The sequence below is a fragment of the Morchella importuna genome (assembly GCF_003444635.1).
Source record: "Morchella importuna strain M04M26 chromosome Unknown Morimp01GS046, whole genome shotgun sequence".
Taxonomy (NCBI): Eukaryota; Fungi; Ascomycota; class Pezizomycetes; order Pezizales; family Morchellaceae; genus Morchella; species Morchella importuna.
The window spans coordinates 96,514-232,493 of NW_025763443.1; the positions used below are offsets into that span (position 1 = coordinate 96,514).

At 47.4% G+C, this 135,980-nt stretch overlaps 43 protein-coding genes across 43 annotated transcripts in view; 18 read left to right on the forward strand and 25 right to left on the reverse strand.

The window, feature by feature from the left end:
- Positions 1–10,405: 10,405 nt before the first annotated feature.
- On the reverse strand, positions 10,406–11,967 carry LAJ45_10444 (uncharacterized protein; the record flags this gene model as incomplete). Its single annotated transcript, XM_046119969.1, has 4 exons — positions 10,406–11,399; positions 11,454–11,533; positions 11,596–11,787; positions 11,875–11,967. The coding sequence occupies 4 exons, from the start codon at positions 11,965–11,967 to the stop codon at positions 10,406–10,408; spliced, it is 1,359 nt and encodes a 452-aa protein (XP_045966778.1).
- Positions 11,968–17,460: 5,493 nt separating this feature from the next.
- On the reverse strand, positions 17,461–18,001 carry LAJ45_10445 (uncharacterized protein; the record flags this gene model as incomplete). The annotated part of the gene is made up of 3 exons (XM_046119970.1): positions 17,461–17,494; positions 17,589–17,928; positions 17,992–18,001. 3 exons carry the CDS (start codon positions 17,999–18,001, stop codon positions 17,461–17,463), a joined length of 384 nt encoding a protein of 127 aa, XP_045966779.1.
- Positions 18,002–23,249: 5,248 nt separating this feature from the next.
- On the reverse strand, positions 23,250–24,145 carry LAJ45_10446 (uncharacterized protein; the record flags this gene model as incomplete). Its single annotated transcript, XM_046119971.1, has 3 exons — positions 23,250–23,254; positions 23,344–23,589; positions 24,121–24,145. The coding sequence occupies 3 exons, from the start codon at positions 24,143–24,145 to the stop codon at positions 23,250–23,252; spliced, it is 276 nt and encodes a 91-aa protein (XP_045966780.1).
- A 4,545-nt stretch (positions 24,146–28,690) lies between these two features.
- Positions 28,691–29,053, reverse strand: LAJ45_10447 (uncharacterized protein; the record flags this gene model as incomplete). The annotated part of the gene is made up of 2 exons (XM_046119972.1): positions 28,691–28,957; positions 29,015–29,053. 2 exons carry the CDS (start codon positions 29,051–29,053, stop codon positions 28,691–28,693), a joined length of 306 nt encoding a protein of 101 aa, XP_045966781.1.
- Positions 29,054–32,516: 3,463 nt separating this feature from the next.
- LAJ45_10448 (uncharacterized protein) lies at positions 32,517–35,212 on the reverse strand (the record flags this gene model as incomplete). Its single annotated transcript, XM_046119973.1, has 5 exons — positions 32,517–32,924; positions 32,978–34,719; positions 34,771–34,891; positions 34,946–35,098; positions 35,177–35,212. The coding sequence occupies 5 exons, from the start codon at positions 35,210–35,212 to the stop codon at positions 32,517–32,519; spliced, it is 2,460 nt and encodes an 819-aa protein (XP_045966782.1).
- A 376-nt stretch (positions 35,213–35,588) lies between these two features.
- Positions 35,589–36,430, forward strand: LAJ45_10449 (uncharacterized protein; the record flags this gene model as incomplete). The annotated part of the gene is made up of 4 exons (XM_046119974.1): positions 35,589–35,651; positions 35,705–35,865; positions 35,922–36,240; positions 36,308–36,430. The coding sequence occupies 4 exons, from the start codon at positions 35,589–35,591 to the stop codon at positions 36,428–36,430; spliced, it is 666 nt and encodes a 221-aa protein (XP_045966783.1).
- Positions 36,431–37,385: 955 nt separating this feature from the next.
- On the reverse strand, positions 37,386–40,549 carry LAJ45_10450 (uncharacterized protein; the record flags this gene model as incomplete). The annotated part of the gene is made up of 9 exons (XM_046119975.1): positions 37,386–37,937; positions 38,002–38,183; positions 38,240–39,354; positions 39,418–39,589; positions 39,662–39,680; positions 39,739–39,987; positions 40,049–40,241; positions 40,294–40,316; positions 40,382–40,549. 9 exons carry the CDS (start codon positions 40,547–40,549, stop codon positions 37,386–37,388), a joined length of 2,673 nt encoding a protein of 890 aa, XP_045966784.1.
- Positions 40,550–41,826: 1,277 nt separating this feature from the next.
- On the forward strand, positions 41,827–43,952 carry LAJ45_10451 (uncharacterized protein; the record flags this gene model as incomplete). Its single annotated transcript, XM_046119976.1, has 5 exons — positions 41,827–43,227; positions 43,293–43,456; positions 43,518–43,604; positions 43,656–43,724; positions 43,787–43,952. The coding sequence occupies 5 exons, from the start codon at positions 41,827–41,829 to the stop codon at positions 43,950–43,952; spliced, it is 1,887 nt and encodes a 628-aa protein (XP_045966785.1).
- Positions 43,953–44,611: 659 nt separating this feature from the next.
- LAJ45_10452 (uncharacterized protein) lies at positions 44,612–45,321 on the forward strand (the record flags this gene model as incomplete). Its single annotated transcript, XM_046119977.1, has 3 exons — positions 44,612–44,696; positions 44,769–45,097; positions 45,184–45,321. The coding sequence occupies 3 exons, from the start codon at positions 44,612–44,614 to the stop codon at positions 45,319–45,321; spliced, it is 552 nt and encodes a 183-aa protein (XP_045966786.1).
- Positions 45,322–45,594: 273 nt separating this feature from the next.
- Positions 45,595–46,441, reverse strand: LAJ45_10453 (uncharacterized protein; the record flags this gene model as incomplete). Its single annotated transcript, XM_046119978.1, has 3 exons — positions 45,595–46,077; positions 46,163–46,331; positions 46,431–46,441. 3 exons carry the CDS (start codon positions 46,439–46,441, stop codon positions 45,595–45,597), a joined length of 663 nt encoding a protein of 220 aa, XP_045966787.1.
- A 2,203-nt stretch (positions 46,442–48,644) lies between these two features.
- On the forward strand, positions 48,645–49,905 carry LAJ45_10454 (uncharacterized protein; the record flags this gene model as incomplete). Its single annotated transcript, XM_046119979.1, has 4 exons — positions 48,645–48,658; positions 48,725–49,135; positions 49,221–49,404; positions 49,498–49,905. The coding sequence occupies 4 exons, from the start codon at positions 48,645–48,647 to the stop codon at positions 49,903–49,905; spliced, it is 1,017 nt and encodes a 338-aa protein (XP_045966788.1).
- A 2,866-nt stretch (positions 49,906–52,771) lies between these two features.
- LAJ45_10455 (uncharacterized protein) lies at positions 52,772–55,543 on the reverse strand (the record flags this gene model as incomplete). The annotated part of the gene is made up of 5 exons (XM_046119980.1): positions 52,772–53,287; positions 53,382–54,215; positions 54,269–55,148; positions 55,209–55,376; positions 55,443–55,543. 5 exons carry the CDS (start codon positions 55,541–55,543, stop codon positions 52,772–52,774), a joined length of 2,499 nt encoding a protein of 832 aa, XP_045966789.1.
- A 1,050-nt stretch (positions 55,544–56,593) lies between these two features.
- LAJ45_10456 (uncharacterized protein) lies at positions 56,594–63,682 on the forward strand (the record flags this gene model as incomplete). Its single annotated transcript, XM_046119981.1, has 7 exons — positions 56,594–56,912; positions 56,965–58,896; positions 58,959–59,821; positions 59,872–60,811; positions 60,871–60,986; positions 61,040–61,420; positions 61,478–63,682. The coding sequence occupies 7 exons, from the start codon at positions 56,594–56,596 to the stop codon at positions 63,680–63,682; spliced, it is 6,756 nt and encodes a 2,251-aa protein (XP_045966790.1).
- A 1,701-nt stretch (positions 63,683–65,383) lies between these two features.
- On the forward strand, positions 65,384–66,214 carry LAJ45_10457 (uncharacterized protein; the record flags this gene model as incomplete). Its single annotated transcript, XM_046119982.1, has 1 exon — positions 65,384–66,214. One exon carries the CDS (start codon positions 65,384–65,386, stop codon positions 66,212–66,214), a length of 831 nt encoding a protein of 276 aa, XP_045966791.1.
- A 901-nt stretch (positions 66,215–67,115) lies between these two features.
- Positions 67,116–68,526, reverse strand: LAJ45_10458 (uncharacterized protein; the record flags this gene model as incomplete). The annotated part of the gene is made up of 8 exons (XM_046119983.1): positions 67,116–67,205; positions 67,270–67,521; positions 67,590–67,662; positions 67,732–67,796; positions 67,869–68,032; positions 68,092–68,143; positions 68,204–68,380; positions 68,440–68,526. The coding sequence occupies 8 exons, from the start codon at positions 68,524–68,526 to the stop codon at positions 67,116–67,118; spliced, it is 960 nt and encodes a 319-aa protein (XP_045966792.1).
- A 2,325-nt stretch (positions 68,527–70,851) lies between these two features.
- LAJ45_10459 (uncharacterized protein) lies at positions 70,852–71,856 on the reverse strand (the record flags this gene model as incomplete). The annotated part of the gene is made up of 1 exon (XM_046119984.1): positions 70,852–71,856. The coding sequence occupies one exon, from the start codon at positions 71,854–71,856 to the stop codon at positions 70,852–70,854; it is 1,005 nt and encodes a 334-aa protein (XP_045966793.1).
- Positions 71,857–73,860: 2,004 nt separating this feature from the next.
- On the reverse strand, positions 73,861–74,790 carry LAJ45_10460 (uncharacterized protein; the record flags this gene model as incomplete). Its single annotated transcript, XM_046119985.1, has 4 exons — positions 73,861–73,867; positions 74,097–74,415; positions 74,469–74,682; positions 74,743–74,790. The coding sequence occupies 4 exons, from the start codon at positions 74,788–74,790 to the stop codon at positions 73,861–73,863; spliced, it is 588 nt and encodes a 195-aa protein (XP_045966794.1).
- A 163-nt stretch (positions 74,791–74,953) lies between these two features.
- LAJ45_10461 (uncharacterized protein) lies at positions 74,954–75,880 on the forward strand (the record flags this gene model as incomplete). Its single annotated transcript, XM_046119986.1, has 3 exons — positions 74,954–75,290; positions 75,377–75,462; positions 75,539–75,880. The coding sequence occupies 3 exons, from the start codon at positions 74,954–74,956 to the stop codon at positions 75,878–75,880; spliced, it is 765 nt and encodes a 254-aa protein (XP_045966795.1).
- Positions 75,881–76,280: 400 nt separating this feature from the next.
- LAJ45_10462 (uncharacterized protein) lies at positions 76,281–76,924 on the reverse strand (the record flags this gene model as incomplete). The annotated part of the gene is made up of 3 exons (XM_046119987.1): positions 76,281–76,334; positions 76,434–76,454; positions 76,556–76,924. The coding sequence occupies 3 exons, from the start codon at positions 76,922–76,924 to the stop codon at positions 76,281–76,283; spliced, it is 444 nt and encodes a 147-aa protein (XP_045966796.1).
- Positions 76,925–78,436: 1,512 nt separating this feature from the next.
- Positions 78,437–79,870, forward strand: LAJ45_10463 (uncharacterized protein; the record flags this gene model as incomplete). The annotated part of the gene is made up of 6 exons (XM_046119988.1): positions 78,437–78,577; positions 78,636–78,648; positions 78,712–78,804; positions 78,862–79,118; positions 79,174–79,685; positions 79,747–79,870. 6 exons carry the CDS (start codon positions 78,437–78,439, stop codon positions 79,868–79,870), a joined length of 1,140 nt encoding a protein of 379 aa, XP_045966797.1.
- Positions 79,871–80,405: 535 nt separating this feature from the next.
- On the forward strand, positions 80,406–81,089 carry LAJ45_10464 (uncharacterized protein; the record flags this gene model as incomplete). The annotated part of the gene is made up of 4 exons (XM_046119989.1): positions 80,406–80,465; positions 80,578–80,638; positions 80,705–80,970; positions 81,078–81,089. The coding sequence occupies 4 exons, from the start codon at positions 80,406–80,408 to the stop codon at positions 81,087–81,089; spliced, it is 399 nt and encodes a 132-aa protein (XP_045966798.1).
- Positions 81,090–81,450: 361 nt separating this feature from the next.
- Positions 81,451–81,909, reverse strand: LAJ45_10465 (uncharacterized protein; the record flags this gene model as incomplete). The annotated part of the gene is made up of 1 exon (XM_046119990.1): positions 81,451–81,909. The coding sequence occupies one exon, from the start codon at positions 81,907–81,909 to the stop codon at positions 81,451–81,453; it is 459 nt and encodes a 152-aa protein (XP_045966799.1).
- Positions 81,910–81,932: 23 nt separating this feature from the next.
- On the reverse strand, positions 81,933–84,943 carry LAJ45_10466 (uncharacterized protein; the record flags this gene model as incomplete). The annotated part of the gene is made up of 6 exons (XM_046119991.1): positions 81,933–82,319; positions 82,373–83,506; positions 83,565–83,965; positions 84,035–84,475; positions 84,537–84,782; positions 84,835–84,943. The coding sequence occupies 6 exons, from the start codon at positions 84,941–84,943 to the stop codon at positions 81,933–81,935; spliced, it is 2,718 nt and encodes a 905-aa protein (XP_045966800.1).
- A 2,364-nt stretch (positions 84,944–87,307) lies between these two features.
- On the reverse strand, positions 87,308–89,719 carry LAJ45_10467 (uncharacterized protein; the record flags this gene model as incomplete). The annotated part of the gene is made up of 2 exons (XM_046119992.1): positions 87,308–89,315; positions 89,430–89,719. 2 exons carry the CDS (start codon positions 89,717–89,719, stop codon positions 87,308–87,310), a joined length of 2,298 nt encoding a protein of 765 aa, XP_045966801.1.
- Positions 89,720–89,752: 33 nt separating this feature from the next.
- LAJ45_10468 (uncharacterized protein) lies at positions 89,753–90,063 on the reverse strand (the record flags this gene model as incomplete). Its single annotated transcript, XM_046119993.1, has 2 exons — positions 89,753–89,774; positions 89,873–90,063. 2 exons carry the CDS (start codon positions 90,061–90,063, stop codon positions 89,753–89,755), a joined length of 213 nt encoding a protein of 70 aa, XP_045966802.1.
- A 793-nt stretch (positions 90,064–90,856) lies between these two features.
- Positions 90,857–92,129, forward strand: LAJ45_10469 (uncharacterized protein; the record flags this gene model as incomplete). Its single annotated transcript, XM_046119994.1, has 6 exons — positions 90,857–90,859; positions 90,938–90,996; positions 91,062–91,303; positions 91,366–91,646; positions 91,707–91,842; positions 91,891–92,129. The coding sequence occupies 6 exons, from the start codon at positions 90,857–90,859 to the stop codon at positions 92,127–92,129; spliced, it is 960 nt and encodes a 319-aa protein (XP_045966803.1).
- A 653-nt stretch (positions 92,130–92,782) lies between these two features.
- Positions 92,783–94,664, reverse strand: LAJ45_10470 (uncharacterized protein; the record flags this gene model as incomplete). Its single annotated transcript, XM_046119995.1, has 6 exons — positions 92,783–93,418; positions 93,482–93,978; positions 94,040–94,141; positions 94,210–94,492; positions 94,565–94,588; positions 94,662–94,664. The coding sequence occupies 6 exons, from the start codon at positions 94,662–94,664 to the stop codon at positions 92,783–92,785; spliced, it is 1,545 nt and encodes a 514-aa protein (XP_045966804.1).
- A 132-nt stretch (positions 94,665–94,796) lies between these two features.
- LAJ45_10471 (uncharacterized protein) lies at positions 94,797–95,388 on the forward strand (the record flags this gene model as incomplete). The annotated part of the gene is made up of 4 exons (XM_046119996.1): positions 94,797–94,818; positions 94,884–95,045; positions 95,103–95,138; positions 95,213–95,388. 4 exons carry the CDS (start codon positions 94,797–94,799, stop codon positions 95,386–95,388), a joined length of 396 nt encoding a protein of 131 aa, XP_045966805.1.
- A 4,550-nt stretch (positions 95,389–99,938) lies between these two features.
- LAJ45_10472 (uncharacterized protein) lies at positions 99,939–100,987 on the reverse strand (the record flags this gene model as incomplete). The annotated part of the gene is made up of 5 exons (XM_046119997.1): positions 99,939–99,964; positions 100,043–100,090; positions 100,168–100,614; positions 100,672–100,788; positions 100,858–100,987. The coding sequence occupies 5 exons, from the start codon at positions 100,985–100,987 to the stop codon at positions 99,939–99,941; spliced, it is 768 nt and encodes a 255-aa protein (XP_045966806.1).
- A 2,178-nt stretch (positions 100,988–103,165) lies between these two features.
- LAJ45_10473 (uncharacterized protein) lies at positions 103,166–105,390 on the reverse strand (the record flags this gene model as incomplete). The annotated part of the gene is made up of 2 exons (XM_046119998.1): positions 103,166–103,317; positions 103,374–105,390. The coding sequence occupies 2 exons, from the start codon at positions 105,388–105,390 to the stop codon at positions 103,166–103,168; spliced, it is 2,169 nt and encodes a 722-aa protein (XP_045966807.1).
- Positions 105,391–107,852: 2,462 nt separating this feature from the next.
- On the reverse strand, positions 107,853–108,320 carry LAJ45_10474 (uncharacterized protein; the record flags this gene model as incomplete). Its single annotated transcript, XM_046119999.1, has 3 exons — positions 107,853–107,886; positions 107,941–107,981; positions 108,084–108,320. The coding sequence occupies 3 exons, from the start codon at positions 108,318–108,320 to the stop codon at positions 107,853–107,855; spliced, it is 312 nt and encodes a 103-aa protein (XP_045966808.1).
- Positions 108,321–108,514: 194 nt separating this feature from the next.
- On the forward strand, positions 108,515–110,351 carry LAJ45_10475 (uncharacterized protein; the record flags this gene model as incomplete). Its single annotated transcript, XM_046120000.1, has 6 exons — positions 108,515–108,653; positions 108,842–108,877; positions 108,936–108,982; positions 109,838–109,896; positions 109,993–110,071; positions 110,150–110,158. The coding sequence occupies 6 exons, from the start codon at positions 108,515–108,517 to the stop codon at positions 110,156–110,158; spliced, it is 369 nt and encodes a 122-aa protein (XP_045966809.1).
- A 1,130-nt stretch (positions 110,352–111,481) lies between these two features.
- On the forward strand, positions 111,482–112,933 carry LAJ45_10476 (uncharacterized protein; the record flags this gene model as incomplete). The annotated part of the gene is made up of 4 exons (XM_046120001.1): positions 111,482–112,228; positions 112,325–112,658; positions 112,723–112,767; positions 112,848–112,933. 4 exons carry the CDS (start codon positions 111,482–111,484, stop codon positions 112,931–112,933), a joined length of 1,212 nt encoding a protein of 403 aa, XP_045966810.1.
- A 669-nt stretch (positions 112,934–113,602) lies between these two features.
- Positions 113,603–114,006, forward strand: LAJ45_10477 (uncharacterized protein; the record flags this gene model as incomplete). The annotated part of the gene is made up of 3 exons (XM_046120002.1): positions 113,603–113,640; positions 113,704–113,846; positions 113,933–114,006. 3 exons carry the CDS (start codon positions 113,603–113,605, stop codon positions 114,004–114,006), a joined length of 255 nt encoding a protein of 84 aa, XP_045966811.1.
- A 280-nt stretch (positions 114,007–114,286) lies between these two features.
- Positions 114,287–115,939, reverse strand: LAJ45_10478 (uncharacterized protein; the record flags this gene model as incomplete). Its single annotated transcript, XM_046120003.1, has 5 exons — positions 114,287–114,946; positions 115,027–115,278; positions 115,358–115,561; positions 115,620–115,747; positions 115,804–115,939. The coding sequence occupies 5 exons, from the start codon at positions 115,937–115,939 to the stop codon at positions 114,287–114,289; spliced, it is 1,380 nt and encodes a 459-aa protein (XP_045966812.1).
- An 865-nt stretch (positions 115,940–116,804) lies between these two features.
- On the reverse strand, positions 116,805–117,189 carry LAJ45_10479 (uncharacterized protein; the record flags this gene model as incomplete). The annotated part of the gene is made up of 2 exons (XM_046120004.1): positions 116,805–116,877; positions 116,960–117,189. The coding sequence occupies 2 exons, from the start codon at positions 117,187–117,189 to the stop codon at positions 116,805–116,807; spliced, it is 303 nt and encodes a 100-aa protein (XP_045966813.1).
- A 3,377-nt stretch (positions 117,190–120,566) lies between these two features.
- LAJ45_10480 (uncharacterized protein) lies at positions 120,567–121,507 on the reverse strand (the record flags this gene model as incomplete). The annotated part of the gene is made up of 2 exons (XM_046120005.1): positions 120,567–121,049; positions 121,247–121,507. The coding sequence occupies 2 exons, from the start codon at positions 121,505–121,507 to the stop codon at positions 120,567–120,569; spliced, it is 744 nt and encodes a 247-aa protein (XP_045966814.1).
- A 3,464-nt stretch (positions 121,508–124,971) lies between these two features.
- On the forward strand, positions 124,972–126,519 carry LAJ45_10481 (uncharacterized protein; the record flags this gene model as incomplete). Its single annotated transcript, XM_046120006.1, has 4 exons — positions 124,972–125,357; positions 125,423–125,731; positions 125,851–126,424; positions 126,481–126,519. 4 exons carry the CDS (start codon positions 124,972–124,974, stop codon positions 126,517–126,519), a joined length of 1,308 nt encoding a protein of 435 aa, XP_045966815.1.
- A 988-nt stretch (positions 126,520–127,507) lies between these two features.
- On the reverse strand, positions 127,508–129,344 carry LAJ45_10482 (uncharacterized protein; the record flags this gene model as incomplete). Its single annotated transcript, XM_046120007.1, has 8 exons — positions 127,508–127,726; positions 127,781–127,995; positions 128,062–128,317; positions 128,379–128,596; positions 128,654–128,796; positions 129,004–129,095; positions 129,159–129,242; positions 129,297–129,344. The coding sequence occupies 8 exons, from the start codon at positions 129,342–129,344 to the stop codon at positions 127,508–127,510; spliced, it is 1,275 nt and encodes a 424-aa protein (XP_045966816.1).
- A 2,919-nt stretch (positions 129,345–132,263) lies between these two features.
- Positions 132,264–132,970, forward strand: LAJ45_10483 (uncharacterized protein; the record flags this gene model as incomplete). Its single annotated transcript, XM_046120008.1, has 2 exons — positions 132,264–132,414; positions 132,477–132,970. 2 exons carry the CDS (start codon positions 132,264–132,266, stop codon positions 132,968–132,970), a joined length of 645 nt encoding a protein of 214 aa, XP_045966817.1.
- Positions 132,971–133,381: 411 nt separating this feature from the next.
- On the forward strand, positions 133,382–133,789 carry LAJ45_10484 (uncharacterized protein; the record flags this gene model as incomplete). Its single annotated transcript, XM_046120009.1, has 1 exon — positions 133,382–133,789. One exon carries the CDS (start codon positions 133,382–133,384, stop codon positions 133,787–133,789), a length of 408 nt encoding a protein of 135 aa, XP_045966818.1.
- A 71-nt stretch (positions 133,790–133,860) lies between these two features.
- LAJ45_10485 (uncharacterized protein) lies at positions 133,861–134,609 on the forward strand (the record flags this gene model as incomplete). The annotated part of the gene is made up of 2 exons (XM_046120010.1): positions 133,861–133,965; positions 134,241–134,609. The coding sequence occupies 2 exons, from the start codon at positions 133,861–133,863 to the stop codon at positions 134,607–134,609; spliced, it is 474 nt and encodes a 157-aa protein (XP_045966819.1).
- Positions 134,610–134,937: 328 nt separating this feature from the next.
- The window catches only part of LAJ45_10486 (uncharacterized protein), a gene marked incomplete at both ends in the record, with an annotated part of 1,862 nt that continues 819 nt past the window's right edge, over positions 134,938–135,980 (reverse strand). Inside the window, one exon of the mRNA XM_046120011.1 lies at positions 134,938–135,980. This exon is cut by the window's right edge and continues 29 nt beyond it. Within this exon, the coding sequence (XP_045966820.1) occupies positions 134,938–135,980 (1,043 nt within the window).

The following is a 135,980-nucleotide window of genomic DNA, read 5'->3' on the forward strand; positions in this document are numbered from 1 at the left end:
GCAACATTTCACCTTCAAAGCTCTGTGCACGTGGCGAGTGTTGTTTAAAGGGGAAATAGGCCGCGTGCCGGAGAGTTACCAATATATTTGTGTTAAAGAGTAGGTAAAATGGATGACCGGCATGAGATGAGGTTTTGCATTTGCGGGGCTCGATAAAAGCCTTGTTAACGCTACGGCCCGCACCAAAAAATCCTAGCTAGCATGAACAATGATGCATTAATGGGATGTCAGCGTTGTGGTTTGCGTGTGTAAAAAGAGTCTTCTGTCAATGTTGTGGCGGGGTAAGTAACGGACTGACAAAAGACAACCAAATAATAAATCCTCAGGCAATTTGAATGGTTCCAGGTTTCATGTCAGATCCACGTTGGGGGTTGGAGCTATCATTGATTAGCTACGCGGTTTTTGTTTGATAGTCTGTGTTAAGCTAATTACCGGGCTATCAATCAGAATAGAACGGAGGAACGTACTCCAAAAGGAGGTGGGGCCGATCGCGAGGTCCTGACACCTGTCTATGATTCGCGGAATGGGTGTAAGTACGCAGGGTCGGCCTCATATGTGTTCATCGAGCTAGATAATCAATTGAAAGGTCTCAGAAAAAGTGCAGAGATTTCCTCTGCTACTGTTTCAAGTGAACTTCCTAACCTGGTTATTTCAGAGAAATGCTGCACACATGGTGCAGTTGGTTATGACCTCTCCTTTACAGTCGAATTAGAGACTTTGCGCTAGATGCATCCAGCTTCCCTATAGCTTGGCATTATATGGATTTTCGTTGATCTGGGGTGGTCAAAAATGGAGCCAGATGTTGCTTGCCACTGATCGGCGTTACCCAGTTTTTGGTGAGAGAGAAAATTCAACCTCAAAGTAAATAATTCTTTTCTACAACTAATACCTTAGCTAAATTGTTGAGGATTTAATAGAAGGTGTAGTTGCATCTGAATTTTATCATAAAAGAATCCTCATAAAAAAAGGCCACCATTTAGTCATTCTACAAAGGATAGAAGGAGTGGAGGTCTAATTTCGCGATTAGCCCTCTCTCTGTGAGTCAAATGCAAGGCTGGATCTATAACTCCTTGGCTAATTAATGCCAAGTCTGTCAAAAAAGACTCCGGATCCCTCAGCGCAAAGTCTCAATTATCATTTCCAATCGAGTCATCCCCCACGCGCAGAATATGTTTGTGTCATAAAATTACAACAAGACATGACCTGGTAAGTACGTGTACCGAACATCCTGCAGTATAATATTATTATATAGTTACCTATTCCGTACTAACTTCGCATAGGACCTTCACAGTGGCGCAATACCGACTAGTATTGACTTTACGGTACCATGGTCTCAAGCCTAGTCGCAGGATTTATAGATCTAGAGTCAAGACTTGTGACTTGAATGGCCGTCAACTAGATCACCATATGCGAACCTCGTACCTTATTCCTGAAGCCAATCATGAGCTACACAAGTAATATTGGTCCCATTAGATAGGAAGGCGTCTTATATTCTGCAGCCAAGAGGTCACCTTGACATTCTTACTGAATTCAGTTCCTATGTGATCAAACAGCTGCATTGTGGCGTTAAGCACCCTTCCAAAGATCATCCTCAAGTGCAGAAACGTCCCGGCTACCGAACATCACAAAACCCGCCACAACATACCACCCGCCGCCGACGACAACAAGCGAACAAAAACCAGCAGTCAATGACCTCAGTGATATCTTGATACCATAAACATCCTGTAGGAACTTCACGCGCTCCCAAAAGCCCAAAAATCGCCACAAGAATGATGAAAGCCCTTTTTATTTCCAATCATGAAATCTCCCTCGACCATATGAGTCAGCCGAGTGATACTCCATGACAGTAGCGGTTTCTTCCTGTTTGGGCTACCAATGATAGATTTTAGTGTCGCACCAGTGTCTGTGTCGTCATGATGGCACCGGAGAAAGATTACGTAAACATGTTGTTTGGATTTCATATATTTCGACACAACGATTTAGAAGCGAAATGGGTGCTTTAACTACGGTTTATAATCTAGCTCATTGCTCGAGATTTTTTATTGTTGAGAACTGGTAGACGAAACTCTCCAATGGTTCGTGCACCGGAGCAGTTGATGGCTCGAGTGATGACTTGTGATTCTAGTGATCATTGTGTTGAGGCTTCATGGTATACCCGCAGGATACATCAGTACTAATGTCGGCGCTAATATTAGTGGTTTGTCAGCATCTTGGGGTAAGTGATTGAAATAATTTTGTATTCCGAGATTACCATATTAGACATATACATGTAGTTTGGACGCTGTCCCAAACAGTTTATGCGTTGTGCTTTGTTTATCATAGAAGTAGACTTGTTCTTTGTTTTTCAATTATAAGATAATCCTGTTTCTCCTCTTTCTTCAGTTCATCCACTCTATATCTCTACATTAATCGATTCTCTTCTATGAAAGATCACTCGGAATTGATTACAGACACTACCCAGGTTTCATGGCATCAGAACTTATCACACCGAAGTGAATATTGCATATCGTCCCTCTTAAACTGCCATTATTTATTCTATCTAGTTATAGTATAGCTCATGCCAAACCTAATCTCTCAAAACCATCGATATATTCCGCCACAGATCTAGATTCCCCCCACGTTATCATGGTTTGGTACTAGGGTTTGAAAGATCTTCGATTATGCAGGACATAGATATATGCCGTTGCATTATCTAGTCTCAATGATATAGATACACATAGTGAACGCCGCATCACAGCTGAGCGACCCAAGTTCACATCGCCTCACTCGTGGTGGTAAATACTTCATCCCCCCACTCGTACTCCCCACCTCCCCCCACGCTTTAAGCTGATGAGTTGTATAGCCCTACCCCTCACAGTACTGCCACAAACTACTCTCCGTCACCTGCACACGCGTCTATCTATTTGTCCCACCCTAGAATATCTCAAAGACCGGTGTTATTTCCACTCGCGGCGAATAGAAAAGAAACATCGAAATTTCTTTTGATGTTGTTAGGCTCATAAATGGACTTTTCTTTTTCTCGCTTTTCTTTTTGAACGAACCACCGATACGATGGCCAACAGATATCCCCACGGGCAATGTGAAATAACGGCCGGTAGATGATGTATCTCCAACCGCCCGGCAGTCATCGTCATGAGGCAGAATATGGATAATTTCTTATTCACGTACTCGGCATAAGGCAGGCAAGACTTTTTCCTTTTCCTTTTCAACCAACCCCCCATCTTACCTGTCAAAACTCACAGAACCGATACCATGGAGTGCCCCCAGCTCAGCTCGTCCACTTCGAAATCTTCCAGAAGATAGCTATATCAGCATATCTTATCAAAGAGTGACCCCCAACCACCGTGACAAAATCCCTTATCCGTTATCATATCAGAGTGGGATGTAACTCTCGCCCTTGGGGCACCGTGACAGACAGCATCCCGATTATCTGATAACGTCCCACCCCCCGAAGGAGAAGGGGGAAAAAAAAGCAAAAACCCCGTAGACACAACTTCTTGACAAACTGTTGTTGCTGTGGTGTGTTTTTGGGGTTGGCATGTCTTCCTCCCCCACACACGCCGCGGCGCCGCACGCGCGGCAACCAACACTCGTGATATCTCATGATATGACACGCAAAACAAATGGTCCTTTCAATTCTTCACCGCGGGAATAAATCTCATGATAATCACGAGAAGGAAGCGCAATTTCTCCGCTTCTCTCTCCAGCGCGACACATCCCCCCACCACAGAGCCAAGCCGCCGTGACTACTGGGCTAGGTCATGTGCCCCCCATCTCGGGGCCATCCAACAAACGTTAAGCACTCCCGCGCTAGGTCATGGACCATCACTCGCGTAGAATGGTTCGCCTGTCCTCTGATCGCCAGGACGGCCGGCGGCCGGCAACCACGGGTGTTTCCCTTGCATGATGGTGATTACTCGGACATGTTCTCCGGGGGGGGCCGAAGGAGCAGAACTCGCTCCATGTGCTTTAGTAAATTGGACCCTTAAAATTGTAAATTGTGGGTGGCCATAGTCTGGTTGGTGCCCTGACATGACAGGATAGATTTGCAAGGACAGGCCACTCAAGCTTAAATTCTGAGATATTTTTATTAGTCGCCGTTATACTGTGGTGGGTTCATCCCGCACTCCCTTCCCTTTTCTTTATTTCTTTTTTTTATTTTTATTTTTTCTCTTTTCGTTTCATTATTTCTTTCTTTTACCCACCACGCGGCCGAGTACGGCCGAGTACTAAGTAAAAATCAAATAACGGAGCGGATGGGTGGTTCGGTGGGGTGGCGGTGAGGCGGTGAGGGAAAGATGGATGAGGGATATGGATGGATGAGGGATATGGATGGATGGATGGATGAGTGGATGAACGTCTCTCTCGCTCTGTCGTTAATTAGGTTCTGACTGACTGCGCGGCCCACCACACCACGGCTTGGTTCTTCGGTTGTGTGTCCTGGGAGATGGATGGAAGCGAAGATGGGGGTGGCTGGGGGGCCGGACGTTTAATTTGCATTGCATGTACTCTATGAATGTAGGGTCCGTCTTCTAGAAGTGCAGTGCAGCACATCCCATACTACCTTCCTGCAAGAGCTAGAGCAAACAGCTATCTATATCCCCAATTGAAAACAGAAACAGAAACAGAAACAAATACAGAGGAACCCTGAACCACGCAGTACTCCCTGACCAGCCAGCCAGCTAGGTGTAATATTCTCCCTTCCCTTCCCTTCCCCCACGGATTGCCTCCGTTGTGGCCCCAATTCGTTCGAAGATAGAGTGCCTATGACAGCACTCTACGTATGGAGGTACTTTACGGAGCAAAGGGTACTTTCCTTAGCCGAAGAATGTTATAGAGAAGAGCACAGGAGAGCTGTACTTGTGTCCATCACGCGAGCTAGTCCGTCCAGGAATCGAAATGAGTGGTGGGTTGGCTACGTATTGTAATGAATCGAATGTACCGTCTGTCTTGTCTTGTCTTGTCTCTCCCTGTTCCTGTCCTGTGGTTTCTTTTTTACCCCAATACCAAATATCTCACACAAGACAGACGATCCTCGAGTGGAGTGGAACCAGTGGAACAACCCCCCCCCCCCCCTCACCCCCCTCCTTCCCCTTCTCGTATTGCTGCTAGTGGTAGCTAGCAGGTTTTGTAGATAGTGCTCAGGCACCACGATCGAGGGTGAGTGAGCTCCCCTGGATTCAACTCACCACCGCAACCATCGCAACCACCAGAACCATCGCCAGCTAGCTAACTCTAGCTAAAAACTAATTATCCCAAGAAAGCCAAAACCAAACTGCGCCTTTGTGTTTCCCTCGTCTCGTTTGCGGGCAGCGGCACTTTCCTTTTCGTTTCCACCGCCCCCATTTCCACTATATCCCGCGTGTCTGATCACCGAGCTGTCGGGATTCCCGCTCTAGCCCCGATACAGACTGGCGCGCGCAGAATATTTGGAGCTAGCTAGCCTTTGTGTCTCTCTGGCTGTCTGTCTTCATCTCTCTTAGCTGGAGCCTTGAGGTAACCCAGACACAAATATCGAGATACAATTCCGAGAACTTGGTCTTGTAGGACTTGGAGAGTATGGCCCAGCTCCGCCAGTGCGGTAATTAACAAGAGAAAAAATACCGTACCGTACACCCCCCCTACCCTACCAAGTACCTACTACCCACACGCTGCCCATTGCATTGCCCCGAAAGTGCGCAATTCGCAATAGTGGGTCAAATGGAAAAGACCATAGAAGGAGGGCGGAGCGGGGGGGGGTGGAAGGTGTTCTAGGAAAATTAAATATAAATTATTAAAACACAATATAATTTCCATGGTATAGCTACGTTACGCCGTGACCTTGGCTAGGCTACATGTAGCTTATAATTTTATATCCCATGCAAATTGAGCCTGTAGTTTCCGGCGGGCCAAGTTGGTATTGGTTCGCTGTCATGAATCGATATTGTCGATGTCGTCGTTGACAGTTTCTTAATATTCCTGCTTCCTGCATACTGCATATATAAGTTAGGCCAGGCTAGCTTTGTAGGGTAGCTATGGGAGCTGCTCACGTTGGAGATGAGCTCATGTTGGAAGGTTGGAAGTTCGATAGATTGGATTACTTGTGGGTCATGCACATATGGGGTGGAAGGTTCGGCCTGCTCGACTAGAAGCTTGCGAATAGATTATCGAAGCTCGGAAATTCTCCTAACATGGCAGGGCAGGGCAGGGCAGGATGTATGGGATGGAGCCCGCATCGTAATAATAATGATAGGTAGGTACAGATTTCTACACTATATTCTCTGCTCTGATATATTGAAGATTATGTATGTTATATCACGTAGTTACTCTAGCTAGGCAGGTACATCTTCACCGCGTCTAGCTACTGGCTACTGGCTAGCTAGCGAATAGATGATAGATGATACTCTACCTACATGTATGTACTCCACCTACAGCTACGTACTCGTATTGCGCTGACGTTTGTGGACGCGACTGATATTGCATGCCATACAAAAATACGCCAAGCTCATGATTTTGGGTGTATGCAATAATGGCCCAGTTCAAAAACGTCAGCACAATACGAGTATACTCAATTTCCCAGCTCATCTGTACATCTGTCCGATCCGTTCCAGAAATGACCACCATATCAATCCACAAACCCGAAGTTCCAAGGAAGGAAACCCATCGGATCCGGAACTCCCTCCCCTTCGCGGCAAACGCCATTGGATCACAGAAATGCCCTTCACTCCGGAAAGAAGAAAAAAAAGAACAGCCTGGGCTTGCGCGCGGCAGACGTACGTCGGCTACCCACACACAGCAGGCACAAGAGGCAAGCAGAATTGAAGAGGGCGAGAGATCTAAGGGTCTGGCAAGCGATTCGTCGTGCGAACCGCGAGGAGGGACCAGGGGAGTACAGATCGTAGACCAGCGGCGTAGCAAAGCTAGCTGCACCAGAATCTCAATGACATATCTAGAACCACGCCGTGTCCGAGGTCAGGTCTCGATATTTGTGGGGGCGATGAAGAAACATATACGTAGCTAGTGTATGATCCGCCGCTGGGTCAGGACTTGACTTGCAATTGGGGGGGAGGATGGAGAGGGGAGGGGGTGGGCATCAGGATCATGATGCTGGGGCAATCTGGGATATCTGGGATATCTGAATCGTTTTGATATTCGATTGGGATCCCCAATAATGGGTCAAAACTTTAAACCTGCAGAGAAGCAGAAGAATCCTGCTTTTTGCTTGGCCCTTAATTGAGTCCTTGGAAGAGGGTGTTCCAGCAGGCCGGCCATAAATCTGTAGTAGTTAGTAGCTACATGTAGTTTAGTAGTGCAATGTACGTCTTTCTCTAATTCTAGCTTAACTACATGTACATACACGTAACACAGATAGAGTCTCTTCTTCGCGGGGCCCTTGTTTCACTTCCTCCCCGAGAATCTGGTGTCTGGAGTAAATGATAGGTGCAAGCTGGTGATCGAGGCGTTTTTCCCATCTGTAGAGTACGTTAGCCCATCTTTCTCACGTTACATATGTACATGGTTTCTGATTCCATGTGTTCGCCGTTTTTCCACCTCCGGTTCCACCAGAAAAAACGTGAGCTCTTTTTACTTTTGTGTCAGTGTGTGTGCGTGTGTGTGTGCGGTAATATCTGGAACGGTAGGGCGTAAAAGTACAGTAGAGCAGGAGCAAGAGCAAGCCATGATCGAGCTTACCCCATTCAATACTCTATTACCAGCGGGCTCCACAGCAGCAGCCAGTAGGAGAGTAGCATGAATTACAGGTAAGTAGTGCCCAAAACCCTCACCCCCGGGTACGTAGGTACCAGAGAGTCGGGAGAGGGGAAGGGAGGGGATGCGTAAGAGAGAGGGAAAGAGGGATGACATTGTGTATCCCGTTCATCTGGTAAATCATCATGATGAACCATGGCTACTGGTGGGTAATGGTAACTTCCTTCTACCTACCTCATGGATCGAACGCTGCCCATATGTCTCAGAAGCTATGAAAAGGAAAGAAGAAACGAAACGAACCATTGCATGATGGCATATTTACCCTTCTTTCAGAAAGTGAAAAGAGAAAGTGAAAAGAGAAGAGAGAATCTCGCTGTCATGTCCGATATGCATCCCTCTCCCCATATGCATGATCATCTATATCATCTACATCGACAACATCCCTTCCGGATCCCTCTCTCTCTCTCTCTCTCTCTCACCTCCCCATGCCCATCTATGGCCGGGGGATGCAATATGACAGCCAATCCCAAGATACACATACACCTCAAAAATCATCTCAAACGAACGGGTATATGTCATGGCCCTGGTAACAGGGTCGGGCCGGTGGCTTACTGGGGTGGAGGGTGGAGGGGGAGGGGGAGTGAAGGATGGGGTTGTCGATGGGGGAGGGAAAGCCACCACCCACTCTTACTCTATCAACATCGGTAGTCCGGCACCAAAACAGCTTTGGTATGATCGTGGCGTGCAGGAAGAAAAAAAGAGAGTGACATTGGGCGGTTCCTTTTTTTCCCGCCACGTTCCTCGGCGTGGAATCCTGGGGTATCACAAAGTGATCTAATTTCACAGGTTCTAGCTGTTTGATCCACTATTATCAAATTGTGTCTTCCGGAACTCCCCTCCTCCCCTCACCACCCCTAATTGAGGGAATATTATGTATTTGTGTAGTAGAAGGGAGGGAGGGTAGAATGTTTTTCTGTAGTGGAGGGATATAATCGTTTATCGTGTATGTAGGTAATTCTCCTTGAGGACTATCAATGTGGCAAAGAAACACCAGCTATGTCAGAGCACATAATTTCTTCTCTCGCATGGCAATTGAGGCTCTCCCTCCCACGCCACACTCGCCCACTTACTTACTCCTACGCCGCTCTCGCCCTGCAGTCCCCACCCCCAGCTCGATCTATCCAAGATTCATTTCAACCCGGATCAGCCGGAGAAATTCTTAAATTCAAAACCTTGGAAACCAGCGTTCTGCGAAGCTTCGAAAAAGCTAGCTAGCTAGCTAGTACGTCAAATATGTCAACACCCTCACCCTCCCCATGCCCAGCTGATAGATGGCATGGCACTAATGCTATTATGAAGCGAGGGAAATTATAGCAGCTGGCTAGACGGGATTGGATTGCCACTGGAAAAAAAAATATTTTGGATTCAAATATGCATTATTCATTCTTCTAAAGACTGTAGTAGAGAGTAAACTAGACTAGAACACCTCCCCCTCCCAAAAGTAGCTGATCCTCAATACATAGTAGGTGACGAGAAAAAGAAACAAAAAAACAACGAAAAAGTAATGGACAAATAAAGCTAATAAAGGATAATAGTAGACAATCATTGCGACAAAAGAAAGAGAGAAACGAATAATGAAAAGAAAAGAAAAAACACCGGAACAATTTCTGTGTAAAAAACTTTGTCACCCTCCTATTATTGGCTCAACAGATATACCCACACACATTGGCTCATAGAAAATTGATCGATACCACATGTTCCAACTCTGCCCGTGACAATTTACCCCATTTCCTCCCCCCATCCTTGCCAATAAAACAAACATCAAAAGAAAGAAAAAGTAAGCTCAAGTGCAGTGAACAAGGAAGAGGAAAAGAAAAGACGTCACCCCCCATGCTTCTGTCAAAAAACAAATTGATACCGCCGTGATTTTTGGAGACGAAGGGAAAGCAAGCAAAAGTCCAACCCAAACCCAGAGTTTTGAAGGCAACGCAATCCAAGTACAAACCGAAACCAGATGTAGAAAAGGGAATTAACAAATTGACAGCCGATGTTGGTAAAAACCAAACGACAAGTAATAAAAATATATCAGTAGAAGGAAATCAGGTCAAAAAGAAGGACGCCGGGGACTCAGGTGAGGGGGTTCCTGGGAAAATAGTATTCAGACCCAAATATCTCCCTGATTCGGATTGGCGGTCTGAGCAGCCCTGCGAGCCATTAGAGCAAAGTGAAATCAAGATAGGGACAGTGAATGGTAGACAAAGTATTGGAGAGTCAATAAGAACAGTGAAATCATGTGATAAAGAGTAATAATCCACTGACTTGGGGTATATCCCCCCAAAGAGCGCTGTAATATAGGTGCTAAAAGGAAAGTAATGCGCTGAAAAAAGACAACCACCCCAGAACAGTAAGAAATAATAGCACAAGCATAAAACAAGTGAAGACACCCGCCGTACACCAGTCCGTCGCCGCAAAGCTGATACCGATCTTTAAAAAACAATTTTCTGAACAAACCACCCACACAAGAGCCATGAAAGGCATCTTGCTAATAAATGCTAATATATAGAAAACTAAAAGAGATAAAAAAAAAATATGAACGCATAAAAATATTGTAACAGAAGGTAAAAAGAAAAGAAAAATCAAAGGCCGCCAAGTCTCATATTTCGCCCATAAGTACGTTTTAAGATTTGTACAACTTTTTTCTCTTATGTGCGATCATTCTCTAACAGAATGATCCCCTTGGTGTAGGGAGCATGTTCTGCTCGGGTTCCGACTTGATGTATCCCATATCCTGAGGAGGAACTCCTGGGTAGTACATCCGGTGCTGCTGAGGCTGTGGCTGGGCCTGAAGAAGGTGCTGCTGAGGTGGGTAGTAGTCCCATACCTGCTGCTGCGCGTGGTGCTGGACAGGTACCTGGTGGTGGTGCGGTGAAAGCATTCCCCCGTTAGTTGCATATGTCATGATTGCCGGATGCTGAGGAGCGGCAGAGTGATATGGCATCTGGTTCGGGTAAGGAGGAACAGCGCCAGGGGAAATTGGGTAATGTCCGCTCCCAGCACTTGTTGGCTGCCTGTAGAAGTAATCTGACTGGCAGCTATTTGTTGTGGCTGAAGAGCAAGATGATAGACTTCCGGGGCTGCTCTGAATCTGCGCCGCTGCTAAAAGTTGGTGAGCTGACGGGGTTGTGCAAACAATTCGCAGGCCATTGTAAGTCGGGCTTGAGTGCATTGATCCTGTTGGTGTTGTGTTGTACTCATCCTCACGGTGAATAATTGTTGTTGGTGAAATAGCCCTGCTATCTGTGACATCCTCATCAGGGTAGTAGGGGCTCTGCGGTGTCGGGGGCTGGTGCTGGTGGTGTAGTGAGGGGGGCATGATCAGTGGCATGTGGCTTCCATATGAGTCGGCAGCGGAAAAGCTGGCATTCCTGCTAGAGTGTCCAGAGTGAGATATCGACTGAGGGCTATGCGGTGTTGGTGGTTCCTGGAATTGAATGGTTGTTCGCAGCATCGATGGCCGGTTTGGAGCAGTTGTGATGTTCTTCTTGCTTCCCATCTTGTTTGTCCTCTTTGCCGGTGCTCTTGGCTTGCTCATCGCCTTTGGTGAAGGGGCATCATCTTCAGTCTCCTCACCATCATCATCAGTAACATCGTTTTCTGTGCGAATCTGATGCGTTCTCCGGGCGTGCTTAGTCAATGTTGTTTTCCTGCAGAAGCTGGTATATGAATTAGTATACGCAGGAAGCTATTAGGCATTGGAGCCACAGTACCTCTTTCCACACTTGTCGATGGGGCAGCTATAAGGTCTCTTGCCAGTGTGAATACGCCTATGCCTTGCCAAACTTGAGGACTGAATGTAAAGGTTAGCTTTGAAGCTTCGGATGAATGGCCTAGGGAGTTTGCGTTACGAACATCTGAGAAGCACTTTCCGCATCCAATATATTCACATTGATGGGGTTTCTCGCCGGTGTGGGTTCGGATGTGTACTGTCAAGGCACTGCGCTGAATGAATGACTTTCCACAATTGGGATGAGTACATGAGTATGGTCGCTCGTTTGTGTGAATCCTGTGATGACGCTGCAGATCTGACTTGCGATTGAAACTCTACGAAGGTTTAGCCAATGCACTTATGGGTCACTTGATACAAACGCTATGCCATCACGGACAATCACGTTGGGACTGCTATTCTACCTTGTGGCAACTGGGTTCTGGGCATTTGAATGGTCTGTTGCTGGTCTCGGCAACAAGTTGCTCGCGATCATCGATGAGTTCCAAAATATCCATTACGTTTGTTGAGAGAATGGTGACTGATTTGAGGGAGGTAGTTGGTAAAGGTGTTGTGGTAGTTGAGGTTGAGGTCGAGTGAGGGTCGAGTGGTAGTTGAGTAGTGATTGTGGTTGTAATGATTGTGACAGTGGGGGGGGAGGCAGGTATATGTATGTGTGGTATGTATGTACTTATGTACTTATGTATGTATGATCAGATGGCTGTGGTATATGCTCTCAAACGAGTGTCCTTAGCAGGTGCCGGGAGGTGGTCTATGTATGTAGGAAAGAGGGCCTGGAGGGGATGATATGCAAGTTGGAGATGCTGTCCGGCGGAATTGGCTGGCAGGTAGTCGATACAGCCAGGTTCAAGTACTAACTAAAAAGCGACGGGGTGCCGGAGACTAGTTCAAGGGATGGATTGGGGGTGGAGGGGGGGGGGGGGGGTTGCAGTGGTGGAGGATGTTGGATAGAGAGCTCGATCTAGTCAAAGCAGTTTCAGGGAGCGGACGGGATAGATAAAGTGGATTATGGATAGTTTAAAGCTTGGGACGACTAGGATATTGCATTTCCAAAGGTTGATGAAGCTGGGCAGAAGCCTCGAATAATAACGTAACCGAGACTTGGGGGCTTTCCTTTTTATTTCCTGGCTAAGGAAATTTTTAGGATCGCGTTTTCCGTGTTCTTCGTTCGTTTCCACAGATTTGATTTTCCCTCCCTGGACAAGGGCCAAGATTTGACTTTCTGGACTTCATTTGGGTCTTAATCAAAAAAAGTCCCTCAAGCCTTCTTTTGGGTCACAGGATTTTGGGGGGCACCCTTTTGATCCCTCCCTGCTACTTACACTCTTTCATATCGTCCACTCCACCACTTTTGTGATGGGTGGTGGATCTCTTAGTGGGATAGTATGAATGATTCGATGGTGTGACGGGAAGTAGCTCGCTCGACAGGATGTTTTATGGATGCCAATAGACCGGGCTGCCCCAAGGATTTGGGACAGGCTTCGGAGCAATGTCTAAAAAGGTGCCAGGGGGTCGTTTTGAGCAATGAATGGGTCTCTGGAAAGTCTGGGACTGGGGCGGTACTGAATTGCTTTTATCGGCAGGGATAATGGAACTAGCGGGCCCGCAATCGAGGTGCCACTAGTGTTAGTGCCTGGAGTACTGCCTATTCCCTGACTCTTGTTCAGAAGAAGGAACTGAAGAGAGACACGGCCAGAGAGACAGACAAGATGGTCAATCTGGGAAAATAACCTACTTGTACCTAATATGCGTATGAGTATGGCTAGCCATGCTAAGGCTACTGTGAAGTGCTCAGGATTTTGTATGTACAGATCGCTGGGTATGCAGTTAACATTGTAGAGTAGGCCTCGGAATATCAAACAAAACAAAACATCATAATAATACATGTAATAAGGATATTATTCTCTCATACCATCGATTGTACCCCATTTATTTCACCCCAACCGGGCATTATCTCGTTGTCTATATGTAGCAAGTTCTGCATATCAAGCCAATACTTTCTCCTGCAATACCCTACACTACACCCCCCTAAATAAATAAATAATGATGCTTCCCACACGCAAACTCCACACATGCACGCTATCTCCTGAGTAAGCGGTGGGTGTGCCAAACAAATCACTTGTCTGTCGAGTAGGAAGCACGGGAAAGAAGCAGGCAGCCAGCAGGCAGAAAGCGAGGGAAAGGTTGCATCACAACGCATGCAAGGTTTAGTGGGGAGACAACCTGGGCGGCTGGCGAAAAAGGGTATAGTGGGAAAAGGATTCGGAAGTGGATTTCCCAAACACAGAAGCCCTTGTCCATAGGTGGAATATGATTGGGTACGGCCAAAACGTTTTCTGACCCCACTCAAACAAGCGGGCCCGGTTGTTCGAGTGTCTCTCGGTGAGCTAGCAATAATCAAGTCAGATCACCCGTCGAGTTGGTGCAAGTTTGGAGGTTACCGACTCTTGAATGCCAAGGGAATATCATGCAGCTGGGCAGAAAAGAAGAGTGGTGGATGGGGTTCAGGCGAATGAACGAAACATTTGGAGACCCTGAAAGTGACAGGTCAGTATCTCAGACTTGTGGTGTGGGTGGGGCAAGGGCACGGGAGGTTGCAGACAGGGCTGCAGGTGACCTGCGAGAGATAGATGTGATCAATTCTACAACCGCGGGTACGATACAGACCTCCACACACACTCAGACAAATCCTTCTCGCCTCACATAAATGCAAAATGTTTACACCACCAATTATTGACCATATCACATCATGGCTGCCTTTTTTATTATTATTTACTTTTCCCTCAAGGGCCGAGGATGTGATGTGATACAGATAAAGAACACTGTTACCTACATGCTACATTGCCGACTAGAGAAGAGAGGAACTACTACTGCCTACAGGGAACAGCAAGAATGGGGAACAGGCCAAGAGAAATTCTGCCGGCGAAACTAGAGAATATACGGAATCGAACCTATTCATAGCATGCAGATGCTGTGGATGTATGCAAATCAATTTCCCTCTACAGTGAGGATCCAACTCGAGAATCAGGAGTACTTTGTGTCGATAAGTTCTCTATCGATGTTTGAGATGTCTTTGGAAAAAACATCACAGGACGGAGGAGGTGCGGTGAACGACTCTTAAATGGGTCTAGCCAGGGACTTTTAACTACTACTACTATACTACTACTACTCTACTTCAACCCCCATACACCTCCACGAAAAAACCATATACCACCCCACTCCCTCGCCCAACGCCCACCTCGTGGCTCTCCGTCCTGCTTTAGCTAAACTATCATGAACACGGCACTCGCTTCCTGAACACACAGACAACCTGTCTGCTCTGGTGGATCTCCCGTCAACCGTGAACTCTCATAAGGTTCCAACCCGGCATCGCCAGCGATCAATTGCTCAGGGCTCATATAGGTAATCAAACACGAGGCAGTCGTACAACCACCATAATCCTTGGAGAGACAGGCGAGGCTTGGGGAAACCAACCAGTTGGATCCTGTACACCCTCAAGCGGTCTCGCCTAAAAAACGTTGGTAGTGATCTATGTATGTACCAAGAAAACAAAACAAAATTGGTGCAAAGGGAAAAAGAAAAGACAGGTCTTAAAAAAAGAAAAGAAAAACCGAAACGAAAAGCAAATGCAGAGACGGTCACAAATTGGGACAAGATCATGGTGATCGAAAGACATACTGGATGAAGGAAGGCGATGTGATGCCCGCCAAGAAGGAGGAGATGAGAGCCCATAAGCGAGCCCGAAACAACCGTAATGTTTCATACTGTGACCGCGCGGAGGATTCATTGATTCATTTCTATAAAATGTGAGTGCGATCGAGAGTGAGTTCATCGATCCCAGGGTAGGAGAAAAAAGCATCTAGTATCCTGCAATACCTGGGGGTGATGGTGGACGCCTCTCTTTCTGGTACTTTACACAGCTTTTCAGGTGTGCAGTCACGGCAAGGATATGGGATGTAGTGAAGAGGATAAATGCCAAAACTGCAATTTGAATATCAACTGAACTAGGACTATTTTATTTGATGTTTCAACTTAGTCAGCAATGCTAGTCACATTCTGGGTAGTTTCATATATCGATCATCATATGTACCCAAACTTTAGTGGTCTCTTTCCAGTGATTCATGACTCTTATCAGTCCAACAGCATATTCCAAATGAGGTTTCTTAAAATCTTATTTCGTACGGTGCGCCGATGTACATATGGGCTCCTGTAAACAGCCGGTTAACCAGCAGGTATGACGGGTTAGAACACAACAGCCGATAACCTCCCATGGATAGAGGATGTCAAGATGTTTCACACCCGAGATCTCGGTAATGTCAGAAGGGAAGAAAAAAATAAAAACCGTTTTTGCATCGCAGGATCTGTAAGGCATCTTTCGATGGCCTGGACACACCCTCCTTAGCACTCTTTCTTCACGGATTCACACCAATATTATTTTCCCTCCCCATTTCGAGTAGACAAGAATCTTCCGCTTCTGAATTCTCTTTTTACTCGTGAATGGAAATGTTCAAAAGCAGAAGTTACGTATTTGAACAGGATACACCTACTCTACTCTCCACTCTACATACGCTTCTTCATGTTAGAGTAGTTGGCATGTCACATATGCAGGGCAGTGGGAATTTCCCGTTGATGTCTCTTGCCCCCCCAGTTACTGTAGTTAATGGGGAGGCTTTCACTACTGTATGTACGTAGAGGAACCATCTATATAACATACTCGTTTCTTGCCCAAAAAGACCTCAAGGTTGTGTACCTGCACCCAACATGGCTGTTCCTTGCGGTTATTGAGAGAACGCACATATTACCCGTATCTAGGTACTCGCGATCAGCAACAAGAACCCGAAAATGCACGTCCTAATCTGCAATTTCCATTGGAGTAGAAGTCAAAAATACACCAAAGACTTGCAGCTGCATATTCGGGTTCTTGTTGCTGGTCGCGAGTACATAATCCACACACTCAGAACAGTAACCGATGTTTTAACAACTACATGTACATGTAGGTATGGCACTCTACCTCAGAGCACTCTAGTTCCTATCTGCACAAGTAGGTAAAGTGTGTTTCTCAGACACCACGCCATGCATATGTACCTACCCATCCCCATCCCACGATCCTGGAGAGTTCTTGTGCTTGCTTCCTCCGTCCCAGGGAACGGAAACTCTTCCCGAAGGCCTGGGGCGTCAGTCACCGGCAACTTTCCGCCTCCGCATTTTCTACACCTGCCATTTCCCACCCCCTCCCACACTCTCTCTACACCCCCCCACCCCTTGTCCAAACTCCCACACCAACTTGCAAATGAACACTGGTATTTGGACCGTGAAAAGCTCAAAAGAAGCCTTTAAGAAGCTATCAAAAGTTCCAAGCCATAGTTCTTTTTTTGATTGGGAATCCCAAGTAGCTTAATGGGGGCGCTGGGCTGAGTCTCACGAGCCCGGGTTACCGGGGCTCACAAGAGTTTCTCTTGACAAGCACCCATATGATGGCTGATGCACTACTCATGCGTGGTAACTACATAACCTCACCACCACAACCACAGCCATCACTGACTGAAACGGGTACACAAACTAGCGTCGAGATGCCTACATACAGTACGCACCTTCAATCAACCTACTACCGAACCTATCCCCGTTGAAACATCCATCCCTTCCCCCTGGTACCTACTTGAGTCCAAAAGATAGTGTACTCTACTCTAGAGTACGACTTCACTCCAAAATACATTCGGTTGACCCGAGTCGATCGCTTAAGCCCAATATACCCTAACCGAATGAGAAAAGAAAAGAAAAAATCAAAGCTGTGGTCTCCATTCTCGTTTTCCAGCGAGACTCGATTTCTTGCTTTTTGGAAAACCAGTCATGCGATCTATGTATTCAAAAGGTTAGATATTTACCAGTAAACCCGTCCCTGCGCGGTGGTAAGTGGGTTCTAGTGGAGTTTAGTTTATATTATGTAGTTAGTGGGGGTCTCACTCGGTTTATCAGGCCCTCGAAAATTTCCCTTAATTTTGGAATTCCTGGAAACCTCCTTCTTGACTACGACCACCACCTTCTTTAGCCCCCGGGAATGATCAATTGTGATAGATTGAGGTCCAACTGCCGCTAGGAAACGGGACTTTCCAACCCTTACCTTACCCATATAATCTTGCCAAGACGGAATTTCTGTCCCACGTTTATCCCTGTGCGAGCGAGAAAAAAAAGGGCCCCACGATACCTGATGAGAAGGTGGGAACTTATATCTGAGAGGTAAGGGTATCTCGGGAGATTATACCGACATGGAGCTTCCAAGAAGCCCCGAAGGAACGGAATGCGGGCCACACTCTGGGTTAGGTTGGGGGCCCTCCCACTCTTGTTTGGGGAAAACCATCTAGTCTGTTTATTTTCCCTGGTTAGGACAAGTCTATGACCTAGTACCAAGGTGATATAGACGTAGGTTCCAAGGAATAGAGATTCATGGTTTCTCGGTATCTCTTTAGCTCGACAACAACGAAATTAGCACACGTGCATATTTAGACATTTGCCCTGAGACTGACTGATTGACATGACTACCAACGTCGTGTACCTATGTATGCTGTGTATCCACCAAAGCATAATTATTGTCTATGTAATGAAAACAAGCCCCTCCACGAATACAGTCGCAACTCGATATGCCGGACCTCAATACGCCGGATCCCTTGCTATCCCGTACGAAATCCTCTGGGGTTTTGGTTTTTTTTACTGCAAAATCAATTTGCTATCCCGGATTTTTTGCTACCCCGTATGAAATCTTTCGAATCTTGGCAATCCGGCGTATCGAGTTGCGACTGTAATTTCAAGTGGCATACATAGTACAGAGCTAATGAGACTTGTAACTCATCGTGTACCGCCTACCGTCTGAGAAAAACGAGAAAGCTAACAAGAGATTGGTTGTGGAGGAATAACATTCATATCAAGACAACCCTTTAGCTTGCCACTACTCTACCCACCTTTAGATTCTGTGACCTACTTAGCTCTCAAATGATCAGGATGAATCTCTACTACTACCTACATTTTCCCCGAGGGACCACCAACCGATTGAGGTAGACTAAACTCCTGGGTGATTTACCTCCACAAGCTTGGGCGTGAATATGTCTCGCCGTCGTGGCGAGAATAGGCAATCCCTTGTCACGCAGCGGTACGGCAAGCTACAAGGGACATCGAGGTTCGTACAAGGCCCCGCCAACTGTGTTGGCTTGCGCAATAATACCATTTTATGAGGGGGCGCTGAGTAGCGCTCCCACAGGCTGAGCCAGGGACACTCCTAGCTGGAGGCAGTATGTATGTATGATTGATATGCTTAGTGTCTGTCTTTCTTTAAGATAAGGCTCCGCATGATCGGCCAGCTGTCAAAGCGTCTCTCCCCTCATGTATTTGATTTTCGATGTGAAGAATCAGAGACAGTGAGTCAAAAAGGAAAGAAACCACCCATTATAGGTTCTTCTTAGCTGACCTGGTTAAGCAGGATGCCCATCGTGATCATGTCCAGCAGCAGCAACGGCCAGGTCAGTAGCAGTCGATTTGCGGAAAGCCCAAGACCCAATTGACATGCGAACCCCGGATAGACACGGCCCGCAGGGGATTTTGAGTAACGGGCCTGCATGCTCATTGGGGGGTGGTGGATGGGGATTTTTTTTTTTTTTTGGGGGGGGGGCTATCGTTGATTGACCCATTGAATGAAGTGGTAATTTCTGGAGGGCTTGGCAAATATCAGAAGATCTAATTTCCAATATTAGCAACGAACGGGAGGGTTCCTAATATTTTGGTTTATTTTTACTTTGATGAGCTACATTTTCATTTTATTGTTTACCTCATTTTGTTTGTTGATGGTGCCGTTAAACCAATTGAGGCGGTGGAGGGGGATGGATAGCCACGGAGGGGGGGTGGGGGGTGGGATTGAAGTCGCTGTCAATGTTCGTGGGCCACGAAGTAGCACCTTTATCGATTGAGCTCTAGCCTTCTTTTTCCCCTGGGTATGCAGATATTAATGCAGACGGTTGCAAATCGCACGGTACGATTGCCACGAATTCAGGCATGCATTACAGTAGTTGAAGACAATACTAAGATAACATAGGTTATCGGTATGTATCGGTATGCACTTCGTTCTGTCAAATATCTCCGCACGGGTGATCGGCCATCTGGTATTTTTCAATAACCGATACGCGTGCCGGGGGAGAAGGGGGGTATGTAGGGGGGGCAAAAGGAAGGGTGTTATTGCGATTGTGGTGGTTAGAATATTGTCGTTGTGGTTGTGGTAGGCAGGTTGTGGCTGCCCTGGGTAGGCAGCAAAAACATACGGTATTCGGGAAACGAGTGACGGGGCAGCATGCAGCACTGCAGTGTAGGTGTTGAAAACGCAACCAACCAGTAACGGTAACTGGTATGGGACATTTAGTGTGACACTTCTGGTGACGGGTGTGAGCGAAAGGGAAAGACTTCCTTTTACGGATAGATTACTCACCAGCTTTGCTTGATTGGGTGTTGCAGCGTGTGACTACTGCGTGACAACGTGAAGTGCTCGTCTCTTTCCAGACTTCCAATTGACTAGTCTAGGCATGTCTTTGCCTCCCATTTCAGCTATCCCCACTCCCCAATTGTATTTCTCGGGGCATTTTATTCATAACAGGCATCATACCCATAACCCATAACAGGCATGATAACACAGATAGGTAGAGTATCGGCCACCGCCAACCACTGTACTGTACTGCCACCACCTCCACTGCCCAGTTTGGGATCTCTCTAGAAGTGTGGGGTTAGAACAGCAGCAGCAGCTGTAGCATCATCAATCCGTCCCGTCTGCTAGCTGGGAGCGAAGGAGAAAGCGAGGGGATTGTGCATCTGCTCGACAGTTAGACGGATGTCTAGACAGCATGGCGTTGCATGTTCCCCCTCGCGGGACCCTCCCTCCCCCTCCCTTCGACTCCCTAGGTATGTTGTACCCGTACGTACATAGCGTACACAGGAGTAGGCAATAGCACTCTAGGGACATGTGCTCATAGTGGTAGTAGCATCATGTACCAGCTACGTAGAGTATGTAGTTTCCTCGCAAGAACTGTTCCTGCCAAATTCATTGGTGAGCTGCGGTGCAGAGTAAAGTAACACCCCCTGGCCCTTGCAATTCTATGCTCTACTAAAGCACTAGTAGAGTAATACTCTGTTTCCCTGGGGAATCTAGTGCTGCATAATGTTCAGAGCATAATCACATACTGCCGATTGTTGGACCGTGACTGGAAAAGGGACCACAAGTAGGTCGAGGCCAACTCGGGGTTTATTTTTATTTTTTTATTTTACTCATGCCGTTCTTTACTCTAACGTGCGGTCGAGATTGTTAACGGGCCACTGATTTAAGCAGAACGGCTCCTGTGATGCCTGGCCACGACTCAGATGACCTAGCGGATACTGCCCGGAACCACTCAGCTAAAGGAGTCGTGCCGAGCCGAAGGTTGCCACCAAAATAACCATCGTGCAAGTAGAATGGCAGAGGTACATACGGTACGAGTTAAATGTATATGTCATGTAGGTATGTAGGCATTACCTACATCGTAGAGAGTCCAAAGGTGAAGGAGAAAAACCATGATGTTGTATGAGGAGACGTGAAGTTACGTCTCTAGCTAGGTACGGTGTCGGACAGCCAAAACCAGCCGGCCAGAGCAACCACCGACTCCCCTTCACCCCATCGACTTTCAACAACGCAACACTTGTCCAGAAATAATGTTCTTTTGTAAAATGGGTCTAATCATGGTTGTAAACATCCCCATAAAAGGGGATTTAAAATAATTAAGAACTAGCTGCACTATGACCTCTCAAACATTTGGTGCAATCTGCCCGAAAAAAACATAGGTGTGAAATAATAACTTTAATAGCTTTATGCCAAGGCGGCCACATTAATTTAGGATAATTCTTACCATATTGGGATAATTAGATGATCATTATTACCCGATTAGGACTAGTTTCTGGCTTGAAAAGAACATGAGGGTTGATTTTGACTGTCCGGCGCTGTACATGTATGTAGGTAGTTTTTTGGGCAGAGGACCTGTCTAGCTAGCTGCCACATGTACCTAGATCACGACGATCAAGCCGTGGCCAGAAAATCTAATCAGAAAAACGCCTACAAAACGACTCAATTGCGCCCCACCAACACCGAGACTGCCCAGTTAAATTCCCCGGTCTACCCTGTAAACACTTTCATCGTCTACGCCTGCAGCACTTTCAATTGCGGCGGTGGTAAAGTCAAGAGATAGAAGAGAAGAAAAGCAATGAGACCGTACAGATCGCCGGTTGCCGAACTAGAATGGTCTTGCAAGAGCCCGGCAAGCTGTCCAACAGCAACCCAGCTTTTCATAGAACATACTACATGTACTATTACTACTCCAAACAACCATATCGTATATCACATTTCTTCGTGAGAACAATATATCCCGGTAGTCGAGAGGAAGAAAAAGCGCCAGCCCACGAGGTTGACAACCCACCCTCTCCTGTTTGAATTAATTCATCCCTCGCCTTCGATGGTTGCTTTTGCATTTCTTGTCTTGTTGTTATTGTCTTCATGACGGAGGCCTCCGTAGGTTGGGTCGTTGGTTGTACTGGTGACCTGCTAGGACTGGGACTCATAATAATCTTCAAAGGAAAGTAGAAGGAAGCGGTTTCAATGGGTGGACCCATCCATCCCTCCTCCATCCTCTCGCTTACGAGATAAAAATTAAATGTAACGAAATATACATGTATCCAATCACTGCATATATCACACAACAAGGAGATTCGATATTGACATGTTCTGGAAAATATACATATTGACAAGGGGAAGGCAGAACAGCTGGGTGAATCAACTGACGCCTAACTCTTCTCTCTCTCTCTCTCTCTCTCTCTCTCTCTCTCTCTCTTCCTCCCTCTTTGCCCCCATCCCGTTATCCCGTTCACTTAGGTTTATCCTCCCGTCCCTCTCTCTCTCTTTTGTTCCTTTGCAGTTCGTTTGAGATTTGTTTCTGATTGAATCCCGCCTAATGTTTCTATAATTGGAGAAGCTAAACGTACGCAGTATGTACCACTAGCTTGAACAAGGAGGTCACGCCGTACGTTGATGTACGCATGTACCGTCATGATCCGTTCATATATATGAAGCTACATGTAGGTACTCTATGTACCAAGTTGTTATGTGCCTAACTAGCACTTAAGATAGGCTGCGGGCCGCCGCTGTGGGCTGTATGTACAGAAGATCCCAGTTGTTTTTTACACAACCTACTATCATGTACGGTACAATCTCGTGGGGGTTGTCTTTCTTGCCTCTCTGAGCTCTTGTTCGACTGACCCACGTTCCCACGCTGTTGGGTGATTATTCGCCGCTCCTTTCCATGGTCCTTCGAAATTTGTTTCCCACCCCCTTACAATCGCGGTGAGTTTGACACTCTCCTTCATCATAGTGGGGGTTATGTTTGTTGCAACCGAAAAATAAAAAATAAAAAAAAATAAAAAAAAAAAAGAAGGCGGAATATGCACTGAGTGTCTCTTTATTTTTTATTTTTTCCAATTCAGATCTCCCCAAATTGTACATACTCGATACGCCCTCCAAACATAACGCCCTTCCATCGAACCTCGTGATCCCCTTCAAATGCAAAGCAAAGCAAAAAGAATGGGGGTTGAAAAGAAAACTAAACTAACTCTAAATCACCTCTGATGCAACTAGTTGCAGCGATCCCGCCGCCGAAAGGGTACCGCAAGACTACTTGAGAGCCAGATCCAAGGGAGGGAGCAAGGTTTGATATCAATCACATGATCTTATTTAGACTAGTCTCAGGTAGAAGTGCGGACCCGAAAAACATCAATAACGGCCCTTTACTGGAGGAGCAGGAAGGAAGGACCCTTAAAGAATGTACCTCTATGCTCGCCGTGTGTTTGTGATTGGGGATAGTGTATACGTACAAAGTATCCGTACGGAAAATCGACGGGGGTTGGGATTCGAAGAAAAAGAAGTTCGTGCTGGGAAATCTCCGAGACGTCGACGCCGAACCGTTCCTTCTCCCCAGCGACAGGGCGGGCGGTATTGTAATAGGTTAACACTTCCTGCCTAGAGGTAACAACGCCGAAGGTTGGGTGGGGTGCTGCTGCTACTGCTTCTGCTGCTGCGACAACGGTCACCGGCCAGTAGAAAACATGTTTCCCGTTTCTCGTCTTCAATTGGATGATCGCGAGGTGTTTTTTTATTTTTATTTTTTGGGGCAACAAACAGCAACAATTGGTATGGAAGTCCTAGTAGGTTGCGAGGGAAAATATATTGAATTACCCACCACCATTCCTCCCCCCCTTGGCATTTACGTAGTCCTGCCATCATAAGGTCTCCCTTCTTCTAGCTCTGCTAAATAAATGGTGATCGACACATGTCCTACTCACAGGACCGGAGGGGGTCCCATCAGCTTGTAAGCTTTCAGCCCAGCCAGTACTGACTGCACCCAGGGATTCTGGAATCGGATTGCGCACAGCACGCGGATGACTCAGGCGCCGGCATGCCTTTTTTCCCTCGTGATTGATTCATATAGATCACGCCAAACAGCACCTGGATGGCTAATATAGATTGATCCTCATCCAGTGATCTATGGCACCGAGTGATCGAGTATGATCGCAATGTGAACTTGTTCTCAGGCTCCGACACGTACGCTTTTCCATGCCGATGCGCACCATATTTGCATCCACCACCGCCCGACTTGCTAGCTTCTCCTGTTGATGATCTGAGATAAACGGTTTTGGGTACCCCGGTACTCAACTGGTCTGCCGGTATGCTTCTTTCTGGTTCAACGACATGAGAAACAGATCAAATCTACGGTCCATGGAGGGTCCATTCCCTTTTATTTTTTATTTTTTATTTGCTTTCTGGACCGGCGAAACCGCCTCCATAAGGCGAGGGCTTTTTTTCCTACTCGATGTCATATCGGAGCCTGGGCACAGGGCAAACAGCACAGCGTACAGCATTGATTCAGTCCGGGCCTTTTTTGCCTCCTTTTGTTCTTTCGAATTCTTCCTTTCCATGATAGTGATCATGATGGGAATCGGAAAATAAAAATGGCCTCGCTTAACTGCTGGGAAAATTGTACAGCACACCCGATGGTCCACAGTCAGTAAGTAGCGCCGTGGTGTACTGGATAGGTAAGTAGGAGAGAAGAAACCCCATGCAGTCCCCAAGTCACGTTGAGTTTGAGGGTTTTCATATCATTGCTCTTTGCAATGATAATGACTCGTCGTGGCTAGGCTCTAATTGGACCCCAGCAGCCAGAAGCCCAGTGCACCAATGACCAGAGAGGAAGCCGTAACAATTACTATTGTGAACAAATAAACATACATAATAGGTTGTAGCGGAGTTCGGAGCTTAACTGCGGAATCGTTTAATGTCGGTACAGCAAGCTTAAAACCGTCTGAACATTCACTATCCGGCATCAGTATCCGTATTGGGACAGCTCATGATCGATAAGAAAGAAGGTGTGCTGTAAGATGGAGGGTTCCGTTGGAAGCAAGCGGGCCAATGGATACACCTTGCCTTCCAAGAGCAATGAAGAGAGAGCGAGAGAATTAGGATAAAAATAGCAATTGAAATGGGCTTGTTTATGCGGCTCCGATTGCCATGCATTCCGTATCTCATCATATGTGGAGTGGGTTAACTCAAACGTGAGTAGATATATGATTTCCGGAGCCCGAATGCGAGATGTGCAATCATTTCAAGCTGTAGTAGATCTATGTCTAAAACGGTAACGATAAAAAGAACAGATCATACCAGGATATTGTTTGGAAGGGGGGGTGTTGCTGCTGCTGGGTGGGGTGGGGAAACATTCAATTGAATTGTGACATGCTGCCATGCCGCCATGTTGCTTCTGCTCCTAGATCCTAGGATTTCTCTTTCTCGAGGACTCTGGACCAATTGGCCAAGCCTGAGTTTTTTTTTTTTTTGGTTGTCTCGCTTCTGGGTTGCGTTTGCGCTTGTGCAGTGACAACGCTCTGATCCGTGCAGATTAATCGGCGGATAATGAATGATTCACGATTGGCGAGAGATCTTTTCGCCTACTCGAAACCCGCTTATCAGTTTGTTTCATACGATTCGTGCCCACAAGGCAAAAAAAAAATTATAGATGCGCCGGCGGCGGCCGCGGTCTGTATATCGGTATGTAGTGGTGGTGGTGGAATATATTTATTTTGGCTGCTGCTGCTTCTCGAGATTATTTGCATAGAGTCCACACACACTCATCCACTAACACACAGACACTCACCCACACGCACGCACATCCATCAGATCAAGGCTTCGACAGCATCCCTGGGATTTACCCTCGTTTCCTTCTCGTCGGAATTTTTCGAGGTGATGAGTCGCACAACCTGGGGGAGGGAGAAGAGAGGAAGGGGGGAGGTAAGCTTGCTAGGCGGGCGCACATCTTTTTGATGGCTGCGCTGCTGCAATTGCAGTCTTGCGCTTTCATCCCTCCGATTCAGGTTGACGATGGTCCTCGCATCTGGTTTAATTTAGAGCTTGCTTTGGGCGAGGTAAGGAAGCAAGGCTGGCTTGCGCACATTAGATACGATACGATACGATACGATACGATAGATAGATTATGTAGATAGATACAGTGTGTATGTAGATACTTGGTACCTATTGATTGCTGTGATTGACAATGTTGGCCCGAGCGCTTAAGTAGGCAGTAAGCAGGCGAGGCGGGGGGGTTTGAAGTTGTTGAAGGCGGGGCCGGGGTTTAGGGTGGGGGGTTAGAGAGGGGGGTTAGAGAGGGGGGGGTGTTTGAGCATGAGGGGAGAACAGAGGATACAGGATAGTTACAGGCATGGGCATCCCTAAATTGCATTGTAAATTGTACAACTGGATAGCAATACGTGGAGTAGCAGCTCGCAGAAGCGGTATGCAGTTCTGTAACAGCATCCAGCATCCAGCATCGCAACAACAGCTACAGCGACTCTGGGTTCATGTGCAGTACCTTACAAGTAACAATCGACGAGTCTACATATGTAGAATATTCCATGTGTCGTACTGTGCGCCTCTATTTCATTCTCACTCTCGCCTAGACCATCCACTACACACATACATTTATTTTAACTCTAGTTCGCATCGAAATATTCGTTTCTGTACTCCCTACGTTCTCTATCTGCAGGCTGAGGCGGCGAAAATCCCTCGGATGGCCATCCTTTTCGAATTCAAACTCACTCCACGATCTCGATCGTTCGTGCACACAACTTGTCACATCTCTTGTGTGCTTCATTGGTATGTAATGTACCGACTAACTTACTGTCGTCCTGGGTTGGGTTGACCTTTTTTTTTTGTGAGATATTATTTATTCCTGCTAGTCTGGCTCCCACCCCCCGGTACCCCGTTTAGAGTAGCAATTAATCGACCAGCGATGCAGATGGGGCATGCTTTACAGGAGTAGGCAGACTCCGTACATAACTCTGGAGTAGGTAGGCAGTCAAAGTCTCAGTCTCAGACAACCTGTGGGAGACGACGTACTTGCTTGGTACTCTACTCTAGAACATGCTCTAGTGTGGTGTGGAGAGTACGTACAGTAGTGTATTTTGTGAACTTTTATAATTAGGCTTTAACGGGTACACTCGCGAACCTATTGGGTGCGAAAATCTCGGATATAGGCCACCACGAGAGATATATACCATGGCATACATACATACATACATACAACATCCATCTACTATCCTAGTCTAGGTCTATTCAAAATAACGAACATGAACAGCAGCAACCAGCCTATGGTGAGGTATGCGCTTTCATGTCTAGCCAGAGACATAATAGTTGGCTAGCTTCATGGCAGGTTTCTAGACCATGGGAAATATTACCATCTCGTTCTATTATACTCTCTCATCACGCCTCATCATTAGGTAAACCGCTGATGCTGTGTAAATAAATATCTGGTCCATTATTACTCTAGTGATATATGCAGGAGCTGCAGATGTTATGCGTATGTCTGTATGTACTCTACTAGTATTTCTCTGACGTTTTTGAACTGGGCTATTATTGCATACACCCAAAACCATGAGCTTGGCGTATTTTTGTATGGCATGCAATATCAGTCGCGTCCACAAACGTCAGAGAAATACGAGTAGCTGTCTGTTTCTCCTTCAGTTGGACATGAAGATCGTCGCATTAGTGAAACCGCACGTGCTGCATCATCTGCCCGCAAAAAACGTTTCGACCAGCAGCGTTCAGGCTAAAACACACAGATGTGGACACTCTATCTTTTTAATAATTATAATAATAGATGGGTCAAAATAAAATAGATAAATTCCTTTTATCAATCAGATTTACAAAGCATGTCCGAGAACCAATGAAACGCCCCGGCCAGTACGGGGAGTGTTCGTCAAATTACAAACAAGAGGTTCAATAAATATAAGCCGGTCTTATTAGATAGACGGCTGCCGTGTCCATGGATAATACATGTACATGTATGTGTATACTGATGCGTACATATCTACATGTTCACTTCGAGGGAGATAAGTATAGTATACATGCGGATCCTATATATCCAAGTTCCACAAAGCATATCCTAGATACATGTACGTACTCATTCACTTCAACCGTTTCAACGGCTTAATCCAGAAACATAGGGACTCAATGATAAGATGTCAGTATAAACTACAGGTCAGCATTAAAACAATTATAACCTGCATCGTTTTTCTGCCTTCGTTTCAAGGTATATCGGGTAGCGCGATAACAACTACCTTCCCGCCTGGAGACGGGAGGGAGGGAGCCCTACGCTCCCGGGAGGGTCAAAGCCAAACAGACGGATGTAGGGCAGACGTAGTGTCTTAATCATAGAATGAACCCTCATTGGGTTGATAGGAAAGCGGAACGGAGATCATCTTTTCTTACAGGATAGAACCTGGATAGTTGACATTACGATCCGACATCCGGGGGGTAGTGGTGATAGTTATGGTGGTAGTGATAGTGGTGGGGGGGGGGGGGGTCCAGGCCAATGTGATGGACCATCATAGAATAGCACTCGTCACCCACTGGGCGGGGGCGGATATGCAGATCTGATACCATGGTTCTGTACCAAATGTGTCTACATATCAGGCCTAAATCGAAGTCCTTCTCAGGTATATGTCGGATAATTCAATTTAAAGTAGGATGTCGATCACGGCCTGGGTTCTGAAGAGTTTCACGCGGCCTTGCAGAATGTTTTTGATTTTGTCCTTGTGCCGTAGTCGACACAAAACTCCTTTTCCTTGCGTCTAGGGCTGAGAGGGCAGGAAAAAAAGCCACTTCGTGTTACAGCTCCGCGTAGTAGTGACTTGACTTTGAAATGCGGGACCTGCCTTGTAGTGCCCTGTCGATGGCGAAATATTTGCAATTCCAAACGTTTCCAGACCGACGGATTGTCTTGACTTAGGGTTAATTTGAACAAGTGATTGGTGAGGCATTGTTTCCATTTCATATTTGTAGTGGGTCCGAGACAAACAGTCAAAGCGGGTTTGATATATGTGTAAATACATGTAGTTCTGTTTTGAAAAAGTATCAGTGATCAATTCGAAGACAAATGAACGAGGAACTCTCACCGACACCGACCCGACCGACGCCTCCAAAACGAAAATCATTTCCAACTGAGAGCCATGGAAAGAGGACAGAGCCAAAACGAAACGTTCTTTCAGAAAATCAAGTAGGGGAAAGTTCCGAGCGAAGTAGAAAGAGAGAAACCCTGCCCGGCAGGAGATACTTTTGCTACCTTACTCGAATGAAAAGACGGCGAATTGGAGCAGAAGACCCCGATCACCATCCCGGTAAGAATTTCTGTTTTAAAAATCCCCCCAAAGGAGGGCCAAGATTGAAAAAGACTTAGCTAACCCTCATGGGTCACAGTTATTTCAGAATCGTTGACATCGGGGATATATCTCCGCCAGAAAACAACGCCATAATGGGGTTTCCTGGGTTACATAAGATCATTGTACCTACATGTAGGCAAACCCATGGCAAAACGCACAGACCTCATATTTTCTCGAGCTTGCCCCAGACCTGCACCACACTTCCCACATGGGCATAAGTGCAAGCGTGAACAGGGTAGCTCCTGTGAGCTCTTGCCAGCAAGCTCGATTATGCTCTTTATGTGAGCTGCCCCCGCAGGGGGTTATCGTGCCGTTCCTCACATAGGTACTCCACACTCACGTAGAGAGACAGAACACATGTAGCTTTTCAGCTTTCACAAGGAATCGTCCTAGTTTCAAGCCTCGTTAGATGAAAACCAAGCCACAGTGTTCACAAATCACGCGGGCGAAGCACTGGCTGAAATCGTTGGAAATCGCAGCAGGGACTCGCAATAGTGGCGCTGAACGAAGATGTGCTTCCGAGGTAAAGACATACCCCTGAGAGAGATCGTCTAGCTAGGAGAGTTGTGTTTCTGAAGGGCCGGTTACTACGGATTACTTGGCAGCTAAGTTATCATTAGAAAAGAAGCACGATTATTCTTGCTGGGGTCACTCCATGAAGTCCTTACGTACGTCAGATGTCTGTAATATTTTTCGCATTCAGTACGTTCTCGGTGGCGGTCTCAGGAAGGTCGGCTCGATGGTCTTCAATGTTTCATTGATGTTGAGAAGTGCAAAAAGAGTGTCGTCACATGTAGTGAGGAAGTCATTCACTTTCAGGACTTATCAAAGGGGTTCCTAGGGCGTCAGCCTCTTTATTACTAGCTTAGAATTACTTATGTTGCCACGTGGGGGCCGTGTCAGCTAGCTTCGAAAATGTGTCTTAACAGGGAACACGGTATATCACTCGCAAAACAGAGATTGTGGAAGCCACAAACACCCACACCACAAAACAATGTAGAGGTCAACTAGTAAAACAAAAAGAGAACGATGAGTGGTTCCAGAGGGGGTCGAACCCTCGACCTTGGCGTTAACATATTTCTATATTAGCACCACGCGCTAACCAACTGAGCCATGGAACCATATTTGTAAGCTAAATTTTAAATTATAGTATCAAATTTTGTAGTTGATGCAGTAATAATGCTCATATCAAGACTCAAAAGTGGACTTTCTCCTTTATAGGAGTCTTTTTGGCTTCATTGTGTTATTAATGGGTATGTGGTAGAGCTAGAGTATAGACATACGGGAACTTTTGCATGGACGCCTTAACGTTTATCGCCATAATTCTATAATTTTGGAGTTGTCAATGAAATTCGCATCGAAAAGAGTATTTTAGTAAATGTCGAGCACGTATATGCAATACATAAATAGGATATTGGTCGTTTTAGATTGTATTGGAATTTCGTTTGAGCTCTTGCATGTAAGGACGATATGCATGTACTTGTACTTGAGATCATGAATAATCACTCGATATATTAATTAAGAGAGGATAATACAGCAAAGGTTTTAGATGAAGCTAGTCGAGAGCGCGATATATGTATTCAATTGCGAGCGATCAATATATTGCAAAATCTTTGCTTGAGATAGATGGAATTAACTACAGCTTAACACTTCATACTAGTACTAAGTACGTGATATCGAGGATTAGTACTGAGCATTGACGGAAACATATACGTAAGATTGGCATATGCCGTGAATTCTTTTTTAGCGTCACCAATTCTGTCTCCTTACATGCTTAGCTAGAATAGAATATCTAGTAATATGTATATATATCGAATAAGGTTTAATTTTCTTCATTTTCACAAAACCCGCGCGAAATGCAGATAGACCAGCTCAATTCAACCAGATATTCGAGTGGTTATTTATTCTGTTGCACAAGTTGTTTATCGTAAGGTAGTAACGTGTGTTAGTGCTTTCGATTTCATTATAGCTATGAATTACGACTGGGGCGAAGGGTGGGTTTGCAGTTGCGCAGTTTTAACTGATGGTACAAGTAGTGCACAGCCCGGCGTATATTGGCTACCGGAGGTTTCCAGAACCCGGACGGACCCTTGGTTACCATAGCCGCCCAATGCAGTCCGACGTTTCAGCCTCCAAACCTTGTTTCAACGTCCTACGAAGTACTTCCTTCAGGGTACTGGGACCTACAACTACATGTATTGGAACTTCGATATTTATAAAGATCTATAGAGTAATGAAAGGTGGATTTCACAGGTTAGAAAAAAGAAAGTATCATGATCATGGAAGAGGGTGTTTTGGCTTGTGCCTGTTTATTGAAATCATATAATCTCACTCGGTGTTCGCGGTCCCTTTCCGGCAAAGGCTTGAAAGATAACATACATGTATGTGGGTGTCGGTCTGGCAAAAGATACATGTGTGGCAACGCAACAAGGCCTCACCAGTTCGCTACGGCACTCTATGAACCAATGACCGAAAAATTAATGCTGGGCTCTTACCAAGGTTCTCTGAGCTTTAGAAAAATTTGGAGCTTATTGGTTGTGTGGTTCTTCGGAATAAGGATTTGGCTGTGCGGACGGTTTTCCTAGAACGACACCCATATGCACTCAAGCACAAAGAGCAGTAATCTAGATCTGTTGGAGGCAACATAGTTCATCTCCTTTCCTGGAATTAGGAGTCATTATTTTACATCCTGCAAATTAGGCAGGTTCAATCAAGGATCCATGCAGCATCCCATTTTTTGCACATCCATAATTCACATCACTTACATGTACCCATCCATCCGTATTAGTCCAACCCGCGAGTAACGCCATCGGTTGTTCAGGCAAGCATAAAAAAAATAAAAAAATAATAAAACGTACACTTTTGGAAGTACGAGAGAAGGAAACATGGATAAGAACTTGAGAGGAGTTTTTTCTTTCCTTTCAAGTTTGCCTGCCTATATCCAAGGCGCTCTATCAGGGTAAAATAAAAGCAGAGGGTAAGAAACCACACCAGGACCATACCGAACCAGTACACACAAAATGAAAAAGGAGAAGAAAAAAGAGGGTAAACCGGAGGAAAAGTAGGTTTTAAAAGAAAAACCAAATACATGATACACCAATCCATTCCATGCTATGTGAATGTAATAACGGATAAGGAAGGAATAAAAAAGAAAAGCCCCAAACATATATTCCACCTCCACAGAAACCTTCAGTCTGAACTAAACTCGACTTCGTAACTGCATTCTCAGAGGTTCATTCTAAAATTCCTTCTCCCCGTTCTTTGCCGCCGCCGCTCCACTCCCTTCAAGTGGCGGAGCAAAGGACCCCCCGGTCTCTGGCAATTTTATAGGTACATTTGGAAGGATTTTAAGCTTGTGGGGTAGAGTTTCGCCTGCGATGACTTTCTTCATTTCATCATAACTCAGACTTTCATACTCCACGAGAGCCTTTGCAAGAAGGTCAAGCTCTTTACGGTGTTTCTGCAGGATAGTGGTTACACGGCCGCGTGATTCTTCGATTATACGACGAACCTCCGTCTCAATTAGTTCTTTAGTTTTTGTCGAGAGGTGTTGGTAGTCTTCTGTCATATTAACGTCGCCGACAACAGGCGACATTCCAAGTTCCATTACCATACGACGAGCGTAGCGGGTGGCTGCCATAAGATCCTGATGAATATGTCAGTAACCAGCACCTGAATAGGGCCCAGAGAGAAACCCACCGAGCTACAACCCCCCGTGACATTATCAGTACCGTAAATAAGCTCTTCTGCAATTTTTCCACCCAAAGAGCTATCAATATGTGCCAATATCTGTTTCTTACTCCAGCTATATTTGTCCCCCTCTGGCAAGAAATGTGTAACACCGAGTGCCTGCCCACGCGGCATAATGGTTACTTTGTAGACCGGCATGTGGCCCTCAGTGAACATCCCAACCAGGGCGTGTCCTCCCTCATGATAAGCCGTCATTTTGCGCTCTTCGAGCGGAATAACCGCAGAACGTCGCTCCGCACCCATCATGATTCTATCCTTTGCCCAGTCGAAATCCTCCATTCGGACGCTCGTAGCCTTCTGGCGACTTGCGCGAACAGCGGCTTGGTTACACATATTTTCCAGCTCCGCTCCAGAGAAACCGGGGGTTCCGCGGGCAAGAATAGAGAGGTCGATTGAAGGGTTTACTTGGATAGATTTGGTATGATGCTTTAGGATTGCAATTCTACCAAGAACATCGGGAAGTGGTACAGTGACATTCCGGTCAAAGCGACCAGGTCGGGTAAGTGCCTTGTCGAGCAATTGAGGAAAATTTGTAGCAGCCAGGAAAATGACACCACTGTTTTGAGAGAATCCATCGAGGTCTACCAGGAGCTGGTTGAGAGTCTGTTTAACGTATGCCGCGTCGCGTTCATTACGTTTTCCACCTATTGCGTCGAGCTCGTCGATGAATACAATTGCAGGAGCTTTTGCGCGGGCTTGAGCAAATAGTTCACGCACACGCTTGGCGCCAACACCGACATAGACTTCGTCGAATTCTGATCCAGACATAAAGAAGAACGGAACCCCAGCTTCACCGGCGACCGCACGGGCAAGAAGAGTTTTTCCAGTACCAGGGGGACCCACAAGTAGGACACCTTTCGGTAGCTTACCGCCTAGGGTAGAGAATTGCGAAGGATCCCTCAAAAATTCCACAAGTTCTTGTAGTTCCTCTTTTGCTTCATCGCAGCCATGGACATCACTGAAACGGGCGGTTTGTTGAGCAGCTTGTGCTTCGTTTGAGTTAGTCCCAGCAACCTTCTTCATCATCCCTGTAGCTTCAATAGCCAAAGTAAGGAAGACGAGGAGGAAGTAAGCTGTTAACCCAAAGTAAAACAAGAACTTGATCCACTTGAAGATTGTTCCGCCGATAGATTCATCGACAACCACATGAATTGGAGTTTCCCTTGCTCCAGTACCAGAGTAGCCCGAAGTTGCGTTTCCACGTGACATGGCAAAGTTTCCGCCACGGCTCTGAGCAGCAACCGCCTGACCAATAGCTTGAATTTCCTCACCACTCAGCGCAGGATTTTCGACAAAATCACCACGGCGATCAGCGACAAGGCGTGCCTTTTCGAATTGACCGGTGCGTTCAAGTGCCTTGATGTATTTATCTTCACATGCCCTATTGGTTGCATATTGGCCAGTTTGGTAGCGATCGATAATGTACTGCGGAAGATTTGCGCGGAGAAGCGTTTCATAGAATTTTTCCTGTGCGGCGGGATTCTGGGAATTGTTGTTTGCAGCTTGTTCGGCGCGGTAAAGTGCATTCTGAGAAAGACCGGAAAACGATAAGAACCCGCGAGCAAAAGATTGACCTGGGAGCCTGGGAACCGGGGGTGAGATCTTGTTGAACGATGATGCCGGAAGAGAGGTCAGGTGTCGAGTTGCGCCAGTTAAAGTGGAGAACGCCGAAGCCCGAGAATTTCCGAATGCTATTTAGATCAGCAATGCAATAGGTAATATCGCAAAGGAAGGGAACAAACCAGAACGTAGGATTTGACCAGCGAGCATAGGTGTACCATTGAAGCTTGGGAATACATGTTGGTTGCGTAGTCCCGGGTAAGCCTTGAGGAAAGCGGGTAGTTCCGCCACAGAATCATTGATCTACCACTATCAGCATAACCAATTCCCGAATAGATAGATAAGAGCTACCCATACCTTTTGATATTGAGCCTCTTCTTTAACCAAGGGCGCAGTTTGCGTATAAATGGTCCTCTTCGAAGCCTCACTACTTCTCGTAAGTTGCGCCCAAGTGGCCGAAAAGGCCTTTGTTATGCTTGGTAATAAACCGGAGTTTATTGATGGCAGACCCTAAGAGATACACACCGTCAGCGCGAAGGAAAAAGAGATTTTACAAGGTGGCGTTGGGGGAGGCTTAATTGACCATACCTGCATGACAAGCCCTACCTGAAATGGAGAAGCCATGATGGCCTCCGGCAATGAGCCAACGATTCAAAAGAGAAAAGGTTTCTTTAGAACCTGAGAAAGAATTGAAAGATGCCAAAAGATGGCGAGAGGATATCAGATATGAGATGGAGATGCTGTGGAGGGGTTGGTGTCGACTGTGGGGAGTCAGATAGGCGAGGGGAGGACCTTCCGTAACCTCATCCCAGTAGAAGAAGTGAAGAGATTCTATGCTTGACTAATCACGAGATGTCTTGAAATCACGTGGATCACCGCCAAGCTTTCGTTCAGCCCTCTGAGCCATAGCAAGAAACGCCGACGTAGGCATCCTCGTCTCCTTCAACAACTTCCCCCCACAAACACCTTAGAGACCCTCCACTCCAAATTTTCTTTGATCATGAGTGGACTTATAGAATGGGCATTCGGGCGTCGCCAAACACCTGCCGAAAGGCTCCGGAAGGTCATTTCGCAATTCTCCACCTTATCGGAAGCTATCCCGCTAACTCAAAACAGCACCAAAGAGCACTTGAGAAAGCCCAACGCGAGCTTGATAGAGAACGCATGAAGCTCGAACAGCAAGAAAAAAAGCTAATCGCGGATATTAAGCGCTCTGCAAAAAATAACCAGATGGGAGCTTGCAAAATCCAAGCGAAGGACCTCGTCCGGACAAGGAAGTATGTGTCAATAACCATGGCCACGTCTTCTAGAAATTAATGTCTTTGTCCTACAGCTATATTCAAAAATTCTACCAGATGAAAACGCAGCTCCAGGCCGTTTCGCTTCGCATACAAACGGTCCGTTCAAACGAGCAAATGATGCAATCAATGAAAGGCGCAACATCTCTTCTCGGCTCCATGAATCGCTCCATGAACCTCCCTGCTCTCCAGCGCATTGCGATGGACTTCGAGAGAGAGAATGATATCATGGAGCAGAGACAAGAAATGATGGATGATGCGATCGATGATGTTACGGGTCTGGACGATGAGATGGAGAGCGATGAGATAGTCAACCAAGTGCTTGACGAAATTGGCGTTGAGATGAACCATTCTGTATGCTCATATTTCCGCACGGTTCTTTTTTTTCTTTTTCCAATACTGACCCACTTGTTCTCATCAGCTCGGCGAAACACCCTCCGGTATCGCATCAACCGGCATTACAGAGGGCAAGGTGGCACAGGCTGTCGGAGCGGATGCTATGGATGATGATTTGCAAGCGAGACTTGATAGTCTCCGGCGTTAGTGGGGGCAGCTGTATTTTGCTGGTGTCTTGTTACGATATGAGCCGGGTTCTTCATTGGCGTTTTTGCGAGACAGTTCTTTCTTTCTTTCTCTTCTTTTTTTTGTTTATTATTGTTATTGCTTTTTTCACTGACAGGAGGAGGATGAGATTGTGCCACTCCTATACGATGTCAGGATGTCTACTTCACAGACTCAAATTGGGTACACAAATTGCTTCCCCGTGGAGCGCCGATCTATGTGAAAAAGGAAAGAAGAACACTTGAATGGGCGAGGCTACTGGCAAGATGCCTTCGCTCCGATAGTTTCAATATGGGCCTTGTCCTGTATGAAGATAATTTGAAACTACTCACCAGGTCGAGGCGGTTCGGCGGTTCGGCAAACGTGCGGCACCAGGGTAAATTACATAAGCATCATGAAGCATCACTCGTGTCACACTTGGCCCAAGTTGTTGTTTGTAGGTACGGGGATGCGGGGGTAAAGTGAAATGTGCTAGCAAAATGTACGAATGTACAACAAAGGGCCTTTTATATACCCATATCACTCTTGGTATATCGGATATCTACATGATTGACTACTGACTCTAATAGAGACTAATGGTGATTACCATAAAGTATCTTCATAGACTTAGAGCCCAGAAGCTAACAAAAGTTATGATACTAGCGCTGAGCCTAGGGAATAGAAGCTTCTTCTCCCGATCGTATTCGATTCTTTGATAATACCTGATACACTCCGAAAACCCTGTAGCCACCTCTGCTCATACATTTTATTAAAGCTCAAGTGATTACCGCATACTATTATAATAAGTACATTGTAAAGGAAACTAAAATTAAAGCCGGTAGCTTATCAGAGCTAAAACCACATAGTTTTGAGGATATTCGCAATTATTTGGCCGCTAGCCCACCAAATATTACACTAAGTATACGGTCAACCATCTTTCTCAAGATGCGGACCTCCTCTTAAAAATCCCTCTGCCCTAATTCCTCACCAACAAAGATGTCATGCAGTGCACCACCCACGTTCATTAGCGGTAGTCGTTTGTGGTTTATAGCTTTCGGTAAAACTCTATCTGCATTAAGGGGCGCTTGCGGTTTCCCAACACTGTCAATTTCCATTGGTTCAGGAGATTCTACAATTTCAAAAGGAGCTCTTGTTTTGGGCTTCGAGTTATGAGAAGCGATATCAGCTCGGTTACTAGAGAGGCCCGAGTTTCCAGATCTGTCTATAGTCTTATCATAATGGGTTATATCCTTCCGAGTATGTTTCAGGATTGGCATATTTTCTTCCTCATCGGCGGTAGAATCCGCATCATGATCAGTGACTCGAGTCTTACTCTTATAGGCAGGGGCGGCATTTGACTCTCCAAAACCCCTCTCAAGTTCTTGGGAGTCTTGAATTCCGGCATCCATCAATTGCAATGAATTTAGGAATGTCTCTGGGAGGGGCTCTACCAATGGAATTTCCCCAAGAGGAGATTTGCGTGTGATATTGGCAGATGATGAATTTTCGAACTTTAATTTTAAATTTTATCATTAGTCTAAAACAATGTAGCACGAGGATCAAGAATTTACTAACATGATGTGAGATTTTTTTCAGCGGGTCAAAATATTCAGCATCCATGAGGCTCTTCGTTTCGTTTGTTTTCAAAATCTCGTATGCCCTTTTTCTCCAAAGCTTTGATTTTGCAACATCATGGGCGATGAATCCCTCGCTCTCCAAGCGCTTTGTAATCTGAAGTGCGGTCGGTAAATCACATCCTATCACTCGACTATCAACTCATAAATCCCAGGCTTGAGGAATAAAGACAACATACCAAGCTTGTTGGCAAAAACCTTATTGGACGATGGGAAAACGTCCACACTCCAGATAGTCTTCAAGGCCCGTCTGAACAGGGCCATGTTCCGCATTTCCTCGAGGATTTTCCCTTCGTTTGCCCCAAGGAGACAGCTATAACAAACGTGGTGATCGGGTATACGGCTGTCCTTGGCTGAAATAAAACCATAACAATCGGTATGCTGCCACTCATCACAATTGTCACAGCAAATCATATTTCCTTCAGGTTTATCTTCACCACATTCACAGTTGATTCTACCTTCATGCGTTTCACCCTTCCATTCATCCCCATCTATAGTCCTGCTCTTTCGTGAAGAATTTTGAATGTCTTTGCTTTTCTCCTTAAGTTTTAACTCGATTATCTTCACTTTTGAAAGCTTTGTCCTGCCCACCGTTTTATCAGCTGACTTGACGTTGTCAACCTTTTGTAAAATACGGGTACTTTGGCGTCGATGAGTAGGTATAGTGGGGCCCGATACTCCTAGTGGAGGTCCTTTTTCACCAGAAATGAGGGGATGCGATAGAACCAGGTCTACTCCCGTGCGAACAATTCCCGAGGAGATATTAGTAGGATTAGCGGAGGTATGAATAGGATTCTGGATTCTGTCTACGGCCTGCGTCTCAAAATGCAATGTCGGAAGTAGCTCGGTATCAAAAAGGCTATTTTGATTATCACTTGCTCTAGGGTCGTCGGCAAGTGGCTGGGTTTCCGTGACATCATCTTCCCGGACTACTGGACGGAGCATTCCACGAAGGGATATTTTCTCTTGCGTATTGCGTCCAGCCCTTCCCGAAGTTTGAGGGAGGTGAATAGGGGGTCTCTTGATATTTTTGTCGTTGCTAGATGCTTGTTGTTTTTCCGTTACCGGTGACTCGTTGGAAATTTTTTCTTGTCCACTGCCGCTCGATAGACCCTCGGATGTTTCACTTATACCTGTTGCGTTGCTGCAGCCTCTAGGAGTTGTTTGTGAAGAATCAGTTGTGAATAATGGTGCTTCTATGTCGGTATCTGCATGGATGATTTTTAAGCCACGACGTCGCTTTGGACGTTCCTGGCTTTCGGTATTATTCACACTTGATATTTTGAGAGAAATTCTGCCGGCGATAATGTTAAATATAAAAAGAGTAAAATCTATGGGTATAGACCAATGTACTAACGCATGAAAGCCGGCATTGAGGCTTCCAACTTCAAGCCTTTCAATATCATTGGCGTCGTTTTCATGGAATTGGAGCGGGGACGCATTGGCAGAGACACGAACAAAGCTCGGCGGATTATAGTCGCTTGGTGTGTGGTCCAGATAGTGAAGGCGGATAGTAAGCCAACGTTGATCTAAGAAACAGATAAGTACAAAAGGTCCGCCGGAAATATTTCTATTAAATTATAGAGGAATAGGTCACATACCAGGGAGAGGAGGAAGATTCTAAGAGGTCCTTTCATGTAAATAATGGGTAAATAAGTACTTGGAGGAGAGACCTTACCTGAGTAATAACGATCAATCTTCTCATCATGAGTTGGAGATTTTTGTTTGCATCTTCCACCGTGACTCCACGTCCATTAATATCTGTAACACGAAGACCGATTGCGGAGGTACCATCTTCTTTCTCGCGATAGGAAAAAGAGAAAGTGTAAGATTCTACTATAATCTCTGGGTGTTCTTTATCCACATAAATGGCTAGCTGAACGGCCTTTAGGTACCCCTTCTGAAGAGCGTCAAAGATACCAATCTCCTTTCGAAAGAATTTTAGTAAATAATCAGATAACCATTCAGACATTGAGGAGCGTGCATACGAGCCAATCTAAAAGTTGATCTGCTTCCCCAGAATAACCTCTCCTCAGTCTCTTCACCCGAGTTCCAGACCCCGCACTACCTTTCTTGAACGATTCATCATCGATATCACTAGTGAAAGAGCGGTAGCTCATAGCAGCCGAGGACTTTCCACCATAACGTTTTTCAACGAAACATTCCTCAGGAAGAAGGCCACTACTCAGATGTAAGTTTAAGATTGAAAATATTCTTATTAAACATATCCTACCGAAGGAAGGAAAGACAACCAATCTTAAAAGATTTATTAGTTCTTTGTCGCCTTTTACTTAAATCAGGAATATAGAGATCGGGCTCACCGAAGCACCGAGTAGTGTTCTAACAAGCTCCAGGCTTTGCTCAAACTTGAGCGATTGATCTTGAATAACAGTATTATTGTTTAATCTTTTGGTTACCTGCTCTTGTCGTTGCTGTTGCGGGATCTTGGGCTTTGGAGGTTTGGTGAGAAGAGCTTGTCCAATTGCCATTTTGGAGTGTCACTGGATTGTTCTCGGAGTTAATATTAAAGTGGAATCATAGGAAACGCTGCGAATGAGTAGATACATGTATAGAAAAGCGAAAAACGCCAGAGTATAAATATAAAGAAGAAGAACGATCTGAAGAATCATGAAAGAAATTATTTAACGTAATGGTTCACCGGCCTACCTATGATTAGATGGAATCTCTCAGGATGGCTATGATTTTATAACGAAATACGATGATACGATATGGCCGAAGAAACTGAAGAAGTGGAGGGAGAGAAAGAGAGAGCACTTGAGGCCCGCATGTGGCCCCGGGTAGTGCTCACGCGGCGTGATAAGCTGCATATATCGGATAGGAAACGTACGGGACAAGTAAGTGGAAACGAGATATGCATACGTACATGTACATATAATACATGCAACGTTATCATTCATTTGTATAAATAAGGGTCGTTTATTCACGGTGATCCCAAGCATGGTAAATATCCATACATGTGCATTTATTGTCCATCACTCGGTCAACATCACTTTGAGCATAAATGTATAAAACTTCCTGGTTACATGTACGTGCATGCCTCCGGCATAATCATCATTCTTGCATGCATCTCTACAAAAAGACAGAAGCTCAAATTGACTCAGACTACCGTAGATAAATATACGTTTGTTGTGCAGCCCCCGACACTACATGTGAATAATTTGAGGAAAGTCACTTCGAGATATACATGCCCGTATTGCTAACTTTTGTAGGCGATAGGAAACGTGCAGAGCGCAACCGCATATACATATTTTGGAGAAAATGCTGTGCCCTAAAACAGTGTTTATCTGGAGAGGCCCAAGATCCACTGTCTCTGTAGTGTGTGGTAGGCTACACGTAGGGAATGAGAAAGAAACTACATCCAGATGTACACGACTGGGAACGGGCTTCGAGAAGATGCTATGCATGAGAGCTACTAAGTCTTTTCCTAGTCTCTACTGTGAGCTGTGAACAGCTCGTATGGAGATGAACGTGAGACCAAAAACTGTCAAAACGGTTTGTACAATTGTGCGGTAAACTAGTTTCTTTCTTTCTTTCTTTCTTTTCTTTCTTTTCTTTTTTTTTTATATCAACCAAAGGGGGCTGCCCACACCTGATATTACACCACATTTCTTACACCCAACTAACACCTTCTCACACCATCCATCTCATTTACATTTTCCTTTAAATCCCTAATCTTCTACACGTGGTTTGAACGAGCTTGGGAACAACTTTCTCTTGGACATCTTGCTCATAACAGATAACCATAATGGCCGCCATGACCAATGATGGCACTCGTCGCAGGAACGTACTTCTGAATCGAAAGCCTGAGCAGCTCTTTGGAACACAGCTAGTCGAGGTTTCTCCTAACCAGACTTTGGGCCGAAAGCCTAACACCCTCGACTTTACTGAAGGGCTCCACAGTTCTAAAAGGACTGTTTCCCAACCACGCACCGAGGAGCACTACAAGGATAACTTCTTCGATGAAAGCCGTTCCCCGCTGCATAGCTTTAATCTTGGTCCCAGTTCCAATAATGGGCTCGCTTCCCCCAAGACTTATTACCAGACCCCCAATACTTTCTTTGGTGGTGATGTTGTCACTCTACGAGAGAAGAATCCAATGTCTTTGCAGAAGCCTATCTCAAGACCTAGTTCTAAATTCTTCGCCAATAATGACAGCTCTATTACGATGAATCGAATGGCCGAGCAACAATCTTCATCATCCGAAAAAAAACAGTTCACCAGCAAGATCTGGAACGACTATGAAGGGGAGACAGTAGAACACTCTAGCTCGCTTCCTAAACTTACTATACAGCCGGAATGGCCTCTTCTTCGGCACCAAACTGGCCTAGCGAGAACCAATCGCAGTTTGGATAACCATAAAGAAGTCGAGAAAGTCAAGGACAAAGCTTTCGTGGATTCGCTATTTCCTGGGGGAATCGATGCTTTTGTACAGGACAATCTGCAGGAACACCCAATTAATTGCGATTACCTCAAACCTCATTTAATTATCCCCTCCCCATCTCCCTCTCCCCCTCCTGCATTCGTAGGAGATGTGTCTCTACCAGAGGCACAATATCCAACTATTATGAAGGTGATGTCTGGGAAACAATTAATTGAGGACCTGGATGAGTATGAACGTAACGAGCAGCAAAGAGCTAGGAAGCTGGGTCACTTCCTCAGTACTCTCAACTTGCGTGACCAAATCGACAGAAACATTAGCACTCACAGTCTACATGACCAAGTTGCAAGAAATATTAGTACTCAGAGTCTTCGTAATCAATTCGACAGGAACACCAGCACTCACAGTCTACATGATCAAATTGGAAGAAACCCCAACACTCAGGGTCTGCGGGACCTGGCCGACAGGAACATTAGCACTCACAATCTGCCCGACCAATTCGGCAAAAACACCAGCACTCATAGCCTGCGCGATCAAGTAGGCGGGAGTGTCGGCGCTCTCGTCCACCGTGAGAAAGTTGACGGAAATCCTGCCCATAAGATCCCTAGCAACTCGAACGTCAGCTCTATATCTCAAACGCTTGATGCTTATGGAACCAAGAATAAAGGGTTCAGGCGTGGTGATGAGGCATTACAAGTGGCCATCACCGAAAAATGGGCTTGCATGGACCGTGTCCTTAATGCACCCCTCGACCCCGTTTCACGAGATGTAAGAGAGCGCTTATCAGATGAAAAAAAATAACTTATTATAACTAACAATGCATTCTCAAATAGAGTCGTTTTTTCGTGATTAAATCGAACTGTGAGCTTGATATTTTTGCCTCACTCAAGCATGGCATCTGGACCTCTACCGATCTTGGAAACAAACGACTCGACAGAGCGTTTTGTGACCTCACACGCAAGGGACCAATATTTTTGTTTTTTTCAGTTAGTGGAAGGTTAGTTTTGTGCCAACTTGACACAACCCAGTCCAATCTCAGATGTCTAATACTATTATAGTGGCAAGTTCTGTGGAATTGCTGAAATGACAAGTGAAATTGAGCATTCAGTACATACTGGAATTTGGTCTGATAAGCGTTGGAGAGGGTGAGTTCAAAATTTTGTAATTTTACAGTCAAAGTCACTAACCAAATTTAGTCGTTTTACTGTTAAGTGGTTGATTGTCAAGGACATCCCCAACTCCGATTTGCGCCAATTCCGTGTTGCGTGAGTTTCTTGTATCTGTTTTTCTCGGTCCGTCTTGGTAACTAATATCTATTGTTACGCAGCAACAACGACAACAAGCCCTTCACAAACTGTCGTGACACTCAAGAGATTCTTACCAATCCCGGAGAAAATGTTTATAAACTTTTCAACCGTTATGTGAGCTCTTCAAGCGTGTTTTCGAGTCACGAGGAGCAAAAATGCGGCAACGGCGAGTTGCACCGGGTTTAGATGTCGTTATACGCATCGCATCTACTTTCGTCGAGTTTAACAACGCTCATTTTTTGGCAAACGTTTCAACAACAGCCACACCCTTTTATCACTGCTACCACTTGTTTCGCACCTGTGGAGCATATGATCTGTCTCTCTATTACATTCGTTACCCCACTTTTTTTTTATTACTTTGGTTCAAGGGCGTCTAGGGCGGTTGAACAGGCCCATGCATGTCTTGCTTTCGCTTCTGTTTGAGTACCTTTCTTGGTCTTCTTTTGGATTTGGGCACATCTGCGGTTGTCACGAGGGAGTAATGGAAGGAGCAACTAATAAAAGGGCATCTGAGATGCAAACAGGGAAATAGAATCCCTCCCCCCACTTCCTTTCTTTAATTCTCTTATTCTTGTAACAGTACTACATATAGCCTGTAGAAAAGCTCTGTACTAAGTAATAAATAAACGTTCGTTCCTAGATATAAACAACCGCATCTTCAAGCTTATGTAGTGTAGTAGAAGTGAAGTCATGAAGTCCACATCCCAGACATACCCCTGCCGTCGATCCATGCACGCCAAGCAACATGCACAGTAAGGAAACAGTAGCTAAACCCAACCCTCCAAACCTTCAAACCAAGGGATCTCAAATTCCCATTCCTTCCACACACTACATCCACCACCAAAATGCAAACCTCCACCACCACCCCACAAGACCCAAAACCAAAACCGGAGCCGAACCCCACCCCCAAAGCGCGCCCCCTCCCCCCCAGTAAGCCCCTCCCCCACCTCCTCTCCTTCCTCACCACCGCACCACCCAACTAACCTCCCACCCCCACCACAGCACACCGCCCCGCAAAGCGCCCACTCCTCCACCCGCCCCAGACACCGCGCACAATCTACATCTCCTCCCGCACACCCTTCGTCTCAGCCGTCAAGCGCGCGCAAAGGTTTCTTGACACCAAGAGCACCACCAACATCACCACCACCAAGGGCAAGGGCAAGGGCGCAGCAGACACAAAGAGCGCAAAGGCGGCAAAGAACGTGGATGTGACGCTCAAGGCGTCGGGAAAGGCGATTGACATGACGCTGCAGGTGGCGCTGTATTTCCAGAGCCAGAGCGGGTATGTGGTGCGGATTAGGACGGGGGTTGTGGGGGTTGTGGATGATGTTGTGAGGGTGGGGGGGAGGTGGGGGGTTTTGGGGTGGGCGGGTTTGGTGTGGGGACGGGGACGGGGACGGGGGCGGGGAAACGGAAGGGGGAGGGGGAGGGGGAGGGGGAGAGGATGGAGGGTGTGGAGGAGGAGGAGATGGATGATATTACGATGAGGGAGAGGAGGATTAGTACTATTGAGATTGTAATTAGTGTCAAGGAGGTTGCGAAAACTAACAACTAATGAGAACACAGACTTTTTTATGCCTCTTAGAAATGATACTTTTTGTGGTTTTGCTTTGCCTGTTGGAATATATTGCATTCAACTACTTAAAGTACAGAGAAGAAGCATTCATTCAGCAAGCGCAAGAAAAAAAAAGAAAGAAAAAATTTAAACAGCTTCAGTTTCCCATTAACTCATAATGACAGGCATTGAAAACCAAAAAAAGAAAAACCAAAACATAACGCCACCCCATCCTGAAAAAAAGGTTTTGCAAACTAAGTGGCCGTTCTTTCTTCACCGAGCGTTATTGGTCTGTCTCCGCAGCTCAGACTCAACGCTTTCCCACTGCACCTCCTCATATCCCGGCGGCGGTCCCGTGGGCGGATTCGCATAGCTCGCCGTAGCATCTACCAGCGACGTCGAACCTGCGGGCTCATCGATCCCTGGCGGGGGCGCCTCATAGGGGGGCAGCTCTTGCAGGTGTATATTACCCATCGGCCGCCCCTGATCCCTTGCAGCCTCCAGGGCCTGCAGAAACAGCTCCTTGACCCGCTCAAAGAATGTGTAAAAGTCGAAGGCGCCGCCTTCCTTGAAGGTGAGCTTGAGCTCAATCACGGAGCTGACCCAGGTAAGGCCGCCCTCTGCCACGGGCTGGACAACGGCGGTCCAGTAGTTTGCGCCAAAGAAGGGCGCGGCGACGTGCGTGTCATGGAGGTGGTTTATGGGGCAGGAAAAGGACTCGAGCTCGCGCGTGCGTTGCGTGGGGATGTAGACTATCTGTTGGTGTGGGGCGGGGGGGTGTCAGCACGGACCTCCTCCGGGAGAAGGGGAGGAGGGGGGGAGGAGGGGGGGAATAGATTACCCGCTGGCTTGTGAGGTGGACTATGCCGGAACTGCTGCTGAGGGCGAGCTTCTTGGCGCCGGCGGAGGAGGAGAGGGAGAAGCTTGTGCGCGAGGGGGAGCTGTAGAGTACTTCTTCGCTGGGGAGCTTGACGAAGTTGTGTTCGGTTCTGTCGTCTAGCATGACCCAGCTGTGGATTTGTGAGGCTTTTTAGCCTCCGTCCGCCCGTAATAGCTCATATACAATCCGTATAGCTGTGAAGGCATTCCAAGTGAAAAGAACAACTTACTTTATAGACATGATGAGATTGTTCGATGGACGGGGTGCGAGTAAAGCAAGCTGTAAGTTTGGGTTCTTTCCCGAAGAGCTGTTGAGCGTGGGGTTCTCTGATACACGGTGCACCGGAAGAAATTTCACAATCAAATGAGTATCCGGAAGGTGTTGAAAGGGTAGAAGTGATGGAGGAGGAGCTGAGAGAGAGAGAGCTGAGAGGCGATGGCTGGCAGATGGCAGATGATGTGGCGGTTGTCGATCATGTGTTATCGATAAGCCAGCCAGTCCTTTTTGCGAGTGATGCAGAGAGACAGGACAAGGCAAGGCAGGAGAAGCACTTCACCCGCCGACAAGACCTAGCCCTAGCGCCACCGCAGCCAGGGACGGGATGAGGTTCACTGCCAGTGCTCGCCTATCTCGCCTATCGCGAATCCAGCGAATCACCACTACACGATGCGCAAGGACCAACCCTGCTCCCCTGTTCCTGTTCCCCTTTTACCCCAGAGGTGCGGTGCTGCATGCTCATTGCTGTGAGAACCGGGAACGGATGGACGATAGGTTCTTGCACAGGTCCCTGGCGAGAGACGGAGTGAGGTTCTGCCGTTATCCGCGTCACGTAAAATCACCCGGATATGATGGCAGTGATTGATTCTCACAGGCTACAACTCACGACCACCGGAACAAAGAGACATGACGTGATACGGGCCTAGGACTGTTATGACTGTGTAAATCTAACGAGAGCTCATTCAGCTCTATCGACAAATCAACCCGATTAGGCGACGAGCGAAGCGCGGGGGGGGGGGGGGGGGGCGGGGCGTTTGTCGTGAATCTGCGCGTGTTCCAGAGTGAGTACTCGTATTTCTCTGACGTTTGTGGACGCGACTGATATTGCATGCCATACAAAAATACGCCAAGCTCATGGTTTTGGGTGTATGCAATAATGGCCCAGTTCAAAAACGTCAGCGAAATACTAGTAGATACACATTCCGCTGCTGACGTTGGAAGCAGATTTTAAGTTTCCACCCCGGTTCAACCTTAACTTGCGCGCAGCCGTCAGAGCTACATGTAGTATGGCCGAGCACTGAGACCAAAGTGTATGTATTAGAGCCCCGTGAGAAACTCGGGAGTTTTAAACTGAATGTATGACAGACAGTTTTAAACTGGTTAAAAACTGGCTGTCGAAAACCTGGGTGTCATGGTCATAAACTCAACAGCCATTTTGGGAGTGGGCTAGGGCAAAAATTGGTATTTAGGGTGGGTTAGGGTAATTTGGGTGGTCAAAATTAGAAAATTGAATCTGAGTTTATGACAGTTTTCAGTTAAAAACAGCAGTTTATGACAGTCCGAGTTTATGACGCAGTTTATAACTCCAGCTCTGAGTTTGTCACGGGGCCTTAGTATGTATATCCTGGCCGGGCAGGCGTGCAACGCTGTTCTGCTTCTTTCTCTTCTCCATGACGCTACAGGCAAATCACGCGTTCACGTGTGTGGACTGGTTAGACCTTTGCCCATTGCCCATTGCCCATTGACGGGACACGCGTATTGAACGTGGCCAGACGAGAGAGCTGTCAATGCTTCTATTTAACCGTACCCCAATCTTATCATCCCGCCCGCCTCTGCTCGACCGTGTTCTCTTTCTTACTGTGTTAACGCCTACCACCGTCAACTCCATCTAACTCCGCAGCGGCACACCGCGTCTTTAGCGAGGGACTTAATTTAATATCCGGGCGCGATCGGTGGTGATCATGCAAAGAAAGATTTGTGAGTCACTGGCCGAGCCGGTGCATCCTCCACCCTCGGGGTAACACCAAAAGTGGTTTAGTTATAATTATCCGAGTGACAAGCGATGATGCATATATACAGCCTCATGATGATGATGTCAACTCCTGCAACAACTGCAACTGCAACAACGGGAAATGATCGATATGCCCTATTTCTCCTCCCCCAATCCCCCCCACTTTGCACTATGAAACGCAGATGCCCAGACAAGGGTTCGCGATGCAGGACAACGCTAAGATACTGTAACAAGTATAGATGCGTTTGGACTAACTGACTAATTGCACACTGACCACGGAGTTACACATCCGGGTTTTCATAAACGCCGGGCAGCTACGTACAGTCTACAGATGTCTATATAAAGTCGGATTGTAGACGTCTTTCTTGCTGGATATCTCACACTCAATCAAACCAAACCGAACCAAACCAAGCCAACCAAACACCCTATTAAACAATGGAATACGCAAGGTATTTAGATCGACCAGCCAACTGCAGTGTACTCATGCCGTAGCTTTCTTGCTAACATCCCCCCAGACTCGGCGCCAGCGGTCTCAAGACCTCCCGCATCATCCTCGGCACCATGTCCTACGGCGACCCCCGGTGGGCCGGCTGGGTGAAGAACGAGGAGGAGTCCCTCCCGCTGCTCAAGGCCGCCTGGGACGCAGGAATCAACACCTGGGACACGGCCAACATCTACTCCAACGGCGCCAGCGAGCGCATCATCGCCAAGGCGATCGAGAAATACAACATCCCACGCAAGAACCTCGTGATTCTGTCGAAATGCTACTTTGGCGTGCCGGATACCATGGACCACAGTATCAGGGACCCGAAGGAGGGGAAGATGTGGGTGAACAACAAGGGCCTGTCGAGGAAACATATCTTGGAGGCGGTGGATGAGAGTGTTGAGAGGCTGGGGACGTACATTGATGTGTTGCAGATCCACCGGTAAGTCGGCTTGGTTGTTGTTGTTGCTCCGCCCGGTGCTCTCTTGAACAGTAGACTGATATACTTTTTGGTGCAACTTATACAGACTGGACAGAGAGGTCCCTATGGAAGAGATCATGAAAGCCCTCCACGACGTGGTCGAGAGCGGAAAGGTCCGCTACATTGGCGCCTCCTCCGTGTTCGCCTGGGAATTCCAGATGCTCCAGAACATCGCCGAGAAGAACAGATGGACCAAGTTCATCTCGATGCAAAACTACTACAATCTCCTCGTATGTGCTCCCCACCCCCACTCCACTCCACCCTGCACTGCCCTCAATCCAGCCTCCCAAATGAAAGAAAAAGAAAAGACTAACCCCCCACAGTACCGCGAGGAAGAGCGTGAAATGATCCCCTACTGCAAAGCCACCGGCGTCGGCATCATCCCCTGGTCACCCCTCGCGCGCGGCGTCCTCACCCGCCCCTTCGACTCCCGCGAGACGGTCCGCGAGAACACCGACGACTTCCTCAAGTACAGCCGCAAGCAGGAATCCGACACGGACAAGGTGATCACTGGGCGCGTGGAGGAGATTGCAAAGAAGCACGGCGTCAGCATGGCGATTGTCGCGACGGCGTGGGTGCTGTCGAAGGGCGCGAGTCCCATCTTGGGACTCGGGAGCGTGGACAGGATTGATGAGGCAGTCAAGGCGCTGTCGTTCAAGCTGACGGAGGAGGAGACGACGTATCTGGAGGAGGCGTACTTGCCGAAGGTGCCGGTGGGTATTGTGGTTTGAGTTGTTGGCTATGGTGGGGGGTGGACTTGTAGTGTAGTGTAGGTGTGGGGTGTGAATTTCGGGGGTTGATCATTTCCATGTGGAAACTCGGGGAGAGAAGAGGGTAATCCACTCATTTAGATATGGTCAAATAACAAAATAGAACATATATAAATATGTGCAGTCTCAACCACAGAGGACTTGTAAAGAAGTGACTGATCATGAGCTGAACAAGTAAAAATCATTATATTGGGGCGGGAAGCAAAAAGAATTATCGTGGGAATCTTACATGAGTAAACTTCAAAACATATTATCCCTCCCTCCCCGTACATACATGTGGTCACATACCACCCCGATCGATCCCAATTGCCCAAAATACAGATCAGACAGCGCAGAACATGCAATCTCGCGCCAAGCTTGCTCTCTACATATAAGTTTTCGCTGTGACCCAGAGGCGGCCAAAAAGTCATCCTTGGCGCCGACTCCCACCGCTATATAAAGCATCCCTCCTCCCACTCTTTTCCTCTTCTCTTCAATTTTCTTTTATCCAACCAGGGAGCTACAGCTCCTTGCATCCTGGCAGCTCGTGCTCTGCCCCACCTTCCAGTGGCTTGGGCTTGGGCTTGGGTGCTGCCCCCCCCCCCCTCTCCTCTGCAGCTTGGTGCTGCCCCCCCCCCTCTGTGTAGTTGGAGAGCTGGGGGGCTCCCATGCCCTCCTGCCCTCCTGCCCTCTTGCCCTCCTGCCCTCCTGCCCTCCGCCCCCCCTGCCACTCTCCGACCCCCCAACCAGTCCCAAAGGGACTGAGGGGGCCTTCTGCTCCCCTCCCCTCCCTGCCCCGGGCCGACACCCCCCCACTCTGTCCCCGTCCCTTTCCTGCCCCCCTTCCTTCCGCCTCTCTGCCCCTGCGCCGGCACCTCCCCTCCCTGCCGCCTCTCCCCAACTTCGAGTGGAACAGGGTAGGCGGGGAGGCTTGTAAGCGGAAGTGGATATGGGAGAGGGAGAGGGAGAGGATAGGGGAGCTACCGGCTCAGGGTGGGCGGGTGGGAGGATGGAGTGACGGGGTGGACGGGGGAGAGGGGCGGAAGAGGGAGGTCTCCTCTGCCCCCTCTATGAGGGGGGCAAGGGTCACTATCAACCTCTGGGCTTAGTCCGAGGGATTGAGGGTGATCTCTGTCCCTCCATGCCGTCTCGCTGTCCCGTCTCTGTACCGTCCGGCCGTCCCCCCTCCTGTTTTCTCTGCTCCTGGAGCAGAGATCACTATCAATCCTTGGGCGCGGTCCGAAGGGTTGAAAGTGATCTCTTGCCCCAACCCCCATCCTGTTCAGTTCTCGCTTTCTAGCAGAGATACATGTAGTTCTCTTGCCCTCCCCTTTGCCTCCTCTAGCCTTTTTTTATGTGCTCTCTCACCGGGGGAGTGCGGAAGCTAAGCGGGTCTAACTTTGAATCCCCGCTCCCAGCCTGCCCGTGCTGGCTAGTAGCTACATGTAGGTAGCCGCACGAGGGTGCGTGGGCACAGGGTGGGGAAACGAATGTAAATTGTCGTTTCTCTCTGTCTTCTTTTTTTTTTTTCTTTTCCGAAAGAAGAATAAATCTTCCCATTGTTCTGATGATGTTGAAGGTTTTATGCAGCCTTATATAGATAGATCTGTAGACTGTAGATAGTTTCTAGTTACCATAATCAACATGTGTAGATTGGCCGTATAAAGCGGGATGGTCTCCTTGATTCGGGATCGATAGAGAAATAGCTTAATCACAAATTATCACTCGCTATCATTTCCGCGAGCTACGCACGGCTAACGCACCATAATCAAGCAATCAAATGCTATCAATACCAGAGAAGTGATATCATACAATCTACAGCCCCAAAAAGAGCCCTCTGAAATAAACTTTTGGCAGGCTTGGACTTGCGTCGCAAGCTGGGACTGGGTTGCTTCTTGGCACTCGAGTGATATCTCGTGAGGCAATTCCGTGATGGCCGGCAACCAACAGACGAAGGGAGGAAAACGCATACAACGCCACAAAGCGTTTGGTCAGGGATGAAGGCCGTTATGCATGACTAGAGTCTAGATCTTCCTTGGAGTCTTAGAATGGGTTCTGTATGGGCCACAACTCGAGCTCACAAAACGACGAACCACATATTTTACTCCACTGGAGAAGATACTCAAGCCTCGGGGAGGGGTATACAATTCGTGCAATGGCCCATTGTAAGGGTATGGGTCCTATCTACCCACCACCCCACCAACATCAGCACTACTTGCATAGAGAAGATACCCTCCCATCGATCTCCCCACAACTTCCTCTCTCCGGGACACATGTGTATCCTGGGTAGGTTCTCTAAGCATCGCTCGTTTTTCAAACTGACTCCATGTACATGTCTAGATTTAATATGCAGATTAGGATTCACTTCACACCCCCCCCCCCCCCGCTCAGCAACAACAGTCTTTCAATTTTATATTCCCGCAACGACCTTTGAAATTCCGCAAAACAGAAAAGAAAAATAAAAACCTTGATTAATCAGACCTGCACGCAACACAAAAATAGAGAGAAAGAGAAAAGATAACACGCAAGATAACACCCCAGAAACAAGACCCCCTTCAACGCAGCATCCCAATCCAGGCGCAAGAAAAGGAAAGGAAAACAAGAAACATAAAAAGTTATTTGCAAGATATATATGAACCTGCCGATAGCTTTTTGGGAAGAAAAATGAAAATTGAAGAAGAAGATAAGAATCGTTGTTAAAAAGTTATAAGAGTTGTTGGACATAGTTCGCCTCTAACAAAAGAAAGAAAAAATACAGATGTAAACGCAAACCAGAAAATGCTATCCGTAGCAGCCATAATCCATTCACTGCTCCTTCACCCATCCTCTTGATACCACATATAACACTTTACCTCTGCCCCCTGGATGCTAAACCTTGTTTAGCCTTCATCTGCTCAATTCTGAGCTTCAACTGGCTCGTGACCTCAGCAGCTCTCTTCCAGCTCTCGATATTGTCAGTGCTGCTTCCAGCGGCGCTAGTTCTGCCGCTTTCTTGCTGGTGGTTCGGGCTCATCCTGTCCCTGGTGGTACCTATCGACCCTCCACCGTTATAGCTATCTTCTGTAGAAAATGTGGACTGAAAGCTATTCCTGTTCGTGTCCATTCCACCTCGCCCCATATGGCCACCGTAGCTTCCGCCAAGACTTGACTCACGGCCATACAGGTGCTCGGAAATATCTGTGGGCGCGGGTGAAGTAGGTCGGACCGCGCGTGCAAGCTCTCGCTTGAGGCGCTCGATTTCGCGTTGTTGCTTTTGCACCTGGGCTTCTGCCGATTCTGCATCGGCGCGGGAGCGGACAAGCTGTGCTTCCTTAGCACGGATAGAGAGGTTATCACGTGTGTGCTCCTCGATGAGTTGCGCATTCTAATCATTCAGATAAACAGTTAGCATTTATTTCATGTTACATCGCAAAAAAATGAAGGATGTGTTTTGTGGTGGTAGTTACGAAAATGCGTACCTGCAGCTGCAGATCGTTGATCTCTTGCAACAATCGTGCCTTTTCAGATTTGTCCTCTTGCAGCTGCCTAGCCCATCGTTCTTTATCCGCCCGGAGCTCCTCGAGTTCAGCCTTCTCAGCAGCACCTAGCCCAGGTGCCACAGGCTGCTCTCGCGATAGTTGTCTGCTTGCAAGCCCCCTCAGGGCAGTCTTTGGTGGCGGTGGTGCTGACTCTTCATCTGGGGTTAACTCTCTTGGCGGGGGAGCTGTGCGTCTTGGAGAAGCCAGAGAACTTCCAGCCCCAGGCGCGACAGTCTTTTTCTGCAATTTGAGTCCAGATTTTGGAGCCATCTTGCTTCCCGGAATTGCACGAGGGGCTTCACTAGGCTTTGCAGGCTCCTGGGCGTACTGAGAGGGTGGGGCAATCTTTTTGACAGTCTTTGACCCAGATTTGAGAACTTTCTTCGCGGGAGCTTTCGTAGCGACGGGCGGCGGTGGGGGAGGCGCAACTGGCTTCGGCTTCTCCTTCGCTTTTACTTCAGCTGTCTCAAAGAATTCCTTTATTTTGGCCTTTCGGATATCATCAAGACCATCCAAGAATGGGTTCATGGCTCGCTCTCCAATAATTTTCATAAGTGTACCCATGGCTTCAGCTGCCCCATCACGGACAGGACCACTAGTATCGCTCAACATTTTAGCTGAGCCTTCAGCAATATTTTTGCATTCCGGTTTTGAAGGAAATTCCCGGGTGACCCGAAGGCATCGAATCAAAAATCGTAAAGTCTCAAGTTTGACGTTAGGATTCTTGTGTTTAAGGTACTCTAATATGTCTTCAAGAATATCTGTAAGTGAGGTCTAAAAATAGTTGTTAGTAAATAACGTATAAAGCCCCGGAAAGTGCCACATACTGCTCCAAAAACTGCATCTAAAGCTTTGGCAAGAGCATCGATCACACTCTGCTTCTTCTCCTTCAATCTCTCCAAGATGGGCGACAGCACGGTCTGCTTGTGTTTTGCAAACCCTTTTCTCAAACCATTCGCTAGTAATTCAATACAATTTGCTGCCACCGTTACCACAGCAACGTTGGCGTCCTTCATACACTTGGCCAAGGCCCGTATAATTTCGTTGAAATCGCCGTCTTTAATTCTTGGTACGTTAATTAAAACCTGGAGAGCTTCCAGCGCATCTTTTCTCTCCTTCCACTTGCTAGAACTAACTTGCTCGTCAAATTCCGGTGGCATTTTCGAGAGAACATCCACTGGTTCAGCCAAATCAAAAGCATCAACCTCAACTTCATCTTCAACCGCTTCTTCCTGTACCCCAGCAGCTTGTTGAGATCGCAATAGCCTCTCCTGCTTTGGTGTTTCCTCCTTAACCTTCTCAAATGCCTCGTCTAGATCTTTTTGTTGAGCCGGCTTCAGGTCGTTAAAGAACATGGGTTTGATCGCATCCTTAAGCCACTTGTACAGCTCGATCGCAAGTTTAGTAGCCTCTGCTCTAACATTCTTATCCGCGTGTGCGAAGGCACCGGGGAGCACCTTCAGAACTGGCTTGGGATCAACGGTTCGCGCACCATAAGCTGCAAATATTCCTGTTATAGCGGATAAAGTAGCGGCAATGATTTTGGGCATTTTGTGGGATAGAAAGGGAACTAGTGATTCCATCACCGGAACGGGGGTATCAAGTTCTATATAGAGAAGGAGAGCCTCGAGGGACTTTTCTTTCGTAGCGGCACGAGTAGACGATAAACCTTTTTCGACGAGAGGTCCAATTATGTGTGATCGTGTCCTGTATTCCCAATCAGTTCAAGCTATTTTATCGGGATACGCCTGTGATACATGTTCGTACCGTAAACACGCATTAATTCCGCCATATTGTAGAAACGCACACAACGCAGCAATACCCTCCTGCTGGGCAGCAACGTTGGAATCTAGTACTACCTTGGTCCATAATCCTGAGTCATGTAACCAGGGTTGGAAGCACGGGTCACTCTCGTCTGGCGACCTTGCGAAATCACTGTGGGGTAGTTTTCAGCATCAAGTTACACAGTAGGTAACATGGAGAAGATGGAGCAAAACTCACGCAGCAGCTTCTTCGTAGGCACCCTTACGAACCTTCCATATCTTGTGGACGGCGCGGTCAGGGAGGGGGATGCTTGAGTAGTCTGGTTCCTCTTCGGCCATGTTTGCAGGTTTCTAGGAGGAGTAATTTAGCAGCAAGATAGGGACGGGAGTGCTAGTAGGGGGTGATGGTGGGGGGTTGGAAGAGGGGCTCACAAGAGGGAGATGAAGGGTTCAAGACAAAACGAGTGAGTGGATAGTAAATGTCGGCCTTAGTGGTCTCTGTTCAAAGGATGCTAATTTGTGGTAGTCGTGACAAGGCAAGGAAGACGGTTGGCTGGAGACACTTGACACTCTCAGTTGTTGTTGCAGGCCAAAACAACAAAAAAAGGCACAACAGCACCTCTGGGGATGCCAAGCCTAGGGCGTGGCAACCACGCCATAAGACAATCATTGGTCTGCACAGTCAATAACGATTTTCGCATTTCGACATTCAACCATGGATGCAAGTCATCTGATATTCTATTCTATATTTGTATCCCGGTAGAATATCTGAGCTTCTAAATTAACGTGTAGCCTCAGCTTCATTCACTGTAAACGTACCTACGACTCCGGAACACAAATATGATACCCGTAGATCTTCAAAAGCAAATGCATCTGGGATGCCTAGAGCATTGAAAAGGAATATAAAGGTAGGGTAACCTTGATGCACAGGGAAAGGCTGGGCAAGCATGTTGGTTGACTTGCGTCCGTCAGCCTTCTCGGTATTTTACTTTCCCTTCAACTCCATCTGTGAGCTCTCCCTTCTCCTCTGTGCGTAGAAAGTGTGTGTGGAAAAGCAAGGCATATTTTCCCGTCCTTTGATGCGTATGTGTATGTGTATGTCCCGTTGCGCGTAGCCGGACAGCCAGACCTATTCCAGAAGAAAAGACCCCATCACTGTCGCGTCTTCCACTGTTCCACCGCGGTTCCACATACTACTCACTCAACAACTACATTCATTCTATCCCCCCATCTTCTCTTTCAACCCCCAATACACATCCACCCCTCGAACCCCCGAGTCTGTCAGCCAAACACCCAACTACCCCTTTGTACACGTTCCCTAGATTATCGTAATCGTCATCACCCCACCCTCTGTTTGGCACAAACCGTGACATTCCTCTTTCCCAAATAATGGCGTCCGCCGACGTTCTGTCTCCGTCTCCCGGAGGCGGCGCGATCGACGTGTCTCGCCTTGCAAACTTCCTCTCGTTACCCGAGGATGTCGTATCTTCATTTGCTAGCAACACAGAAGATTACATTACCTCCGTACTCAGATCACTCGACGAGAAGTCACGGCAACATGACAATCTTCGCGCCGACGCTCTGCGTATTGAAGTCGAGTTAGAACAGGCTGTGAGAACGGCCGATAGTAGGGTCAAGGCTATGAAAACCCAACTGGATTCAAGTTTGGCCGAAACTCAGGATCTGAGAGTGAAACTCAATGCTTCAGGTTTGATTCCCCAGTAACCATCGACAACAAGAGATTATTAACACAATTACAGAGTCTACGCGCAGTTCAATAGAAGCAGAGTTCTCGGCTTATAAATCCTCGAGGTCAGACGTCGATGAGGAGGTCCGTGTTCTCAAAATACGTGTTCAGTCTCTCGAGTCCGATAAACGGGACACGCTGGATGCTCTTGACCGCAAGTCAACCGATTATGACCGTCTTCAGGACGAATACGCTTCTGCGCAATCCAAGGCAATTGAAACCCGCCGCGAAGCTAGCGCCCTCGAAACTCAATTGCAGCAGGCGCAATCCGCGCAAACAACTGCAAAATTCAGGGAGCAGAGCCTCAGCCAGGAAGTTGAATTGCTTAAGAAAAACAATGAATGGCTCGATGGCGAACTTAAGACTAAGGTTAGCGAATTGCAGAAGTTCCGGAAGGAGAAGGCTGCGCAGGTAGCCACTCTTCAGCGGGAACTGGATGATGCTTTGGCTTCTGATAATAGCACCAAACGCAACATGGAAATATTGAAACAACGATTCGAGGAGGTTAGCAAGAAGGCTCAGGATGCTTTAGCCAAGGTGCAGGAACTCCAAAATCAAGAATTACAGCGCGAGGAGAGCTTTAGCAACGAAATGAATTCACAAAAGAGGCTTGCTGAGCTCTTTGAACAATCCAATAAAAAGGCTAGAGCTAGAATCGCCGAATTGGAGCAAATTATCGAGCAGGGGCATGAGCAGGATAGTATCGAACTTGGTCGTGCCCGTGCAGAGGCGGAAACCGAGCAAACCGAGCGATATGCTGCCGAGAGAAGAGTTGCTGAGTTGGAAGTACAGGTGGAGCGATTAGAGGCTGAGCTTTCGACCTATGCTGCCGGTGGCTTTATCGTTGATAATGGTGCTGGTTCTCGTCGTGGAAGTATGAATGGAAGCCAAACTCCTACTCGTCGTCCCGGATCTGCCATGGGTACTCCTGGTGGCCTTGGTTCCCCAGCTGCTGCAAGGCTTCAAAAATCAGGACTTTCTATTACCCAGCTTTACTCCGATTACACCGCCATGAAGGCTAGCTTTGAAGCGGAGAAGCGAAGGAATTCAAAGTTGGAGGAGGCTATAAATGACTTGATGCAAGATCTAGAACACAAAGCTCCGGAGATCCAGGAGCTTAGAGAGGAACATGATAGGCTTCAGAAGGATCTAGTTGAGATGAGTTTGTTATGTGAGGATGCAGCAAAGGAGAAGGATAAGACAAAGAAGGAGGCCAGGAGGTTAGAGGCTAAGATTGCAGAGCATGAACGGGAAAGTGCTGTTCTCCGCCAACAACTCCGCGATCTCAGTAACCAAGTCCAGGTCCTTCTTGTTGAGATCGAGCACCGAGATTCTGGTGCTGACCCACTTACGGTCGCGCAGAATCGGGTGTTTGAGCAGATTGTCAGCGGGGAAATGGCAGAAGGAAGTGACACGGATACAGATAGATTGATCTCACAGAGACTGACCGTATTCCGATGTGTGAGGGAATTACAGGAGCAGAATGAGCATCTTCTCAAGGGCATCCGGGAACTGGGCCAAAAGATGGAGAGAGAGGAGGAGCAGCGAAGGCAGAACGAGGAGGGTAAAGAAGGACAGGAGATTGCTCATCTTAAGAGTGTGGTAGAGAGACTAAAGGACGAACTTAAGACTCTTGGTACTAAAGCTCAGTCATTCCTCCGTGAACGTGACATGTTTAGACGCATGCTACAGAATAGAGAAGGCCCCGTTCAACAACAGGAAGAGGAGGCACCGAAGGCACCAGAATCTGATGCTGGCTCCCAGGCTCCACAAGTTAATTTGGGCGAGGTCATCAGGGATCTCCAGAGCCAGTACGACCAGTTCAAGACTGAAGCTTTGGAAAATCACAATACATTGAATGAGCAGGCTCGACGATTGGCCGCGGAGAAGGCGGAGCTCGGAATGCAATATGCCAGAGCAAACTCACAACTGGAGTTGGCAACCGGTACGTATTGTCTAAAAAGGTTATTGTTACAGTGTTAAGTGCTAATATTGATTTTTTAACAGAACGATATGAGATGCTTAACGGAAATTTCCATATGCTGAAAGAAGAAAATGACCAGCTTCGATCACGCATCAGCAGTATGGGCGAAAACCATGCCAAGCAAGATCTCAAGACTCAACAGGTTGCCGAAGAACTCGTCGATTGTAAATCTCTCATTGAGGGTATGCGAACCGAGAATGCCAATCTTAAAGCCGAGAAGACATTGTGGAAGAATATTGAGCAGCGCCTTGCTCAAGACAATGAGGCTCTCACACAAGAGCGTACCCGTCTAAATGGCCTTATTGCCAATCTTCAGTCAATCCAGAGTGAACGAGAACGCGCCGACTCAGAAACCCGTAGACGACTTATGAGCCAGACCGAGAAAATTGAGAACGAACTCCAGCAAACGAAGCGCAGACTCAACGAGGAGGTCGAGGAGGCAAAGAAACTCGTTATTAGAAAGGAGATTGACGCAAGAGAGTCGCAGAAGAAGATTGACGAACTCAATGCCGCAATGGCAACTACTAGGGAGAATCTCATTGCTGCCAAGACCAGCCAGGATCATCTGCAAACCAGAGTCAACGAGTTGACTGTTGAGCTGAAGGCAGCGGAAGAGAAGCTGCAGGTTTACCAGCCCAAGCTAGATGCACCTGTGCCAACTGAGGAGGAGGATGATGACATGGAGATCAGAGAACAAGAATTACAAGTAGAGGTTGCGGAGCTGAAGAGAACGCTTGAGTTTACCCGGGAAGAGTTGGAGAATGTTAAGACCCAGGTCGAGCAGTACAAAGAAATTGCCCAAGGTGCCGAAGAAGAGTTGCAGAATATGAATGATTCTCATGATGAATACAGGGAGAGCATGGAGCAACAACTTACCGAACACCAGGTAATTAATTTAGCCATCTCTTTCTTGAACGATGCTAACCCATTTTATAGACCAAGATCAAAGATCTGGAACAGAGGCTCGCAGATACCCTCTCCGAGCTTTCGTCCGCTAATCGGGAGCTCGCTCAATTACAACAGAAAGAGGTTGAGCAAGGTCGGGAATTTGAGAACGAGAAGAGGATTCTTCAAGCCCAGATCGAGGGTCTTAAGGAAGATCTTGTGAAAAAGGACGCGGCAGCTGTGTTTTACCAGGAGGATCTACGAAGTCAAGCCAAGATTGCTCAGGACGCACAACAGAACTATGAACAAGAGCTTGTCAAGCACGCCAATGCTGCCAGGTCACTTCAACAAGTCCGCGCGGAATACTCACAGCTGAGGACCGAGGTCCACCAAATCAAGACTGAGGCCGAATCCGCAAAGGCCATGCTCTCCTCATCTGAGACAAGCTGGGAAGCACAGAAGGACAATTACGAAAAAGAACTTTCTGAGGTAAAGATACGTTGCGATGACCTGGTCAAGCAGAATAAGATCCTGCTAGGCCAGCTTGACAACGTTACCGTGCAGGTTTCAACTCTTCAGAAGAACCGTGCAACGGCTGATGAGATGGGTGATTCAGCTGAACATGATGCGTTGGATAAAAAGACTGAGGATCTGAGAGAGGTCATCAAGTATCTTAGACGCGAGAAGGAAATTGTAGATGTACAGTACGAGTTATGCCTACAGGAGAGTAAGCGGTTGAAGCAACAGCTTGATTACTCTAAGGCTACTGTTGATGAGACTAGGTTGCTGTTGGCACAGGAGAGGCAACGAGAGGCAGACCAACTTAGAGGAGCAACTCAACATAAAGAGTTGATGGAGAAGATTTCAGAATTGAATCTGTTGAGAGAGAGCAACACTGCGCTGAGAAGCGATGCAGAAAGAAAGGGAAGGAAGGTTGAAGAGTTGGAAATGAAGATTGGGGAACTCCGGGCGAAGATTGAGCCTTTGGAAGGTACGGCCGAAACATAAAAAAGCGATTATTATAAGAGGAAGCTGACATCTAGGAAATAGATCAAGTTAGAAATCTAGAGGAGGAACGAGAACAGAAAGACAAGGAGATTAAACTCTTGACCGAGCATGGTGAACGCTGGCAGGCACGGGCTCAGCAGATCCTTAATAAATACGATGTAAGTTTCTCTAGTATGCTATCATTGACTAGTTATCTAAAAGTGTCAAATAGCGTATTGATCCCGCCGACCTTGAAACCCTCAAAGAGCAGGCCAAGAGCCTACAAGAACAGGTCGAGGCCGTCACTGCTGAACGTGACAACCTCAATACGACCCTGCAAGGTTTTGAGCTAGCAAAGCAAAGCGAACTCAAGGAGGTAGCGGAAGTGTGGCGAAAAGTCGTTATTGATACTAAGCAGAAGTTCAAGGAATCTAGGGATGCTAGGGCACAACTCGAAACTGAGCTGGAAGGAATGAGGGCACAGTTGAATCAGGCGGCTCAAACAAACGGTAACTCGTCCAAAAATATCGATGAACTCCAGCAAAAGATAGCGACCACGGAGAGACAAATGGAGGCACACAAGACCAATGCTAAAAAACTATACCTCGAAGTGGTATGTTGACGCAATCCCATCGATTCTGATATCTACTAATGTTGGTATGCATTAAAGCGCACAGTTAAGGAACAATACGAACAAGCGCAACAGGAGATCGCTGCTCTTAAAGCCGAGAAGGCGGCTGCACCTGTCGCCCCTACCGCGCCTGTTGCTCCCATTGCCCCCGTAAACAATGAGGCCGCTATCGAAGCTGAGGTGGCGAGAAGACTTGCGGCGATTCCGCCTCCAGATATCTCTGCTGCCGTTGAGGCCGAGGTTAGAAACCGCATGGCCCAAATTGTACCCTCAGACAACACTGCAGCGATTGAGGCTGCAGTTGCCCAGAGAATTGCTCAAATGCCACCACCTGACAATTCTGCTGCTATCGAGGCTGAGGTTCAACGAAGGCTTTCTGCGGTTCCAGCTGGAGATAACAACGCTGCTACAATTGAGGCTGAGGTTCAACGGAGAATGGCTCTCATCCCACCTCCGGATAATACTACTGCTATTGAGGCCGAGGTCAACAGGAGAATCGCGGAGATCCAAGCCAGTCAACCTGTACAAACCGAATCCACCGTAGCGGCCCCTGTGGGCAAGACTGATGAGGAAGTAGAGGCTATAGTTCGGGAGAGGCTTGCAGCTGAACAGAGGAAGGTAGATGCACGACTTGCAAAGGCTCGTACCGACTTTGCTGCATATAAGGCTACTGCAGTCAAAACAGCTCTCGATGCCAAGATAGCGGAATTCAACGAACAGGTAGCGACAACAGAAGCAGAGCACAAGAAGCAGATTGCCCAGCTCCAGGCGACTATCGAAGAGCTCAAGAAAGAAATTGCAACTTTGAGACAGCAATATGAACAAGTGAAATCTGAGCTCGAGACTGCCAAGGCTACTGCCACAACCGTTTCCACTTCCTCTACTAACGAAGAAGAGCTACGGAAGGCTCTGGAAGCAAAGGAATTGGAGCACCAACAGGCGATCGAGAAGTTGAAGCAGGAAGAGCAGGCTAAAATCGAAGAAGCCAAAACTGAAGTGACACACCAACTTCAGGCCGACTTCTTAGCCCGTAACACTGAGCCAGACGCGACAAGGAAACCGCCACCAACTAAAGAGGAGCTGACTGCAATCATCAAAAAGAATGTTGAGCACCGTTTAGTCAAGGAGAGAGCAAAGTGGGAAGCACAAGTTGAGGCCGAAAGAGAGAAACTTGTTGAGGAGAGAGTCAATAGTGTTGTAGAGGAGAGGGTTAATAGTGCTGTTGAGGAGAGGGTTAATAGCGCAATTGAGGAGAAGATGAAGGTGAAAGAATCAGAACTTCAGGCGACTTTAGAAAAGTCGAAGGATGCATTGAAACAGGAAGGGCAGGCAAGGATAAAGGTCCAACTCAACATGCTTGAGAAGAAGAACAAAGTTCTGGAAGAGAAGCTTAAGGCCGCAACCGACGGTTCCGGCGCACCAGCCCCTAGTGGTATTCCCACTGGCCAACAAATATCGCTACCACAAAGCGGACTCAAGCCTCCTGGCATGTCCGCCATTCCTCATCCCAATCAGCAGCAGCTCCAACAGCAACTCCAGCAGCAGCAATTTCAACAGCAGCAGCATCAGCAACATCAACAAGGTCAGCAAGGCCAGGATATGAGTCAGATCCCTATCCCACCTACGCAGCGCCGTGATGCTGTCGGTACTGGACCCGCTGCACTTAGGAGTCTCCGTGGGGCTTTATCATCAAACATCCCCCGTGGTGGTGCCGGTCGTGGGGTTGCACAGGGTGGCCGAGGAGGTTCTCAGGCTGGCTCACCAACCCAGACACATGCGATCCCCCAGCAGTTCCCGCAGATGGGCCAGCCACAGATGGGCCAGCCACAGATGGGCCAGCAGCAGATGGGCCAGCAGCAAATGGGTCAGCAACAAATGGGGGTTCCCCCAGGGCAACAACCTCAGTTTGGCCAACGGATGAGTCTTCCCACAGGACAGCCGCAAACTCAACTTCCTCGCGGAGGAGGAATGATGGGGAGAGGAGGAATATTCCGACCCCAGGGACGAGGTGCTGGTGGCCAAGGCCAGAACCAAGGTGCAGGTCTCCAGATGCAGCAGCCACAACAGGTACCGAATATTCAAACCGGATTACCCATGACTGGGCAGCAGGGCTCTCAGCAAAGCCCGGGTCGCATCATGAATCCTGGGGCTAGACAGTTTGTACCAATTAAGCGGTCAAGAGATGATGGGACAGAAGAGGACCCAGCTGCGGGGAAACGAGTCAGGGGCGGTCATAATGGTTAATGGACGTACGTCGGATGAAAAATTTAATTGTAGATCGGGGCTCGGAACTCATTACTTCTATTTTCTTTTTACTTATTTTTGCTCTCGTTTTTCTTTGTTATGAATGGTCATTTGGCGGGCGGATGTAGTGAGTTGCTGTTGCAATTGGTGTCGTTGGCGGTTGTGGATTTGGGGAGGAGTTGTACTATACATATTCCTACCTTGACGAGGGTTAAAAGCTCTACTAAAACGTTTCCTTATTGGCTTGTACTTTTATATCCTTTTTATAGCTATCTTTCTTTTCCCCCGGTTACTTTTTTTTCTTTCTGCTAGGGCTATATCTAGGTTAAGTGGGTTAAAACCTATTATCGTTTGAGTTACGCGTATGAGTTCTGAGTTTTTTGGATGACAAAAGAAAAAAATGCGTGTGGCTAACGTTCGCTCTTTGGGTTATATTATACTTCTTTCTTTTTCTCTCGGAAGTGTTCTGGTTTTCGTCTAGTTGGGCGTTAGTGTTAAATTTTATACGAGGTTTTTATATCATCTAGTACACGCATTGATACTTGTACGTTCCCGTTTTATGAGTCGATATATTAGCAAGTACATGCATGCAGAGAGATAATCTAAATTAGCAAAAGAATTACGGAAAAGATTATAATTACAGTTTTCGGTATACATGCTCTGCAATAACACATGATGCAAAATGACATGCCGAGAGCACAACACCACCCAACTCTTCCTACTCCAGAGAAATCAAAAATCAAAATAGCCTCCTAATGTATTTCACCATAAGAAGGAACAAAAAGGTACTGCAACGACTTATTACCATTGTGCGTTACTACCCCCACCCCTGGTCGAACCCAGGACCTTGTGTGTGTCCTGGATCAAACACACGGTGTCTAACCCGACGAGCAGTCTAACCACTAGACCACTCGCCCATGTTGTTTGCTGGCTGGAAGTGATACTTGGAGGGATGGTGGTGTGTGCCAAGATGAATCGGAACCCCTAACCCTTCGATGCCATCCACAATATTCATTTTAGATCGTGGCGAACTGTGTTATCTTGTATCATGGTGTTATTTTAGAGCACGTCTACCAGAAACTGTGTCATTTTAGACCATTTCCGAACGAATTAATTGAGACTTGCGAGAACCGTTTGACTGCGCCGTCACTCCGTGGCCAACAATGGACTTAGCTTTCCCATATCGTCTCCAATGGCCGTGAAAAGACCTCCACATTTGCTGTTTCCATGTACGACGCAGTGAGAAGAGAAGACACTATGGCCTGCTGGACAGGTATTTGCGTCCCAGTTGAATCAGGCCCCTTTTCATTAGAATGGCTTGATTTTTATTTTATTTTTCTCAACTGCGGGATACTGATCTTTCACTAAGGTTAAACTACAATTCTGTATTATAGTGGGTACTATGTAAGTACATATAGTAATATATATCGACAAACGAAGGGATACGTGCACGTATAGATGGGGATTTTCGGTCACAAGATATCACTCGATCTTGGCATCCACTGTTAATTCCTCCCATCTGGCCAGCGGTGAGAAGGTATTCCTGAAGCCACATGTGAAAGAAAAAAAAAATGTACGTATGTAAACCTCCACTGTATAATCGAGACTCAGTTTTCAATGCTCATAAATCCGCCTTCATATATGCCCCACTTAATTAGTGAGGCCTATAACTGACTACACCGTACCCCTCAATACTACAAGATGCCTCGGCACCTCCGCATCCAACTAACAGCCGACAACCCCCCCAAGCAACACGTCTTCGAGCTCACCCCACAAAACGTCGAGACCCGCAACCCCACCCTAGAAGCCGCCCTCGAGAGCAGCAGCAAATGGTCGCAGTTCCAAGGCATTGACGTCGTCCCCTACGCACCCATATACATCCCTCACCTCCTCGGGGGGAGGGGGAAAGCGTCCCAGACAAAGCTTACCATCGACACTCACTTCAACACGCGATACATCTACCAGTGTGAGGACTGTGTGGGCCTTTGGTACTGTAAACCCCTCGACGGCTGGGGCCTTGAAACACCCACTGAGTTCCTGAAGGATGCAGAGACGCCGCATGTGAAACACAGTTTCTTCGCGGAGACGATGGTAGGGGTGGCGCCGAGTACACTCATATGCTTGAATAAGCTTCTGATTGCGTCGGGGGTAGCGGAGTGTCGGGACGGGGAGCACCAGGGTTTGTTTGCGGTGAACATCATCATGGAGCTAGAGATGGACTTTGTGGATGTGAATGCGTGCTCGACATATGTTCCGCTGTGGGTATGCACGGGCGGGAAGCTGAAGGATGTTTTCCGGATTGTGGCGGGGGACAAGCTGCGGGGCGAGTTTCGGCTGACGCAGGTGCCGAGGGCCAGTGGGTTTGTGGAGGAGACATATTCGTACCGTGTGGCGGGGGTGGAAAATAAGGGATTGGAGGACCTGATATGGTTTCCGGACCTGGGCGGTGAGATGTGGTTGTTGCCGTTTCCTTGTGTGATGGAGAAGTTTGGGGAGGAGCAGAAGCTGGGGGCTAGGTTAAGTGAGAAGTGATTGGTTGCATGTAATTAATTTGTATTATCGTTTAATGTTATTATTATCATCACTATGCTGATATTCTTTAATTGTTGGTTGAACCTAGTGGGAGATTGATGCGCCACAGAAGTTAACTTTAGACGTAAACACATTGCGCAGAGAATTCTATGTAGGCCCTTCACTACATGCCATCTATCTAACCTCTAAACCTAACCGGACGAGGCATTCTACAAAATCCCACTCAACCCACGTACCTACTCCTAGGCATTTTATGACCGTTCGATCATTGACACTCGGTTGCAAATCCGAGTGATACCACATGAATGTGCTCTGACGTCCCAGGCGAGGTTAGTGGCTTATCAATGACATTCGTACCCGAGATATCCTTGCGCTGAAGTCCATCATTAGAAGTGAACACCTAGAACTCCAGCGAGATCGAGAGAGATGGCCCGAGGGGATTCCCGAAAGCCTAATGCTTCTTTCGCCTCTAATGAAACTTCCCTTCTTCCGAGAAGCATCGGAAGACCACCGGTCGTGAACCCGGCACAGCACCGGTCCTTAGTTGAGAGCTCTTAATAATCGGCTAACCTCAGAATCCGGGGTTGCAGTCCTGTAAAATGTATGTTCACCTCAAACCGCACCCAACAGACCTTTTCGACCGGGCCCGAGAAACAATGCCGGAGCTGAGCTGGGATGCACATGGTGGGTGGTAGAAAGAAGTGGGTATATTCGTAGTCTATGCGGTATATAAGGTGCTTTATTCATACCCGTCAGACCAGCTAGGCGCCGATGCGAACCAACGGAGACCTCCGTCATCAAATATCGCTCGTCTAAGCATCTCATTTAAGCCCATTATAATGCAATTTCATCAAATCAAAATCTTTACTATTTACAATCATCACACCCCCACCAGGCTATACTACAGACACTGCGAGTAATAATCATTAACTTTCTGACACGTACTCCCCGACGCACAGTTCGTAGACCCAGTGAAGCCTGCTCCACCGCACTACACAATACCACATCGTCAGCCATGCAAATAAACCACAAGAATATGGGTGAGTGTTTCTTACCTGCCCGTACTTAGCAACCACCGCACTAGTAGCCGACGCAGCGGCAGAAGTTGCCGTTGTGCTTGACGGCGTGATAGAGCTAGACGCTGCGGTAGTCATGCGCGTGGTTGACGCCGAGACGGTTGTCGAGGCCGGGGTGCTGCCTGATCCGGAGCCGGCGGTACATGTTGCGACTGGCCCGCCGGGGGCGGTGTAGGTCAGGGTGTTGAAGCCGTTATAGACATCTGGGATATAGATTTCGGGTTGTGACGCCTAGTCATAGTTGAGACGTTAGTATTATGGCCGGCTGTGGGCACAGGGAGTGAAGATGGAAGACTAACATCGTAGATTCCTGGAAGGCTGAATTTCGGTGAGCAGTCACCGCCGGGACCTGTGATCTTGAGCTGCATACACCTGGAGTCGGAAAGCTAGTTGTTAGCTATCAATCAGATCAATTACTCACGAATCAATTAATATTCATACCCGATATAGAACTGGCCACCCCCAATAACCCCGGCTCCATGTAGCGCCAACATCTCTGATCTCAGCTACAAGCAGCCCTTACGTCAGTCTTCAAGGCTCTGAATTTTCTATATCCAGAATAATCCAATTCTACTCACGAGATATTCCCCGCTTGTAAGGTTTTCCGGAAGCTTAAACGTGTATTTCCCGCCGTTCTCCATCATGATGACATTCGCCATCTTGCCGTCTTGGACGTTCAGAACATCGATTTTGGACCATTTAGCTCCAGATCCATCAGCAGTGAGGGCGTCACTAATAGGTCCTGCAGGTTACACGCTCATCAGCTAGGTCTTTGTTTTGCTGGATAAATACTGTACATACCATAGAGAAAGTGCTGGATTGGGCCCGGATGACTACTTGTGTCCCAAATAACCTGTATATCATAATTAACTTCACTATTACTGATATATGGGCAAGGGCGCTGAAAACATACGGTAATCTCATCACCAGCATTAACAGCACACACTTCAGGAACCGGGTTTGTCCCGCTGGCTGACAGACCGTTTACATTGCATCTAATATCGGTGCTTTGGACATCGGTGACTGGGTTGTTGCTGGGTGGCCTCCGCATGCATTTTTCGTAGCCGACTGTGACGCCGTTGACGTAGAACTGAAGCAGTTAGTTAGTCTTTGAGCCCTTGACCTCGTGGGAGTGGGTGGGGTGCGTACTTCGTGGAGGTTCTGGTGGGCCGATACAAAAGACAGGAGAGCGCAGTATGCGGCAAATTTAGATAGAGCTTTGAGTGAGGAGACCATTATCGCAGTTGAAGGAGTACTAGTTTATATTGAAGCAAGGTGAATGGCTAGTTGATATTGAATCAGAGTAAACGCACAATATCCACGATTCAGAAAAGCACACCGCGCTTTATATATCCGCCCTTTAGGGTGAAATTAAACCTTTTTCACATTGGCGTTTAATATATTAAATATCCCAGGGGATATAATTCCGAAACATATAGGCCTCCCGGATCCCCACCTCCACTCTTGCAACATATCACAGACCCAACAATCGGATGATCCATGTTTACAGCCCGCTACCAAATGGCGGGGTAAGGCAATTAGGTCCGCTCATCCTTATTTCAACCTCTTGCCCACTTCTTTCTCCGGAACTTGCGGGAGCTCTTGATCCTCGGTGTGAGAATCGAATACAATTTGGCATCGTTCTTAGGTACTACACACCGCATACAGCTGGCCCTCACGCAGAATATATATCTCTGTGACCTGTGGACCCACTTTTCTATATGTGGTCCGTGAGATTTTGTCTGGTCTGTTATATAGATTATAATTATAAGCCGTCATATATAACCCATGCACCAAATTAAAGGGCCACTTCTTATCCTATCCTCAAGCGCTTATATAACCTAAACGCCAAGCATATATCTATCTGCTACGGTGCTACCCCACGCCGTTTCACCATATTGGCCAGTACTAACGGGGATTCCACATGTTCGCCCGACTTTTCAAATGTTTGGCACGGGACAGAATGATGCGAGCTCTGGTCTGTTTCGGTAGAGGCTAGCACTATTCCCCTACGGTCCGAGACCCCGGTATAGGCGATAAAGCTTGGCGCAATATAGCTTTTTTTTTTTTTGTTTAATTCATTAATTGCATGCGCAATATAGCTTCCTCTTGGGAGGTCATATCATCTGGGTAAAATACTGAGCTGTTGTGCATTTGTGTACAAGAATGAGGTCGGGGTTGATGTGCGTTTGGCAAACGGATAGTTAGGCGTGGTGGTGGTCAGATGTGGGGTTCTTGGTTGGTTGTGTGTTGCTGGATCGAGGCCTCTCATACGATATCACTCGGTGGTGTTTTGGAAATGACCTAGGTCTGAACCTTGTTGAATGCAACTTGTTGTCCGAATACATGTCCTTAGCAAAGCAACTCCTAATATAATAGAGTGGCTCTATCTAAACCGCATGGGATAGAAAGTGACATAAATCCCAGCACGGATACATGTAGCTATGTTGTATTCCTTCAGCCATGGCTGGCTGTTTAAAACCTAAAAGCGATAATAAGCCAGCCTATGTAGTTGGTCTGGGGGGAATACATGTAATTAATAAAGTAGATGGTTGTAAGTTATGTAGGGAAAGAGAGAAGCGGTAGAGAGGAAAATTGCCGAGGAAATAATAGATAATACATATACAGATACATATTTGTCTTGTGTCTAGACTGATTTGTCCTGTCAGCATGCTGAAGCTGCGACAAAAAGCCTATGAACCAGACTAAAGTGTAGGAAACACTACATGTATGTATCCCCCTCTTTTATCGTTTTAGCTCCTCAATAGGGAAATCACCCGAAGGGCTATAATGGATCGATGCTCTCCAACCCGCTGATCCATTTGCTCCTATATTGTACTCCATATGCTGCATGCGCATGCCGTCCTTTGAAGGCGAATGTTGTTCAGGAAATAAGGATACCAGTTCAAGCCACGGCCCGTTCAACAAGAGTTTCAATTAGAAGAGAGCTCTAAAGCTGGTCACCCCGGAAGGTCGGGTTTAGTTGTTCAGACGCCATGGCCATACACAAGCCCCTCGGTCGGGCGAGCCACAAGCTGCTTGGAGAAGTAATTTATATATACGACCTACATACAATGAAACTTGGTACTTTGAATATGAAATCCTATTAGAACTATGAATATCGGTAATTAGAAGTTAAATGCCCCGACAACGCAACATGTATGCTCTTTACCCTAATCTACGGTGCCTGAAATACCCGCTAATATCCACCAGGAACATCAATAACCTCATATCGAGGAACGGGGCGTATCAATAGCTAAAAGAAAGAAAATTCGCCACTTATATGCCTCACGTGGCCAGCGTTACAACCTCCGACTCATCACCTTGCTCATCCGTGACAGATGTCTCTGGACATGAATACCACCCCCCACCCCCAGCTGACATTCGCGGGAGAAGCATCAAGGCACCCGCCCAGGAACAAAACTGCCTGCAATTTTGCCCACAGGCCCAAAAATCCAGGCGCGGCCTAGGGCACAAAGATCCCACGACCAACCACATCTACAGAAACCAAGGCGGAGCAAAATAATTACAGAGGCCCAAGGACCCGCTTTTCCCCCCCCCCTATGCCTTGCGGTCTTCTTTAGCATTTTGAGCCCCTTCTTGGGCCCGCTCAAGTATCTTGTGGACCTCTGGGTGAAAACCGACAACTAATCCACCATAAGGCGTCCGACCACCCGAGTCCTCCGCATTCACGTCCGCACCTTTCTCCAGAAATAGCGTCACGAGACCCGGCAACCCGCAATACGCCGCTATATGTAGCGGCGTATTCCCTTCATTGTCAACCGCATGTAGATCGGCACCCCGCTCCAACAACAGTTCCGCCGTCTCCACCGCATCAAACTCATCCAGACCTGCCACCGCATGCAGTACCGACTCTCCAGTATTACAAGAGTATGTGACATCTGCGCCCCATTCTAGCAGTATATTGACAACTTCACGCATCCGCGCCATCGCATATTTTCTATGCTCGGTGAGCTCTGTAGCACTAAACATGCCCGTGTCAAGGAAGCCCTCCTCCTCCCAGTAATAATGGACGGTGCATTCTGGGTTGGCTTTCTCCAGATTCAGTGCATAAGCCATCTCGAGGCCTTTGATCGCCCACATGAGTGGGGTGACGTTATGTAGCATGTCGCCATTAATCTCTTTATCGGCGCCGTTCTCTAAGAGCAGCTGCACGATGTCAGGGTGGCCACTGCCGGCTGCGTAGTGGAGCGCAGTACCGCAGTCATCGTCCCTGGCACTGATATCGGCGCCGTGTTGGAGGAGAAGCTTGACTATGGGTAGGTGACCGTAGTAGGCGGCCTCTTGGAGCGGGTACCGACTGATGCAGGATTGGACACTCGGCGACGTTCCGCCCTCGAGGAGGAGGCGGGCAAGGTGCTCGTGGCCGCGCTTGCATGCCCAGTCCAGATACTGAGCTGGGTCGCTGAAGGCGATATTGTGAAGTAGAGGGACCAAGAGGCTCTTGAAGAAGTGGTTGAGGACGAGGAAGTTTGTGAAGTCTGCGGGGTCCAGGCACTCTGCTATCTGGATCAGAATCTCGTTGGGGAGTTTTAGGAGCGGCATTTAGATGGATGGAGGTGAGGTGAGTGGAGTGAGTGGGTGAGTGAATGAGGGGTGGAGACGGTCAGAAGATGCTGCTTGCCTGTTTAGAGCTTCGTGTGAGCTGCGCATTAGCTGTCCCTATATGGACATGGGTTAGGGCTCAGTTACATGCATGATCGGCAGGGACAAAAACAGATTGCGCGAATCGTGGGCAGCTGTGTATTAGTTGGATATCTTGAGTATCGTACTCACAATACAGTTATCGTGAAAATGACGAAAGGCGGTTAAGAATAAGCGCCTGTTCTTTATATTACTCATATCTGTTGACTAATAATGGGTTCATAGAATGTCACTCGTGCCGCACTAATCTCATTTCAGATAGGTATAGTTCTTGGACGTATAACGAGTCGAAAGTCGCTCGATCTATCCAGTTTCCTGAGTGTTTAATTCGCGAGTAGGTCGGGGTCACAAGCTGCGCTAGCAGCTTGTGAGCCCTTCATCATCCATAATGTGGGAATATATGTGGAGAGAATATCCTACAGGCTGAGTGCAATAGATCGCTGATCTTATATATATGACTACCAGCGACTATGACATATCCCGGACAAAGCTCCCAGGCTCGCATAATTGCGAGCTAAACTTATATAGGCAACTTTGTACAATTTCACAGGCGCCCTCTGTCCCCGACATTCGGGGCAATCACCATTTTCGCGCTAAAATTGGCCACCTCCTTAAGCTTCGATTGTTATCTAAACACCGTGAAACTTTTAGGATAGTAAGATACACTTTAAAATTGTTTTCATCAAATATTTGGGAAGTTATGTGGCAAATCTTGGGATTTGGCCAAGACCCCATACAAATTCGAGGTCTTGGCACGTTTTCTGAGAACCACCAAATAAAATGTTCTACCATCCATGGTACAATGATTATTCCCGGAGTTTTAATGCTGTCAAACGATTTTTCTAACTATCTATTAAGTGATTTTTCACTGATTGGTATAGGTTATATCTCAAAATGGTGGGTTCTAGTGCTATATGAAAAGGGCTCGTTTTGGCGTTCTTGGGGTAATTTACGTCCAGGCAGTTTACCAATAATTACCTACTGTACTATTACGAAGCCTTAAATCAGAGTTATTTTTGTCCCAGTGCTTGTAAATGTGAATTTTGGATATGTGTAAAGGGTGTATGTGTGTCTCTAGGCGACTGTGAGGGATGGATATGGGTTGAGATATATCATATATTCCAGGGAGATCTCTTGAGTATATGTAGTCATACCGAAGCCGATGAACGATATGACTCCGTCTTTTGTTTGGTGTCCACCACACCCACACCCCGAAGGCTCTTCCGTAACCATAGAACTCATACCCATCTTTCTTCCCCATAGCTAGCCAGTCACATCTAAACCACAAAGCTCGTTCTTTTATCCAAGTAGCTCACAACTTTATACAAAACATACATTCACAATGGCGAGGAGCCCGAGCGCAAGCTAGGGTTTCTTCTCTCACCGGTGATCAATGAGAGCTTCAGCATATTCTTTTTATTATGGTAGATGCTACGGACTGGATTATTACAGTGTATATGGATGGATGTGAAGATGATTTAGATGGTGGTGGTGGATCCATGGGGCGGTAATGCTCCTAGAACGCCTCTGAGGGCATATTAGTACAGGACTGAAGAGAATGCTGGTTAGTAGTGGCGAACTGGTATTGTGCAAGAATATTAGTAATGTAACCCTGGAAAGTCGAGTTATTGGATATCAGGTAGGTAGTCTGATTAGCGTCGTTTGATACTACCGGGATACTGTCTTTTCTGGCCGTCAAGTAGTCATTACGTTGGTAATGTTAAACGGCCGAGATCAAGTGGACTTTCCGCCGTTCCTTATACCAATGTCGGCCATACCAGCTCTTAAAAAGCCAGCACAGGCAGCCAACATCCCTTACTGCCCTCCACAAAGTAGTACGAAAACCCATTCCTAGAAAGAAAGAAAGAAAAGCAATCGTGAATTATGAGTACCTACATTAAGATTTTACGCCCTTATTTCAGTTAGCATACTGTGCATACAACTAAAACTCTCGCTATAATGAAGAAAAACAGCCCCTCATAACCATCCTATCAGATTGAGTACATTCATCTCGTCATTATCCGAGCGTCCCGAAAATGGAACCTCAGACTCCGTCTAAGGATGACGTATATAATTCTCATCACTTCGGATCCCTCCCCCCATCCCAACAGAAAAAAAGAGAGAAAAAAAACACGGCTTACCTCTCAATCGCCGGCCACAAAAACTCCCTACCCGACGCCCTATCCACCCTGCCAAGCACTTTCGGCTCCTCAACCGGGGGCTGGTCCTTCCCCTGATTACCCCCCTCCTGCTCGTCCCATTGCATGGCACTCGCCCAGATGGCGGCCTCGAGCCTCCCCTTCCGCACCAGTCCCTCCGTGGCCTCGGTCTGCGGGACGGGGTTCGCGGCAGCGGCTTCAGCAGCAGCTTGCGCGCGGACTTCATCCTCTTCTGCGGCTTTCTGGGCGGCCTGACGCTCGCGGAACTTGCGGCGGCGGTTGCGGTTATGGCGTTTTCGACCTGGAGAGTGTTAGTCGTATGCCGAAATGGGAGAGGGGAAGAGGAAAATGTACGGAGGAGTTCCTGGATCTCGCTATGACGGAAGATGCTGATCTGTGTGTCGGTTAGGGTGCGTTTTGTGCCGTCGGGGTAGTAACCGAGGTTGTCTTCTTCATTTTCGGCATGGGCGGCGGCGGCGGAGGGGTCCGGAGGGGGGAGAAAGTTTGCGGTGAGGTGAGTGTGGGCGGTGGGGGAGAAGTGGGATTCGTCGAAGGCTGCGAGGTCTTCCTGGTGGTTTGTTAGCATGCGTCGTAGATGTAGATGCGAGAAAGGGAGAAGAAGGCTTACAGGAGTGATTGTGGGGATGGGGAATGGGAACTGGGAGATTGCCGCCATTTCTTCCAGCGGTGAGATTCTGGTGAGAAGTGAAGTTGTTGAGGAGTGTAGAAGAGAAGGAAAGAGATGAGGCGCGATACTGCCACCTGCTTACGTGACGCCCACCCACAAAAACATCCCCCAAAGCTCCCCCCAAAACCTAAAGATCTGCACAGAAACAGCAATGACGACCCCCGCAATCACATTCGACGCTTCCCATGCCTCCCCGCGCCTCCCCTCCCCGTCCTCCCGCTCCTCCTCCCGCGGCGTCTCCCTCGACCTCCCACTCCCCAGCCCGGGCCTCCGCTCTCCGCGCCGCAACAGGTCCGCTCTCCGCCAGTTCTACGGGCTCAAGGCCTCTGGTGAAGCTGGTGAGGAGGCGGAAGAGGCGCCAAAAGAGCCGGTAGAGGAGCTTGGGGAGCTCGACCGCGAGGGCTTCGAGGTGAGTACGTATGTCGAGAAGCTCTTTGAGACGGCGGAGCTGAAGGAGCTGCTCAGGGTCGAGAATGAGCTTGTGAATGGTATGCGCTCTGGTTTCTGGGCTTAGCTACATGTTGTGAGCGGGCAAGAGGATAAGAGGGTTTGATACTGATGGTAGTGGGAGTAGAGATACGTGGCTTTGACGGTGAGCGGAAGGCGCTGGTATACGATAACTACAGCAAGCTGATCATGGCGACGGACACGATCCGGAAGGTATATAATCCATTTTTCTATATTTCCGTAGTTTTTACATACATAGAGGGCAGCTGCCTAACTGGGGACATTGAAGATGAGAGCCAACATGGAGCCCCTCGCGCCCACGACTTCGACGCTCGGCCCGGCGATTGCGCATATCGCGCAGGTGTCGGCGTCGCTTGTGCAGACGATTCCGGTGTCGCCGGTTGCGCTGAGCTCGACGGGGGGTCGGGAGGGCAGTAAACGGAAGAAGGAGACGGTGGTGTGGGCGCTGGGGTGTCCGGAGAGGATTGAGGTGGCGGTAAAGGAGGGAAATATGGAGGAGGCGGAGAGGGAGTGGGGGGTGCTGAAGGTGTGTTTGGAGAAGTGGGAGGGTGTCAAGGGCGTAGAGCAATTGAAGGCGAAAGCGCTGAAGGCATTGGGGAAAGAGGAGTGAGTGAGAGACTGTGAATGGGTTGACAGTTGTGAGTGATGAGCTGTGTTTCATTGTGCTGCTTACTGGTTAAATCATGTAGATTTGGGATTTGGAGGGCGTATGGAGTTTACGGAGCTTAATGGGACCTGAGCAGAGAGACGGAGAGCTGTTTACAATAGACTACTTGCTGAATTGATACCCGTGAAGAAATGCTTGAAGCTTCATGATGCACCATGAAGCTATTTGTTTCCAATTGATAGAGTGATAGCTACTCCAAAGAAGCACCGAAACAGAATATAGACAGAGAACCAATATTTTCCATTCAAGAAGATATCATCGTCGTACTAGATGGAAGGGTATAGTAAAGTACTGACTTGAACAATAAACAAAAAATAAGATAAAACGTTTTCAATAAAACCCATTACTTCTTCTGTGGCTCCCCAAGAACCACCGTTTGAGCACCGGGCGAAAGAGACTAAAAACACAATTGTCAGCTCCATCTCAAACACTCCATTATAGATCTGGAAGAGAGCAGCTCTCCAGTCAAGCATTTCCACTGTTAATTGGCACTCACATCCGTTGTAAACTGCTGCATCTACACAATCACCACTAGTCAGCCCACTATCCAATCCAACCCAACTCACTCAACCCCACCATCACAGCTTCAAGACATCAAGGCATCGGCATCAAACAAACCTTCATATCCCTCTCCATCTCCACCAACTGCTGCTCATCCCCCACCGCAACCGCAAACGGCACGCCCACCACAAACGCCCCCGTCACCAGCACCCACAGCGTCGTCCCGCCCATGCTCAACCCGCTCTTCATCACCCCATACGCCGACGCCAGCACCGCGCTCAGCACCGCGCGCTGCCGCGGCGGGATAATGTCCTTCAGCGCCACAACACGGTCGTACAGCGTCTCCTCGATCTCGACTTCACCGTCGTCGTTGGATAGCGACGAGCGGTCAGAGTCGGAGGCGTAGTCGTCTTCTTGGTCCTGGTAGGGCCGTTGCTGCGCGAAGTGTGCATCTTCGACGTCTTCAACAACGGTGAGTTGTACCATTTTTTTGTTTTTTGTTTTTTGTTTTTTGGGAGGGGAGAGGTGTGCGGATGGGAGGGGGGGGGTCTGGTGGGTTTTCGGTTTGTTTCGTTTGGAGGGGAGGAGGGAAAGCTTGGGAGAGATTGGGAGGGTGGGGTTTTGGATTGTGATTATGGGTAAATGGAGCTGGCGGTTAGGAGGATATGGGGTGTTATTATGGCTATATGTGCTGATACGTAGCAGGTATAACTGCTATTAAGCTCCATGGCATGATGGGTAGCAAATCAGAGCTCTCTTCGAACCCATAGACAGGGCACCCCCGGGATAAAACCAATGATAGGCAATCCCTTTGGCGGTCAGTCCGGATTGAAATTTGGGGCCTTAGCTGTCTCGGAATAGAAGAGAGCAAAGAAGACCCGGAACTCGATGCTTCTGGAATTAGGATAGTAAGGTTGACTTTATTAAGAACAGTCGTTATTCAAGAGCCCCGAATACCTAACAAAGAAATCCGGCACTGAGTTCCATCATGGAGTAATAACTGCAATAGTTGGAAGAGAGCAAGCCAGAAACATCTAGAGAATGTGCCCTTGCAGCCCAACAAATACACCAAACCAAATATTAGGATTTCAAGGAAGCTCCGGGGCATAGGGCATGGTAATGATATCAAGGGTTTGTCTTAAGTTACAAAATAAGAAAAACAGCGGCAATAAAAATGTCACGAAGCTCTGCTTTTTATTATCATTCCGTAATCCTGTTAATAGCTGGGTGCTATTGAGATCTAAAGATATTAAGGAAGGACATTGATACCGATAGCAATTGAAACTTGCCAAGTATCCAGCTAGGTGGATAAAATGTTTATAAAGACTGTAAGTATCCTATCACCTATCTTTGTTAGCTGGATTGTAGCAATGGAGATATTATTACTCGAGACTTTTTCGGGGTTAAGCTTGCACGGCCAGGAGTACGTGAATATTGATAATCATATAACACAGCCTGCACGAAACAAATCTACACTCATATCTTGCCTCGTACTCACTTGCATACCAAATATAGAAAATTACTTCCAAGTACAAGTAAGGAGAGCATATATTAAACATCGTGTTTTAGATCCAGTATCTATCGAATCTAATTTACATACATGTACTGTACTCAAGTCCTCCACCCACGTGTACCACAATACAAAACCATATTCAAAAAGAAGCCAGTCTCTACCCCCAGGAAGCTTCCAAACCATGATCTGAGATGACAATCCCATAATGAATACTGTATTCATCAGCCACACCCATATCCTTCCATGATGGAAAGCCAGGGTTCACCCGATTACTACAACCGGGCATTTGGATTTATCAGCCGCAACGCAACGCATCCCGCCGCCACTACTAGCCAGCCAGTGCCACAGCTCACCAGCTCCGGTGGAAATCTGTCCTTCTTTTTTCTCATTCTTTCATCAAGCTGGCTGGAAAACAAAACTCACACACACACAAATACAACAAAAAATACCCCTACCAAAGCAGCCTAAAACAATCAACTTCAATCATGAAGGGCTTCGGATCCTTCTTTGCGGCCTTCTCGCTCCTGGCTGTTGTGCAGGCTAGCAATGTTCTCGATCTCACTCCTAAAAATTTCGATAAAGAGATTCTGCAGAGCGGGAAGCCGGCGTTGGTGGAGTTCTTTGCAGTATGTTGTTTACTCTCTCGAGAAGATTATAAGGGCTATCTACTAACAATTCTCTTAGCCATGGTGCGGCCGTAAGTTCTACTTGTCCGGAGCCGGAGGTCCTTTCAACCCAAACTAACAATGGATTCCCACAGACTGCAAGACCCTCGCCCCCATCTATGAGCAGCTCGCCGACTCCTTCGCCAGCCAGAAGGACAAGATCACAATTGCCAAAGTTGATGCAGACAGTATGTCGCTTTCCATTGGTTGTTACTCTACACAGTCTAACTAACCCCCCTTTGCAGACCACAAATCCCTGGGACAGCGCTTTGGCGTGAAGGGTTTCCCAACGCTGAAATGGTTCGATGGAAAGAGCGACCAGCCAATCCCGTACGAGAGCAAGCGCGACCTCGAGTCACTACAGACCTTCATCTCAGAACAGATGGGTGTCAAGCCGAAGATTAAGAAGGAGGCCCCAAGTGATGTTAAGACTGTTACGGATACAAACTTCAGCGAGGTTGTGTTGGATGAGTCTAAGGATGTTTTGGTCAAGTTCTATGCTGTGAGTGTGATCAACTACTCGGCAGCACAATGATGGATTGCTGACTTTGGAGCAGCCATGGTGCGGTCACTGCAAAGCTCTTGCTCCTACCTGGGAGACTCTCGCTACAAACTTCAAGGAGGACTCCAACGTTGTCATTGCAAAGATCAACTGCGACTCGCCCAGCGGTAAGGCCAGCGCCGAGAAATACGGTGTCAGCAGCTACCCCACCCTCAAGTGGTTCCCCAAGGGTTCCACTGAGCCCGTCGACTACGAGTATGGCCGCACCGAGGAGCACCTCACCGAGTTCATCAACGACCACGCTGGTACCCACCGTGCTGTTGGCGGTGGTCTCAAGGAAACTGCCGGCCGTGTCAAGGCTCTTGATGAGATTGTTGCCAAGATTGTCAAAGGCAAGGAGGCCAGCTTCGTCAAGGAGGTTGAGGCCGCTGTCAAGGGACTGGAGGACAAGTATGCTTCATACTATGCCCGTGTTCTTGCCAAGGTTTCAAAGAACGCCGACTATGTCGAGAAGGAGTTGAACAGGCTCCAGGGAATGATCACCAAGAATGGATTGATCCCATCCAAGTATGATATTTCCAAAGTCAAGAACCACGTTGTTAGGAGTATAGCTAATTGTTATTATTAGGCGCGATGACTTGACTATCCGCCAGAACATCCTCAAACAGTTCTACCTCAACGCCACCCCCGAGGTTGCCGAAGTTGTAACACCTGAGGAGGAAGCCGAGGTTCCCGTCAAGGACGAGTTGTAAAGAATGAATTTCCTTTTACTCTCTATCTAAAGGCCTTATAATGTATACCTCGTTCTGTTTTTTCCTTCTCCTAATAAATCATAGGAGAATATGATTTCGGTTGTTTGGTTCAAAAGGATTGTTTATTTCTACAGCTTAAGCTGGATTATGATTTCTCGGTGGATAGCAAAAAAAGTTGTGCAAACAATCATTGTCTCCGTATTGGGAAACGCTTTCCGGTGACATCGATGCTTCTACCCCAGGCCGAAGTACCCCGGGGCTTGGAAGGTGGCGAAACGCAGCCAGCTGGAAATGGACGGTTTGTCTATCGAGAATCTGATAATCAGTCAATGCCATTATCGTGCCAGGAATGTGATTTGCGACGGTAACCAAGAGGGAAACAACCGCCCACAATTTACAATTCTCTCCTCCACCACACACACCCTTTTCGAGAAACTTTACTTTCTCTCCGGTTCCCTTTCCTGTAAATTATTATTATTCTCGTCAATTGCCCTTAAACACAAAAACCCAACCCACCACTTACTTCAATTCCCCCATGTCAAAGGTCGTAGCAACCCTCAAGTTCACGGGAGTAATCTCCCTGGGTCTCCTCACCGTAAGTCCCCACTGAGCCCCACCGCGGGGTACCCCCAACCCAACCCCCATAGCAAAGCAACCACCAGCTAACCACCACCCATTCCCACCACGGCCTTTTTCACCACACACAGGGCATCCACCTAAACTTCAGCACCTCCACGCTCAGCAGCATCCTCACCCTCGCGTCAGCGCGTAGCTCCCCCTTCCCCCCCAGTCTTCTCCCCCACCTTCCGTACGCGCCTGCTGACGGGCGCCCAGCGCAGGCGCAGCGCGCCTTCAGCGTCTCGCTCGGCCTGCTCCGACAGGTGACGCGGCCGCTCGAGGTGGCCGCCTCGGGCGTGCTCGTGGCCGCTTGGTGGTTTGCCGGAAAGGGCGGCAGACACCCGTATTTGCTGTTGACGGCGGCGGTGCCGCTGGTGGCGCGCCTGGTCGAGGGCGCCAGGTTGAGTGCCGTCGAGGCGGAGGTGGTGAGTGTGGAGACCGAGGGGAGGGGAAGGGGTGGTGTCGAGGTGAATGGAGAGGTGGTGAGAGGGGGTTGGAGAGGTGGAGGAGGTGGGGGTTGGTTAGAGGGGGTTTGCTGGGTATGGGCTTTGCGATGGGGGTTGTGGGCATCTGGGGGGATGGGGCATAGGCGGGTAGTTAGCTGTGGTTGTAGGTGGCTGGTTGGCTGGTTGGCTGGTTGGCTGGGTGTGCTCCTCCGTCTCTCGTTTTTGTAAATTTGTTGTGTGTGGAGTGGGATTACTGTCGATCATTGGCAGCTAGCTAGCTGCTGTAGCTAGCTGGTAGTTAGCTTGGGCCTCTGGAAGAGATTTCTGGGGGTTTCAATCATTTCTCCCCTCTCCTCCGTCACAACTAATCACTCAGCGCTCGCACATCAATGTCTCAGATTGAACCAAAAATCATGCATGTCAATAAACTACACTACATAGATATAAAAAAAAAATAGAACCAATCAAAACCGAAAGCCAAATAACCAAACTAAAGAAAGAGATTACCCCACCCGTTCAAGCAAACACATCCGTCGCATACCTCGCGTTCCTCAGGTTCGAGAACCACTCCTCTACCTCCTCCTCGCTCTTCGGCTTCCCTAACGCCGCAGCCTTCTCTGAATACATCTTTTTACAGGTGACCTTTACCGCCTCGCCAATCTCCCGGCTCCCACACACAAACACCTTGGCACCCTCATCAAACAGCTCGACAGCTTCTACTCTGTCATGCCACAGTCTATCCTGGACGTACTTACACCCTTCGCTCCTCTCCGTCTCTCTAGAGAACGCATACCTAATATCCACAGCTCCCATCGCCGACCACTTCTTGAACTCCTCGTCATAAAGCGTGTCACCCTTCCCACGACATCCGACAAACAGCAGCGCCCTAGCCAGCTTCCGCCCGGCTCCAATCTGCGCAGCACGCTCCTGGATGAACCCACGGAAGGGGGCGAGACCGGAACCGGCACAGACCATGATGAGTGGTGTTGAGACAGGGTCTAGTGGAGGTGGAAGGGGTGCGCGGATGCCCTGACAGAGACCTGGATATGGTCACCGGCCTCAAGGTGGGCAAGGTAGTTTGAGGCCACACCGACATAGCGGCCCTGGCCGGAGATGGCCTCTTGGTCAAGGACGGCGAAGGTCAACGTGCAACTGTCGGGGGCGTATAGAGGCGAGGATGAGATTGAGTATTGGCGCACACGCATTGGGGGGAGAATGGCAAGAAATTCGCTGAATGTGAATGCGACACTAGGATACTTTTCGAGTATGTCGAGAGGGCTGAGACGCTTTTGGCTGACCTCCACGTTAAATAGGTCTCCAGCAAGGTTCTCGAGTGCCGTGCGGGTCTTCTCATCCGCTGCAGCTTTCGCAATTGCAAGGACATCCTGGGGGATTGTTAGCCAGTGTCATAAATGAGGCGTAGAAATCTCAGACAAACCTTCTTGGTAGCCGGTTGTGCAAGCTCAACATAGTTCGAAAGCACATCCGCGGCCGTAATGTTGACATTAGTCGGCAGAACTGTCGGGCCATTCGCCTTGATATTCAAGACCGCATCCCACGCCAGACCAAACCTCGCTACAGTCCTTCTAATGTTGTTCTTGGGGTTGGTAGGCAAGATAGCAAGGTAGTCTCCAGCTTTGTAGACCATATCAGTCGGCAGCTTGATCTCAACATGCCTCTTCTCCGGTTCACCAGGAGCAGTAAGAAGCCTGTTCTCCATCAACAGTGCTCCCCTCACATCCTGCTTCAGGTTCGTGGAGCGGCTTTGCGAAGAAACGGTGACCTCAATGGAAGGAGTTGATACCGCGTCGGGCGAAGTAGCAGTACCGCCATAGTTTTTCTCGACCGCAGGCCAGTACTGCGTATCCTCCCACCCGTCAAAATCGGTGAACATGTCACCATTAGCGGCATCCGCTGTACCCTTATTGACGATTCGTTCACCACCCCACTTCCCAATAAGCTCATCTACCAAGCTGGGAATCTTCTGGAAAGTCGCCTGCCAGTCGCGATGACCGCAACCAAAGACGGCAAACTGGACTCCCTTGAGCTCGTCTTCCTTAAGGCTCTTCAACCACTCTACGAAGTGGCTCGCATTATCCGGAGGTGCTCCCTCATATGAAGCTGTGATAATGACAACTGGCTGGTCTTTCGGAAGCTTATCAGTTGCAGAATCCAGAGGATCAACTTTAGCGTCGAAGCCGTGTTGAATGGCATCTTTTGCCAGTCTTGCTGCGAGAGCTTCACATGTTCCTGTATTTGACCCGTAGAAGATGCTCATTGGCTTCAAGTTTGAGGGCTTGTTCAATGTCTCTTTGAGCGTGGAGTCCTCTGCAGTAGGTGCAGAACCGGCTTGGAGCTTCTTTTCGAGCATTGTAGCGTCAATTCCATCTCTCAGAGTTGCACGCATCTTGAAATCTTTAGGCTTGACCGTCAAGGTCTGTTTGAGCTTCAGCTGATAGCTAGGGTCGTCGAGCTGAAAGTTAAAGTTCTGTAGCAGAATTGCAACTACAAGGAGAGCTTCCTGCCAGGCGAAGGCTCTGCCTATGCAGCCTCGCATTCCATTTCCAAAGGGCTATAATATAATTGTCAATATCATTGACACTCGCAATTATGAGAGATATATTAATTACCTTCCAAGCATACTTGGGCAACTTCTCAAATGCCTCGTCCAACATCCTCTCTGGCTTGAATTCTTCCGCATCTTCTCCATATACCGCTGGATCTGTATGCACCTTTGGCAACAAGCAGATGATGGGCTCGTTTTTGCCAATCGCGTACTTGCCTCCGCACAAAGTAGGGTGTTCTTCTACACCAGGCTTTGGGCACATGCTGAATGCAGGTGCGGTGGGATGGAGACGGAGTGTCTCACGAAGAACGGCGTTAAGGTATTTCAGCTTTGAAATGTGCTCTACCTTGATAGGGCCTTTCCCGCAAACGTCATCGACCTCTTGCTGTGCGGTGCGGTAGGCAGCGCTATTTTTGATCAAGAGATAGAAGGCGAATGATAACATTCCAGACGTGGTTTCATGACCTAAATAGATACGGAATATCAGTGTTAGACATATTGGAACTCAAGTAGGGGACGAAAAGAAATGCATACCAGCGATCAGGAAGGTGATCATGTTATTGATAATCGATTCATTTGACATGCCCTCCCCTGTGACCGGATCCTTCCCATTCAACATGGCATTCAACAAGTCCTTCTTTCCCGTCGGCTTCTCTTTCCTCCTCTTGATCACCTCGTCACTCACGTTTTTCATCAAGGCGATATCGGACTCATACTTCTGGCTCGACCCTCTCATCAGCAGGTTTGCAATCGCTGGCCTCTGGGATCTCCGTCCGGACTCCGAGAGAAAATCTCCCATAGCTCCAACAAAAGGGTGTAGTTCATCTGTATAGAAGGAATTGAAGCGGTAATCCATGGCGCACAATGCGATAGTGTCAAGAGTCAGTCTAGTAAAGTCGTCCGTGGCTACAATCTTATGGTCTGGACCGTGACGGGCCCATTTCATAACGAGCTGACTCGCAATATCGTGCATTTCTATTCATCACAAACATTAACACCTTAGTCAATGGTCGGAGTAGCTTCAATTAATACCTACCATTAAACATTCCTTGAACCGACAACGGCCCAAAAGCTGGCATTAGAATTCTATGCGCAATGCCCCAATTCTTCTCATCATGATGTGCGGTAAATAGACCGTCTCCAACTCCGTTTCGTACTTGATTTAGCCCTCCTTGGATAACTTTGATAAATCTTTCTTCGTTGCAGGCCTCTTCTACTATTTCTTGTGAGCTGATAACTACTTTAGTCGCACCTCCGCCAAAATCGAAACGATAAATCGGGCCTATATTGTCCAATTAGCTCTACTATTGAGTATAGTAACTTGTAGTAATTACCATAGATGTCGGCAAAGTGTCGCAAAGTCTTTGTAGGTAATTCTGAATCAAGGTCCGCCAGGTTTCCTATGATTGGGAACCCAGGTGGTGCGGGAATAGGAGTCGTCATGATTTCTTCAGAACAGTCCGTATTTTTCTGTAGTAATATTTAAATCGATACCCGGTGAATTCAAGTCGAATGATGAGATTTATAATGATGATGAGGGCTGCTTGTACTCTTAAAGCTGATGGACATGACGATATATATATTGTATCGAGAACAACCCCGCTATACAAATCTGCAAGGTTATCCAAGCTATGCCATGGAATTGCTACATAATATGATGCACGAAACTCTTCTCATGCACCTCGGTGAGAATAAAGTTCCGTACTTCTCCATATTAGCTACATGTACTACATGTGACCCTAATTCAAGAGCTTGAAAGCGAAAAGCGGCTAGCTTTTTCCAGTGTGCATCCGAATGCTCCGAGTGCTCCGAGTGCTCCGAGTGCTCCGACTGGAGTTTTATTTTGTCCGAATGCACATCACCCAGTGCGTGATGCTGGTGCAGGACGGGATTTCGGGGGCCGCAAGGGTCTGTAGAATGTTTCAAACGGGTGGAGTTGACCCGCGGCTTCATATGCGAAGGGAACCCGAAACGTTAGTGTTCTTGGCGGTGTATTTAAGCTTCCATTTAAACAATTACCTTGCATAAACCTCCGACGGAGATTCCGAACCAGTGGGGAAATGCTGGTTAAGGCTATCATTGATATTCATTGAAATTTTGGTTTTTTTTATCTTCATTGGTAACGCAAATAAAACAGCAACTTTGTAATGTAGCGTATTTCGCACGTATGGTGCGGTCTTCGCAAGGCTGCCATCTAGCATTTCCCCCTCGCAGACCACTGCCGTATGGTTTCAGTATCGGTCGCCCTATCTTTCTACGGATCGATAGCCGAGTGGATATAATCAACATCTTTAGCAATGAGAATCATACGTTCGATAAACAATCAGGCCCAATTCTATGCGTGTACTCTACACGGCTGCAACGGCAGATTGGAGTAGTTTCACCGAGACGAGGCTCGCATGCATAGCGAAATCGGATGCAACAATCTCACAAAACCACCTCGAATACCTACTGGACTCAATCAAAAATCAATTCATTCTTCCATACCAGAGTCTTGGAACCTACATGTACCTACCTATTTTCTGTTTAAATTTGCCACTATGTGATGTGCGCCATTTAGCTGCTACCCTGCGTGCCTCGGCTCACCTATCGAGTGACATCTCATGCCGCAGCATCAAATTCTCCGAAGCTTACGTCTTCAACCCGGATTTCCCGCCAAAAGAGGCGTTTCACCGTTCCAGAAGATAAAAAATATCCCGCAAAAAAGCTTGGTTCTATATCATTCGAGCGAACGGAGAAACACCAATTTTCCGCTCATCCTGATTCGGCCTAGTGAGTTGGTCGGATGTGCCTCGGCATCCGCGAGCAACGACAAGATTAGCTACGCTTCATCGATATATTGCAGCGAAATATTTCTGCCACTGAGCTTTGGCGACGGAGCTTCCGAATAAAAATCGGAGATTCATCCTGGAAATATGAGCTTCTTTAGGGAACTCTGAACCGGTATGGGCCCGTTGGGTCCATCTAATAGACCCTTCTCAATTAATAAAGAAACGTAAGAATATCAGACGTCCTTGTAGATCTAGATAGGGCTTGGATGTAGAGTAAATGCCCAAGATGAGACTGGTAATGTCAGTACGAAGACTCAGTGTGCCTTTCTACTAAACGCGATGTTTGGAGCTATTAGCAGTTCTAATTAATCGAAAGTTAATTCAACTGGATGGAGCTTTGTCGATTCGGCTTATCGATCATGGGTCTATCTCGTTGGGAATGCAAAGGATAAATGGTGGTTTAGAGAAAAGGAAGAAAACTTTAAGGCTGGGCGACGTTGTCATGTTGATAAGTACTCCCCTCTCCACTTCCCTCTCGGAGGAATAGATATCAGGCCTTCTCCTTTGCTTGAATACGCGCCAAGAGCTCTATCCCTGCTCACCGCATCTTTAAAATTTAGCCCACTAGGTATTGCTTCTTGGCAGATACTATTTCACTTGCAGCCAAGGTGCTGGTGATCGACGTTTATGTCATGAACAATCACTCGCGATCGCCTTTGATGAATTCGCCTTTGATGAACTCGATCGAACAGTAGAAAAACCCGCAAATGATGGCAATCGGCAAATCTATTCTCTCGGGTCATATCTTGTTTACAAATTAAGTCAAAGCAAACATGGTATCACTGGAGTGTTCAAAATAGCAAGAACCCTACATGGGGTTGCGAATAATCACCATAGAAATTCTAGGCCCATCAAGGTCAAGAAAAATTCGTCCCCGCCTTGCAGAGAGTGAAAATAGAAGAGAAAGAAAATACAAAGAAATTGAAATGAAAACGCCTTCGTTCAACATCCATTACACATGGAAACGGGAGTGACCTTATTCAACTCTTCCTTTAGCCGTGTACACAAATTTTCTGATCTTCATTAGATCCTGTCTCCCATCAGTCTCAACTCCACTGCTCACATCAACACCACACACTCCCATAGCCACCAAACCCTCCTCATCTCCTACCACATCTGCTACATTTTTGTAGTTCAAGCCACCCGCCAACATCACTGGGGTCTTAATTGCGCCCTCGGCCAAAGTCTTTTTAATATCTGCTACATCAAGCCTCTCGCCAGTACCACCCACACCAGAGTCAAGTAATGGCATAGCGTGTAACCCACGCTTGTCAAGGCCAGCTTCACCAGGCGAGAAACGACGAATGACTGGGACGGGAAGAAGACGAGCCCATTCAAGTGGCTCTGAACCATGAAGCTGCACGATATCCAAATCTAGCTCTCGCTGTTTCTGAAGGACATATGAGAATGGCTGATTCCTGAAGACGCCCACAAGAAGGGCGCGGGTTGGGTGGGAGATGAGGCTTTTCTTGGAGTGAGTGAACCAGTCTTCTGCTGTAGTGACCGGCGACGATGAAACAGAAGCAGCTGGTGAAGACTTGACTCCGCCTTTAGGGGTGGAATGGACGACGCCGGAAATTGCTTTAGCGGCATCAAGGTCAACAGTTCGCTTTGTGCCCTCGGCAAGAATCATGCCAATCATATCGGCGCCTGATTCAACCGCTACTTTAGCGGCTTCCACAGTACGAGTTCCACAGATCTTTACCAAAACTTCCGGCCTCGATTCTGGGGCTTTAGCTGGCGCCGAGGTTGGCTCGTTGAGTAAGTCGTTGATGAAGACATCCACAGTTTTTCCTGCCCTCATCAGGGCTTCGCCCACTAAAACAGCACCAACTCCTTCTTTTTCGTATCGTGCAACATCATCTCTCGTTGAGATTCCACTGAGAGCACAAAGAATTACCTTCTCTTTGTCAATCATTCCAACCAATCCACTGGTGGTCTCAAGGTCCACTTTAAATGAGTGCAAGTCACGATTATTGACACCAATGACTTTAGCACCAATTTTCAATGCCCTCTTCATTTCCTCACTGCTGTTTACCTCCACGAGTGGCTCCATTCCTAGCGTCTCTGCGGAGTATTTATATAACCTCTCCAGCTCCTCGTCGCTGAGCATTTTAACAATGAGGAGAACAGTATCAGCGCCAGCCAACCGGGCCTCGAGGATCTGGTATTCTTCAAATATGAATTCTTTCCTCAAGATTGCTGGTCGGTTAGGCATCCCCTCGACTGCCTGCCTAGCAGCCCTGAGATCGTCAATCGACCCCTTAAACCACTCGGGTTCCGTCAATACTGATATAGCGGCCGCGCCGGCAAGAGCATATGTCCGGGCTTGGATGGCAGCTGAAGCATCAATGTCAATCAAACCCTTTGAAGGTGATGCACGTTTGATTTCGGCCATAAGTGCGCACTTAGTCGAAATAGAGCGCAGACGGCTGACTAAGTCGATTTGGGGCGGGGATATAGATAGTGAGTGAAGGGTTTCGAGATCCGACGGTCGCTGAGAAGGCAACAGTTTTTGAGCAGCGACTGCATTGCGACGGTGGGCATAAATTCGGTCAAGAATAGAGCCCGAAGCAGCATCTTGAGGCGACGTCGACGACTGGGCGGGTACCGAGCTTGTAGTTCCTGCGGTTGCATAGCTCTCGTTCTCTTTCCAAGTTCCACCCTTCATCTCAAGGAAATTCCGGATCATCAAGCGGCCTTCCTCAGTCAGAATACTCTCTGGGTGGTATTGAATTCCCTCAACTGTAAATTCTTTATGTCTAACACCCATGATCACGTTGCTATCTGTTTTGGAGTTAATCTCGAGTACGGATGGCAGTGTGGCGAGTGTCCCAGCAAGAGAGTGATAGCGGGTGACTGCAATGTCCTGGGGAACATTTCGATAAATTCCCTTTGAGTCATGCTTGATGTGTGAAGTCTTTCCGTGAACGATTTCCCCAGCAAATGATACGGTGCCACCGAAAGCGCTAAAGATGCATTGCCTATTATGCGAAAAATGCTTCTAGTTAGTATAAAATTTGGACTTGTAAAACACTACTTGAGACTCCTGTTTGTACAAGTTCCTTAAACGCCATAAAAAGGATAGATAAACTCACACTCCCATACAGACACCAAATACTGGGATCTTTCCTGCGAAGTGCTTGATACATGGTATGCTGACTCCCGAGTCGGTCTCTGGGTGTCCAGGGCCAGGAGAGATCACAATCTGCGTCGGGTTGAGATCGATAACCTCTTGCAAGGTTATCTTGTCGTTCCGGAATACAGTACATTGTGCGCCCTCAAGTACAAGGAATTGGTAGACATTCCAAGTGAATGAATCGTAATTATCAATCAGAATGACATTTGAACCCGGGATAGGCTCACGAGGGTCTGTTGGGATTGACATTGTACCGTGTAGGGTTTGGCAATGGCGATGTAGCTACGGGATATTGGAAGGTGGCCTTTTTAGATATATGGAGATTAGACTTTTTAATGAGTCACGCCAGTAACGGAGCGGAGGTATAAACCCGACTTGTGAAACAGCCTTCGAGAAAATCACCTTAGAAGTATTTTTATCAATGGATAAAAAAGAAAACTCGGCGCTGAAAGAAAGCGAGCTTGTAGTGGATTCTTCCTGCGCGGCGACCGACAGTGGGAGCGAGGGGTAGGGAAGAGAGGGTCGAAGGAAGATCTACGTAGCGGGCAGGAGGGTGGTGGAGCTAGGGATTTCAATTCAGCCATTTCCGCCATCTGAGGTGGGATGCAGGGTGGGGCAGATGACTGATCAACTGATCAGGGTTGAATTTGTGTCTCCGGGTAAGTTCCAAATATATATTCCGGAGCAGTAGTATACTAGTACTATCCGCAACCGATATTAATTATATTCATCGTTTTCCAATGGTATGGCATGAAGTTTCTAAGTCAGATACTAGACGGCTAATTATAGTACATATATCTACATGTACTGTCTATAAGGTTTGTCCCCGAAGTAAATAAACTTAGGGCACGGACATAGGCATACAGTGGTTGATAAATCTGCGTGTCTAACAGAGCGAGTTTCCATCTCAGTATACGTCATTAATTCACTCCAAACTCCATCCCCAGTTAAAACCGCCAAACTCATTTAGAGTCCAGATTTCAGTAAACCGACATTGCTTGGGCCTGGCTGACTGACCATTCTATTATCAATTGAATACTGAAGCTTTCAAGTGCGCACTTGTTGATAAAGAACACCGATACGTGTATATAGTTAGTAGAGTGCTATAAATAACTACATCATATAATAATTAGTTAGGAAGCTTCAGACACATAAATGCTCCGACAAAATCCATGTATGTAGTTGTGCCCATCTTGGTGGGTCAGCCACGGGTGTCACGTTGTGAGGCTCGTGCGTTCTTGGCGAGGCGTCAGCGGGGAGCAACAACTACGGACATTCCCCTCGTGTATCTAGCTGCCAGCTTCATACACTTCTTGGAGTCTCCAGCTATCAACATATCACGCGTACCTCAATCGTACCAATACCCAAGTCCTTCTCAAGTTCACAATGGTATCCACCTCTCTCTATTCCGGTGGTTCAATACCAACACATAATCCCCCATTGCTAACCATGCTCGTGCCCAAATAGCTTCTCCTTGAATACCACAATCTCCTGCTAAAGTCAATCCTGACGGAGCGTTTCAATAGGTAAGCTTTAAAGCTTCTAACTTATCAATATCACGCTTTAGATCACTGACAGCAGTTTGATACAGTGCAACCCCCGCCTCAATTGACCAGGTCATCTCCGACTTCGACGGAGTTACTTTCCACATCTCAACCCCGGAAACAAAAACCAAGATACTTGTTTCTATCTCTGTCAAATGCTTCTCGGATCTTGTTCAACACGGAGCGCTGGGAGTTCTAGAGCGAGAGTACGCTGGACTCATTACCGACGTTGAAGCTGGCTATGACTTCTCCTTAATCGTGGATCTAGAGAATCTCCCGGCAGAGCCAGGCATGTCCTCCCTTCGGTCTATCGGATACTTGGAAAACTAACCTGAGAATTTCCGAAAACAGAGGAGAAGGAGAACCTGATCCGTCGCATTTCCCTATTGAAGCGGAACACCATGGCCGCACCGTTCGAGAAGGCGATTGATGAGCACCATCGCCTTGCAGAGGCTCAGAAGGGATTCACTACGGAAACCGCACCAACAGGGGAAGGGACGGAGGTTATGGTTATCAGATACAGAGAGGAGGAGGCTATGTATATCCAGGCTTCCCACGATCGTGTTACCGTTATTTTCAGCACTGTTTTTAGAGAAGAGACGGATAGGATCTTTGGAAAGGTCTTCCTGTCGGTATGCTGAGCTTACCTTCCGTATCCCAAATTTGAGCTACTAGGCTAACTCTATGGGAAGGAATTCGTTGATGCCCGGCGACGTGCTATCCAAAACGCCCCGCAGGTCCTGTACCGGAACGATCCGCCCCTCGAAATCCGCAATGTAGCCGGTGTGAAGGATGATGGAACCGGTGAAATTGGATACATCACTTTCGGTAAATTCTTCACCAATCCCTTGTAGGATAATTTGCTAACATACCCAGTTCTTTTCCCCCGCCATCTCACCCCCCAGCGACGAGAAGAGTCAATCTCCCATATCCAGACCTTCCGTGACTACTTTCACTACCACATTAAGGCAGCAAAAGCATATATGCACTCGCGAATGCGACGCCGTGTCGCGGACTTTCTCAAGGTCCTCAACAGGGCCAAGCCTGAAGTTGAGGAATCTGAGAAGAAAGAGAAGAAGACTGCTACTGGGAGGAGCTTCCGTGTCCAAGCTTAGTATTTAGCTTAATTTCTATGGTTTGAGAGATGGGGATGAGGATAAAACTAGATTACTCAGCGTTCGCATTAGCATTCACCAGAAGCTTTGTTGGTATTTGATGTATAAATGATCGAGTGCTTTCCACACATGAAATTTGGGCCGCTAGAAATATAGGAACTTAACTTATTCGCTCCTTTTTAACGGGTGATATATCAGAGCCCCGGATCCGATCATGGTGTTGCGATTCTCTCTGAGCCTTTAAATATACGAGTGAGATATCATGACTAACCCCCGATAACCAGAGAAGCAACTCAGAGACGCATCAGCTCTTTGAAGTAAAACCCCTTCTCCCATCGGATACTCATTTTAGGGAGTAAGAATCCCAATTACGATACTAATATTTCTCGCGTGGTTTGATCATACCCCTGGAGTGGCGTTTCGTGGAATGGAATATCATTTTAGTCGTAGACATATTCCAATCAAAGTTTTATACCACGAAAAACAAATAATTCAAAATCTCTTAAAATAGAAGAATTAGAGATCCCATAATCGAAAAGAATAGTCTTCCAAAACGCCAGGAAATTACATACCAAACGCCAGCTATTTACATAACAGAAGTGCTACACAGGAGTCCTAGATAGCAAATGGTCCTATTGATCAGGTTTATACTTCTACTGGGGTGGAATATCATCGTATTCACTCCATTTCAACCAATGCCTGACATTCAGATCCTCCTTTTCCTCCCTCGGTGGTGGGACATCAGCAAACATGACCTCTGCTGGCAACCTAAAGCTAGCGCAATAATAACCCTTCTCCGGCCCAACCATTTTCACCAGCTCTAGATGTTCCAGATCCTCAGGCCTAACCTTGTATCCTAAACCTCGACTAATCTCCCTACAGATGTGACGCTTCGTATATTGCATTGGTCCAGCCTTCTGGAAAATATACAGATGCACCAGCGGGAACTCCCTCTTAGGCAAATTTTCGGCGTCAAAAAACTGGTTCTCAAGCCCATTGTAGGCACCGATGAAACCTTCGAGAGAGGAGGCCGCTGTAGCTGGATTGTTCATAACAAAATGGGAGAAGAATGGGGGGATTCTGAGATAAACAGGCGGGGGGTTGATTTCCTCCTCGGTTTTGCCAGCCCTCCTGAGAATTTCCTGCACTCCTTCGGAATACTGGTGACTATAGACTTTAATTGGATTTCTGATTGCCGAAGGAGATCGGGAGAGCCTATAGAGGTTGCGGACAGAGGTGCGGATGAATTCGCTAGCCTCAAGCTTAAAAGGTTGAACAACTCCATGAACCTTTTAACAGCGAGGTGAGAAACGGGTGTGGCAGGCGAAGAATTAACAAAATGATTTACGCACCTTATTTATCATTATATTTTTTTGCAGGCTCTCGAACGCATCGGGATTGAAATCGTTCGCCCAAACAAGTACCCGATTCTTTGCTGCCGGGATCGCAAAAGGCCCTACTCCAGCCATGACATCCGCAACTGCTTCACCCGGTTCGAACATGCGAACAATACGTTGATGCTCATTTGCCAATCTGGAATTCCAATAGACCTTTGCAAAATCAAAGTGGAATTCACAGTTCCATTCGTTAACGACAACCTGTGTATCGGGGGACCCAGCGAGAAGTTCCATTGGAAATGTTCGGAACTCAGACCAAGTCCCAACTGCCTCAATCTTGTTGACGACAGTCCTTACTTCTGGGTTCTTGTCGAGAATTATGGCGCCGAGCATGTGTTTATATGGAAGAAACTTGTTCTGAAGATTCAGCTGTACGATATGGGCGACCCTAGTGGAGCTAGAAGGGCAGTCATTGACAAGTTCCTCTGGGAGAATTGCTTCTGCTATCTCGTCTACCACATTTATAGTTATCAGAAGCGTTCTTGGGGAACAGATGCTGGGTGATGGACGCACTATATCCCCAATTCTCATATTTGAGATGCAGGTCGTGTGGGATCAATTCCAAAATTTGGCCTTTGACAAGATTTCTGGTGCTCTCACCAACTGTCGACAGGTCTAGGTGATGATCAGTCGAGAGTCAATCTAGATATAAATCATAAGATGCATAATATCTCCCCCCATACCGGTATGCTTCACGTCTGGCTTTAATCTGACCAACATCCTCCTTTTTCCATTAGAATCTACCTCTGAGACGACGCTCTTGACCGAACGGGATCCCTTAAATATATCTTCAACACATTCTTTCTGTACCCGTCCAACATTCTTTGGGTCGAACACATGCGCTGCTGTAATTTTAACGGTCTTTTGGAAGAAGGAACGATCCAGTGTGGTCATAGCACGGTTCACTGGAGGCAAGAAATAACGAGACATCTCGACTGACGAAGCGTTTTGCAAATCCCATATGAACTACGAAGAAATTGATCAGCTGGAACAGATCATTGATACTTGGACAAAGAATAGGTGTGGAGCCGGAGATACATTATATCTTCTAGAAGAGTGACACTGGGTGAATATGGAACGTCTGAGCAAATCATGAAGCTCGAAACGGAAAATCTGCAGATGTGTGCCAAGGCACCATAGGTGCCAAGGCGCTAACACGATAGGAAAACTTAAAATTGTTTAAACCCACACCCCACGTACAAGTACTACAACTGCACCAATTTGCTATCCATCTGATCTTGCTTCTTCACCTCACTACTAGTTAAAAAGAATGGGCAAATCTTTGAGAGCCAGTGAGTTCTCTCGACCTTACTATAATGATGATGCGACTGCGCTTCTAACATTCATACCTGTCCAGGTCGTATCAAGTCGAACAAGTCCAAACTTGCGGCTACTGTTTTCGGCCCTGTGGAGGATGCGCGCACAGCTAGACTTTCGGCGAAACTCCTTGCGCTCGCGAACTCTGGAAAAGAACCTATTCGTGGGCCTGGAGATATGGAAGTTGAGGTCGAAACAAAAGGTATACTTGAAGTTTTCGATGCTGAAAATAGCTGGGTATTAACTGACTGAATTACAGAGCCAGAGAAGCCCGACGAACCTGCGCAAAAAGAAGGTATGTATATAACTTCTTATCTAGATCCCAGAGTTCGGATAATATAATTTGAGGCAACGCTAACCCTCTCAAAGGTGCCATGGAAGTCGATGGCGAAAAACCCACAGAGCCATCAAAGAAAAAGATCAACGCGAGCAGAATTCGCCGACGTGGACGTCAATCGAGACATGCTGTTGTATTCCCAGGCGTCCAGAAAGGAGGCAAAGGTGGGATCAGGTCAGGCGTTGGCCGAAGATCCAAGAGGACTTAGTTGACCTATGACTATATGCACAATGGGGTTGAGTCGAGAGTGCTTGTTTGCCTTCTCGGTGACTGACGGCTTCTTAATTTTCCTGGATTTGGGTGTTCATAGGTTTACTTCGTTCTTTCTCTCTAACTAGTTACGTCAGTGGAGTCTTGTTTTTGTTTTTGTTTTCAATATTCATCTTTCTCGTTTGTATATATTTGTATGTGATAGATCAACCATTACGGCAACTTAATATCCACCGTGATTGATTTATAAACCATCGTCCGTATAACCTTAACTCTCAAACTAACATCCACTCATCTGCATATCTCACAACCACGGTTCTTAAAGAGCCCGCCCAGCAGTTAACTATCATTTGGGTAGTGCTTCATCAACTTAGTGGTAAGTGCTCTTGCGAGTCCAGGGCTTGCACCGGCATCAGCTAGTCTCTTTTTCGGGAATTTCCCTATCATAACGTAGCGGCAAAGCCCATTTCCACCCGGGAAGGGCGTATCTTGTGTGAGAATATCATAGAATACGCAACCTAGTGACCAGATATCGATAGCACTGGTATAGAAAGATGTTTCGTCCGAGATAAATCTCTATACCCAGGTGCCATATAGTTGTGGGTTCCAACCCCCGTCCGGAGTTCCGTATGGTCGTCCATTACTTGTTTCGCGATCATCACCGAAATCGGCAATTTTGATCTTGATATGGGACCATGAAACCACAAGAATGTTCTATGTTTATTTATTATCAGCGGATATGATCCAAGCTTAAACAAGTTATCCTACTCATGTGTGTGAGTTCTCGACATTTGATTTTAAATCGCGGTGACAAAAGCCTTCGCCCTGCATTACTTGAAGCCCACGAAGTAGCTGCTTTATGGTTACTCCTGAATCGCCTTCTGATACCGCATGGTTGGCTCCGTTTTTGCGAATATATTGGTCTAGGCCACCGTGCTAGATATATTCCGTAGCGAAATAGATATTCCAGGCTTTTTCCAAACCATCCCCAGAATCGGACAAATTAAAGTAGTCGGGGTACTACTAAGGAAATATTAATACAAAAGTGTCCTAAGCACCTGCTAAAGCTCCTGCAGATTGAAGGATAAAAATTATACCTGATCAGATTGAGTTCTATCAAAACTAGAAACCCCCTCGAACTTAACTGCTTATCATTCTTGAACAATTGCTTCACCGCTCTCAATTCCCTAATCTCCTTTTTCTCAGGCCATAGGCCTGTCATAACTAGTTCCAACACTGAGAATTTGTCTTTTATTCCACTTCTCCTATTTGGGGCCTGATGTGTAAAGGATTTTATGCCTACAGTAACTTTTAAAGACCTCTGTTTCGAGCTTGTAGTGGTCAAATTGGCTGTTTGGGGTAGGCATCTAGTCTGGATTCTTTGTTGAGTTATTATGACATATATTGATAATTCTGATGGGTATGGCCGGTTTGTACGATGTAGATTTCCACTACGATGTACTCTACATCATGACCCACTAGCCACCCTTTTGTTTTAATTCCCCCCGGATGGCTGGTACTTGTAGCTATATATATGGCCGTCAAAGGAGATGATCTATTCTACAGTCTACTAAGTACATGTACTTACTCCACCTTCGAATTCCTGAATATCTTGACCTACATACCTAGAGAATAAGCTACGCATTAACATTAGCACGTACAAGGCTGTAGCGCGACTGGCGGTCAGTCGTTACGTAATTGGGAGCATAGATATGAAATATAAGATCTAGAATCCTCTAATTCTCGTTACGTCTTGTGTTCCAGAATCCATTATGTACAACCGTCTTAAACTTCTGTTTAGCCCGCATAAGTTATTACTCCACTGTCCTTAGCGCCTAGTTGAGTATTTCGTCATTCCTGCATTTTAGGCAAACCCACACACTGAACCCGTTGTAAGACAAAAGCTGGCGTCAACTCAACACAGAGTCTCAGTGGCCCTACCACACCCGATGAGACTATTAGCGCCGCGCAAAGGGCGGCAATGTGATGCAGAAATGGGATTTCTTATCTCGCAAGAGCTATGTACGTGTATGGAAATATGCTTAGAAGCCAAAAATAATGCATGGGACTAGTCTTCACTCTATCTCCCGGTCCAGTTTAGTGACCTGTAATACCGCTAACAGAGGCAAACCGGGAGATGTCCAGATACGAAATCGTTATAGTTTACAGAATAAGCACCACTAAAGGGGATTTCCCAGAGGGTCACAGCGTTACACTCAATTGAAAGATTCCAGATGTATTTTTGGCCCACGAAGTTTTAGAGCATATGCATATTTCAAATGAATGGTCAAAGGTTGTGGAGAGAGGTGCCGGAGGACGCTTATATGGCATGCACTTCACTTTGTATAACTTTAAAGTCGCCAGAGTATCGCATTCATTCTACTCATGAATGGGGCAAACATTAAAGGAAAATCTTCCGAAGAGATTCCCACCGTTGAGGTTTGTAGCTAGCCAAGGTTATGTATGAGGATTCCGTGGAAGAGTGTAGAAACGACAAAGTTTGGCAATCATCCGCTGCAGTCTCAATACGACTTCAGTCCTAACACTGGAGTTTATAGCTTTAAAGTATACTTGTAGTAATGCACATGATACATGTACTTGGGTGTGTGGGTAAATGATCAGGATCAGATAAGTGAGTGTTGCGGTACCGTATCAGATTCCGATCACTTTAATTTTTTGCAACACCCTAGTACTATATGTGTTCCATCCACTTAGCCAATACTACAAAGACTTTAAAGCAACGAAAGATCCATATTCATGAAATATCACTTGCATTTATGTATGTGAGCTATCCAAAAATCGTCTAACGCCATTCTAGAAACTAATGCACCGATCGATGTCTCTCTTTAATCTATAGTTTCTGCCCTTGAATACTTCCTTGAGGGTGTTGGTTTACTAGAGTGGTGTATTGGATACATTATAAGACAGTACATTAATATAGTGGGAACCAAAGGCAGTAGAATTAAGAGTTAACTCTATCGGTAGCGGGAAGTGGAGCCCAATGCGAATTGAGCCCATAGTCCCGTGAGGGGTATATGGCCACAGCATCACTTTTTGTGCATTTATTGCCCATTTTTGGGTTTTTTGGAGGGGCCTGAGGGCCTAATGTGGCATGTGCGATATCGATCCGGCCTGTAACCGCAGATTGAACTAACTTGGCTTCTCACTCGATCATTGATATTTGGCCAATCGGTCTCCCCTATGGTCAGGGCCGGATGAAGGATTAGGCCGGTTTAGCGAAACTCTTTTAGGCCATATTCTTTGATGTATAGTATAGTAGATGTTCATAGCTTCACCCACTCGGTCGAGTGATCTTACATGATTGTAATTCCTATTTACAGCAATCCGGCCCTTACGACATTTATTGAAATCCCGACCAGGCAGGTTAATTTGACCTTGTAACATCTATTACGAGAATACAGTGAACTTGAGGTCTCCATGGGACATCCACATACTCTCAGACATCGTTGTTCCCTGTATTCCCTGCATAATTACCAAGCTTTGTCTACCTGCCATACACTCAGAGTCAGGACCAATGACTTCAAGAGCAAAGCTTCTCCATGACCTGTATCCATAAGGTCTAGGGTCAACGGCAGCCACTTCAGCAAGGACCGACGATAATCGGCTATCACTCCGCTGCCAGACATAGTACACGGCCGGGTACCTTTCTTTTCAGGATAACTAATCAATTAGTTTCCAAATTTGTTTATTCCATATTCCGCGTTGTTTCTTGGGCTGCAGATACCGCTCTGATCACTAATTAGCTATGCCCGCATACCTGCCCACATAACCTCGCCCGGAACACTCCGAGATCCTGCAAGGTATCCACGGGTGAGATGTCTCGCTTCCACTCTTGTAGTTCTCGAATCTCCAGCCAACCACAGTCAGATCGGACTATAGCCCGCATGTTCTCGTATGATTTTCGTCTTGTATGCATACACGAAAACAGCTGAAGCAAGTATCCCTCCGGCGTGGCAGTTATGTGTAGTTATGCACATGGTGTGTACATGTGCATACTTTAAACCCGCGCTGTCGGGCCAAAAGTGCCGAAATGCACCAGTTTGAGGAGATGGTCCGTACGTAGGTGTGAGGTCTGTACATAGGTGGATAAGCAAGTCTTATCGCACTTTTCCGGACATTGGTATGGCCGTGGGTGGAGGTTTGGTATGCCCTGCATGGTATTAACAAGGTAAAAAGGTTGATAGATGGATAGGCGGATGGGAGAGGATGGTTGGGTATGAGCATATCAGGTTTAGAATGGAACTGGGTAACAGGCGCCACAACAGGTGGTGTGGTTTCTGTTTACATCTTGACAACATGCATCGGCGAGGGTCGACGGGAATAGGTGTGTATTTTCATAAGCTATCACTCGGGCCTTAGCGCACCCCATGTCAAAATGTTGGCGGGTTTCACAGGCTATCACTCGCCCTTGGCTGCTATTTCATTTCTTATCAGAGTGCCGAATTTTTTTTAAAAAAAAGCTAAGCTAGTTCAACATCATTCAACCTCGAAAATCCACCCTCCGGCGGCTGTAACCAATTCCTCTCGTCATATGGATACTCTCCCTCGATAACCTACATGCAAACACACATATTAGCCCCACCTACTCTACAGCCATCAAAAGCGGAGGAATAAAAAGGAACACAACTTACATGGAAAGTATAAATCCACCTCGAATTGGGGCTCAGATTCTTTTCGCTCTGATGCAGAACATTCCCATGAATCAGAACCAAACTGCCCTTCTTTACTGGTCCTAATACAAATCCGTCGCCCTCACCCTCCCTTTCTACGCCCCCCTTCTCCCGGACTCCATTCGCCTGTCCCTCCTTCAAGTCCTCAAATCCCGTTCCACCCTCCGGTAGCCTCACTAGTCGCTTCTTGATCGGCGCCCACTTATGACTCCCCGGCACAAAACTCAAGCAACCATTCTCTGGTGTCGTGTCCTCGAGCGCATACCAGAATCCAACGGCGCTCGGCGGGTCAGTATATAAGAATGTCGAGTCTTGGTGGGACAGCACTGCGCCGCCAATCTCTGGCTGCTTGCAAATAATCATGGACTGCATGACATTGGGATCGCGGAAGCCGAGGGATTTTGCGATCGACCGGTTGAGCGGTGTCATTGTCATCTTTGCGAATGGGGGGGAGTTTGTGTGTAAGGCATGGCCAATCTTGTTGATAGCTTTGGCTTTGGGTTTGATGAGTTCGCCGGTGGAGGAGAAGGCACCTACGACGAGTGTTAACTAACCCTTGAGGAGGGAAGATGATGGGTGGAGTGGCAAACCCTTTTCGAAGAAAAAACGCACTTTGTCGTTGCTGTTGAGGAAGTAGTCATCGCCAATGTGCTTGTCGCCGTCGCCAGTGGTGAACTTCGTCATAGGGTGGCCCTCTAGTGGGAACTCTACAATCAAAGGTTATACGTTAGACCATGCAGAGAAGGCAGAGCTTAAAGATAGCTATCCCAACTAACCATTCAGAAGCTTCGCCGTCTCATCCACAAGCTCCTTCACCACTTCTTGTGATATCGCATCTGGGATGATTAGGTATCCATTTTCCTCCCAAAAGGACAGCTGCTCCGAGGTGAGGCCGGTTATGGTCATTATGCGAGAGTATAAGCTGAGAGAGAGAACGACTTGTGAGGTATGACAGCTAATAGAGGGAAACGTGGGGTGGTGGGGATATCCGCCGGATTAATATCGATTGTCGCATGATCAGATGCCCCGGCTTGGCGCGGGCGGCTCCCTGCACCGAGGGAGATACCCGATAAGTTCTTCGGCAGCTTCCGATACCTACTTGCGGTAGCAAAGACGACGGGAGATGTTTTTCGGAGGATTCAATTTGTATTGAACTGTGCCTGGGATTGTTTGGGCGCGAAAAATGAACTGGTTTTATTGACGAGTGATTTTTGATGATAGAGGGGAATCCCTATGAGAGTTAACTAGGGCTCCCGATCCAAGCGAACTCGGAACCTACATAGTTTGGAATCCCTTCGCTTTTCGGGGACTTTGAATGGCCATGGTCGAAGTCAGGACTAGCAAAGCTGTGATAGTTAGCTATCCGCCAAATATATAGACATACGGAACCAAAAATACCTGAGTAAAAATAAGTACGTCAATGGACATAGGAGCGTCAAAATTTTTGTTTTGCTATTTTCCGTCAAGGCGATCCCTTATGAGTGTCTCTCCTTTTTAAATACGAAAATCAATAGCATCAATATCTATTAAGAAATTATTAAAAATATAACCCGCTATTGTGATTATAAATACAGTCGTGGACGTTGAAAAAGAATTATTTCTCCGAGACTATATATCTCACAATTTACTGTTAGATCTAACCGTTATTTTATAATTAAGGATGACAATCACTGACATGAGCTGACACCAGTGTAAAGTTATTCCCAAAACCGAGATCACCGTCAAATCGAAGCTGGAAACTGCAGTGAAGTAAAGTATATTCCCCAGAGAATTGGTGCTTCCTCCATAGTCCGATTGATTTATATCTCATAGAGTCCAAATTTCCAGTAAGAATGGTGAGGGTAGTAGGATTAGCTATGTTGTCGGGTTAGATCATACCAAATCACTCGACTGTCAACTGCCCGCCAGCGCAAAAGCAGGCAGTAGCAATAGTCCTGCGTATATGTGGCCAACAAGATGTGTTAATGGTGAGCAAAATATTACATAACCTTATGTCTCCAAGTGGGTGGTAGTCCTGAGGAGGAGTGAGGGGTAGCTCGTTGTAGCACAGCGGAGTAAAAATAAAAAAATAAAAAAATAAAGAGAAATAGAGTAGAAAGAGAAAAATGAAGGGGAAAAGACACAGAAAGAGAAACTTGAAAGAAGAGGGGAAACGCCTCCCAACTCCAAACTCCATCAATATAGCACAATAAAGATTCGACTTGTTATCAGCTAGTTAGCTGATAACACAGGTCCATTTTCTTTTCTTTTGGTTGGAGTTGTCAGTTTCCTCGGCCACCACTGGTGTTTGTGCTTGTGGTTGAGCTTGTGCCTGTGCCTGTGCCTGCTCCTGTACCTGTTCTTGTGCTTGCTTGTGATTATCATCACACTCTTTCTCTGTTCCATCGTCATTTTGTCAGCAACTTAAGCATCTAGTAATTTGCAGAGCAGCCAGTTACATACTTCCACAGCTACCGTTGCGATAACGAACCCCTAACGTCGTGTCGAATGGGCAGGCCACGTCCGACAACTTGTACAATTTATCGTTTCCACAGCTCACATTTGCGTATGTGGTGTGGCCTAGGATTCACGCTATCAGGTAGTGTAGAGCAGCAAACGATAGTGAACAACATACCGCACGACCACAAAGTTGGTGTGAGTCTGCACATTGGGAACAATATTGGATTTTGTGTAAGTGTGAGAGTCTATCAAGGAGGTAAATGGTTGGATTGGTAGAGTGAGGATTAGAATGTTTAAGTATAACACAGGGCATTATTACTCATCAATAATGTCCCCGTGGGCTGAGTAGAAAGTGTGAGAAGCGAGTGTACGTACTACAGCTATACATAATGTACAATGTAAAGTAGGGGAAGGAATGAATTCTAGTTAACAAACCATTAAACTCCAGCCTCTCACTAGATGATAAACCCACAGTGAAGATATATACAACCTACTAAACCCCTCAAAACAATAGAACGCCATCATCGCTACCCAGAGCTAAGATATAGACAGGAACAGAATAAAAGGTAAGCACTCTTATTAAAGAAAATAAATAGTTTCAAAGTGTAATGTCCTAAAATCCGATCCCATGTGTTGAGAAAATACTTAAATACCGTCCCAGAACCCCCCCAATATATGCTCTTCACCCGAGTCAATAATCTCCTTCTTGAGCTCTCTAGCCCTTTCTATAATTGCCTCTACACTGCGACTCTCTAATTCTGCGCGGTATCTATTTTTTATTCTGGAGAAGCGAGTTTCTGATATAGCTTTGTTAGTAATCATTCAATTCCGGTAGGTACAGAGATATGCATACCAATTACGCCCCCGTGAATTTTCGAGATACCGTCGAGTAATGCAAAGGTTTCTGAGTCCTCCCAATCGTGGTCTTCTAATACCTCCACTTCTCCCTCATCTCTTTCTAATCTCTCTTCTCTTTCCCTTGCTTTTTTCTGTCGCTCTCCAAATCCTTCAACACGGACAATTTCTACGTCATCTTCGTCGATAATGATGGGGAGGACTTCTTCCACATCAGATTCTTCCTCCTGAGCCTCTTGCATTTCTTCCCCATTTCCCACTACCTGTTCCCCTACATCATCCTCCTCTCCTATTTGCTCTTCATGGTAATACACGTTGTCTCCCTCGACCCCCTCTTCTACTCCCTCTCCCCTATGATCATTTACGACATCTTGTTCATCGTCATTGTCATTGTCATGGTCATCGTCTCGTATGATAATAGCCTCCCGTGTCCCCTCTCCTGTTTCGTTCCCTGCGTCTTTTCTTCTCCGCCCCTCATCCCGATCCGTACGAAGGCTATCGTCCAATCGTCGCACCCTCTCCACAAGTTCAATCCTTCTCTTTTTCTGTAGGCGGCTCTCCGGCCTTCCTTCCTCTTCGTATTCATCCTCTCCTGTCTTTCTTCTCTTTCTTCCTCGTTCGTTCGCGCTTTCAGGTGTGTTATACCCATAACTGCCCCCCTCTAAGTCGGCCAAGACGCTCTTTACCCTTCTCTCTGATGCCTTTTTCTTTTCATTGCCTTCCTCCTCTTCTCCTTGCTCTGTCACCAACCACGCCATATTCTTATATCCACGCTTTTTCATTGTCTTCCTAATGCCCGCACGGCATTTCTCGATGTTCCTCCTCTGTGTGTTGTTGTGCTTCAGGAACCTATTAAAAATAAGCTCGAAGTCCTTAGTCTCCTGCTCAAAATACGCCAGCCTCAACATTGCCTCATCGAATACCCCCAGTTGAAATTTCTCCTCTTTGGATAACTGTGGGGCATCATTATTGATTATAACATGTGTCAGATCACTCAGCAAATTCAGGTAGCCCTTATCTTTGCCCGTGGCTACGTGTTGGAGGGACTCTAGGACTGCAAAGGCGGCGCTGAGGTCTTGCATTCGGCTCCGCACATTGGCAAGTGCTTGATCATACTGCTTCGTGCGGAGCGTAAAAAGGGTAAGGTCATCAATTTCTTGATCGTCCTCGGAGGAGCTGGCATCGGTATCAGAAGCTGGTTTGGGGGTGAGTGGATCGTCATAGTCGAGATAGGATTTGCGCTCGCGGCGCATCTGTCGGATCTTGGGAAAGTGTTTCCCTATCTGGAATGGACTAACTTCACGTACGGGTGAGAATTCTATGAGGGAGCCATCGGACTCTGAGTTTTCGCCGTGTGAACTAAAATCAGAACCTTTCGATGGGGGTTCGGCGGGAGAATTTACAGCAGCCCGAAGGATCTCGTCCATCTCCTCTTGCTCCTGGGTTTCCTGTGCGGACAGCAAAGGCGGCGAGCGGTCACCTCCCGGGGTGGATGGTATTCTCGGCGGTGATGAAGGTAGTGGTTGATCGCTGCTCTCTGGAACGTTTCTGCTCCTGCTCCGGGTCCGGGGTATGCTCTGTGCATCTCCTACAGACTGCGCTCTGCGAGGTTTCCTTCCCTCAGATCTGCTTCGTGAAGCGATTTCTCCACCCCCTAGAGAGTGTGCTCTGCGAGCAGAGACCTGGGATTCTTCTACTTCTTCTTCCTCCGTCTCAGATTCCTCGACATTTTTCTGCAGTGACGCTGGAGACGGCCCATTGGAGAGCACAATAACATCTTGCGTCTCCATCCTCGGAAGACTCCTTTTACCGGAGGCCCTCTTCTTCTTTCCCCCGGGCCTCCTCCCCATTGCAGGCGCCACGTTATCCTTCTCGGGAGCTACCTCATCTACATTATAGACCGGCTCTGGAGACGCGCGTGACTTCCTGTTGGCTGTTGGTGGTTTATTCCGAACCTTGGGTGGAATGGCTTCGAGAGTTGGATGCTCGGAGCGGGTAGATCTTTTGGGTGGCATCACGAATGGGGTTCTGAGGTTGGTGATGATGTATATAGGCACGTATGTATGTATGTATGTGGAATTATGGGATGGGTGGTGATGGTGCGTGACCGCGTATCTGTCGTCGTGTCTTAATGGATGGTATTGGATAGCTGGCCGGAGATATTTTTTTGTTGAGAACCTTCAGGGCGTATGATTGGATTAGATTGTAGATCTTACTGTCAGACTTCTCGGGAGTTCATAATTGTTTACAACTCAGATAATTCGTGTTCAAATCCTCGGGATGAGCTGACAGCAGCTGGAAGATAGAGCAATGATCTTTTTTTATTTTTGTTCTCTGTTGATGCCCGCTTGGGCAGATAATCAGATGAGACACCTTTCCTGCACAACCGGTTCCCGGGATTTCAAATATCGAGAGATATGGTGTGGATGTTTTTTTCTCCGATTCAATTGGTGGAGTGAGAAGTCGTGATGTTTGTGTTTACATTTTCCCCATCCCGGGATATGATCATCATCTAGCTCTTTCTACTTCACTTGGCAGACCAGATGAGCAATTCCGTCATTGATCACCAGACTCTGCACTTCCACAGAGCAGAGTAGGTATATCAACACCCAATGACCCTTCACCCTCCTTCTTAAACCTACATAATTCGTCCTGACCTACATAACACTCCACCACGGGCGATTCGTCGAGAAGAACTCTGCAAGTCCAAACACCTCTATGTCTACATACAAAAGAATCCTCACGATCAAGACCCTTTAAACAGATCCGCGCTAGAGTAATGATGCTGTGCAGCCGCGCGCGGTAAGAATCGAGGGTTCATGCGCAAAAGAAAAAGGACTTCTATTTTCTACGAAGACTGCTAAAAGAGAAAGAAGAAAAAAGAAAGAGAGAGCGAAAAAGCAAGCAAGTCTCGTGGTGAGAAAGTCTCGTATGTATGTATGTTGGGCGGTTTGGGACTCAATCAGTTCACTTCTTAGAGTTCTATGACCACACTCTACATGAGGAGTACAGTCATTTTTCACCCTTACACCGCTCTTGCGTACTCTTGTTGGGCCCCAACTACATGTACTCTCTGCCTGCCGGCCTCAGAGTCAACAAAAGTAGGCAGTCACGATGCATTGCGAGGTAGCCGAACGAACCACTGCCACAGTATGTCGACCAAGGCCGGTTTGCAATACGACGCTGTGGGCCAATCCTTTGAGTACGAAACGCCTACCATACAGTCTATCTACTCTACCCTACCCCGCAAAAGAGGTTCATCTAGAGGGGGAGGGTAATCCAATAACCGTATCTACAGCACCAGCAGAGGGGGACGCCGAAGGGGGGTACCTACTCTACTATGCTATGTACCCCCCACGCATGAATGAATGAGAAGTGGGCGAAGTACAGTGGCCCTACAGATGCGGGTTCTCTGGGTCTCGAGTAAAGTGCTTTCTTCACTTATCTGCTTTATGCTTTAGAGCGGAATGTCTGAGTGCATTTCCTTTTATTTACGTACATGGTCTAGAGTATTCTCCATCCACACAGAATCACACAGAGTCAGACAACTGACATCACCAGAAAGAACACGCATGGCCAGGAAAAAAAATTACACAAGTCGCGCGCGCGACGAAGAAGGCTTCCACTTCAAATTCAGACTAGTAAAAAGATACCAGCTGCAGCCCAGATGATAGGTACCCACATACATAGATCCTAACAACGTGGTATGAACAAAGAATAACAAAAAAGAGCACCGTTCGACACGGTGCTAAGAATAATAAAATAATAGTAATAAATAGATCCCAATAAGAAAAGAATAAAACGCCGCACTAATAAATAGATCCAAGAACCCCGAGTAAAAAGAAGATAAATATATATGAAATTTGGTAGGTTGTACCAAGGCTCTCTGGTCAGCTCAATCCTGCCCGCCCTCGCCCCGCCCGCCCGTATCGACACAGTTATATATAAAAAGACAAAAGAAAATATGTAGGTTTACTCGAAGAGAGTAAAAAAATGGAGACGCCATGCAGTCAGTCCGTCTACCAATGATCTCGCAAAAAAACGCCCGCCAGAAGAAAAAGTCCAAAAATACAAATGCAGAAAAAGAAGACATTAAAAGAAGAAACCCATCGCGCGCTAATCCGGTCCCAATCCAATCCAGAAAAAAGAAACTCGTGGTTCGCGTCGCATCATTAATCGTTACAATCTATCTAGTGCAGGGGGGAAAATAACAAGAAGGGAGAAAAAGATATCAAAAAGACTTCAATGAGGTCGCGGATCGAATGCCAACCCGGATTATCATCAAAGTATGAAGGTGGTGAATGTACAGCCGGTGAGGTCGCCGGTGGGAAGAGGGTGAGAGTGTTTGATTTGCGTGAGTGTGGGAGGTTTGAAGAGGGAGTATTTGGGGGATATCGATATCGATTTGGAGCGTCGGTATCGAATTGGGGGATTTGCAGTTCCGTCGATTCAATCGACAGGAATTGAAGGCATGACATCAAGTCCAAGTCCTTAAATCAGGGCGAAGGAGCCTTTACAAACGTTAGCATAGTTCATAAAATCTCAGATATCAACAAACAACTTACGTTTCAATCACTCGCACGAAACCCGTTTTTCCAAAAATTTTCTCAATTCAAAGCTTCGACTTGAACACCTTTCCCCACCACCCCCCGATCCAGCTATCCCCCCTCTGCAAGTTCCCGGGGCGCGGCTCTCCGTCTGAGCCTACAGAGTTGACTGAGTCCCTCCTGTTTCCCGACTTGTCGTGATGACCATGTCCTTCGTCTGATGAGTCCTCCTCCTCGTCGTCGTCGACGTTTACAAAGTGAGGCTCGGGGAAGAAAACCCAGTTGTTGTCAAGACCTTCCTGTAGCGTGAATTTGCTTGGTCGGTTTGGTGATTGTGAGTACATTTGTGAAGGTTCTGCTGAGGCAGGATGTTGCCATGGTGCTCCTTTTGCTGACATTGTTTGTGTTTTAATGGTAGTAGAGTTGTTAAATAACTTCGATATGGTAGTACTAGTACTTTGGTTGAGTAGTAGTAGTAGTAATAGTAGTAGCGGTAGTAGTAGTAGTGATGGTACTAGTAACAACTAATTTTCGAACGACAATTTCAAGGTTGGATGTTTTGCTAGATCGAAAGAAAAAAAAGGTCCAAGGGATGCGGGGGGATGTGAGGGATGTTTATACTGCTTGCCATGAGCCATGTCCCCCCCATCCACAGTTTGAACCTTTTGTGCTGCAAGGAACCGGGTCGTGGCGCGTTACGTGTCGATCTGGTGAGTGGACAGCTTTAAATGGTAAGTAATTCTGCAGCCGCTGCACAAGACAAGACAAGGTCTCAGACACACCCACCCACGCACACAAATTCAAATTCACAAACATGGCCCTCCCTATGCAACTACCATTCTCTACATACAGGAGGTGATGAGGGTGGTGGACATGGGAGGGGTTAGAGCCTAGGACTCTAAGTTACTGTTACCCCTAGGACCGACAGGCCGACCTGGAGCATTGACGAGTAAATGTGAGAGCATGAAAAAAACCTACAGGAAAAAAATATATAACAAGTTGACAACACCTAGTGTACCATGCAGGTAACGACTCACTTGGAAGGCAAATCCGATTACTAGTAGGTTATGTAGAGTATGACTTTAGGGAGGAGCATGTATGTAGGTAGTATCATGTAGGCAGTCCAATCCAAACAGATGTCTGCAGCTCCGTCCTAGCCTATCCCATGCAATTAATTTCTGTCGGAAAACTTTTTGCTGACGCCTTTGAGTGGTGCTGTAGGTACTCTACTCTGCTCTAGGTACGCCCGAGTCTCCCCACTATGTACGAGAAATTCGAGACGGAGGAGCATCCCCCCCCGTCGTATTACAATCCTTCATCACAACAGCTAGAGTAGATGACCAGGAGAAAGGGAGTTGTGTATATAGATATTCGGATTTCGGGTACTGCTGCCTTAGACAAGTCGATATTATGCCATCATCATTCTTCACCCCCGCCTTGGTCCACCCAGTAATACAAAAAAAAAAACGGGGAAAGTCGTTATTTCTTTTTACCGAGTAATCCTTCTACTCCTCTCTCTACATACGGCGACTTCTGCTGTCGAAGGGATAACCTGCCACAAAAAACCAAACCACAACAAACATCCCTTCCTCACAAAGTGACACATGATTTTGGTTTGTTAGCTGGCTGGCGGACCCAACGACCAACGAACCAATAGCAGCCTGCCGCGTACTTCGTTGCTGTGAGGGCCCCTCTTTCGGATTCTGGGTGGAGGTGATGGATTTGGCCGTGGTGGTGGTTTGTGCGGCTTAAAAGCTTGGCTGGCATGTATTTCTATTGTGATCTCCCTCTGAATCCCTAACCCCTCGCAGCGAAACAAATGTTTCCATCCTGTGGCGGAATAGTCGGGACCCGGGAAAACCGAACCTAGCCGTTGACTTTTACCTGGGAGCTTGTGGAACGTCGGAGCAGCTAGCTCCTCGGTGGTACATACCCGTCGTGGGTGTATGTAGGTGCTCTATCTACGTACTTCGAGTAGGTACTCTACGGTTCTGTGATTCCTGGCACTGCTTTGCTGCGTTGTGCTTATTAGGTGGTACTTGGAACTGCCTGAATGACCTTTTGCTTCAGGGCCTGGCTAGCGCACCTAGCACAATACTCTACTCCACTTAGCAAGGCCGGGAGAAGAATCAGGGTGGCTAAGGCTGATGTAAGTAAAAGTGAGATGTTTATGCACCTTACTCGACTCTAGAATACCCTACCCAGAGTACTAACCCCGATTCCTAAGCAAGCATAAAACATTATGCGAGCAACAACGAGAATGCGAAATGGGCTTGTGGGAAGAACCCGGAGGATCAACGAGCGAACAAAACAGAGATCAATCAGATCTGAAATGCGGCGCGCACAGTCCTTCTCCTCAGTCTGACAGAAATAGAAACAAAACCCCCAACCCAGACCCATCCAGACATCTCCAGAGAGGGCCAGGGTAGAAACGAAATTCCATGCTCGAATAAAATAGAATCAAACGAATAAATGCTTGCTTGAGGCTGTGGATTTGAGGCACTTTGGCAAACAGGATATTGATAGCTATCGATCATGGAATTTGATAGGGTGGCCATGGTATGGGATGGGTACACAAATGGGATTACTCGTAGAACAATGCCAGCGGGCCGCCCGCGCCCGACGGGGATTTCGGCCGATGTGGTGATTGTTTGTCACGCTTCTTCCAAGTGTCCGTGCCTGCCTTGGTTTGCGGCGATTTATTACCCGGCCGGCTTGGGCCTGTATGAAAGGTTTCTAATAACGTTCCTCTCTGTTTCAAAGCTTCCTTCCATTCTACTTCTAGTACCAACCACAGCCTTCGATTCAACCGTATGAGCCATATTGTAAATACTTTGCCTGCCTACCAGCGTTGCTGCAAGCAGGAACAAGTCACGATATTCTGAGTAAGTACATAAAGTAACATGAAAACCTTAGACTGCAGTTTGTTATGCGCCAGCTGGAAGAATTGGATAAAGGCTTAACTCATTCATTCGGACCACGCTTTCCTTGGCATGATCTCAAGTTCATCGGGGGAAAGCCCTTGGATGCTAAAAGGAACGAAAAATTTGATTCCGTCGATCAGATTCAGATTCAGATGTAGAGTACATGTACCTACATAAGCTTAAATTGGGCGGTTTTTTTTTTCCCTCGGCTAGTAAGGGCACGGGCCGGCCGGTGGGTGAATCGATGACAGTTTCTTATTTTCAAGATTTGGATTGGGATATGGATTGGGATTCGATGGGTTGTTGGTTGCTGTACTGTTGGGTGGCATGGGAAAGGAGCTGAATGTCAAATGTCCATGTGTGCGCTGGTTGCTGCATGGCGCGTCACTCGGATGGAGGGGGGAGCTTGCGGGTCACGGAGCATCACTCACACACCCACCCCACACTAGGACTGACTGCTATGAAGTCTTTGGAACATACATGAAGCAGCTATATCGCTGTGCTACATACATGTAGCTTCCCCTGGGTTCTACTGTGTTTTGTATTTCTGCCGCAAAGAGAATGTGTAGCACATCAGAGTACCACAGTACGTAGGCCCCTCCAGCGCTTGGCACTTTCCAGCTCTATGGATCTGCATGCTTGTGACCCTCATCTTCAAAAGCTTCGACCAGCCACTCTATTCGCCTCTCCCTCCACCAGCCACAGCGACAAGGCCGACGAATATGGGACCCCATGGCATTTCCTTCGCGTATCATCTGCGCCGAACTACCCGCAGCCCTCTTTATGTCCAGCCACTTTGTTGGGGTGCTATGCATCTAAAACTACTGAGGGTTGCTATCGAAACGAATCCAGAGCAACAGTCGCTAGCGCGAAAGCGCAGTTCAGGGCTTCCAATTGAGACGTCTGTAAACCCCACTTCTCTGCAAGAGTACTGGGCCACGGGTACAAGCGATAAGTTTTGCGAGGGCGACCTTCTACCAAACATCATCAAGGACATTCTCAAGAGTATCGATAAGGATAATGGGATGTCGACAACTCTTGTGCAGGGATTAGGCTTCGCTCACAGTCCACGATTATCATTCGCGTTTTCCAACTCCGTTACAGAGCTCACGCCGGAGATTGTTGTCACCACAGCTACGACAAAGCTGCCATTCTTACTGTATAGTACTCGTCGCCATACGGCTCGTGTGCGAAAAGAGCTCTCACTCGGCCGATGTGGTGGTTCTGCGATAAAGAAGTTGTTAAGAAATACGGCGACGACGAAATGGCACACGAACCTAGATCCGTTCGATGTAGCCTGCCTGATTGCAATGGCACAAGAGCAGAGATCTAGAATAAGAGGATATGCTGGGGGATGGGGCACCGACAACATGGTCTACACTGTATGTTTGTCCTTCTGCTTGCTTGGGCTAAATACTCATTGACCTAACCTTCCGCCTGTTATCTCTTGATATACTAACATCTCTGTATTTTAACAGGTTTACCTAATAATTCCCAACAATTGCCAATCCCTTCATTTGTTCACGGCTCGTATTCCGACATCATACCTAGATGCTCTAGGGAATATTGAGATCGAGGTCACAGATCACCTCCACATCACTCGCGAGACTATTCCCGTCCCTTCCGGATCCGCCACACAAACCAGTAACATACTAGTTGACCGGATCAGCGAGATGGTGGAGCTGGTGTACGCGCACCAGCTATTAGCCCCCCAGGAAATTAATGTTCAGGACGAGTGGGACCTGGGAAATGAGGATATCTCGCATTTCGACGAGGCCGGTCTATGGGGCGAGGACGACAATTATCATCCGGGTTAGGGTTGTAAGCATCAACAAAGTTACACAGAATTGGTCTCTGTGAATGAGAGTTATTACAGGAATTTGGAGGCTTGGCATTGGTGTTCAAGTAAATTTAGATCAAGGTAAGCTTTCCCCGCCGCCGCCGCACCTCCGCCTCACTCGACTACCTACTGCTAACCCCTACTAATTTAATGCGGAGTAGACAGGTCAATAATACGTGTAAACAAGAATAAACTTCCGATCACTTACCGAGTATTCGCCTGCAACGGCTGTTTCAGATTTATTTAAAAACAAAAAATATACTCCCTCCTGACCTAGCTAGCTGGATCGCGTGATCTCCTGGGCGGCGTAACTTACGGTATTAATATGTAGTACTGTGCATTAATACAGGCGAGTGATGCTATGTGATGAGACAAGACAGCCAAACAGAGTTGCCTGCCTGCCAACCAGCGCTCAATTACGCAAGGCGCTTAGAACAAAAAGCATTCGCAACTACCGCACTCGCAGCCACAAAAGAAACTTCCATTGGTAGGGTAGCACAAATGCCATCCTACACACCCACCAGCTTACCTAGAGTAGGTGCTCTACACACATAAGGTAACTCAAAGGATTAACAAAACAGAGATGGCTGGTCGTCGGATCGTCCGAGCCGGGGGAAACAGAAGAACACCGTTCTCCCTCACGGATCTCGATTGCGACGTTCATATCAGAATTAAGTTATTACCAATTGCATGAACATATTGGGACGAAAGAAAAAATAAAAACGGGTGGTCCCGTGGTCTTCCAACCTCCTCCGGAGGTGGGAGACGTGTTCGTACGCTCGACGTGATCAATTCAACACGAAGCGGAGGATCTTCCGGCGCGGGCTCGGAGTTCGGGCTCGGGTTGGATGGACAATAATATAACTGTACATGAGCAGCTTTCGACCCCTTACATATATATATTACATCATTCGACATGTTGAAGATCAAAACATTAATATGTGATATTCGGAGGTTTTTAACTCGCGTCTGAAAGGTTGGGGGGGGGGGGGGATTCTAACGCTAACCCAACATAAGTTCAACTGCAGAAAGCGAATATTCAATTTCCCTATGGGATTTTGATATTCCAGACGGTTATATCCGCAGGCCGGCGGGCGGACAGGAGTACATTTACGCTCCACCCAGTGTTTCTCCATACCATGAGGTTGAGATTAACGAAGGTGAGGGTCCGAGCTCAACGCCACCGGCACCACCAAACATCAAGCCTCGCGTTACCTATCAATCTGCAAAGTTGCTTACTTTCCAGTGTTTTACCGTTTCGTGGATAATTGTGATGACAGCACCGTTCATTATAGACGTGGCAGAAACTGTAACGCCTGAGGTGCGCTGACCAATTGACGGACGGCTCAACAAAACTAGGGGAGAAATTGCTTCACAATTGTTGGATAGTTTGAAACTTGTTCAGGGGTTGCTTCAGATAAGTACGGAGTAGTGGATTGAATAATGCAGGCAGAGATATTAGGGCGGGTACCGGATTGGATCATGTGGTATCACTCGACTGTGGCAAATGCTTGGTCGGAAAGGGGTACATTGCAATGGGTGACATACTGGCTATGGAAATAACATATTAATTTTTGTAAGATTTCACCCAGACACTCCACTACCGGGTCTTTACTCGCTTCTCCCCTCTTTCATCCTCGACCTGGCTGCTGTGGGTTCGTTTGGCGCTCTCAACTAGTGTCCAGCCCCTAACCTTCTCCAATGCGCCCTTTAGTATTTTCTTCTCGCCCAATCGAACCTCAATTGCAATTATCTTCCTGCCTTGCGTGCTTTCGCCGCGTAGGATGTTTTCATCGTCCTCAATTGTGGTACCATATTCACCCAGTCGCTTCTCCAGAATCTCTTCCATGACCTTTGCAACCTCAGGCGTCTTTTTGGGCTTTGCGACTTTTCCTTTCCCTTTGAGCACCGAGAATTCACCCTTTGTAAGCAAGAAATTGGCAATGACTGCCAAAACCTCTTCTGGGATCTCTAGATCGGTGCCAATGTCAAAGGCGTCGTCAAGAACCTCCTCGTCCAGTAGATAGTCTATCCGCTCCGTCTTATCGCTCCCATCAAGCGCTTTTCCCGCAATTCCTACAATCAGTTCAGATGAAATTTCGGCTACATCGTATTGTGCATAATTGGGCGTGATGTAACCATATCTTCGGAGGAGGTCGGAGCGCGGGAGCGGGCCATAATCGTTAAAGAGCTCATCGCCCGCAGGGACTGCGCGGGTTGTGCGCATCTCTAGCACCGTCGGCGTTTGGAAGAGGCGACACTGTCAATGATTGGTCAATCGGTCTATCCTATCCAATTGAGTTGCAGGAATCTTTTTTGCGCGGGGTAGATAACACAAACATTATTTCGGTCGGCGTCAGCGTTTAGCATATCGGCCATTGGGACCATTCCCTTGTAGAACTTTCCCTCCTCATCCTCGTCATCGGAGTCGGAGTCTTCATCGGAGCCTTTTTTCTCTCCGACGACTTCTAGGTCGAACGAATAGCTCATGATAATGCTCCCCATTCTGTGTGCTGCGTCGAGTAAGTTGTCGATCGCATCGATTGCGAGCCCTGGCGCAATAATTGTGTCGGAAAACATTCCAGCATGTTTCTATTTTACTTGATTAGTATTGTAGGAGGCAAAGAATAAAATCCGACCAAGCCGCGTGTGGGGTGGGGGAAAAACTGACTTTGACAATGGGCCACAATTTGTCGCGAAACAATTCGTCGGCGTCCTGTTTCCCGATTTTCGCCACCACGGCGCTGGCTTGGAGCTCTGAGAGCTCGTCGTTGGTCCAGTACATGAGCGTATTAAACGACGCCGGGAGGACGTCGATGTATGGTCGCCATGGCGAGGACGGCCTTGTCTCGTAGATGAGAACCAAGATGAGTGCCTAAAGCAGGAATTGTTTAGCCTCAGTTTTTTGCAAGAAGTTTTTTCGTGTTACCAACCAGCCATGGATCTAGTGAAGTCAATTCTTCGCCTAGTTTTTGACGTAGCTCTGAGTTTTCTACCGATAGCACGCTGGATCTCGGGACTGAAAATACAGTCTCGTCTTCGTCGAGTGGAGCGGTCGCAACTGTCAAGTGTCAATCCTCCGAGCGCGCAGGAAAAAAAATTGGAACAAAAACACACCAACGCCTCTCCCGGCGGATGAAGCGCGCAGATCTGTCAAACCAATCTTCGGGTTCAAAGTGACATTGCAAGTAGGGCCCGTGAGCCAGGAGGTGAATGCGTTGTTGAGCTCGGCGAATTGGTCGTCCAGGTCCATCTCCGTTTTTTTGCTGTCGTTGGTTGTATGATAGCTTTGGAGGTATATGTACTTCGAATCGTCAGGTACAACAAAAGCTGTTATGTAACTGTAAATGATCATAGTATCACCCCTAACCCTGGTCCGAATCAGACTCCATGAGGCTCCTCTGGTGGTTAGATCGACTTCAAGTGTTTAATCAAGCTATAGATCTATTTTATACAGCAGCGGTGGTCTGTAGATTACCACGATTGCTTGAATAGTGATATGTACCGACCAGTGATTGATCAATACAATACTAGCTAAAATGTTCAGGGCCCAAATAGAGATCACCAATATAATATGACCAGATCTTAGGAGCCATCTAGTCATATTGGAGTTTTGGATTTTAGTTCGTATGGAATTGATTGATTTAATTTACTTAATTCTCTCCCTTCATCTATCACACATATTATCTCCACAGAACACTGCGTATTCATTTACAGAATTGAGGGGAAGATTGATGGTGGATAGAGGGCGAAGATTCTCTTTAGCTCTAATTTAGAAATAAAGGAAGATGGGCATTATATCGCATGCATATATATTTATCTATAACCTGCAGGTACGAGTACCGATTCATGTAAGCTCACCTGGCTTTTCAAAGCGCAGTGCAGCTTCAGTGAAAGTACTTGTACCTACAAGAGCAATGTTAGAGAATAACGATAACTTTGCCAAACAGAAAACGAGTCATGATATTAATCGTAGGTGAGTCACGCTCGGGACATACGAGACAGAGTCACGCATGCCAATCACGCGGGGCTCCTGCGGCTCTGTTGTCGAGGCTCTGCGGTAGCCAAGTTCCGACTCGCCCTCTCCGCTCTGACCAACTCCACGCGACCTGTCAAAGCTAAAGCCACCATGCGTCGTCGTCGTCGTCGGCGGCGGTGTGGCCGCCCCTCAGAGGGCTCATGAGATGATGCCTATCATCGAGAAACAATCGCCATAAAAACAAAACATAAAAACACTAGAGGAGCCTGACCAATGCCCTGCCAGAGATCGTACAGCCTGAGAGGGAGGGGTGACTGATCGGCGATGATTTCGACGCCGCGCCCATCGATCGGGATGGGAGCTTTCCTTCCACCCAAGTGGCATCGTGTAATGTTTATTGAAGGTGAGGTTTTGTGTCCACGTGAGGGGGCACCAGTGCTGTGCATTAAAAGCCCTTGGGCTGCCCGATTGAGTGCGAAATGTTCCTGGCAATCCTGGTATGATCCGATCTTCGGGTCAATCATGTTGCGCAAAACCCACCACATACGCAAACGCAAGCAGGGCTGAATGGGAAAAGGCTACAGGGACTCAATATCGATAATGGCAATGCAGGGCTGAGTTCCACCACCTTCCCCGCAGTTCCAATGAAAGGCGGCCCTTTTTACTATCACCTCCACTTAAATGGCATGCAGATGTTTCTCTGAGCGACTTTTACCCATTATCCTTACCCTCTGGATCACTCACACCTTCAACCCTGGGTGGTCAGAAGATTGGTTTTGGAGTATCCAGTGTTTGTTTATCCCTGGTTATACATCAGCACGGATATACAGGCGGGGTTAGACGTGGAAATGGGAATCGCTTCGCTCGGTAATCCTCAGTTCTTGTCCGCCAGGGCCACCGATTTGGAGATTTGCGCAGTGGAGGAGCTCCCACGATGGAATTGAGCTTGGTCATGATTCAATGCTGGGAATTGTTGAAGATTTTATCCAGGTCCTCGATTCAACTTGACTGGTCAAGCGAGTAAAGTGTTTGGAAGGGCTTACCGCAAGGTGTTCGATGGACACACACGGCCATTCTGGAAACGAAACCCTAACCAATTGCGAAGAGTGGATGGGTGGAAGGAACGAGAAATGTTTCTGTGCCAATCTGTCAGGCCATCATGCTTGATCCAAACTTTGCCATGCTAGTGGTTGATACTGGCAGAAATGGATATACAGCATCGACTCTTTTGAGCTATATTTCGTTCCAGACTCAGCCCTTTATTTTGTTTTTGACTCATGCCCCTGGTACTGGGCCGGGTCTCAACTTCGGAGCATCGTCCTTTGCATCTATAGAGGTACACTATTTGAAAGAGGAAATAGTTCCAAGCTTTAGTTTACTGGGGGCAGTGTAATAACAACACTCGTGTTTATATTTCCAAACATAGATCCTGTGTCTACTTACAGTAGAGAGCTACATACCACATATGTGAATCACGGGCCCAATCCAGTCCTCAAGTGTTTCGCAGTTACAAATACATGTAGGTACATTTGAACCTAACCGGGAAGTCTAATATTAGTGATTACACAATACTGTAACTTTACGAAGTCTATATATAATGATCTGTAACTAAACCTCTTTACAAACCTAACCCACCTCACGGCGCACCAATATTTGTTTTCCAGGTTTATCAGGTGGCTCAAGTTCAAATCCAAAAACCTAGGAGGATAGTTCTGATCTTGTTTTCTTTTTAAAGCTGTGATCGATCGCTCCCTTTGCCCGTTGACCGCATTTGTGATTCAAATGTATCCAGATGCCAGTCAAAGCCCGATGGGAGCTCGTGAACCTTAGTGGCAGGACCTCTCGAGTGGAACTGATATAACTTATGGGTATAGGTTATATCTGAGATCACTGGGTAATTATTTTAGATCGTGACTAGACTATGTTATATTTTAGGTCATGACATGCTTTTATGATCAACTAGAACAGGTCGGATAAGGATATGCACAACAATACAGGTAGAGCGATATCGATGCTCTAGATGATTCAGGCCAGTTATAGGTGTATAGCTGTGATTCATAGCATATTCTATGATCACTTGCGTATAATTGATGATATCTCCTCGACTTATTGACCGATTAACCGTGTCCTTTGTATTTAACCGCCACGTTACTCAAAATCATAAACCTGGGCCACAGGGTTCATTACAGGCAAGTTGTTTTTACGATTATTGATACTGCAGGTCAATCGTAGATCTGTATCAATAACAGATGGTTAACCTAAGTTGTGAAGTTCAGTATATAATTTCTTTTGTCAATTGAAGGGACTGTGCGCAAATCATGGAATATCACTCGTCCTATTTACTCTTATCTACTCGAGTTGATACTTACAAGTATATGAGTTCTGATTGGACTAAAATCGGGTAATTGAATGACTGTTGCGAGGGGGAATTATTCGATCATGGGAATTTCTCTGAGTCACTCACTGTCACGACTGTGCGGCGGTACAACTGGTTTTCTCATCTATTGTATGTGGAATTGACCTCTCAGAACCGGCAGCGTTTCTCCCATTGTATCTGTTTCTGGTTGTCCCCTGAAAGATAAGGGGACATAAAAATCCAATCTCAGCCGAGAATTTTCACCCTAGAAGTTGACCTTGGCATGTCGGACTGTGAGAGTGTCTTAGATACGTAGAAAGAAGTACACCCCCACTAATCTCAAGATCCCGGTTTTTTTGGAACTGCGATTTTGTTAATAGCACCTCTAATATTGAACTGTCACTACCTATATCACCCATTGAAAATAGTCTTTCTATACTATATTCAAGACACGATTATCTGTTGAATTCTCTTTAGTCGAGTGATTTCCGGTGATTATAGATACAATGCGGCCTTGTACTGAGAATTTCACCATCGACAGCAAGTTCTGGGATTAACAAATTTCAAATAGACTATGATCAATTAGCTATAGTATACTAATAGCATGCTCACAAATTTCTATTCTCTGAGATGTAATTGCAATTGTCGATCATACGGCAGGGATATCGATCTTCTAGTGTCTTATACTGAGCTAGAGAAATGAAACCTTGACCCATGCAAATCGAAGGTCAAGAAACTTTACAATAAAAGTGACCGGTACTGTTCTATCATTAACATCTCAAACAAGATTTGCTAACATATTCATGAATGTCCTGTGATTGGCCGCGTTAGTGGGCGCGGCAAAATCGGCAAAAAATATACGTACCCTTGAGAGAGATCGACTTATAGGAAATAAAAACCGAAATATGAGCGACATCATCATAAGGTATCACTCGAGGCTTGGCAGTATCAATATCAAGTGCTTGACTCCTCATCTTGAGTCTAGGCCTTCAACTGGGCGAATGATGAATTATGGTAGTAAGATATTTTATGTGCAGTAGTGATGCCACCTTTCTGTAATCTTAAATATCACATTCGTGTGCGGGTGTAGCGGGAAAGACTGCTATTCTCCATAATTTAATAAAGCCCATGAGAATTCACTTGCCAATATCAGTCGCTCACAAATTATGATTGAATAAATTTGCTATATTTCGTTATAGCCCATCGCTGTTAACTGCCTTCTATAGCACGCAGCTGATGAGTACGCGTGAGCTAGTGCTCACGCGCAGTAATGCCGGGCCTTTTGTCTACTCCCCATGATCGAACCAACTCCCAAACCTGTACATGAAACCAAAATAAAGTCATGGCTAAGAAAATGCCCAAAAGAAAGCAGGATAAGAGAAAGAAGAGAATATTCAACAAAATAATAAAATCCATCCCAAGCGTAACCTAAGCTCCATCAATCAGGAAACAGAAAAAACAACAGCGCGGTAAGATATAAACAAACAGGAGTGAAATATAAACAACGAAAAAATACTGGAGGTGATAACGTAACGAATACAGTCCTCACAGCTCCCAAACATAGTCCACAACATCTTCGTTCTCTTTCCTCCAAATCTCTTCCGCCAATTCAATCTTTCGCTTCCTCTCTACCTCTCTCTGCCTCTCTTCCATCTCTCTCTTCCTCTCCTCCACCTCTCTCTGCTTCTCCTCCATCTCTCTCTGCCTCTCTTCTCTCTCTCGCTCTTTTCGTATGTTGGTCTCGATACGCTTAACTCGTCTCGTAATTGCTGCCCATTCCATGTCTCTAGCCCTCTTGTGCTGGAGTTTCTGGTTTTCAATTACGCTTTCTTTAAATTGTTTCCGTCGTCGTGAAGAGAACTCGATAAACTCGGATTTAGATTGTTTCCAAAGTTCTTGTAGCGCCGCCTCTTTCTCCCTTTCCTTTTCTTTCTCTCTCTCTTCAGACTGAGAGCGGATTGCTCGTGCGGCCTTGAGCGATGCTAAGGCTCGTTCTCTTGCGGCCTGGAGTTCGGGTGACAACGATGGCTGTAGATAGAAGTGTTAGTATAATCCTTCAGAAGGACAATAGAATTGGGAGTATCGAAGGGACAGAAATATTTATCACGTGGGGTGTGTAAGCTTTTCACGATGGATGACAGATTGATGACGACACGCGTTTGAGCCTCGAGTCTCGGTGCGGGGGTCTCAACGCGCTTTCTTAATGGCTCTAAATAGTGACTTACTTTTGATGTCTCAATCTTATTTGCCTCAACCTTACTCGAAGACGCCGTAGTATCACTAGAGAGACGGACAACAGGTATTGGTTTTGGTTCCTCCACAGCCGGCCTCTCGTCCTTCTCGACCACCCATGGCGCTGGAGTGGATTGAGGAGTCGGAAATGGCCATGGAATCAGAGGGACCACAAAGCTGTTTGTGCAACTGCCATATGCCTGTTGGCAGGAGTTGTTTCGCCCATGTTTGCGGGGTTTTGGTTGCCGCATCATTGCTTTTGGTGGTGGTGTGGGTATGAGTATGCGAAGACTTGAGAGGGGACGAGAGGTGTAAGCTACTTGGCTAGTACAGAGCAGGTGGGGTACAGGCTTCGTTGTATACATGGCTTAATTGGAGGGGTGCGTTATGTATGTTGGAACCTACATGTTTCTTGAAAGGAAAAAAAGTGATTGTGGGTTTGAAAGTGGAGGTGGTTGAAAGTGGAGGTGGTTGAAAGTGGAGGTGGTTGAAAGTTGGGTTTCGTGACATGATAGAGGTGAAGATGAACCTTGATCAATTGAGTTAGTTATCATATTGTATACAGCTGTTTACACAATACAATCGTAAGCGAAGGATACATGTACTTAGCCCTTGATTGTGGTCTAGCGTATTCATAGAATGTCACTCGACTGTATTGGGTATAAGCGTAAGCAGCTAGCTCGTGGCAACCATGGTTGTGACTGTAAATAGAATGTTGTACGCCCATCTTCGTACAGATGTGGTTCTTTGTTATCGGTGCGGGCTCCCCTTATACTATAGGTACACGTATCTTTACTTACATAAATACGGCATAATATATTCTGCAAATGAGTGCTTAGATGTAAGTAGACAGAAATTAAACTTGTTTATACCATTGTTTTACATGTATGCATCAAATGAGGCAGCCGCCATGAGGGTTTGCGTGGACATTCACGTGTTTGAAATCGAAGACACATGTCTTTCATTGATATTTGCGTTTGTTTAAGAGGGTACGTGCGAGGGCCGGGTATGAGGAATACACACCCAACCTTTCTCAAGGAATAGACCCCGACGTTTAATTCGCATCCACTCTCACCGGAATAGAGAAACGGTTCATATGTGGATGCGGGGGGGGAGAAGACACATAGCTCTATGAAGAGCTTTTGAAATCGAAATTGATTCATTCCCTGGGAGTTATTTGATAATTCTCAGTATTCTTGGCGTTTTTAGTAAGTCTCAGATCAGTCAAGATTTGTTTTATTCTGGTATTGCAAGGCGGCGTCCACCATATCCCTTCGTTCGTCAGTGCAAAAAGGGAGACATATTAGGCCCACGATGGCGTAGTGATATGCAGAAAACCTAGCTACCTACCTACAGACTGTGGAGGCACTAGAATAAGTATATATAAGAGGAGTTATGACAGAAGGTGCCTTCACAGCAAAAGAGGTTCATGGAATGAGGGTTAGGTGTACTACCGAGTAAAAGTTGCCTACTACTCATCCTTAGTAGGGATTTGGTTGCAACGATACCCGACCATTTAATGATTAACGTATCGTGAAAACGCATGCATAGCGGTACCATGGATTTTGCACTGAAAATCCATATATTCGCGCTGTATATAACCTTATTTTAATATAGGACCCGGAATTACAGACTTAAATAGAAGTACACAATCTTCCTAGACCCGGTCCCTTAGTAAATATCTACTTTAGTGGCTATTTCACAGCATAGTACGGGGGGTATATATGATCATATGAAGCATATACATACACGTGACAAATAAATTTAAAGCGTGACTGTGGCGTGACTGGAATTAATAGAAGGCGGGCATACCGGCGGCCGCGGACATAGACCGTATATAGGAATCACCCATTATATACTACCCCTGCTAATTCCGGCAATACCAAGCCAACAAACAGTAGAAAATCGCGGTCTAGTCGTGGGCCGTATTAATGAGATGACGGGTCCCGGTATTCATCCCTTTTCTAAAACTTACAGTTTCACAATATTGGTGGGCCTGTGGTCGAACTACTTTATCAGGATTGCAAGCTTAAGTGCTACTCGCCACTCTTGGTTTTTCTATCGTTCTGTTTCACCATGAAGCATCGTGACCCGCATAAATCTCTTGGTATATTTCTTCAATCGCGAACATCGGGAAAGTACATGTAGGTATTGTATATACGCATTGTTACACAACACTGGTTTACAAGAGCCTGACGAAATAAATAAGGTTTCCACATCGAGAGTGCTTCAGGCCCTAGATTGGTTAGCTCGGTATACTTGCCTTACCACTGGTATGTATATGCAGGTTTTCAACCAAGATCCAAACATCAACACACCTTTTAAAGGTTCGCCCTGAATATATTGAGAGTATATAATAATATCATGTTCATCATGATCGGGATTAACAAGCGAAGGGAAACATTGCTCCTCATTATCAATCGAGTTGGGATGTGCAGCTGTAATTACCCGAAACAATCGTGGTATTTGCACACGAGGCCAATTGATATAATTCATTCTCACTCTCAGAGCTTTGTAGTCACCGCAATGGCTCAGAATCCATCCGCCTGGAACGCTTTCATAACCATAGCCTTACATGCCAGTATGGTTTTCAGTATTCGACTCGTTCCACCCATAGTAACCCCAATCGAACGACAGCTTAGGATTAGCACTTTCCTCCAGACAAAATCCCTTCCTCAACACTCGATGTTATATCACTTTCAATTAACCCTAACCCACGAGTGATTATGCATGCACATAACCCATTATTGCCTCGGCACTGCAAGAACCACGTTCTATACGTCATGATCATCCACGGCACAGATTAAACACCTCACGCTCACCATCGGTCGATGTTTTGCGCGAAATTGACGCCTGTACTTTATTATTATTAAGAACTAATCGGGCGCATGAAGGCTTTCTTTGCAATTAATTGCACTTGGTAATAACTGAGTGCCTATTACAGGCTGAATTCCCCGGGGATGCGCCAAGCTGACCGGGGAGTTTTGTGGGGAACTTGGCGGGGGAGAAGGGAAGAGCTTCTTAGCCGAGCTGTCCGATGCCTCCCTGCTGTTAATGCAATGGGCGGAGCGCAGAGCACGCTGCACATACATATATCCGTCGCAGCACATCGCTGAAGAACTCTAGAATTGCGTCTTGAGTTCTTTGCCAATATGGACAGCAGTAGGAGTACATAGAGTACCGAAGTCTGAGTGTGACATGGTGATAAGTACATGTAGCAGCATAGTACTAGTAGCCTTAATAGAAACAATCACGCAGTGTAACTTCTCAGGCCCATACAAAATGAAGTGGATATCAATATCAATCAGCTGCCGCTGCAAGAGTTTTGTTATCTCATACTTGTATTCTGCGTGCATTGATTACTGCTACCGTCGCCCTGGAATTGTATCTAATCGATAATTAATTAAGAGCTCTCACTCGTTTCATTATTCGCATTACGTTCGTTCGTCCAACCGTTCCACCACTAGTACGAGCAACAACCACACCCCCCCCCCCCTCTCCACCTCCATCCATCTCAACGTCGTGACACACCTGCCTGCCTTGGCCTAATCTACATACCTGCATCACCACAACCATCCATCACATCTGCTATTCCCAGCAAACAGCTCTAACTCCCCTCCCCCAAATATCACCAACTTCGGGATAGGCCTTATCAAGAATTCCCTTCAGCCTACCACTGAACAGACCCCCCCTACCACCCCGCTGCAACAAAGTAGCCATGGGCAATAACCCCTCCCGTCCCCCGCAGCAGCAGCAGCAGCAGCAGCAGCAACAGCAACAGCAGCAGCAGCAGCAGCAGCAGCCTCCTCCACAGGCTCACCAACATCACCATCATCTCTTCCATCAATCATCGCACTCGTCTCCCACCTCTGCCCAGTCATCGCCGCCTGCAGCTAACCTTCCTGCCCGTGCCGTCTCCAACGCGTCTGACGCGTCCCGGAATAAAAGTGGTCGAAGGAATAGCCTTCAGCCCCTTGCTTCCGTAAGGCACCAGCCCACGTCCCTACCCGCAGGTGTAGGTCCTCAAAACGAGGATAATTTATCCGCGCGGAATCCCGATCCCAGGTATTCCCGCAGGGAAAGCATCGCCGAGACTATTTCCGGGTCTGGGGCGAACGCAAATTGGAACCCCAAGCCGCTGCCCGATGACGATGACACCTCATCTAAAGCTCCCATATTGGTCCCCACAAGAAAGACTGCCCGAGTACGCCGTTGACGATTGCTTCCGGTAGGGCGGTTGGTAATGATGATATCCCCCCAGGGTCTGCGCTGCCGCCGTCTGTGGCTGGAGTGGGTGCGGATGGAATGCCGAGGAGAGGCAGCATGGCATCGACTGCCACTATCGATGAAGACGATGTCGATGTGGCAGATACCAGGACGATTCCCACACTTATACAATGGCCGCATGCCAACGAGGACAGGGTATATGTTACCGGGACCTTTTCCAACTGGAGAAAACGCTTCAAACTCAGCAGAAGGTATGTCCTTCGACCCTTATATCTTCACTCCCTTCACCCCATTCCCCTCTTATACACCTCGACATGTGGAGATCTACCTCAAAATCACACATGCTAAACTCTCCACCCCCGTCTCCTAGCGCAAACGATGATAACTGGTCGGCTGTCGTTCCTCTCCCCCCCGGAACACACCACCTTAAATTCATCGTCGACGGGGATATGCGCACATCCGATGCCCTTCCTACCGCTGTCGATCATACCGGCATCCTTGTCAATTACCTTGAGGTCAATGCCGACGACATGCCTCCTCTTGGCCGTCAACTGACGCCAGAATCCCTTAATTCACCAAATGCTCATCCTCATGGTCATCACCACACAGACCACCCTCCACATCAACAAAACATCATGGCGGGACTCGTAAAGGCCAATAAGCGTTACACAAACGAGATACCTGGCTTCCTTAGAGATTTTATCGACGGGTATGGTGACGATGAGGACCATGGAAGAAAGATTGGATCGAATGAGGGTGATATACCGGCACCCCCGAGTCTGCCGATGATGCTCCAAAAAGTCATCTTGAATACGAACGGCGCAATGAAGGATGATGCCAGTGTACTGGGCATCCCGAACCATGTCGTGCTAAACCATCTTGCTACCAGTAGCATCAAACAGCAGGTTCTTGCTGTGAGCGCTACCACGAGATACAGGAAGAAGGTACATTTTGACAGAAAGCCAATGATTGAAAAGAGACTGATTGTGCGGATTATTAGTATGTGACCACGATATTGTACAAAGCTACCACTGAATGATCTAGCCACTATCCAATGCTCGAGTGCTAAGAAGCTACATCTTTAACATTCATGCATTTCCTTTATTTTTAGTTCCGGTTTAGTTTGGGAGATGAGCAGGGGTGATTAACTTTATCTTGTACTCATATTTTTCCTTATCCTTTTTTCCTTTCCTTTTCTTTTTGAGCGTTTGCATCTTTTTCTTGCTGTATGGCTATGGCGGGGGTAAAGAGGGATAAAGCAACTCTCCTAGAGATAAATCTCTTAGCTGCGATTTTTCTTTCTTGAAATTTCATTCTGGAGTAACGAGTTGCAGGCATGATTTACGGAGTAAAGAGTCGATCTTGGTGTCGCTTGGTTATGCCCTATGTATCCGGGTATGACAACTAGCGATGGCCTTTTTGTTGGTTTTACGTATTTGAATGATGTTTGTGGGATATCACATTGGCTTAGTTTTAGCGCATATTAGGGTAGTTAAGGAATGGCATAACCGTATCTTGCTACTTGAAGTCATAGTTGGACAAGCGCTCAATCGCTGTCGTATTCAGAGGATTTTCAGGTTGGTTATCTATGGAGGAAACCAATCATCAGACGCGGGTGTTTTGAGAGGGTGTAGCATGTCGATAACAGATAAGAGCCTAGCCTTAGTCAAGTCCAATTGTTTTTCGGGTTAGTTGGACGAGCCGGATTCCGAGCGCCGGAGATATTCCGATTTGGGGATAAGGGTTTATTTAATAAGCTCGGAGAATTGTTTTTCACTGTCCGGCCCTAATCTGTATGTAGGGATCGTTCGCCCAGACATATTTGCATTCAGAATTTCAGAAATGGTAGCGGTTTGGTTCGCATATGCCAGTTTATCCAGTTGTGCAGGGCGAGCCTTGCCAATGGGATCAGGTCACAATCACGATTCACAAGCACAAAATTAATCAAAAAAACTTCAATTGAACGATACATCTGATCAAGTTCGATCAGAAGCAAAAAAAAAAAAGCTAACTAACTAATTGACCATCTAGGCGGAGACCAAGCTGGCAGGGGCAACGGCATCACCGCACCTCCTGCATCCACCGTTCTGGGCAATAGCAGCCTGGTGGGCAGCCATCTTCTTCTGGTCACCGAGAGGGTCGGCAGACTCGCCTTGCAGGGGCCAGCTGAGGAACTCGTTGGTGTAGTTGGGCTGGTAGTCAGCGGGGAGAACCTCGAGACGCTTTCCGTAGTTGGTGACCTTGGTCTATTCGATGGTTAGTATTTGTTGTTTGCACGCAGGAGAGGTATTGGTACTAACCCAGTCACGCTTGACGTTCTGGAGGTCCTGGGAGAAGTAGGCGAATGAACGCTCGAAGATCTTGCGGTTGAGAGTGGTGCCCATGATGGGCTTCATGTCGATGTACTCGGCGTAGGCCTTCTCAGGCTCGGCAAGGACAAAGTCGGTGGCCTTCTTGCAAGCCCTCATGAAGGCCTTGACCTTCTCAGGGTTGGCGGCAATGAACTGCTCGTTGGCTGCATACAGACAGATTTGTTAACACAGTCTATATATTTGTAACTGGGAGGCCCGCGGCAACAAACCAATGTAGAGGATGGAGCAGAAGCAGCAGCATCCGAGCTCGGCGAGCTCATCGATACGGAGCATCTGGACGTCATCGGTAGGGCGTCCCTGGGAAGAGAGCCACTCCTGAAGCTCGACCATCTGGACGTTCTCAAGACCAATACCGGCATCAATATCACCGTTGATAATGGCCTTGGAGACGTTCATCCCGCAGCGGATGGCGGTGTAGTCGTTGGGGGTCATTCCATAGTGCTTAGTGAGCTCATCGATTTGGATCTAGAGGCATCATTAATTAGCAATTGAGGGTCAATTGATTTTGGTTATAGGATTAATTTACCTTTCCGAACTCCCCGACGTATCCAATACGCTTTCCGTAGAGGGACTTGAAGTCGGTGGTGATACCACTGGACTTGAGGTAGACAACACCAGTGAAGGGCTCGTCAAGAAGGGATCCAATGGACATGATAGGGAATCCACGGGCCTTTCCGGCAAGGGTGTGGATCATGGCCTTGAAACCCATATCGATCTTGTTGCTGCCGATGATCTCGGTGACATCTATCTTTATGTTAATCTTCTGATACAAAGAACAATTAGCTTTTATAAAAGGCTTACCTGATGGGTCGTTGGGCTCAAGGAGAGCAACTGAGATGCCCTCTTCCTTGAAGTATCCCAACTTCTGAGCAAGGAAGACCGGGGCATGGTAGGGGGTGGCATGCCAGTTAAGGAGGAAGGTGATCTTGTCAGTAGACATGGTTCTACACCAAGTCAGCAATCTCGACTTACACGAGAATGGGACGATTGGGGACGAAGAAGCATGTTCCTTTCGCTAGAATTATCTAGATCAAGTTCTTGTACGGTATAATCTCAGAACGGTCCCAACCATCTTGCATTCACCACTCATAGAGCAGCCAATGCCTGAAGGAAGCGACCGAACACCCGCAATGCTCTTCTATAATAGCTACCTTGACCATATGATATATTCTTTCAAAAAGACCCATCGCCTTCCCCGTCGACACCGTAAGAGTCTCCGACGTACATTGGGTTGGGTTGTTATCTAGAAAATTTAGTAAGAATATTTCTACCTGCCATTGGATGTGGATGATGCAAAAGCTCGAACCTGTTGTAGTGTTTCAAAGATATCCGAATGATTGGAGTGTGAAAGAGTGGGAGAAGATGGGAGAGGGAAGGAGGGGCAAGAGAACTTATATACCACCAGTATTACGTCCCCACCCCCCCCCCCCCCCCGCAACCTTACCAAAATTAGTAAAGATTTACCAGGATACTCTTTTTTATTAGGCGTCATTTAATATCACTCGGCCAGTTAATAAGCACCCGGATAACGATGATAAGTACGTAACCACCTTACAATAATTCCTGTCCTCAAAGGCACACAAGAGAGCTACTCTGGCCTCCGTTCTCCGAGGAAGAGTCCACGGGAGCCGTGTCTTTCCATGGACGCATGATATGCATCCACAAGTCTTTGTTCGGGGGGGAACGTGCCGTTGTAGAGCACCTCTCAGTGCTCACAAACGTTTGTATTAACAGTTCCTCTGCCATCAGTTAAAGAGGTTTACAAGGATTCCCTCTAGCCTATCAACAGTTTTAATCTGGCTGGGCAGAAAGCGGGGTACAAAACGATTGGCTTGATAATATAACGAGGTATTTTTGCCAGACACCGGTCTTGCCTTAAAGGTTCATGCTGATCTCTTCTATTTCTATTTTTTTTTTTTTTGTTTAATTCATTCTTCTATTTCTAAAGTCTTTGGACCCCAGAAGAATTTAATTACACGGGTTTCGAACGACTACTAAGGAATTGAGCGATCTAAGAGGAAGTGATTCGCAATATTACAACACTCAATTCGAATTCGCTGGGCGGTTTTGGCTTTCCTTAGCGGTCAAGCCGTATCAATGCCGTACGTGCCCCGCAAAGACGAAAACGATAATCAATTCTCTGAGGTCATACAGCATTTGGTGTCACCCTGCACCTACCTTGACTTCGCCCAGAGAAAACTTTTCAACTTGGAAGTTAGCCCTAGGCGTATTCCAAAATGCTGGGAAACGACCCTTGCTTTGCTGTGCCGGGTAACCGTTACAACCGGTCTTCAATCGTTGATACATGTAGTTTCGGCTTTTCCCATACCACTGCCTATCCCCACATTGATTTCGGGATCTCCTGCATCTAAACACATAACAGCTGCTCCATATACATGGGCACTCAACCTTGTTTCTCCAATGAAGCACGTTTTAAAGGGGATATCTCTCTTAGCATGGTGATATACAGCATCTATGCACTGCAGGATTTTACTGGCTATTAATTACTTTACGGCGCAGAAGCATAATATAATGCCCAGGTGGCAGCCGGCTCCTGTATATGGAATATAGACGCGCCTTCCGAGGAGAGGTACCCGCGGGAATAACTTTAATCTAAAACCTACATGGATACAGATATTTGATCCAATGGTTTCACGACATCCGTTTAAAGCTATCTGAAACCCGGTGCCTTTGCTGCAGGTCGGGACGACGATAGGTATGCATGCACGTGTTGGCTTGTGAGAGCTTTAGGAAATAATCTTCTTCCAACACCGGTATTTTTGGGGTGCATCTAATTGGTGTCCGGTTGACTGGAAGGTATCAGAATTTCGGGGAAGAAAGGTAAACAGGGAGAAGAGAATAGGAGATTCAGAATATTATCTCTGCTCGCTATCTTCGGCTTTGGCCATGGATTGCCTGATACTCAAAGAGAGCATACGCTGGAACCCCATATATATCTGGCTCTATGCAGTCCTAGAGTAACCAAATAGACGCACATGCTCACTGGAGAGAGACTCCTAAATAGAAGATATTCTGTTCAATTATAGCTTTAAGCCATAATAGCAGCAAGGAATATCCTCTATTTAGAGGCATCGTAAGAGCCACTAACTAAGTCTATGAACTCTTTAGATAACCAATCATCCCCGGGGCTTAATAATTGGCCGCAGGGACTCAATATGTGTGACTCTAGAAGACATCAGCTACCAAGGGACATGTGATCTAGGCATGTTAAGCCCGAGTGCTACAGAGCCCCTGCACTATCGATATTACGACATAATCTGTGGTGGAACCATTGCATCGGGAGGGACAAGCCCAGAGACTTGCCAAGGCTCGAGTGATAGAATGTGATCGGCCAACAGAGCTTCAGCTTCAAAGTACCTACCGCCTAGAATCTTAAGGGGGATATTACTACACAACGACACGAACCTCCTCTATTGAAAAGAAAGGTCTATAGCAATATATGTTTAAACTATGAGGGGATGTTAGACACAGCTCCGCTCGTCAGCGTAAGCTCAATAATTTCCTAAGGTCTCTATAGAGGCTGAGGGTATTATTTGATTGTTTGCTTGATTTGATGTTCTGAACTGGCAGTAATCTGTACCTACAACACCTATAACGTATTGCGCTTAAGAGAGCCCGACGATCGACATTAATATCGATTGGAACAGGCCGCAACCCTGGAACCATAAAACCATACTGAAACCTCGGGTTCGTTAAACTCTCAGCACAGAGACTAGAAATATGACGAATCTGGAAGCTAAGATGTTCTCTAAGACAAGTCGTGTTAAAAACCTAGTTTAGGTGCAGGATTAGCTGCAAGAACGTAAATGGAATGGTGGTTCTTTATAAATACAAAATCAGGGCATCATCAACAGAATATGTGTATAATATCTGTTGGCGAAAGAAGATATGGATATTTCTCCATCATCAATTATCACTCGGGTGTCGAAAGTGTTGGATTCAACTGACTCGCAGGTGTAGAGTTCCTTGCCATTTGAGACCGTTCCATGGATTACCAGTAATTACGGGGACCATTGTTGGGAAGGCCTCCAGTGTTGTATTCCGGCTTTAGGTCCTTGAAGTCTCTCGTCCTGGCCTCTCATAGGTCACCGTAGGCCTGCAACTGGGATAGGTCCTTTTATATAACAATTTACTAGTGAAACTCCGTAACGAAACTCTGGCAACATCTCTTCACCAATATCTAACACCACGTTAGCTCCAATGTTCTACAACGACATACTCACCCCAACGAATATCAATATAATCACAACCAACCCACTCATAGGAAACATTACAAGCTTCCAAACCCGACCCCAGAGCTCCAGAGCTCCTAAGTAGGGTAACCGCACATACTTGACAGCTCTCGAACCCTCAACGTCGTCCACATTTAGAATAAACCAAATATCCAAATATGGCATCCACCGAAACCGCCACCGCCCCCCCACGAGGCATCCTCATAGCCATCGAAGGCCTCGACCGCGCCGGAAAATCCACCCAATGTGCCCTCCTCGTCGAGCGTCTGCAGCAATCCGGGCACAAAGTGCGCCTCCAGAAATTCCCAGGTATGTACCGCGCCTCACTCCCATAACCCCGGGCCCGGAGCTCCACCTGCTAACCAAGCCAGACCGCACCACCACAATCGGCACCCTAATCAACTCCTACCTGACCTCAGCGACCGACATCGACGACCACACCATCCACCTCCTCTTCTCCGCCAACCGCTGGGAGCTCGCACACTCCATCCGTACCGACATTGCCGCAGGCGTGACCGTCGTTCTCGACCGCTACATGTACTCGGGCGTCGTGTTCAGCGCCGCTAAGGGGCTTGACTACGAGTATTGTCGCGGGCCGGAGGTGGGGCTGCCGCGGCCGGATGTGATCGTGTTTATGGACCTGGACGAGGGGGAGGCGGCGAAGCGCGGGGGTTTCGGGGAGGAGCGGTATGAGGTGCCGGAGGTGCAGAGGAGGGTCAGGGAGATGTTTCGCATGATGAGGGGAGATGAAAGGGATGCCGGCGATTGGGGGGTCGTAGATGCGGGGGCGGAGGTTGGGGTGGTGGCGGAGAGGGTGTGGGGGTGGTGGAGAGGGGGGTGGAGTTTGCAAGGGGGAATGAGCTGAGGAGTATTCAGTAGATGGCGTTTGACTGGCTTCGTTTTGCCGTGGGCGTGCATAGAGGTAGAATTGGTAGAAAGAAGCATCGTTAGTGTCAATTGATAAGACAAGACACTCCCGGCCAAGTGAGACATGCGAATTGAAACATGTGAATCGTCACATTTCCACTCCCGAAGCCTCAATTCCAGATCCAGGAATCCGTGAAAAGAGAACCGGGAAAGAGGAAGAATCCAAGACATTCTCATGTAATGCCAACAATTATCATCAGCCATTCCCCTCAATCGCACCTCAGGGTTAGGGGTCCTGTTACCTCACCTCCATAGTAAGTAACAATCACGATAACTATCTCCAACTCTTATCACCAACCCCGCCCCACTGCCAACCAAAACGCCCAAAACTCCCAAAAAGCAGAAAACAATGTCATCCCGCCTCCTCCGCCGCCTCCCCCAAACCCTCCCCCTCAGCACGCCCCTCCGGCGGGCCCCACTCGCCTTCCCCCTCTCCCGCCAGCACTCCACCGGCAGCGGCACCTCCGTCGATCCCACCGAGATCTCACACTTTGACGGCCTCGCTTCCACATGGTGGGACCCGCACGGCTCCTCGCGGCTCCTCCACCTCATGAACCCGCTGCGCCTGCACTTCATCCAGACCTGCCTTCTGCGCGGCACCCCCGTTCCGCCGACGCCCAGCGCGCGGGGCACCGAGAGCGTTGGTGCAGACCCCATTGCGGCTGTGCAGGGCCACCGCGAGAGTGAGGAGGGGGGCTGCGGTATCTGGATATCGGCTGTGGGGGCGGGATATTGGCGGAGGCTCTGGCGAGGCTGAAGAGCACGAGGAGCGTGGTGGGCGTGGATGCGAGTAGTGGTGTGTTGGAGGTGGCGGAGGCGCATCGCAGGATGGATCCGGGGTTGGTGAAAGGGGGGAGGTTGAGGTATGAGAATTGTGTGGTGGAGGAGTTGGGGGGACGGTTGAAGGGGGAGGAGAGGGGGGGGTTTGATGTGGTGGGTTTTCTTCTTGCTTTTTGGTGGGGGAGAGGAGAGGGGGGGAGGGGGGTAATTGGGACGGGTGGGACGAGTGAGAGGTTGTGGTGGGATGGGTGAGAGTGAGGAAGGGAGGGAGGGAAAGGACTGTCCTGCAGCTTTCTTTCACTTCGGTCAATGACCACTCCACGCTTTTCCCGTCTCGCCCCGTCGATAACCACCCCTCTCCACTTTCCCTCTCCCCTCCCCCTTCCTCCCTCAAACTTGCCAAACCATAACTAACACCCCCACCACAGGTCACAATGATGGAAGTAATCGAACACGTCCCACACCCGCACGCCTTCCTCTACACCGCCATGTCGCACGTGCGCCCCGGCGGCTGGCTGTGCCTCTCCACAATCTCGCGCTCCTGGATCTCGTACCTGACGACGGTCTTTGTGGCCGAAGACGTCCTGGGGATTGTTCCGCGCGGCACGCACGACTGGAACAAGTACCTGAACGCGGAGGAGCTCGAGGGCTTCTTCCGCGCCCAAAAGAACTGGGGGAGCGGTGGGGGGATGGTCACTATGGGATGTATGTACCTCCCAGGGTTGGGCTGGAAGGAGGTGAAGGGGGGCGAGAAGGTGGGGAATTATTTCTTTGGGGTGAGGAGGGACTTGGAGTAGTGGGGAAGAGGGGAAGGGGAAGGGGAAGGTGGTAGATAGAGGGGGGTTTTGTGTTTTATGGAGTAATGAATTTCTAGGCTCTTTTTTTCTTTCTTTTCTTTATGATTAATAAATGCTTTTCTATTTTTATTTATGCTTGCCTTTAATTTTGGGGGATTACACACTACTGGAAAAGAAGAAAAGGAAGAAAAAAAAAGAACTATACAAAGAATATCAAAAAAGATAAAAGGTCCAGTAACACCCATGCTAGCCAGTCAGTCACTCAAAAGAAGTAGGAAATATCAGTAAAAGAAATGCCCAGTCCGATCCAATCCAGTCCATTGTCTAACTACTCATCCTCCATCACCATCTCCTTAATCTCCTCCTTCACCTGCACCGGCGCCGCCGCCGCGGCCACCGTCGTCGGCCCCGGGCCCTCAAACAGCAAATGCACCTCATCCACCACATCCCACAACGCATCCTCCGCAATCATCTCCGCATAGCGCTCACACATCGGGCGACACCCCTCCTCCTTCAACCCCTCCACGGGGCACCACCAGTCGGGCCCATAATTCGTGTCCACCACCCCGCCCCTAAACACCGACACCGCCGGATAGTAGCCCAACGACCCATCATCCAGCTCCCTCCCGCCAATCGCCGCCGACGGCCTCGACGCCGGCGGCAAAAACGCATACAGGTCCTCCCACGGCGTACCCACGTACTCGCCATTACGATACACCTTGATCCAGCTGCCCGGCAGCGTTTTGGGCGGCGCGGACGGCTTCGTCCCCGGCGACGGGTTCATCAGCTCCTCCATGTCCTTTGTGGGCTGGTACTCAAACTGCTCGTACCACAGCTGGTTCTTGTACCGGATCGGGATGCGGTCGCGGATGATATCCGCGCTCCGCGCAACCGCATCGCTGCTCAGCCCCCGCTGCACAGACAGCGGCGGAACACAGATCCGCAGCCCAATCACATCGCCCGTCACAAAGTCGGCGCCGAGAAAGTCCTTGGGCCGGCTCATGTGCACCTTCTGGCCGCTCGCGTCGCGCAGCCCGTACGAGTGGCCGTCGAAGCCGACTGGCGCGTCGAGCGGCGCCTCGCGCCGCGCCCAGCCGACGCGCACGTGTCCGCCGCTGTTGGAGGTGCCTGGTGGCGCGGTGGGGGACGGGATGCCGCGCAGGATCTTGCACTCGTAGTACCAGTCGCCTTCGCGGACGCCGATGTTGGCGCGCGCCATGCGCCAGCCCTTTGAGGTGGTGATGGCGGTGCCTGGCGCGTTGACGAGCACTTGGGCGTTCATGTCTTCGTAGTTGATGCGCGGGGTGAAGGGCTCGTATTCGGATTGGCGGTAGGTGACGGTGGGGAGGAGGCGGGAGGCTTCGCAGGGGA